Here is a 144,179-nt window from a genome sequence, read left to right as displayed (position 1 = left end):
CAAGCACTCAATAATTAATGCCCCACAATAAATCTCCTGGGCTTGACAGACTGACCGAAGAGTTCTTCCAGTTCTTCTGGGATACTCTGGGCCCTGATTTCCATAGGGTCCTAAATGAGACCCTCAAGAAAGGTGAGTTGCCACTTTTGTATGTCTAACGGTGTTATCACTACTTCCTAAGAAGAGGGATCTCCTCCTTATTAAGAACTGGAGACCAAACTCACTACTCAGCACAGACTATAAGATCATGGCCAAAGCTATCTCACTTAGGCTAAAATCTGTGCTGGCAGAGGTGATTCATTCTGACCAGTCCTATACAGTCCCCCGGTCTGACAATTTTTGATAATGTCTTTCTGATCCGAGATTTACTACATTTTGTGAGAAGGAGTGGTCTCTCTCTTGCTTTTCTCTCTCTGGATCAAGTGAAGGCATTTGACAAGGTGGATCACCAATATCTTATAGGCACTCTGCAGGCCTATAGCTTTGGCCCACAGTTTGTGGGCTACCTAAAAACAATGTATGCCTCTGAAGAGTGTTTAGCTAAAATCAACTGGTCTCTGACTGCACCTCTGGCCTTTGGACAAGGAGTTTGGCAAGGATGCCCCTTGTCAAGTCAACTGTACACGCTGGCCATTGAGCCCTTCCTGTGTCTCTTAAAGGGATCCTGTCATCGGAAAACATGTTTTTTTTCAAAACACATCAGTTAATAGTGCTACTCCAGCAGAATTCTGCACTGAAATCAGTTTCTCAGAAGAGCAAACAGATTTTTTTATATTCAATTTTGAAATCTGACATGGGGCTAGACATTTTGTCAATTTCCCAGCTGCCCCTGGTCATGTGACTTGTGCCTGCACTTTAGGAGAGAAATGCTTTCTGGCAGGCTGCTGTTTCCTTCTCAATGTAACTGAATGTGTCTCAGTGGGACCTGGATTTTACTATTGAGTGTTGTTCTTAGATCTACCAGGCAGCTGTTATCTTGTGTCAGGGAGCTGCTATCTGGTTACCTTCCCATTGTTCTTTTGTTTGGCTTCTGGGTGGAAAAGGGAGGGGGGTGATATCACTCCAACTTGCAGTACAGCAGTAAAGAGTGATTGAAGTTTATCAGAGCACAAGTCACATGACTTGGGGCAGCTGGGAAATTGACAATATGTCTAGCCCCATGTCAGATTTCAAAATTGAATATAAAAAATCTGTTTGCTCTTTTGAGAAATGGATTTCATTGCAGAATTCTGCTGGAGCAGCACTATTAACTGATTCATTTTGAAAAAACATTTTTTCCCATGACAGTATCCCTTTAAGGAAAAGACTAACTGGACTGGTGCTCAAAAAACCCAACATGAACGTAGTTCTCTCAGCCTATGCTGATGATGTCATTCTTGTGGCCCAGAACCTAGTTGATCTTGAGCGGGCACAAGAGTGTCAAGAGGTCTACGCTGCTGCCTCATCTGCCTGGATCAACTGGTCCAAGAGCTCAGGCCTTCTGGAGGGTTCTCTACAGTCATGCCTCCTGCTATTCATGACATCTCGTGGGAGAGTAATATCATTAAATATTTAGGGGTCTACCTATGAGCTGAGGAGCATCCTGTCTCACATAATTTCATTGAACTTGTGGAGCGTGTTCTAACCCGCCTGGGAAAGTGGAAGGGTTTTGCTAAAGTACTTTCTATGAGGGGGAGGGTTTGGGTGATCAATCAGCTGGTGGCCTCTCAGATCTGGTACCAGCTGATATGTCTTAGCTCAACCCAAGAATTCATTGTGAAGATTCAGAGAGGGTTAATAGACTTTCTCTGGATGGGAAAGCACTGGGTTTCTGCAGGCGTTTCAAGCCTCCTGTTGAGAGAGGGAGGGCAGGGAGTTGCGTGCATACGTTCTCAAGTGCACACCTTCCGTCTCCAGCAAATACAGAGATACTTGTATGCAGATCCTTCTCCACAGTGGTGTACTCTAGCATCGAGCTTTTAGCGGCAGGTATGAGGGTATGAACGGCAATTGTTTGTCAATGAACCTGAGGGTTTCCTAAGAAACCTTCCAACTCTGCCAGCTTACTACCAAGAGCCTATGATTAAGTGTTTGGAAAACGAAACGCGTCAGGCTGTTTTGACAATAAACTTTTTCACTTTTGGAACATCTGCCTGGTGGAAGTTTTTGCCCTTGAGTGCCTGCTCCTATTCGTGATTTCGGTTTATCCGCCCCTTGTGCACCTGGGCGGTGCACCTGGGCCACTTCCTTGATGTGGTGAGTAACCATTGTACTACTAAGAGACCCTACTATATAGAAGATTTTGTTACTACCAAGACACTCTAACGACCTGGAGCATGGTCTCCGTGTTAATGCAAGGAGCCATTCAAGGGGAAGACATTCTTAATGAGCCCCTACTTTACAATCCATCTTTTAAGACTAGGATGTTGGAATCCATCAGCATCCGCCGTTGCCTTTGCCAGGCTTGGTTAACCAGAGTTGGGGGATCTCTTGGATTTTGAGAAATCCGATTGGGTGGACTCTCAGACAGTTATGCAACGTATGGGATTCCTCACCACTAGGGTTCCACACCGAAATCAAGGACACAATCTCTACTGATTCTCACACCTTCATTGATGGGGTTTTACATGCTGGAGAGCCACGCCAACCTTGGAATAATAGCACCCAAAACCCATCAATCCCCCCAAGCAGGGCCGGACAGCAAACTGTGGGTTCTGGCAAATGCCAGAGGGGCTGCTATAAGGTGCCATAGAAAGTCAGCATTTAGGGGGCTGGTGGGGGCTGTGTGGGCTGATTGGGCCTGTGTGTACCTGAAATGCCAGGGCCTATTTTAATTTTCAGTCCAGACCTGCCCCCAAGCACCTCTTCCAACCAACTTGAGTCCGTTGGAGCATTTTACATTGACACGCTTTCATGATATAACTAGAAAGCTGTTGTACTCTCTAATGCTTCACACTGTACATTTCCTTGCCCTCATCTCCCGCTATGATACCAACTGGAGACGTGTGCTTAATGAGGGTGAAAGACCTCACTGACGAGCTCTTTATTTAAGTTTGGTGCCTAGACCCAACCGGAGACTTGAGTTTGAAAGTGCTCCACGCAGGACCGGGCCAAGGTATTTCCGCACTCTAAGCAATGGCTTCAATCAGCGCCCCCCTCCCTCTGTTCAGCGGTTACCATTTCCCACATACCATTAAGGTTTTAGTTTTTAATAAAGAGATTTTACAAGACATTAATAAATGAAAGTTTTCATTTATATAAATATGCAATGTAAACGAACAAAAATAAAGTACAATAAAAATGTAGGAAGAACCAAAACACCTTTACAGTAGGATCATTTTATCCTATCAAACAATATTCAAGTAGAGAGCAAATAAAGGGTTCACTTAAAGGAAAACTATACCCTCCAAACAATGTAGGTCTCTATTAAAAGATATTGAGTAAAACAGCTCATGTGTAAAACCCTGCTTCATGTAAATGAACCATTATCATAATAATATACTTTTTTAGTAGTATGTGCCATTGGGTAATCATAAATAGAAAATTTCCATTTTAAAAAATAAGGGCCGCCCCCTGAGATCGTAAGATTCACTGTGCACACATACAAACCACATGTAAGGTCACATGAGCCAATTAACAGACAGAGTTCTGCCTTTTGCTTCCTCACTTCTTCCTGTTACAGTTAGTGTTGTAGTATTTCTGGTCAGGTGATCTCTGAGGCAGCACAGATAAGAGTCACGAAATGGTGGTTCAAGGCAAGAGATGTAAAAGGGCAATATTTATGTAAATACATATTCCAGTTTGGTAAGATTCTTTAATATGTCATTCAATTTGATATAAACTATCTGTTGCTTAAGTGTTCATTTTGGGGGTATAGTTTTCCTTTAACACCAATACTGGAATGTCCACAACATGTCAGCTGCCATCATTTAGCCACATAAAATTAGCTCCCCCTTCTTCATTACCCCCATATAACAGTGCTAGCAATCATCATACTGCCCCCATCTGTAACTATGCCAAAAGCAGCCAATCCCTCATATTGCCCCCCAAGCTGTAGCTGTTCCAGGCTGTCAGGAGCAGCCACAAATCTATCATTTTGCCCCAGTCATCTGCGTACCTATGCCAGCACCAGCCACTCCATATTGCCCCCAAATCTGTACATGTGCCAGTAGCCACCATATTGCAGCCTTCATGTACCTGTCCCAGCAGCCATCATATTGCCCCCTGTAGCTGTTCCAGCAAGCCTAGTAGCCATCATATTGCCCTCAATCTTTACCTGTGCCAACAAGCCCAGCAGCCACCATACTGAACCCCTGTACCTGTTCCAGCAAGCCCAGTAGCCATCATATTGCCCTCCCTTGACCTGTGCCAGCAAGCCCAGTAGCCACCATACTGCCCCCTGTGCCAGCAAGCCCAGTAGCCATCATACTGCCCCGCCTGTGCCAGCAATCCCAGTAGCCATCATATTGCCCCCTGTACCAGCAATCCCAGTAGCCATCATACTGCCCCCCTGTACCAGCAAGCCTAGTAGCCATCATACTGCCCTCCCTGTACCTGTGCCAGCAATCCCAGTAACCATCATACTGCCCCCCCTGTACCAGCAATCCCAGTAGCCACCATACTGCCCCCCTGTACCAGCAAGCCCAGTAGCCATCATACTGCCCCCATGTACCGGCAAGCCCAGTAGCCATCATACTGCACCCCCTGTACCGGCAATCTCAGTAGCCATCATACTGCCCCCTCTGTACCAGGAAGCCCAGTAGCCATCATACTACCCCCCCTGTACCTCTGCCAGCAAACCCATCAGCCATCATATTGCCCCCATTCTTTACCTGTGTCGGCAGGAAGTGTCAGAAAACGAGGCAGAGTTTCTCTGCTGGTCAAATGTCTTCGGTGTGAGCCACACCAACGTGCCATCTCTCTACCCTCTGCCTCTCTCTGATACCCAATCGTGTCAGTGATGTAATTGGCGCATGCGCCGCACTGCAGCGTGTTCAATTGAAGGTACTACTACTCGCGGCACAAGGGTGGTGGAGGGAAGCGGGGAGGCAGTGTGGAGGTGGATTCCACCCACAGTATTCAATTCTGTAATGCTACAGAGGGTTGGGGCAGGCAGATTATTACAGTAGATACTATTTAAGGACAAGCAATTTAAAAAAAATAAAATAAATTCCCCCTTAAAAGTTCCCCCCCCCAATGATTGCGCCCTAGACAGGCGCCTACTCTGCTTACCCCTAGTTTCGGCCCTGGTTCCATGGTGCATTGAGCACAGGAGACTATTTAGCTGGTTTTACAGACTCCCCAGCTGCTTGTCCATTCTGTGGCAAAGGAGAGTCTGTGTTTCATGCTTATTTTACGTGTGCCAGACTGCAACCTCTATTGGCTCTTTTGAGCAAGCTTTACCTGCAGTTCTGGTTACACTTTTCCCCTCATGTTTATATTTTTGGATGCCCAGTATCCCGGGATAATCAAGAGAAAGACCTTCTCTCCAACTTGCTCCTGGCTTTAGCTGAATTAGCCAATCATAAATCTAGAAAGCAATGTTTGGAAGGTGGGAATCTTCTGCCAGCAAAGGTCTTGTTCCAGGTGCTGGTGCGTTCCCGCATCCGAGCAGAGTACACCCAAGCAGTGTTTACTGGTCAGTTGAAAGAATTTGCTGACCAGTGGGCAATAGATGGGGTACTTTACTCAGACTGGTTCCTGTTCAGACAATCCTCACACTCCATAAGTGCACTTTAATTTAAGTGACAGTTGTATTTTAATCAGTTAATTATCTCCTTTGAGATGTGATTAACTTTGGTGAGCAATCACTCACCTGCAATTTGAATAATATATCAACACATTGACAGCATTTTTAGTGGGGTAAAAACACAGGAATATCTTTTTACCCCCCAAAACCATACATTATTGAAAAGTACACATTCGACCGAATCTACAATGGGTACCCATGCCTTTCTGCTTCAAACTACTGAGTCGCGAGGCTTTCTCAAATGTGTTGGTTTGGTGAAATATCTGAAAATTGCCTCAAAGCTTCAACTTTCCAGCATCATATCGCCCATGTATCATTACGTACCAAGAAAAAGCACCTAAACTATGATTTCCAGGGGCCAAATGAACAGTTAAATGCCCATTGTGCATAGGTTTACCAAAGTATATGGCATTTAGAGGCCCCAAAATGAAGTTAGCGCATACAAATAGTCCTGTGGGTAACTTCAGCTAATGAATAATCAACACATTAACTGCATTCTTGTGGGGTTAACCCTTTCCCTGCCAGCCGTTTTGTCCTAGATGCGAACATCTACTGCCAAGCAGTTTTTAGATATTTTGCACTCTTTCACTTTAAGGGCCTTTCCTGGGGCGGTCTTTTAGTTTACCCAGCAAAACAATATATTGTTTTTTTCAGGACAACCTGAACTTTCAAAATATGCAGGAATTTTGGTGTAATTCTACTTCTGTAAAAAAATATTGGCTTCTAAGTGTCCAATAAAATGAAAAAAATCATGTTCACAAAGAACAATCACATATATCAGAAACATCATTTATTTTATGTATGAGAACACAGCCTATTTGGAAAGGTCTATGTCTCCTGAATGCGACAATACCAAATATATATCGTTTTATGGAGATTTCTCACTTGTATAGATCAAAATCTACAAGCAGTACACAACCAAATTTCCAAAGCACCGCTCCCCAAACGCAATACTTCTGCTTTCAAGGCCAAACATTCTACTAACAGTAGGTTTACCCTAGAAAACTACCCATTACTAGAAAGAACAGATTCTGGTGAATCAAAAATGGGTAAATATATCTTTGTACTCCAAACTACCAAGTTGCAATTGTTTCCTAAAGTTATAATGTTTTATAGAAATTGGTGAATTTTTTGAAAAATTACCTCAAAGCTTCCAATCTACAGAATCTCCTACAAATCATTAGGTATCAATGTAAAACACCCCAAATATGAAAGCCTGGGGTCCGCTGAACAATTTGATGCCCAATATATATAGGTGTACCCAAACATGTGGCATATAGGGGCCCTAAAATGTAGACACCTCATTTGAGCTATCAGTTCTGTAATTCCAGATACTGCAAAATCAACACATTTGCATCGTTTTGGGGGGGGGGGGGTAAAAGTAGAAAAAAGTAAGTTCACCCCAGAAAACCATATATTTTCGGAAAGAACACATTCCCACGAATCTAAATTGGGTATGCATGTCTTTGTACTACAAAGTACCAAGCTGCAAATCATTCCTAAATGTGGTGATTTCGGTGACATTTACAAAAATCACCTCAAAATTTTTACCCTGCAGCATCGTATTACCCACATACTTTTAGGTATCAAGAGAAATCACCCCAAATATGAAAGCCTAGGGACCACTGAACAGTTTGATGCCCAACATGTATAGGTGTACCCAAGCACGTGGCACACAGGGGCCCCAAAAGGAAGACCCCCATATGGTCTGTCATTTCAGGTACAGCAAAATCAAGACATTTACATCCTTTTGGGGGTGTCAAAAGTAGAAAAAAGTAAGTTCACCCCAGAAATCCATATATTTTCGGAAAGTACACATTCCCACGAATCTAAATCGGGTATGCATGTCTTTGTACTCCACAATAACAAGCAGCAAACCATTCCTAAATATGGTGATTTTGGCGACATTGCCAAAAATCACCTCAAAATTTCTACCCTGCAGCATCGTATTACCCACATACTTTTAGGTATCAAGAGAAATCGCCCCAAATATGAAAGCCTAGGTTCCTCTGAACAGTTTGATGCCCAATATGTATAGGCGTACCCAAGCACGTGGCATATAGGGGCCCCGAAAGGAAGACACCCATATGGTCTGTCATTTCAGATACTGCAAAATCAACACATTTACATCGTTTTGGGGGGGTCAAAAGTAGAAAAAAGTAAGTTCACCCCAGAAAACCATATATTTTCGGAAAGTACACATTCCCACGAATCTAAATTGGGTATGCATGTCTTTGTACTCCAAAGTACCAAGCCGCAAACCATTCCTAAATTTGGTGATTTTGGCGACATTTCCAAAAATCACCTCAAAATATCTACCCTGCAGCATCGTATTACCCACATACTTTTAGGTATCAAGAGAAATCACCCCAAATATGAAAGCCTAGGGTCCTCTGAACAGTTTGATGCCCAATATGTATAGGTGTACCCAAGCACGTGGCATACAGGGCCCCCAAAAGGAAGTCCCCCATATGGTCTGTCATTTCAGGTACTGCAAAATCAACACATTTACATTGTTTTGGGGGGGGGGGGCAAAAGTAGAAAAAAGTAAGTTCACCCCAGAAAACCATATATTTTCGGAAAGTACACATTCCCACGAATCTAAATTGGGTATGCATGTCTTTGTACTACAAAGTACCAAGCTGCAAATCATTCCTAAATGTGGTGATTTCGGTGACATTTCCAAAAATCACCTCAAAATTTCTAACCTGCAGCATCATATTACCCACATACTTTTAGGTATCAAGAGAAATCACCCCAAATATGAAAGCTTAGGGTCCTCTGAACAGTTTGATGCCCAATATGTATAGGTGTACCTAAGCATGTGGCATATAGGGGCCCCAAAAGAAGACCCCCATATAGTCTGTCATTTCAGATACTGCAAAATCAACACATTTATATTGTTTTGAGGGGGGCAAATGTAGAAAAAAGTAAGTTCACCCCAGAAAACCATATATTTTTGGAAAGTACACATTCCCACAAACCCAAATTGGGTATACATGTCCTTTTACTCCAAAGTACCAAGTCGCAAGTCTTTCCTAAATTTGCAGATAAAAGCAACGGTTTTTACATTTTTGAAAATCACCTAAAAATATTGCAATTGGCCGCATTTATCTCACCCAATTTCTTGCATACAATTGTAAAATAACATAAATATTGATGCCAAGGGACTACTGAACAGTTTGATGCCCAATATGCATAGATACACCAAGGCAGCTGGCATGTGCAGACCCCAAATAAAAATAGTGCATATGATTTTTCTCCGCTGCCGATTCGCCTTCTGTGAACATAGACCATTGACTTCATATTATGTGCCTCAAGACCCTCCTTACAGCAAAGACCCCCCAAAACCATATGTTTTTGGAAAGTACACATTCTGACGAATCCAACAAAGATAAAGACTTCTTTCTACACCAAACTACCAAACTGCAAAGCTTTTCTAAACTTAGAGGTTTTTACAACATTTCTGAAAATTGCCTAAAAATGCTGCAGTTTGCCGCATTTTTCGCACACAATGTTTTACGTACAAAGAAAAATCACCCTAAATATGGACATCAGAGGTCTGATGAATAGCTTGATGCCCAATATGCATAGATTTACCAAAGTATGTGGTGTGTACGGACCCCAAATGAAAAACATGCATATGAATTTTCAAGCCAACTAAGCTGCTGAAAACAGTACCCCAACTTTGCGTTATGTGTTGTAAGACCCCCCAAACTGTAAAAAGCCCCTAGAACAGCATACATTTTTGGAAAGTACATATTCTGACGGATCAAACAAAGTAAAATCTATCTTTCTATACCAAGCATCAAACAGCAAAACTATACTAAAGATACATAAGGAAAAATAATACAGGGATAAAATTGCAATAAAACCACAAAAATTGTGTAAATCAATGAAATAACAAAATTACTGATCCAACAGCATAATTAGTGGCCAAAATCGATTACCCAATAGTCATGCTGCCAAAACAAATGGTTTTTAGGGGTAAAAAAACACAAATTAGTAAAATGAAAAAGTAAAAAAAAAAAAAAATCCTTCTTTGTGAGTTTTTTGTGTATACATGTGTATACACTTCTAAAAGTGGTGTGACAGTTTGTATATAAGTGTGAAATAAGTGCAAATAAGTGTGCATAACTTTCCAAAAAAAAAAAAAAATCTTTACTAAAATGATTGTGTATCTGTGTACAGATCTATACAATGTAGTGTAGTGTGTATGTAGTGTTTGTGTAGTGTGTAATTTATCAAATAAAGTCCACTTACCATTGCTGGAGCAGGAGAGAGAGTCTAATCTTCTTTCAGCAGCGTGTGTGCTGAGTCACTGCAGCCAGGAAGTGCGTGGGCGTCGCCAGAGAAGCAGAGAGCAGAAGGAAGACGGAGGAGCTGGTAAGTTGCTTCTTTCTGCGATTTTAGGTCGATCCTGCAACAATCCTGTTGCAGGACCGACATGACAGCCCCCCAGCCTTGTTGCCCAGGGGGCTGTCAGCACTGCTAAGTCTCTGCAGAGGCGGCTAAAGCCGCTGATGCAGAGTACAGCATGTTAAACTGCAAGAACGTACAATGTACGTGCTTGGCAGTTAAAGCCCTTGCCTGCCAGAACGTACAGCGTACGTGCTTGGCAGGCAAAGGGTTAAAACACAGAAATATATGTTTACCACCCAAAACCATATATTTTTGTAAAGTACACATTCTACTGAATCTAAAATGGGTACCCATGCCTTTCTGTTCCAAACTGAGTCGCAAGGCTTTCCCAAATTTGGGAAAATTGCCTCAAAGCTTCAACTTTCCAGTATCGTATTGTCCATGTATTATTACCAGCATAAAGCATCCTAAATAACAACAAGGGGATTCTACTAAACAGTTTGATGCCCAATATGCATAGATTTACCAAACTAGGTGGCATACAGAGACCCCCAAAGTTCAAAAAGTGTATATGAATTTTCAGGTATGACACTCTGGCTACCACAATACAAGCACCCGGTATGTGTATTATGTGCCATGAGACCCCTAACAGTGAGGAGACCCTAGAAAACCATATATTTTCTGAAAGTACACATTCTGATTACATCTTTCTACTGCAAAGTACCAAACCGCTAAGCTATGCTAAACATAACGCTTTTTTTGAAATTTTTGAAAATAGTCAATAGTTAAGCTTGCATTTTACCCCATTATATACCCAACATTTTGTAACGTACCAGAAAAAGGCATCCTAAATATGAACGTCAGGGGTCTACTAAACAATTTGATGCCCAATATGAAAAGTTTTACCAAACTACGTTTCATACGGAGACCCCAAAATGAAAATAGTGTATATGAATTTTCACGTATGACACTCTGTCTGCTACAATATAAGCACCCGGTATGTGCATTATGTGACATAAGACTCCCTTACAGTATGGAGACCCTAGTAAACCATATATTTTCCGAAAGAACACATTCTGACAAATCCAATATGGGTAAATATGTATTTGTACTGCAAACTGCCAAACTGTAAAGCTATGCTGAACATAAATTTCTGAAATCGTCACAAAGCTTGAATTTTAACCCATTATATGGACCACATTTTGTAATGTATCAGTATAAAACATCCTAAATATGAACGCCAGTGGTCTACTGAACACTTTGATGTCCAATATGCATAGATTTACCAAACAATGTGGTGTACAGAGACCCCCAAATGACAATAGTGTATATACATTTTCACGGCTAACATGCTGGCTCCTGCTATATAAGCACCCGGTAAGTGTATTATAGGACACAAGACCCCCTAACAGTAAAGAGACCCTAGAAAACCACATATTTTCAGAAAGGACACATTCTGACGAATCCAATTTGGGTAAATATGTGTTTCTAATCCAAACTGCCAAGCTGTAAAGCTATGCTGAAGGTAATGGTTTTTATCAAATTTCTGAAAATCGTCACAAAGCTTGAATTTTACCCCATTATATGCCCCACATTTCGTAAAATATCAGCATAAAACATCCTAAATATGAACAACAGGGGTCTACTGAACATTTTGATGCCCAATATGCATAGATATACCAAACTATGTGGAGCACAAAGACCCCCAAAAACAAAACGCTGGTTGTTGCAATATAAGCACCTGGTATGTGTATTATGTGACATAAGACCCCCTAAAAGTACAGAGACCCTAGAAAACCATATATTTTCAGAAAGTAAATTGCGTGTTATGTGTGTAAATGTGTGTGACCCCCAATCCCCAAAAATGCATATGTGAGTGTGTGCAAGTATGAATCTAAGTGTGCAATAGTGTAATAAGTGTGTGTTTGTGTGTGTTAGTGTTACACTAACCTAGGGAAAAGGCTGCAGATCACTGAAAAATGGTCCCACAAAGAGATCAGCCAACTTTCAGCTGCGCTGTGAGGAGAAGAAGCACGTGCAGCAGCAGTAGGACACATAGGACTCACGTGCCTGCTACTGCCTTGGGGCTCCTGGGCGATCGTGCCCCAGGGGCAAGTCGATCCCTTGCTCTGCTCACTGCCATGGGGCAGGGGATCGGAGAGGAACGGAGCAAGTGGCTCTAGAAGTCGCTACTCCGCTTCCAAATCAGGAAGTGCTGCAGAACGTAGAATCTGAATTCTGTGGCATTTAAAGAGACCTTTCCACAGAGCGTAGATTCTACGTTCTGTGGCCTTTAAAAGATTAACTTAGTTACTTTTTATCCCAGTTTCATTAATAATGAGTTTTAGAGAGAATTCAGTTCACTTTTATTTCTAAACACATGTCCTAGCTGACATAATTGTGGGTCCCTCTGTTGAATAATGAATAATACAAGAATTAGGAGGAAATACAATAACTGCACATATCTAGGTCTCCTTCTTCTATAGGTTAAAAGTTAAACCTTTTATATGAGCATCTTGACTGAAGGGCTGCCCAGACAAATGAAGTCATTTATCTTTGTAATTTGTTAAACCAACTGACAGGGACATGCTAAAAATATGGCTGATAGCTCATCTTAAACAAGTGAACCCATCCCCAAATAGATGTAGCCTCAACTCCCCTGTACTAATAAAGCCAATGGATCCAGATTCAGCTCATTGTAGTTACCATATTCATTAGAAACCTCACCCCTAAGGTATTAAATCTTTCTGTCCACTGCAATGGAAAAAAACACTGTATTTTGTAGGATCTGCCATTGGCTCATGTGCCGATATTATAGACTTCCAACAATTCACTATTCTCCTCTTCTCATATTGAAATGCTTATTAACATATAATCAATGCCAAACAAATGCCTAATTTGAAAAAAACATTTCGCATATTGAGAACAAACTTATAGTTTTCCTCCTTTGTGCAGTTGAAAATGTACCTTAAGATTACTGGTACGTGAAAAAAATTTCCCACATTGAGAACAAGAATAAGGTTTCACTCCTTGGTGGGACCGTCGATGGACAGTAAGGTCTGATGATCTGGCATAACATTTCCCACATTCAGAACAAGAGAATGGTTTCTCCCCAGTATGAATTCTGTGATGGATAGAAAGGTTTGATGAGTTGGTAAAACATTTCCCACATTCAGAACAAGAAAATGGTTTCTCTCCTGTGTGAGTTCTCTGATGATTTTTAAGGTTCGTTTTTTTCGAAAAACATTTCCCGCATTCAGAACAACAAAAAGGTTTTTCTCCTGTGTGGGTTTGTCGATGGACAGTAAGTTGTGATAATCTGGTAAAACATTTCCCACATTCAGAACAACAAAATGGTTTCTCTCCTGTGTGGGTTCGTTGATGGTCAGTAAGTTCTGCTGATCTGGTAAAACATTTCTCACATTCAGAACAAGACAAGGGTTGCTTAGCTGTATGAACATTAAGATGAGTATAAAGATTTCTGTGAGGAGAAACGTGTATCTGACTTGTATGGGTTCTTTCATGTCTAACAACGTCTCTTTTTTGAAGAAATTGTCTGTGGCACTGGCTGCAACAATATTTCTTATGAATAATCTCTTTTGTTAAGTGATGTTCATGTGGGGACGTCTCTGCATTTTTATCATCTTTATTATCCTTTATTATTGAGAGGCTGCATCCCATGATAGGAGTAGGTGTATCTGTTTCCTGTATCTGTTCTGTAAGTGGATTAATCCTGCAATCTGATTGGTTTCCCTCTTCACATGATTCCTCCTCAATAACAAATGGTACATAATCATCTTGTGAGTTGTTAGTCAGGCTGCAGTCCATAATATCAGCTATTTTATCTGTTCTCTGTATCTGTCCTGAAATTGTATTTATCTTACAGTAATTATGGTTCCTTTGCCATAAAACCAACTCCCCGTTAATTCCATCTGATGTATCCTTAGAGAACAAGTTGTTATTCAGTCTACAACCCTTGAGAGTCGATTGAGTTTGTTCTGCAAGGTGCTTTTCTTCTTCCCATGAAGCCGTTTCCTCTTTAATAACAACTGACATATAATTAGCTGCCAGGCTGTTATTCAGGCTGAATCCTATGATAGGAGTAGGTGTATCTGTTCCCTGTAACTGTTCTGGAAGTGGATTAATGCTGCAATCTGATTGGTTTCCCTCTTCACGTGAAGCCGTTTCCTCTTTAATCCCATTGGCTGGTGGGAGCTGTTCCACTGGGGAAATTTTAGGGTTTGAGATGTTTCCTTCAACACAAAAATCTGCTCCTTCAGCCCCAATCTTGCTTGTCTCATTATTATAACATAATGTTCCTCCCAGATCAGCTGTGATATCTCTCTTATCTTCATATTCACTGTCTGGCAAAGAGAAAAAGAGAGAATATTATTTATGGTTGATCACAAGGATAATTGAGCCCTTGGTTAAGGAGGGTGGGAGACGTCCCCTGGATTTCGCTGTATTATAAAATTCAAGGTAGTCTACATGGCATTTAATGATCTCAGGTGCCCTGTGGTTGGGAAGGGAGGCTATTGCAGATTTACACTCTCAGGGTGAATAGTCCATCTGCTTTATTTGACAGGTGTACACCTAGGGATGCCTATCTCAGAGATGTAGATTTTTCTCCTGAATAAGAGAGTTAGAACTATACATAATCTGGTAGGAGTATTCTACAAGGTGACCTGTGTGCTGAGCTGAACATCAGTAAACAAGGGTCGACCAAACCCAATTCACAAGCTGGAGACATGAGTAGTGGACCTCTGGTTTGTGGCATAGCCTTCAATGATAATCAAGTTCTCTATTCCATGTAATGTAAACGTTCCCAAGCCACACAGCTGGTATGTAGGGAGATGTGGCAAATATTGTTCCCTCCTGCATTATCTCTGGAACAAATGATGAGCATTGCAATTAAATAGAGGTTTGCTGGAACTGGCGTAGCTGTCTCTTGCATGTGCACAGGTTCTATAGTGTAGGATTGCCTGTGTTTTCCCTATAGCGCCATCTTGGTCTGGACATTGGACTTGCTACTCATGAATGTCTGGGGGGTGCTATTTGTGGTACAAAATATTAGGTTTCATCAAGCTGTGTCTTGGGGTTGTGTATAGAGAATTTAGCCTCAGAATCAATGGATCAGTGAATTGCAGAGAGAGAAGCACAGCACAGGTGTGTCCAGCTACATTTCTGGCTAGGCCATGTGTCCATAATTAAATCTTGTACATAAGTTGCACTTTTTATTATTTTCTGGTTAGAATATTTGGAGGGATACAACACAGATTTCAGCCAAGCCCCGCACAGTGCATTTCTCAACACAATATATGGATAACTCTTAGAGATCTGTTTGATAGCTAGTATTTGATTATTTTATTTGATGGGTTATTAACTGGGTGTATTAAACTGGGTATATGAAAACACAACATTTCCTGCATAGACTCTATGCTCTGCATATGATAGACAACACCCAATACTTACCCGGTGGGAGGGGCTTCTGTGGGTCCTCCTTTATCCCTTCCTCATAAAGGTCCTTGTTTCCTTTTATATAGTCCCACTCGTCCAAGGAAAAATAGATGGAAACATGATGAGTCCTTATGGCAACCTGTCACACACAATGTTCCAGTCATCCCCCAGCCAGAGAAAGGGATTATCATCCACTGTTACTAAACAATAAGGGGCCGCTGTACCCACCTCTCCAGTCAGCAGCTGGATGATGTTGGACATGAGTTCCAGGATCTTCTTGTCATTCTTGTTATTTTCCTTCTGTATGACGGAGCCAGGGGCATGCAGGGCCCCCCCATCATCTGACTTCTTCCTAGGGATGTAGTGCTAAATATTGAAAGGAAGAGAGAATGGTGTTTGAGCTGCAGAGAGACCCCCTTTGTACAGACAGACAGTCTCTTGTCAGTGTGCCAGTCACAGTGCCCCTCACCTCTCCAGTCAGCAGATAGATCATCTCCAGTGTCAGATTCACCATTCTCTCCTTCTTCCCCCGCTCCTCCTCCTCCTCATTTTTATCCTTCTTCTTCCCCTTCATCCCTGTGTCACTCGCTTCCTCCCACATTCCCATTGGCTCCTTGTGGGAGGGACTGACCTGGAAGTGACCCTGGAATTAAGCACTTACACATTTCTATACAGGATTATTCCCCAGACCAATAGAATTAAAGAGACAGTGTGTATATCAGTATCTAACAATATTATGGAACACAGAGCAGAGAGTTAGGGTATGAGTTGCAGGACACACAGGATTCCCACATGGTCTGCACATGATTTGGATGGTGGGAAAGTAAAGGGACATGAGGGGTGCCCCCCAATAGTACAAAGCTGCTGTTTGGTGGTGAAGGAGAGAGGGGGTTGGGAGCTGGGGGAGTGTAAGCAGATAATGGAGTGGAATGAGTAAGATTTCCAGTATGTGACATGTAACAAAGCATTACTGGCCATTTGGCTGTGCAGCTGTACTGTGCCTTTAAGATGGAACAGACAGTTTGCAGAGAGTCCAGTAAGGGCCAATGAAAGGGAGATGTGGGTGTGGCCAGTACTGGGGGTGTTCCTCTCACACTCACACTAATACACTGACACCATAGAAACAGAGCTCAGCGCACACCAGCGCCCAACGTTCCCTTCATTCCCAGCGGCGCCACAATTTGCCCATGATCATCCCGTGACAATGGGCAGCTCTTATCCGTCACTCACTGAAGCCCTGAAGCTCCTTATGGCAAAACAATGAGTTCCTCAGTGGCTGCTCTCAGGCTGTAGGGTGTCCTTGCTTCCCACTGGCACATGATCCCTCCTACCGCCGGACACTTACTGACTGCTGCCTCACTGCTGCCGCTCCCTCACTCACCTCTTTCCTCCTCACGCTGCTCTGCTTCCTGTACCGGGAGCAATCCGACTCATTGGCTTAGACTGGAGGGACACGCTATCCGATTGGCTGAGAGAGGAATGTAGGCGGCACAAAAAGCTACTGAGAGAAATGATTGGAGACAAGGCGGGACTAAAAGAGGGACTGAGGGAAAATGTTGTGCTTTTTAATAAGAGTAAAAATATGACTAAAACCCGTGTATTATGCTAATTCTAAAAGGATACAGAGATCACATAAGAACCAAAGTATTTTGTAGTATTTCCCTCTAGGTAATTATTCGCAGCTCAGAGAGTAAAGGGCAAGATTTCTATATGACGTGTAATGTTGCCCATAGCAACCAGCAGAGAAGGAAAGCAAAGCTGTGATTGGTTGGTGTGAGATTTCATTCATTTGTGGAGATGACAGAGTTTCTCATAATAGGGCAAATTCACTAAGATCCGTAGTTTCGCCATCGCTACTCAAATTCACTAAAATGCGAAGTTGCGCTCAGGGAGGAGAACGGTAGCAAAGTTGCGCTACTGTTAATTCCTCAAGCAAAGTGAAGTTACACTAGTGATGCCTAATTTGCGGGAAGTTAAAGTACAATAAAGTTGCACTGTTGCAGCACATACATTACACTACACAAGCCGGGGAACCTTAATAAAATCGAGTTGTGATATTCAGGGGGGACAAGCGTACCGGGCCCGGGCATGAAGGGGGGCCCGGCAGCGCTGCATTTTTTGAAGATCCAGCCCCCCCTTATGAGCGCCCGAGCCGTACGTCTTGCCTCTTGCGTTGCCGAATGCGGAAGTGCCGAAAAGCCGAAGCCGATGCACCGAAAAGACCCGAAGTCACGAAAACAGCCGAAGTCACGAAAGGAGGCGAAGTTGAAGTACTGAAGCCATGAGTTCAATTCTACTGAACACCAGTTTGTGTATTTTTTTTTTTAATCCCCTGGCCACCAATGTGTTATTTTAATATTCTATAGGCCCCTGCCACCAATCTTTTTGTAAAACATTTTTTTTTGGGGCCCCAATTTGTTTTTAACTTATAAGGGGGCCCCTGCCACCAATGTTTTTTTTAAAAAAAAAAAAAAAAATTTTTTTTTAATTTTTTTTTTAAAAAAAAAATTTGGGGGCCCCAATTTTTTTTAACTTGTAAGGGGGGCCCTGCCACTTTTTTTTCTTTTTTCAAAAAACTTTTATTTTTTTTCAAAAAAACTTTTTTTTTTTAAATTTTTTTTGGGGCCCCAATTTGTTTTTAACTTATAAGGGGGCCCCTGCCACCAATGTTTTTTTTTAAAAAAAACAAACATTTTTTTTAAAAAAAATGTAAAAAAAAAAATTTGGGGGCCCCAATTTTTTTTAACTTGTAAGGGGGGCCCTGCCACTTTTTTTTCTTTTTTCAAAAAACTTTTATTTTTTTCAAAAAACTTTTTTTTTTTTTTTTAAAAAAACTTTTTTTAAAAAATTTTTTTTTGGGGCCCCAATTTGTTTTTTTTTTTTTTTTTTTTTTTTTACATTTTTTTTTTGTTGGGGGCCTTGACCATCAATAGCCTTTTATAACTTGTGTGGGGGGGTTACTTTTTTAGCGCTGATGTCTGTGTGGTCTTTTAACTGCGATATGGAGTGGGCGGCATATGGGGTGGAGCTTGGTCGTCAGTGTGGGCGGGGCCCCCAAAAATGTTGTTGTACGGGGCCCCGTGATTTCTAATGGCGGCCCTGGTGATATTGCCTATACATGTGCGCACTGTATAGTTTAGGTGCCATATGTTAGGAAATGTAGGGGGGAGGGAGGGAACCCCCAAAAAAATGTACAATCTTTTTCAGCCTATCACCCTTAAAAAAGTAAAAGACACCAGTGTTTTTTGGGACTAAGAAAACATTTCAACCTTTTTTGAAGCAATCCCTATCCACTCTATTGCACTTCGCCTGGTGTGAGGTGGCGAAGGCAAGTCTGGGGCAAGAGGTAACGTTTAGTAAAATGCGCAAGTTAGTGAATTAGCGTGGTTACGTCCCTTCGCAATAGCGCAACTTCGCCTGGTGTAAGGGTGCAAAGTAGCGCTAGAGTAGGTCCACTTCGCTAGCGAATTTACGCCAGCGCCCGTTAGGCAAAGTAAGGAAATGACGTCACGCTGGCAAATTTCAGCTAACGTTAGCCACTTCGCGCTTTAGTGAATTTGCCCCAATGAGTCTGATATCAATGCTCCTCAGCTTGTGCTGCTGCCAATGCTCCTCTTATACTGGAACTATAGCAGCACAGTCACACAGGGGACTGGGATCTGAACATTAGGGGCCTGTCAGTGTGTTCCTGGCTGTGAGAGGAATTCACAAAAGTGTCAGTAAGTGCACACTTCTTAAAGTGTCAGTCACCACATTTTCATTATGACTTTGGCTGAAAAAAATGTCTGTAAAAATGTTGTGGGTGTTTGAGCCCAGTAAATATGAGGTGACATTTATATGGAAAAATATGTGTCTATAGATATATTTAGTGTTAAAAAAAAAAGGAATGTTTATTTGCATCTGTAGGGAATTTGTGCAAACTCCTTGCTCTTATCCCTGTAAGGGCAGAAGAGCCTGTGTGTGCTGTAAGCTGTTACCTAGCAACCAGCTATTCAGTGATCTCAGTGCAACAGGAAGTGACACAGCAGCTAGTGAGTGGCTGGCAGGAAGAGGAAGTCACAGAGACTGGCAAAAGAAGAGAGTCTGGCATAGAGAGCCGCATGGTGGACAAAGAAGGAAGCAAGAGAGCTGCTGGTGGGCCCAGAGAGCTGAGAGGCTGCAGCACAAGTATTCATTTGGATCAGGCTGGCACAGGGAAGCCACATACTGTGCCTGGAGAGACAGAGATTGTGAAAGGAATCCAGACTGGAGGAACAATCAGCAGGAGATTCCTATCTGAGCATCCAAAGGGGCTGGTAGACTCACTGTATGACTGACTGTGCTGGACTCACCTGAAGAGACCTCTAAGGTAAAGTATCCAAAGAGGATTTGTGAGTATCCTGTTTAAAGGGACAGTACCCTAAATAGCGCTGAAAACAGACTATTTATTAAAGGACTTTGCCTTTTTAGTTAGCTAGACAGCTTTGCGCTAGCAAGTTAGTTAGTGAGGCCCTATTGCCACCGGTTAGGAGTGCTGCATGTACTAGTTGGCCATTTATTTTTGATAAACCGTTATTCAGTTTAACCAATACTGTGTGTGTGTTATTACTGTATTCCTAGTGGGGCCACCCGTAGGTGCATTCCTGGATCCCACTAGGTGGAGGCACTGTGCTAGTAAGTACCAGGTACCCAGTCTCTCCCCATACCACTGCGGAGTGGCTCGGGTTTGTCCCGTGCCATCAGGTAAGTGCCACACGTGGAGTGTAACACAGACAAACAAAAAAAATAGACCGCTCCAGCTCACCGATCTTCCCTTCATCCAGGTGCTCAATCAACAGTGTCCCCACTGTAAGTATAGCAAAAACTCCACAGGCAGACAGCATTTCTGGATAGATTTATTGGGAAAAAACTGTTGTGAACCGCCTAACGCATTTCTGGATTGTATCCCTTAATCATAGTCTATGATTAAGGGATACAATCCCGAAACGCGTTAGGCGGTTCACAGCAGTTTTTTCCCAATAAATCTATCCAGAAGTGCCGTCTGCCTGTGGAGTTTTTCCTAACACAGACAAAGGGGTGTCGAAAGGGTTAAATTTTTTAAAAAAATTATTATTCTTTATTTAGGTTAGTTAATTACACAGCGACATAAAATAGGGAGGGGAAAAACAAAAGACAAGAAGGGTGGGGTAAGGGACTGGGGAATCTTTTTACTCTTCATATCGAAAAAATAAATATATATAGTTACATACATAGGTATGACATTTTCATATGTTCTTTTATTATACCATTTAAAGTTATGTAACACAACATGATGATAATTCCGTACCTTAGGTATTAATCTCCAGTACTAATAGTGTATATTAAAGGAAAACTATACCCCCAAAATGAATACTTAAGCAACAGATAGTTTATATCAAATTGAATGACATATTAAAGAATCTTACCAAACTGGAATATATATTTACATAAATATTGCCCTTTTACATCTCTTGCCTTGAACCACCATTTCGTGACTCTATCTGTGCTGCCTCAGAGATCACCTGACCAGAAATACTACAACACTAACTGTAACAGGAAGAAGTGAGGAAGCAAAAGACAGAACTCTGTCTGTTAATTGGCTCATGTGACCTTACATGTGGTTTGTATGTGTGCACAGTGAATCTTACGATCTCAGGGGGTGGCCCTTATTTTTTAAAATGGCAATTTTCTATTTATGATTACCCAATGGCACATACTACTAAAAAAGTATATTATTATGATAATGGTTCATTTACATGAAGCAGGGTTTTACACATGAGCTGTTTTACTCAGTATCTTTTAATAGAGACCTACATTGTTTGGGGGGTATAGTTTCCCTTTAAGAAGGGTTTAACCCATATCACATAGATACCTGCTACCAAACCTACTATTTGTTTAGCAGACCCTCTCATTGTGGGTAAGCTATTTTAGGTAGGATATCCAGGGTCCCCAGATTTCCCAGTACCGGTCACTTTTATTATGCGTTATATGAGTGATCTCATCTAACTTCCTACCAGGGTCCGCCAATCATTATGTGTTGGAGGCAGTGTTTTCTTTTCCAATTCCTTGGAATCAAAGTTTTTGCTGCATTAATCAATTGTATAGTACAGATGTCTGTCAATAGACTGTCCTTCTCTAGTATTATGTTCAGCAGAATTAACAGTGAATCAGATTCTTTAACCATTATCTCTGTAACTAGCATTATATCAGTTAAAACCCTTTGCCAATATCTTTTTAACTTTGGACACGTAAGCCAGATGTGGGTATGTATGCCTCTGTCCTGATCGCATCTCAACTCACATCTCCATCATCATTTATTCATATAGCGCTGACAAGATACGCAGTGCTTTAAGGTGGCCATATACTGGCCGATAAAAGCTGCCGACAGACCATGTCGGCAGCTTATTGGCCCGTGTATGGGGCCCCCCGACGGGCTTCACCGATCGAGATCTGGCCGACTTTCGATCGGATGGGACGAAAAATCCCGTTGGATCGAGGGTGCATCTATTTGTTGATGCTGTCCCGCGATCCGATCGGCCATTGCTATTCGTTAGGATCCGATCGTTGGGCCCTAGGGCCCACGATCCGATCAGCCCGATATTGCCCACCTCGCCAAATGAGCGGATCTCTCAGTGTATGGCCACCTTTAGTTATAACAAACAGGGAATACATGGTGGATAACAAACAAGGGTTACAGAGTACACTAGGATTAGAGGACCCTACAAATTAGAGTTTACAAAGTAAAGGTTAGGGTACAATTGAGACATTAGGATTTTTAGAAACAATTTGATTTTTGATGCAGCAATGATTGATTCATTAAGGTACATTGAATAAGCTTCTTTATACAGGTGGGTCTTTAAGGAGCACTTGAAAGTTTGGAAAGAAGGAGAAAGTCTGACAGCTTGTGGCAGAGAGTTCCAGAGAAAAGCAGAAGCCCGAGAAAAGTCTTGTAGGTGAGAATGGGCAGAAGTGATGAGAGGAGAAGAGAGGGAAGGTCAGAAGCAGAGCGAAGGTTTTCTTATTTGGAGATCAGAGATGAAATAGAGGGAGGGGTTTCATTATTAAGGGCCTTGAAAGTGAGTGTAAGTAATTTGAATTTGATTCTAGAGGAAATTGGGAGCCGGTGAAGGGACATGCAAATGGGAGCAGCTGATGTTGAGAGGTGAGATAGATGAATGAATCTAGCGGCTGCATTTAAACAGACTGGAGTTGTGAAAGAGTTGACAACAAAGGAATACCTGCGAGAAGTAGGTTGCAGTAATCAAGACGGGAGATGATGAGAGACTGAATCAGTGTTTTAGTTGATTCTGAACTGAGATATGGTCGTATTCGAGCAATGTTGCGCAGTTGAATACGACAAGATTTTGCAAGTGTTTGAATGTGTGGTGAAAAAGACAGATGTGAGTCTAAGATAACTCCTAGGCAGCCTGTGTGGTGGAATGAAAGGTGGTGTTGTTTACTGTGAGTGATATCTGAGGGACAGGGGAAGATCTTGGAGGAAATATAATGAATTCTGTTTTTGAAAGGTTCAGTTTCAGGTGGCGCTGTGACATCCAGGAGGAGACAGCAGAGAGACAGTCTGTGACTTGGGAAAGGACAGAATTAGAAAGATCAGGAGTAGACAAGTAGAGTTGGGTGTCATCAGCATAAAGGTGATACTGAAGTCCAAACGACTGAATAAGTTTTCCTAGTGAAGTTGTATAGAGCGAGAACAGGGCCTTGGGCCAAGAACAGAGCCTTGAGGAACTCCAACAGAGAGTGGGAAAGTAGTAGAAGTGGAGTTAGAGAAGGAAACTTTAAAGGAACGGTCAGACAGATAAGATGTAAACCACGAAAGAGCAGTGTCCCGAATGCCAGCTGAGTGTAGAATGTCAAGGAGGAGTGTGTGGTCAACTGTGTCAAAGGCTGCAGAGAGATCTAGAAGGATTAGAATGGAATAGTGACCTTTAGACTTTGCCAGTAGAAGATCATTGGTTACTTGAGTTATGTGAGTGCAGTTTCAGTTGAGTATGTTGGGCGGAAGCCAGATTGCAGGGGGTCAAGAAGGGAGTTGTGAGTGAGATGCTGGATCATTTGTAAACAAGCCTTTCTAGTAATTTGGATGCGAATGGAAGAAGGGAAACCGGAGGATAGTTAGCGGGAGAGATAGGATCAAGGGAAGGTTTTTTTTTAGGATAGGAGTGATTAGTGCTTGTTTGTATAAGGATGGAAAAGTACCAGTAAAGAGCGAAAGGTTAAATAGGGTAAGTGCAGGAGAAAGTGTATCAGAGATTGGATAAATGAGGCGAGAGGGTATGGGGTCAAGGGAGCAGTTGTTGGTTTTGAGCAGGCTTGGAGTTTGCTAACTTCATCTAGTGTTGAAGGGATGAAGGAGTGCAAAGTGGATGAGTGGACTGGTGGTGAGTTTTAGATTGTTGTCAGACGGTATGCTCAGCCTAATGAGATCGATCATTAAAGAAATGAGCAAGATCTTGGGCAGTTACATTAATGGGTGCAGGAGGTGGAGGGGGGCATAGGAGTGAGTTAAATGTGGCAAATAGTCGCTGCGGTTTAGAGGACAGAGTGGAGATTAAAGAAGAGAAGTATTGTTCTTTATCTAATGATAGCACTCGATTGTAGCAAGAGAGCATGAATTTGAAGTGGATGAAGTCAGGATCAGTTTGTGACTTTCTCCACGGTCGCTCAGCAAATCTACTACATCTTCTGAGGTACCGAGTTACATTAGTGTGCCAGGGTTGGGGTTTAGCTGGTCATCTGTGATGGGTGATAGAAGGAGCAAGGGAGTCAAGAGCTGTTGAAAGAGCGTCATTGTAGAGAGAAGCTGCCATATTTGGACAGGAAAGATTGTTAATGTGAGAGATGGATTGTGCCGATACCGTTGATAATTGTTGTGGATCAAATGCGTTAAGGTTTCTGTACGTGTGGGTAGAGAGAGATGGTTGTGATAGTGCAGGTGAAAGTGTTAGCTGAAAGGAGAGTAGGTGATGGTCAGATAGGAGGTAAGGAGAGTTAGTAAGGTTGGATGGGTGGCACGAGTGGCAGAATATAAGGTCAAGAGCATGACCCTCGATGTGGGTAGGTGAGTCGGTCCACTGAGAGAGACCAAATGAAGCTGTTAGAGAGAGAAGTTTAGAGGTGGCAGCAGAAGCAGAGTTGTCAATGGGGATGTTGAAGTCACCTAAAATGAGAGCAGGTGTCTCGCTGGAGAGAAAGTATGGAAGCCAAGCAGCAAAGTGATCCAAGAAAGTAGAGTAGGGACCAGGGGGGCGATATATGACAGCAACATGTAGCGAGATTGGAGAAAACAAACGTTTGCTGTGGACTTCAAAAGAAGTGAAGGAGAGAGAAGTCGGTGTAGTTAGATTTTACATTTTGGAGAGAAAAGAAATCCCACCCCACCGCCATGACGGTCATCCGGTCTAGGAGTGTGACTAAGTGAGAAGCCTCCGTGCATTCCAGAGGGGACATGAGAAAGGCAGAGAGGGTAATGGCTTTACGTAAATAAGGTTTGCAAGATTAGAAGTGCGTGAGGTTTTAGAGACTGGAAACATATGTATTTGGGAATTCTCTAACTGTAATCCTTGTAGGAAGTGGTGGACTTGATGTATTCTCCATTTGTCTCTCACTGACCATTCATCTTTTTTATTAATGATTGATGCTACTTCATTATCATTTGTAGGTAAGCAGTGCATTAACAATGGATTTTGTATATTAAATGGTGTAGAGTAGCCTTCAATCATAACTGGGATGAATTCCACATTTTTATGTAGAGGAATGAGAGGTGATGGGAAACGAGCTAAACATAACACTTTTTATAATATTACTGAAAATAGTCACAAAGCTTGCATTTTAGCCCATTATATATCCCACATTTCGTAACGTATCAGCAAAAGGCATCCTAAATATGAACGCCAGGGATCTACTAAACAGCTTGATGCCCAATATGCATAGATTTACCAAACTATGTCGCACAAAGATACCCCCAAAAGGATATATATAGCACACAAAATTTCCATGTGCAAAATGAACAAAGAACAGAGTGAAATGGTATAAAATCACTAAAATCTAAACCCTAGTGTAATCCATAGTCAGAATCAAAGTTTGAATATTTTAGTATGGTTAAATAGGTTTGACGGACAGAAACAAGCCAGAAAACCACTGCCTTAAGCTGGCCATAGACACACAGATCCGATCGTACGAATCGAGGATTCGTACGATTTTCGGATCGTGTGTGGCGTGTGCCGTCATCTTTCGTCCGGCGGAGATCGGTCGTTTGGTCGATCAGTCAGGTTTGATTTTGACCCGACCGATCCCGCCGGAGCTCATGGCACAATGTAATCTGATCGTTCGACCATACGGCCGAACAATCAGATTACCCCAAACCCCAAACATCGCCAAACGAGCGGATCTTTGCATCTATGGCCACCTTTAGAAGCAGCTAGTGCCTTGAAATCCTGTCACATGTTACCTTAGCATGTTGACAGGAACATGGTAACTGTAAATGACAAAATGGCTGAGGCAACAATTCCTATACTGGTTTAGGTATATGGGTGCTCAAGTGTATTCTCAGGGTTTGGCTAAACATGCAAAGAGTTTCTGGTATTGGTTGTTGCTAGTGAAAGAGATTGGAATACTGGGGCCATTTTGTCTGTTGAGACAGCATCAGCCTGCATGTTTTATTGTCACTTATTTGTAGCTTCTATATTAGTGATGTGTGGGTCCAGATTTTTAGGAACTGCACCTGAACCAAACCCGGCCCGACCCAGCTTAAAGACCTGCACCCATCCCGCCCCACAGTGATGTCACAAAAGGGGCAGGGTAGGCACCAATCTATAAATGCGGGTGGGGGGAGTGGAAGGAACTGCTCAACCCGAACCCGCCTACGGCCCGAAGATTTGATGCAGCAGCCGGGCCAAACCCGTGGTTTATATATTAAACACTAAACTGGTCTAGTGCTGCAAACTATGTTGCCAATCAATTTGATATTAATAGCTATCATATTGTCTATATTAACTATACAGTATTTTTCCTATTAACAAGTAAATGTTTTTAATTATACGTGTAGTACTGTGAGTGACGTACACTTATGTGTATAAATGCTGTACCGCTGTCATTTGACATATATGCTGATCTGCCCTAAATGTGAAGTATGGGATGGAAGGATTTACGCACAAGGAAAGTATTGTTCAGATGTCAGCATTTCTGAGAAAGCATGGTGGAAAGTACAACATAGGTCAGCTGATTAAGTATAACATTTGGGTTGTAAAGGACAAGACCAAACAGTATGTAGTAAATGAAATGTGTAATAAAGAGGAGCAGCAAACCAGCTAAATATTTTTCTTTAGCAGAAACGCTGTTGCCATGGCCTCTTTAAAAAGGGTGACACAAAAATAGCCACTCCCACTTTTTAGCAACATTTTTTTGAAAACAGTGGAAAAATTACAGGAAGTTGGTCTGGTTTGGCACAATTGCAACATTTTTAGTCCCATATCAGGTCCTGCTAGCTGCTGACTGGTTCCTGTCCTACAGTGCAGTGAGCTGAGTACCACTGGCTCCCCTGCACAGCCTGGGAAAGGAGGCAGCAGCAAGTGGAACATTTGGAGTGGGACTAGTAGGGTTTTTGCAGACATTTTAACAAATCAGCACAAAATGCTACTTTTGTTTAAGCCCATTTCTTCTGTATACGAGTATAATGCACAGGCACATTCTTGTTTTTCACATTATATGCTCTTTTAAAGGCATACAGATAACAAATGAACATTTTGTAAGGTAAGTTATGTAGTTTCACTCCAGAGAAGGCCCCAGAGTATTTAGCTGCAAAGTGTAAAAAGTTTATGGTTCACATATGTTATTTGTGTATGTAACCTCTATTTTGGCCTTCCCAGACTAGTACCAGTAGAACACGGGTTATACTGGACTCTCTCACCCGGAGGGGCCTTCGCAAAGTGGAAGAGGAAGGTGTTATGTAACTACACCTCTCTTGCTGCTATACAGGAAAATAAAGACATAGGGCACCAGAAATTCTAGCAAACAACAAAACAAAAAGTTTTTATTGAACATCCACAGGGTTTACTCACAGCAGTTTCTCAGTGATATGGGCAACATCACATACAGAGCGTAACACAGGCTGACACTACTCTGTGGACAGACTTGGAAGAAATCTCTCCTCTGCGACACTCCCATAGTGGCCTGGATCACCGTAGCGAAATCTTTTATCCTGATTCCCTCTCCACTGGGATCCCTACACTACAGGCAATATGGTCTGGGAGAGATACCTCCAAACTGCCACTCCTATATTGGGGCTCAGAATTGCTCTTTTTAGCTCAACCATAACTGACTTACATTCTTATAGTTTACTGTTACAGGAGCTACACCTGCCTCATTCACGGGGCCCTGTACCCTGACTTTAACTGGGCTCAAGCCCAAAGCACACATCCACCTTGTTCCTAAGGTGAAAGGCAAAGTTCCACTCCTTTCCCAGCACTATACCAAAGTGAGGCAGGAAGTGGTCACCCTACCTGCTAGCCAATAGTATCCAGATGCTATTACTTAGATACATCTGCCCAGCAACTAAGGGAACTGAACCTGTAGGGATTTAAATCCATAAGGGATATTAACCCTATGGACCCCTACATGTATTTGAGTACAAAACTTAGGGGGTTATTTAATGAAAGGCACATATTTGCAGAGGAGCAGTAACCCATAGTGACCAATCAGCAGGTAGAATTTATTGGTCACCTGTTTAAAAGCAAACATCTTATTGGTTGTTATGGGTTACTGCTCCTGAGCAAACATTGTGCCTTTTATTACAGATGGGGGACAGTATTTACACAAAATACAATGAGTGTCATACGGATGTGATAATATACTACATCCTGCTTATAACTGTCCCAACAACCAAATAAAAGAAATGACCACATGAAAAAAAGTCTCCTGCTATTGTGACATATAATAGACAAAACTGCACACCTGGTTAAACAACCCATTTAAAGGTATTTATATAGGCATTTTCGTTATATTTATTATCCTGCATTAATAAGGGGTTGTGTCCCATGGCCGGAATAGGTGTATCTACAAGTGGATTAATGCTGCAATCTGATTGGTTTTCCCCTTCACCTGAAGGGCCTTCCTCTTTAATCCCATTGGCTGGTGGGGGCTGTTCCGCCTGAGAAATTTCATGGTTTGTGAGATTTCCATTGACACAAAAATCTGCTCCTACTTTGTGCATTTTTAAATGTACTTTTAAACTACCGTTATGTGTAAAACATTTCCCACATTCAGAACAAGAGAAAGGTTTCTCCCCTGTGTGAGTTCTGTGATGATGTTTGAGGTGACTATGTTTCGAAAAACATTTCCCACATTCAGAACAAGAATAAGGTTTCTCTCCTGTGTGAGTTCGTCGATGGACATTAAGGTCTGAAGAAGTGGTAAAACATTTCCCACATTGAGAACATGAATAAGGTTTCTCTCCCGTGTGGGTTCGTCGATGGACATTAAGTTCTGATGAAGTAGTAAAACACTTCCCACATTGAGAACAAAAATAAGGTTTTACCCCTGTGTGGATTCGTTGATGGACAATAAGATCTGATGATCTGCCAAAACATTTCCCACATTCAGAACAAGGAAATGGTTTCTCCCCTGTGTGAGATTTTTGATGGCGAGCAAGGAGATAATGAGTTGGGAAACATTTCCCACATTCAGAGCAAGAAAAAGGTTTCTCCCCTGTGTGGGTTCTGTGATGATATTTAAGTTGAGCTTGAGTTTTGTGGTTTCTATCAATGTCTCTTTTCTGAAGAATATGATTTGTTACGTGGGATTCATGTGGGGATATATAGGCATTTTCATTATATTTATTATCTTGCATTATTAAGGGGTTGTATGCCATGACTGGAGTAGGTGTATCTGTAAGTGGATTAATTCTGCAATCTGATTGGTTTCCCCCTTCATATGAAGGGCCTTCGTCTTTAATCCCATTGGCTGGTGGGGGCTGTTCCACTGGAGAAATTTCATGGTTTGTGAGATTTCCATTGGCACAAAAATCTGCTCCTCCGTTGTGCATTTTTAAATGTACTTTAAGACTACCGTTATTTGTAAAACATTTCCCACATACAGAACAAGAGAAAGATTTCTCCCCTGTGTGAGTTCTGTAATGATGTTTGAGGTGAGTATGTTTCGAAAAACATTTCCCACATTCAGAACAAGAATAGGGTTTCTCTCCCGTGTGGATTCGTCGATGGACATTAAGGTCTGAAGAAGTGGTAAAACATTTCCCGCATTGAGAACAAGAATAAGGTTTCTCTCCCGTGTGGATTCGTCGATGGACAGTAAGGTCTGATGATCTGGCAAAACTTTTCCCACATTCAGAACAAGGAAATGGTTTCTCCCCTGTGTGAATCTTTTGATGACGAGCAAGGATCTGATGAGTTGAGAAACATTTTCCACATTCAGAGCAAGAAAATGTTTTTTCCCCTGTTTGGGTTCTGTGATGATATTTAAGTTGAGTTTGAGTGTTGTGGTGTCTATCAATGTCTCTTTTCTGAAGAATCTGTTTTGTTACGTGTGATACATGCAGGGACGTAAAGGCATTTTCATTATATTTATTATCCTTCATTATTAAGGGTTTGTATCCTATGACTGGAATAGGTGTATCTGTAAGAGGATTAATACTGCAATCTGATTGGTTTCCCCCTTCACATGAAGGGCCTTCCTCTTTAATCCCAATGGCTGGTGGGGCCTGTTCCTCTGGAGAAATTTCCAGGCTTGTGTGATTTCCATTGGCACAAAAATCTGCTCCTCCTTTGTGCATTTTTAAATGTACTTTAAGACTACCGTTATGTGTAAAACATTTCCCACATTCAGAACAAGAGAAAGGTTTCTCCCCTGTGTGAGTTCTGTGATGATGTTTGAGGTGACTGTTTTTCGAAAAACATTTCCCACATTCTGAACATGAATAAGGTTTCTCTCCAGTGTGGGTTCGTTGATGGACATTAAGGTCTGATGAAGTGGTAAAACATTTCCCACATTGGAAACAAGAATAGGGTTTCTCTCCCGTGTGTGTGCGTCGATGGACATTAAGTTCTGATGAAGTAGTAAAACATTTCCCACATTGAGAACAAGAATAAGGTTTCTCTCCTGTGTGGGTTCGTTGATGGACAGTAAGGTCTGATGATCTGCGAAAACATTTCCCACATTCAGAACAAGGAAATGGTTTCTCCCCTGTGTGAGTCTTTTGATGACGAGCAAGGAGGTAATGAGTTGGGAAACATTTACCACATTCAGAACAAGAATAAGGTTTCTCTCCAGTGTGGTTCCGTTGATGGACAGTAAGCTCTGATGATCTGGCAAAACATTTCCCACATTCAGAACAAGGAAATGGTTTCTCCCCTGTGTGAATCTTTTGATGACGAGCACGGATCTTATGAGTTGAGAAACATTTTCCACATTCAGAGCAAGAAAAAGGTTTTTCATCTGTGTAGGTTTGTCGATGCACAGTAAGTTCTAATGATGATAATGGTTTCTTACCTGCATGAATGCTAAGATGATTGTGAAGATTTAAGTGATGAGAAAAGTGTTTCTCTGTTGTATGGGTTCTTTGGTGTCTATCAATGTCTCTTTTCTGAAGAATCGGTTTTGTTTCGAGTGATTCATGTGGGGACTTATAGGCATTTTCATTATATTTATTATCCTGCATTATTAAGGGGTTGTATCCCATGATAGGAGTATATGTTCCCTGTGCCAGTTCTGTAAGTGCATTAATGCTGCAATCTGATTGGTTCCCCTCTTCACATAAAGCCACTTCCTCTTTAATCCCATTGGCTGTTGGGGGCTGCTCCTCTTTGTAAATTTGAGGGTTTGTGTGATTGTCATTGACACAAAAATCTGCTCCTTCAGCCCCAATCTTGCTTGTCTCATTATTATAACATAATGTTTCTTCCAGATCAGCTGTAATATCTCTCTTATCTTCATATTCACAGTCTGGCAATGAGAAGAAGACACCACAGGGTTTGGGTATCAAAATAATAGTAATAATGTAAACTCCCCACAAACAAAACAGTCTCTTTAAATACCTGCTACTGCAGTTTCCTTCTCTTCCTCTAACCCACAGAGCCAGGAATTTTCTTTGGATAGTTCTTCTCAAATTACTAAACATGCTCTCCAGTCTGGCAGCCAATGAAAAGATGGCTGGTTTCTCTAAAAACTCTGATCTGTTTACTCCTACCTTTTATCTTAACTCCTCTCCTGAGCTCAGTGTAATCACTGCAGCTTTGAATCCAAGCAGGGCTTTTTTTAATCATGGTCTATTGTGAATGTGTAAGCCTGCATTCATGATTGCATGAACTTCACAGGGCACATGTGCTGTTTCTATATGTAAATGTCACTGATGATGTGTCAGAGGGAAAATGTCCACCAGGTGAAAGCTGCTATTTGTTTTAGGAAAACATGATAGCACTTGCAAACAGAGGGGGATATATGTAGTACAAATGATGTGGTGGGGAGATGTAGGGTTTACATGTCCTTTAAGGCCTCATTTATAAAGGGTGGCAGAGATCTCCAAGACTTTTCTGTATCATATAATTTAATGTGCTTAGGTGCCAGGTTGTCTAAATAGTTTACAGATGGATAGGAAGGGAGGCTATTGCTGATTTATATGTACAGTTAATGCTCCCCTATTGTTTTAAATCCCTACACTTTCATGTATCTAGTTTGAGTTATTCACATAAAGTGTATCATTGGCCTATAGGCTGATGACCACTTCCTGTCGCACTTTAATATAGTGTTTGGCAGGGGGTGGATCTTCCTCTTTGGCTTTCCACCTGACGAACATGGTGGATGCTGCTAGGAGCCTGGGTTGGTGAAGTCAGGAGGCAGGAACCACATGAATGAGGTGTAACCAGGACTGGGTAATTATATTGTGTGTAGCTTGTGCTTCAACTAGGAGGGATAGCAAATGGCCTGTAGTGTAGGGATCACTAAACTGAATAGGGAATTTGGTTTACGGTTTAAACTGATCCAAGTCAATGTCCAGAGATCTGGAGGGATGCCTATCTCAGGGATGTAGATTTCTCCCTGGAGAAGAGAGTAACAATCAGGGCTGTGGAGTTGGTACATAGGTTATCTGACTCCTCAATGTATATAACTCCCATATCATATTTAGCTCAAGTATAGCCATCTCCTGCGTTGAACAAAAGTTCTGTTGAGTGGGCAGTATGTGTTCGTTACAGCAGCCATTTCAGGCTTCATCAAGCTGTGTCTTGAGATTACTTTTAGGACACCCACGTGCGGCCTCCCTGCACGTAAACACGGTCTTACCATCTCAGACACGCAGCGCGGTTGGTTTTGGCTAAGCAGTTTCAATCCTGGCCAATGGCACCTACTCTAGCGTATATACGCGACGGTCAGCTTCTTTAAAAATCGTGGTGTCAGAAAAATGAATGTGCGTCCAGGGCCTTAGACAATTTCCCTTCACCATCAATGAACCAGAGAATTGTTGAGAGAGGTGTATCCAGCTATTAGGCCATGCCTCCATAATTTAAGGGTTTACATAATGTGTAGTATTTTTGGGTTAGTAAGTTGGGGTGTAGATGCACTTAATTTGGATACAGAACAGATTTCAATTCAGCTCTGCAATGTGCATTTTCCAACACAACATGCTGGAAACTAAGTCTGTTTGATAGCTGGGTGCTTGTAACTGGGTATAGATACCATACTGACATTATTCCAGGTCTCTCTGAAAATATCCTGCATAGATTTTATGCTCTGCATATAATAAAAAGCACCCGTTACTCACCCAGTGGGTGGAGCTGCTGTGGCTCCTCCTTTATCCCTTCCCTGTAAAGGTCCTGGTTTCCTTTTATATAGTCCCACTCGTCCAAGGAAAAATAGATGGAAACATGACCAGTCCTTATGGCAACCTGTCACACACAATGTTCCAGTCATCCCCCAGCCAGAGAAAGGGATTATCATCCACTGTTACTAAACAATAAGGGGCCGCTGTACCCACCTCTCCAGTCAGCAGCTGGATGATGTTGGACATGAGTTCCAGGATCTTCTTGTCATTCTTGTTATTTTCCTTCTGTATGACGGAGCCAGGGGCATGCAGGGCCCCCCCATCATCTGACTTCTTCCTAGGGATGTAGTGCTAAATATTGAAAGGAAGAGAGAATGGTGTTTGAGCTGCAGAGAGACCCCCTTTGTACAGACAGACAGTCTCTTGTCAGTGTGCCAGTCACAGTGCCCCTCACCTCTCCAGTCAGCAGATAGATCATCTCCAGTGTCAGATTCACCATTCTCTCCTTCTTCCCCCGCTCCTCCTCATTTTTATCCTTCTTCTTCCCCTTCATCCCTGTGTCACTCGCTTCCTCCCACATTCCCATTGGCTCCTTGTGGGAGGGACTGACCTGGAAGTGACCCTGGAATTAAGCACTTACACATTTCTATACAGGATTATTCCCAGCAATATCCCCCAATAGAATTACAGGGGCCTAAACCTATATCAAAGCAAACCACATATACTGGCAGTAACTTTAAGCTCCAGTTATATTTTTGACTAGGCTGGTACCTACCTGTATAGTTGCATTTCTTTGGAAAATTGTCTAAAGATCATGGGCTTGATCCTCTCTCTCACCATTAGCTTTTATAGGAGAAAGATTGCTTAGACTGAGAGTCAGATTTATCAAAATGTGAGTTTAGAGCTTAATAAACAAAAAGAAAACTCATCCACATTCTTTTCATTCCTATGGAATTTTTAGAACTGTATTTATCAAATGGTGAGTTCTAACTTTCACTCACTTATAAAAACAGTTCTGAACATCCCTCAGAAATGAATAGAATAGAATGAGTTTTTATTTAAGCGCTAAACTCACATTTTGATAAATCTGCCCCTAAGCTTGTAGCTGATTTGCCCTGTCAGAGATATTTCCCTCTCAGGTCCTGCTAGCGGCTGATTGGTTCCTGTCTTGCAGTGCAATTTGGTGACTGCCATTGGCTCCCCTGCACAGCCTGGGAAAGAAGCTTTGTTTCTATAGCTAGAGGAGCATTAAGCTCTGGTACATTCTTGTTATTTGCATAATATGTCTCCTTTACAGGAGCAGTATTCCTAATATATCACTAATGTCCTTCCATTTCTATTGGCCTCAATGTGCCCCAATCCCCCCTCCCCCCAAGCCTCCCCCTTATGTCACCACAGAGTGAGCCGACAGCCTATTCTTATCCCTACTATTCCCCCACTCTCCCTACCTGCTCCCCAGTATGTATAGCTGCCCAGCACTCACACAATCAGTAGCAAAGTGTCCCTGGGAATAATCAGCTCATGTGCTCCTTTAGTGCCACCATTAGTGCCGTCCCGCTCCCTTACTTAACTCTTTCTCACACTGTGGCTGTGCAGCAGGAAGAGAGGAGCTCATTGGCTGTGAGTGGAATGTGGGCGGTACAGAGAGCAACAGAGAACAATGATTGGATTAGTGAGCACAAGGGAGGGACAAAAAGATAGGGACAGAGGGAAAACTCACAGATTGCTTTGTAAATGTAAAATAATAACTGAAATTTTTAGGATCCTTCAGGGTTGCCAGATTGGCAGTTTTATAGCCAAATTGGGCTATTTTTAAAACTTAGTGGCAGGTTTGAAAGTCCAAATCCACCAATGTTTGGATTTGGGCTAGTTTTGGATGTTCCAGTGGGTTTGGACTTTTATAATAGATAGACTGTGCAAAATAAAAAAATGTATCTAATATAGTTAGTCAGGCAAAAATGTAATGTATAAAGGCTGGAGTGAGTGGATGTGTAACATAATAGCCAGAACACTACTTCCTGCTTTTCAGCTCTCTAGTTAGTCATTGACTATAAGGGGGGCCACATGGGACATAACTTTTCAGTGAGTTTGTAATTGATCCCCAGCATTCAGCTCAGATTCAAAAGCGACAGTTATGTCCCATGTGCCCCCCCTCAAGTCACTGATTGGTTACTGCCTGGTAACCAATCAGTGGAAAGCAAGAGAGCTGAAAAGCAGGAAGTAGTGTTCTGGCTATTATGTTACACATCCACTCACTCCAGCCTTTATACATTACATTTTTGCCTGACTAACTATATTAGAAATATTTTTTTATTTTGCACAGACTATTTATTTACACAGTTTTTATTTTTACACTGAATTGTTCCTTTAACCCCCTCTAATCCCACTGGCACCATAGCTGTGGGGGAGGGAAATAATTGCCCAGTGCAAAGTAAATATGATTTTGCCGTTAACCCCTGCCTTCTAGTCATACAGCAACATCACCTTGCAAGCCAAAAAGAGAGGACTTTGCCCCCTCTGACCTCTTTTAATAGTCCTTACCAAGCACAATAATTCACAGGGACAGATAAAAAGAAAAACAGCCCATTTAGGCGCCACAATGGCTTTATTTCAAGGTACAGCAGCCACTGTGTCCTTTCTGCTGTTACCAAGGGGCCAGTGTATAGAATGAACCATGCGGAACAAGGCAACTCTGCGCACAGGGAGATTGGGGACTAGCAAATAGTGTTTAAATGTCTTGGGTATTTAAGTTGTCATAAAAAGATTATGTAATGTGACAAATGTAATGTGTAAAATGATGTAATGTGTGGGACAGACTGTCCGTTGCTGCCTGCTCCAAAGTACTGGCCCTCCCACCTTTCTCCTTACGTACAGAGAATCCTGCCTGCCCTCTTGTGAGGGAGAGAGAGCCCTTTGCAGCAGGCAGGCAACACACTAGAGGGGAGAGAGGTAGAGAAAAGAAACTCACAGGCTGCAGACCAAATCAGGGAGACAATCAGGAAGTTCCATTGTTTCTCTGCTTCCACAATTTGCTTCTCAGATTCAGTCCACTCAGTCTTTTGCACCTTCAGATACTCCCATTGACATGGTTTTTGTTTCTCCTGAACTTTGTCTCTGTTTTTCCTCAGACCCATTGTTCCAAACAAGCTGGGCATCCAGGTGTAAATAAACCATGGGTCTGTATATATATATATAAAAACACACACGTACAGTTTGCACTTATGAATAGTGTCACCGTGATTTCCAAGAGTGACTTCGGAACCTAAAGTATACAGTTAGAGGCAGAGGATAATTCTACTACAAATACATTAAATACCGTGAGAGGCAGTGGAAACATTAGCACTAAATACATTATATACTGTAGTGAAAATGAGTGTGTCACTGCTTAATAATAGAAAAACACATTAAAGGGATACGGTCATGGGAAAACATGTTTTTTTCAAAACGCATCAGTTAATAGTGTTGCTCCAGCAGAATTCTGCACTGAAATCCATTTCTCAAAAGAGCAAACAGATTTTGTTATATTTAGTTTTGAAATCTGACATGGGGCTAGACATATTGTCTGTTTCCCAGCTGTCATCTCAGAATCTTGTTTGTGCACCAGAATGGGGGACCTGATGTCCATCCCCATGTCCTGGCTACACAATTAAATGATTAAGAGAATGGGGGAATATGCGGAGAGCAGTGACATCTATGAAGTGCTGAATGGAAAGTGAAAGTATTTGTCTGCCCCGCCTCTGTGCCTAAGGCATGCGCAGACAATATTTGATTGACAGCTGAGATTTTTTAATGAGCTTTTAATGAGCTTACAAAAGTCCATAGCATTGTTGCAAGTGACTAAAGGTGCCAGTCAAGTTGGCTGGGGTGGAGATCTAGGTCATCTTTCAGTCCAAGGGAAATATCAAAACCCACTCAGGACAGCATCGTCATGCCTCAGAAAATGTAATGCAGTTGACCTTTCTGCATTTCCATTCCCAGCTTGTGGAACCTGTTCAATTAGTGCCGTACAATCTGATACATTTGGTGTAAAACAAGAGGGCACAAGCAGCAGATCTCTTGAGACAATTATGTAAAGGTTAGTGAGTACAGGATCTGCTTTTAGAGAATTTCTGCTTTTCATCTTCCAGGGCATGTCAATATTGCAGCAGACTTTCAATGACCTTGTGTTTTATAAAATAGTACTACTTTTGTAGGTCCTGTGACTTACGGAAAAGAACCACAAAATGGAAAATTCATACCATACTTTTCCTGGACTAGATCATGGCAGTGCGCATAGTTTCCCACACTAATTTAAAGGGGACCCATCACCCAAGCAAAATGATGTGTTTAGGTATTTAACAGCACTTAAGCAAGTTTATAATGGAGGTCGTTAATTAGTTAGTCCATATAGAGATTGGAGCCAGCCATCCATTTTGTGTGTATTAGTCAAGCAAAATGAACTTTAATAACACTATATAAATTATTTGAATTTCGTTTCCTTCAGTCTGGGAATTCATAATTATAACAAGCAGGCAGGAGCCATATTGTGGACTCTGTTATTAAGACAAGTCTTGTATCATCTCAGAATCTTGTTTTTGCACCAGAATGGGGGACCTGATGTCCATCCCCATGTCCTGGTTACACAATTAAACGGTGAAGAGAACAGGGGAATGTGGGGAGAGCAGTGACATGTAGGAAGTGCTGAATGGAAAGTGAAAGTAATTGAATTATGCATAGAGGAGGGGCAGACAATATTTGATTGACAGCTGAGATTTTTAAATGAACTTACAACAGTTATGAATGCTTTAAATCAAAAATAGAAATATTTCATGTTTAATTTGAAAAGGGCTTTTATTATAAAGATTTTTGTGTCTGGGTGACAGGTCCACTTTAAATAGTCCTCTGAAAAGAAAAAACAATATTCTTCCTGGGTGGAAGTATCTGGATAATGTTTATAAGAGCAGTCCATCAGCATCAGAAGGTTGTAGATCAGTTCCTGTACAGGAGTTTGCCTCCTATGCGCAAACCAGCAAGCGCAGCTCAGTCACCAACTGGAACCCTGATCAAATCAGGGAACACAAGCCAGACACTACTGGTTGTGATGTAAATAGGAATATGTAAATAAGTCTCTCAACTCCCATCAGAATGAATAGAACTATAGGAAGGGTGTGCACTGGGGAATTCATAAGCAAGTGTGTGCATGGGAGGGGGTGTTTAGACGTATATTGGGGAAACAAGTTAAATGTTTAGATACTGTATGGCCTCCAAACAAGATCTATCCCACTGCAGGCTCATCTACAAGTTGGCACCCAGTCTTAATGAAATAGCATTATAGCTCAGCAACAAACATCACATTACCTAAATGTAAACTGATTTTAAACTGCACCAATAAATCAACCCAACAAATCTTGTGGAAAATGAATTTCACAAAATAGTTTTAAGAGTCACTTATCATAGAAAAATATTGAGCTTGCACTCAGGTTTTGGGAAACAATAGTATTATTGAAAAGAATTGCCCCTTGTGAGCACTAAGCTGCCTACAGTGGGGGAAGTGCACAGCTCGCTTATTTATTGCATTGTGCTCCATACAAATTCCACATCCTACGTCACACACATATGTATATACTATCACTTGTTTTTATAAATAGTATTGTTGTCCTCAACCATTGTGTTGATTTAATTAGCTATACCTCCGGTGGGGGATCCAATTTTCTATGATAATTTTCGATGATTTTATTTAAAGTGACTCTTCCTATGATTATGGTGTAATCTCCTTTCCTTTTGTCTCAATAGATGTCCCCTTGCCACTAGTGTCATCCTATCAATGAAAAAATGATTTCAAGTGTATTTCCCCCTTCTAATTTATAGTAAACACACATATATAATTGACAAGTCATTCCCAGCTGGGTATATCTCCATTATGTTATCCAATGTGAAAGGAAAACACACCTGCCAAAGTGATATCCATGGAGTCTCATATCTATTGGTATATGACCCTTCTTGTTCAATAAAACACTGAATATTGTCTGTTGTTGGGGGGCTGAGATATAGTCTCTCATTAAGTTAGGTTTCCTCCATTTCCAAGGGTGAGAGAAGAGTATTTATCATACACAAGTCTTACCAATGGTCAGTGTCCCATCAGCCAACAGTTTGGACAGTATTGGTCTAAGAATTATCCTATGATGAACTGCATATTGCACACAGTTGTTCATCATCTCTGTAAATACTGAAGGGCATATTAAAATATAATCAATGTAAAAGAAAAGTTTGGCTGATTTGTAAAACATTTCCCACATTGAGAATAAGAAAATGGTTTCTCTCCAGTGTGGGTTCTATAATGATAAGTTTTAAACAAAAACATTCCCACATTATGAACAAGAAAAAGGTTTCTTCCCCATGTGGGCTCGTTGACGATGGGTTGCAAGTTGTGACGAAGAGACAAAACATTTCCCACATTCAGAACACGAAAAAGGTTTCTCTCCTGTGTGAATCATTTGATGACGAATAAGGTGAGATCGATCTGAAAAACATTTCCCACATTCAGAACACGAAAAAGGTTTCTCTCCTGTGTGAATCATTTGATGACGAATAAGGTGAGATCGATCTGAAAAACATTTCCCACATTCAGAACAGGACAAAGGTTTTACCTTCATGTGGGCTCCTTGTTGATGGGCAGTAAGTCCTGATGAAGAGGAAAAACATTTCCCACACTCTCCTGGCTTCTCTCCTGTGTGAATCATTTGATGACTAACAAGGCTAGATTGCTTTGAAAAACATTTCTCACATTCTGAACAGGAAAACGGTTTCTCTCCTGTGTGGGTTCTCTGATGGATAATAAGTTCTGATGAAGTGGCAAAACATTTGTCACACTCAGAACAAGAAAATGGTTTCTCTCCTGTGTGAGTCCTTTGATGACTAACAAGGCTAGATTGCTTTGAAAAACATTTCTCACATTCTGAACAGGAAAATGTTTTTTCTGCTGTGTGAATCAATTGATGACGACTAAGGCTAGATTGATCTAAAAAACATTTCTTACATACAGAACAAGAAAAAGGTTTCTCTCCTGTATGAATCCTTTGATGACGAGTAAGGTGAGATCGATCTGAAAAACATTTCCCACATGTAGAACAAGAAAAAGGTTTCTCTCCTGTGTGAATCATTTGATGACGAACAAAGTGACATCGTTTTGAAAAACATTTCCCACATTCAGAACAGAAAAAAGGTTTTCCCTTCATGTGGGCTCCTTGTTGATGGGCAGTAAGTCCTGATGAAGAGGAAAAAGGTTTCTCCCCTGTGTGCATTTGACTTAGATGGACAGTAAGTTCTGATGAAGAGGCAAAACATTTCCCACATTCAGAACAAGAAAAAGATTTCTGTCTTTTGTGGGTCATTTGATGTTTATCAAAGTCTCTCTTGTGAATCAGATATTTATGGCCCTCATTGCAACTGTATTTTCTACGTAATATATTTTTTGGTGACCAATATGAATTTCCATCATATTTATTAGCCTTCATTTTTAAGAGGCTGCATTCCATTATAGGAGAAGATGTATCTGTTCCCTGTATCTGTTCTGTAAGTGGATTAATGCTGCAATCTGATTGGTTTCCCTCTTCCCATGAAGCTGCTTCCTCTTTAATAACAACAGATATATAAGTTTCTGCCAAGCTGTTATTCAGGCTGCATCCCATGATAGGAGTAGGTGTATCTGTTCCCTGTATCTGTTCTGTAAATGGATTAATGCTGCAATCTGATTGGGTTTCCTCTTTACATGAAACAACTTCCTCTTTAATCCCATCTGATATATAATTAGTTGCCAATCTGTTATTCAGGCTGTATCCCATGATAGGAGTAGGTGTATCTGTTCCCTGTATCTGTTCTGTAAATGGATTAATTCTGCAATCTGATTGGTTTCCCTCTACACATGAAGTTGCTTCCTCTTTAATACCATTGGCTGGTGGGGACGGTTCTATTGGAGATATTTCTGGGTTCATATGATTTCCGTTATTATTACAGCATGAAGTTGCTTCCATATGTGCTGTAACATTGCTCTCATCTTTATATTCACAGGTTGCTAAAAAAAAAGACAATTATTTATGGCTGAACAGATACACATCAATAAAAAATACAAACTTTTTCTAAGGACCACATGACATTGATCTCAGCCCACAGAGAAACACAGTAATTAATATCATCTGACAAACAACTTTGATTTGACAGAATGTGTCCAAGGGTACAATTTAGCACTGGGGGCATGGACTGAAGCATGCAGGTAAGTAATCCTATAGATAAACACAATATATAGGCTCACTTCCCTGTTTTCTCTTCCCACCCCTAAGTAATGAGAAGAGTAGGACAAGAAGTGGCCCCAAGGGTGAAATTAAACCAAGGTACAGAGGACAGAGGCAGACTTGTAGAAATAATGTGTCTGCTCCAGTTTACCCTTCTTGGACCACTGTTTGCTGAAATGAAACATTTTCTGTACAATCAAGCCTGAATACAGATCCTGTGACCCTCCTGTATGTCCTGTGACATTCTACTTTAAGCTTTGATACAGATCCTGTAGAATGTCACAGGACATACAGGAGGGTCACAGGATCTGTATCCAGGCTTGATTTAGGAACAGTGACATCTAACTCAGTCAATTCTTTAAAGGAGACAAAGTTGAAGTAAAAAAAGAAAAACTATTATTGTAGACAATAATGAATAATATATGGTGCTGGTTCAAGTCTTGGTTTAAATTAATATTATCTTCAAAATGCCCCTTTGTTGGAGCTCCCTCTAGATCTGCTATTGTCTCTGTCTGTGTATCAAATGAAGAGTGGGCGTGTCCCTGCCAAAAGCACAGTAGAACAGGGACAGCCAATTACAGACCCAATTTCTTACAAGCAAAGGCTGGTTTTAGTTCACCACAATGAAACCTTTAGCTTTGCTGCTCTCTCAGTCTGTAGTTTTTTTGGGTTTTTTTTTTTTGCATGTTGAGAGAAGCGGATTTGAAAATTACAGGTTCTGCTTGAGTGCAGGTATACAAAGCAGAGATTGTCCAAAAAATTGTAAAAAAAATGCCTGCTTTCATGGTTTTTGGGCCAGTCTCCGCTTGGCTCCATGTACCTGCCTGCACTAAACCAGAAGCTGTACTTGTCAGTGCAGATCAATGGAATTGGGGAAGGGAGGGAATCCGCCGCTTCTCTCAGCATAAAAAAAATAAAAACTAATGAGAGCAGCAGAGCCAACACTCTGTGTGTCTCAGCCTTATGGCAAACTATCTCTCATATCTGAAGTAACCAACTTAATTATAACCTACCTTCTACTCAGAAATTAAGCTAAATAAGTATCATCCCCCATTCATCACATTTGCAATCTGAGTCATCATTGTTAGATCCTGGAAAATACAGATATTCCAAATATCCAACATATTATGGGAGAAATTGACTCAAATATGAACTCATGGCTGTACATCTAATGATTCCTATGAATGAACCAAGCAAAACCAGGAAATGTGAAATAAATGACAGAATGTAGAATGTTCTAAAGATCCTAATAGACAACAAAAGCCACATCACCTCTCTCTCAAGCTGTCGTATCATTATCATCTTCTCTCAACTAATTAAAGGGATGTCCTTTTTACAAGTGATTGTATTTAGTTACCCTGGGCCGGTGCTCTTATCAGCAGAAAACTGCAATGGTCCAGCAGTTCTTCCAGTGAGCACCACGGATCAATCTGCTTCCTTCTTCTTCTTTCTTTAAATTTGCCAGGGTAGACGCATGCGCAGAAGAACGAAATAGCAACTTCTTCATTAAAGTTTAGCTCTTCACTCTACCCACATGAATACAGGAAGCTGATTGCTCCGTGGTGCTTGCTGGAAAAACCCCGGGCCGAAAAACCCCGGGTGATAGGAGCACAGGCCCAGGGTGTGAGGTAAGTGGAACAATCACTTGTAAAAAGGACATCCCTCAAGGTTTCAGGTAAATGAATACAATCACTTGGGGGTGCCTAACATTTAGCACCCCCAAGTGGTAAATGACTTTCCATCTCCTTTAATAATTATTATTTTAAAAAATTAATATGGTAATTATATGCCTGCGCCACTGGTTATTCACTACATATAAAGAGATGTCCTAACATTCTTCCGGGTCTCCTTGAAATGTCAAACATCCTGAATAAATTGTATGCTTTGTATAAGATAGAAAGCACTCATTACTCACCCAGTGGGTGGAGCTGCTGGGGCTCCTCCTTCATCCCTTCCTCATACAGGTCCTTGTTTCCTTTTATATAGTCCCACTCGTCCAAGGAAAAATAGATGGAAACATGATGAGTCCTTATGGCAACCTGTCACACACAATGTTCCAGTCATCCCCCAGCCAGAGAAAGGGATTATCATCCACTGTTACTAAACAATAAGGGGCCGCTGTACCCACCTCTCCAGTCAGCAGCTGGATGATGTTGGACATGAGTTCCAGGATCTTCTTGTCATTCTTGTTATTTTCCTTCTGTATGACGGAGCCAGGGGCATGCAGGGCCCCCCCATCATCTGACTTCTTCCTAGGGATGTAGTGCTAAATATTGAAAGGAAGAGAGAATGGTGTTTGAGCTGCAGAGAGACCCCCTTTGTACAGACAGACAGTCTCTTGTCAGTGTGCCAGTCACAGTGCCCCTCACCTCTCCAGTCAGCAGATAGATCATCTCCAGTGTCAGATTCACCATTCTCTCCTTCTTCCCCCGCTCCTCCTCCTCCTCATTTTTATCCTTCTTCTTCCCCTTCATCCCTGTGTCACTCGCTTCCTCCCACATTCCCATTGGCTCCTTGTGGGAGGGACTGAACTGGAAGTGACCCTGGAATTAATCACTTACTTATAAAAGTGGATTATTCCCAGCAATATCCCCCAAAAGATTTACAGGGGCCTAAACCTATACCACATCAAGGCAAACCTCATATACTGGTCCTAACTTTAGGCTCCAGTCATATTTATCATAGGCTGATACCTCCCTGCATGGTTGAAAATCTTGGGAAGTCTCCCAAGCCCACAGCATTGGTCTTAATCATGGGCTTGATCCTCTCTCTCACCATTAGTGTTATGATTGGTATCCCAAACCCAGAACAAACCCCAAGGTCTTGGTCACAACTAAACCTTCTGACTTTAACAACCACCTTTTTCGGGAGGAGTCCTCCACTACTCGGGTGACGCCAGGTCTTAATATAAGAGGACCAGGGGGAGAGTTCTGGCCAGGCAAGGGAACACCACATTATACAGAAATGGAGAACAAGGAGCGTAGTGGGGTCACAGGCCGGGTCAATACCAACAGGCAGAGCGGTACAGATTCAGGAAACAAGAGCCTGGTCGGGTCACAGGCTGGGTCAATATCAATGCAGCATCAAATACTAGCAGAGGTCAGGACAGGCAGCAAGACAGGACTTGGTCAGGAACAGGCAGGGTCAAAAACAACAGTAAACACATTGAAATCACACCCAGGACCTACGAATAGACCTTTTATGTTGGGCAATGAAAACTACACAAAGAGCCCTTTAAATATTTGAATTGTGCCAGTGATGACTTCACGTTCGGCACAAAATCCGGAAATAGCTGAGCGTGCAACCCGGAAGAACAACGCATTACCGCCACGATGCAGGAGGATAACGATGTGGCAGGCATCCCTGCCGAGGGTGCAACCAGACCAACAGGGTAAGTTGTCACATTACTGCCCTCTAGAGGAGCCACCGGACCCCGAGGCTTATCAGGAAACCTAGATTAAAATTGTCGTTATAAACGATCAGCTTGAACATCAGAACCAGGGACCCACAACTAGGGATGTAGCGAACTGCCGATTTGGTGTTCGCAAACGCCGTTCGCGAACACCGGCAAAAAATGCGAACGTTCGCGAACAGTTCGCGAACTTCGAACACCCGCTAACATCGTTCGATTCGAACGATCGAAGGATTTTAATCGTTCGATCGAACGATTTTCATTCGAATCGAACGATCGAAGCATTCGATCGAATGCTTTTCATTCGATCGAATGCTTACAATCGTTCGAACGAATGGAAATCGTTCGATTTTTAGCGGTCGAAGGAATTCGAATGGTCGAATGGTCGAACGATTTGTATTTGAATCGAACGCGAACTCAAAATGCGAACGTCGCGCGACGTTCGCGAACATTCGGCGGACGCGAACGGTCGAAGTTCGCGCAAACAAGTTCGCCGGCGAACAGTTCGCTACATCCCTACCCACAACCTCTCCTCAGGACCATAACCCTCCCAATGCACTAAATACTGTAATTTACCTCTGGAGAGAGAAGAATCAACTATTTTCTGCACCAAGTACTGACATTCGACAGACAATGGAGATGGAGGAGAAGACTGATGAACAATTCTGGTAGGTTTTAAAAAAAGAAACATGAAATTAATTAGAAATCTTAAGCTCAGGAGAAAGTTACAACCAGACAGTACTGGGATTAATGATCTCAGATATTGGAAAAGGACCAATGAATTTAGGTCCCAATTTAGCAGAGGAGACCTTCCAAGGAATATTCTTAGAGGAAACCCAGACTTTATCAGTAACCTGATACTCAGGAGACACCCTGCGATGCCTGTCTGAGGCTTTTTTCTGGGCAGCCACCACTGAGGATAAAGAATTTTGTACCCCTTGTCAAATTTAGCGAAATAATTTATGGAGGGCACATCAGAAGATGAACATAAAAAGGTTCAGGGATTATAGTAAAAAAAAAAAAGTAATAAAAAAAAAAAAAAGGAGATGCACATATTGTTTCAACGACTGATTTGTTCTCTAAGGCTGACCATTGGTTTGTGGATGGTATGCAGAGGAAAAAGACAAATCAGTACTCATCAAGGAGCAAAAAGCCCTCCAAAACTTTGACACACTTCCAGTTACGGTGCCTGAGATGAAGGAGGTGCGGGTGTGAAGCTCTGAGAAACACTACTGTTGCCTGCTATTAAAATCTAAAAAATGTGACAGTAATCCTCCTGGATAAAAGCCAGATCTCTCTTTCTTATAATTAAGAACTGCAATTTATCTTGGCAGTAGTCTGGTCTCTTCTTCTTTCTGAAAGGCATGGTCTGGGTGCTGTGAGACCAGTGAAAGTATTTGGGTGACACTGAATAAAGCAGAGGGTTTTTTTTTTTGTTTTTTTATGTCACGGCTAAGGTAACTGTGAGGAAAGACATTACTTAAAACTGAACATTCAAACATTTAAACTCATAAATAAATAAAGGACACACTAATATTGACCTGAAAAACATTTATACTTGAGACTATGAAGATTTTCATTCATCCAGGTCATGGTATATCTAGTATAGGTCAATCTAAAAACAACTGGACTTGCTGAGTAATCGATGAAGACGTTTCACTACTCATCCGAGCAGCTTCTTCAGTACAACTGACTGGTGTGGGAAGTTCTCGTCATATAAACTCTTCCACTAATCCATTTACAATGGCACATTGTAACTCTTCAAAGAGGTGGCATCTGAAGAAACTCACAGAGGTGTTGATTCTGTGTAGTTGTGATAGGATTATCCAATGTGTCATGCAACTCCTAGATACAGGTGTTACTTGTGAGAGTTGCATGAATGGAAGTGTTCTGAATCCGCCGGGGTACAGATGTTTTGTTTTTTTTTGTTTTTTTAGATTGACCTATACTAGATATTTATACTTGAGAGTGCTTTTGCTCAAATATACTCAAGTTATAACAGCATATAATAGTGGGGATAACCCCCTATCTAAAACAAAGGAAAAGCAAATCTATCTGCTAGTAATACTTAAAGCACCCCAGGCAAAAGGATGGAGAACTTTAACTCATCACAACAATTCCATGTAAAAACAAATGGAAAAACCTATGAAAAAAATAAATATAAAAGTACAAAAAATGGTGAAATGGCTACTGAAGTTAACCTAACCAGAAAACCATTCTCAAAACCTTCAAATGAAAATAACTTTTCAGAAATGGCTAGAGAAGTCGCAAAGCTTCTCAATCCAACTATAGAATTGACTATAAAAACTTCAATGGAAAATATGACTGAAAAATTACAAGCCAGCATAAATAACATTACAGATAAGCTTACCTCACATGACCAACAGATAACAAATCTTCAAGAGACAGTTTCGGAAATCCAGGATGACACAATCTCATCTCTTACAAGGATAGAGGTATTGGAAAAGAAAACTAGTGAATTACAATCAAAAATTGATGATCTTGAGAATAGAACAAGAAGAAACAACTTACGATTCATTGGAATTCCAGAATCCTATAATACCGAGGATATTCATTTATACATAACTAAATCAATACCTGCAAAGTTGGGCATACACCATGAGCTATCCAATATGAAAATAGAAAGACTCTATCGCTTGGGGCCACCTATCGACCAAATGCAAACTAGACCTAGAGCAGTCATTGCAAGGTTTCTAAACTATTCAGAGAAAAACATACTCTTCCAAGCCTACAAAAAAATGAACATTGCTAGTCTAGACATTGATGGGAAAAAAGTTCTTATATTCCAGGACTATTCAACATTGCTGTCTCAGAAGCGTAAGGAATTTTCTACATGTCAATCTTTATTTAAACTGAATATAAAGTTTGCCCTCATTTATCCAGCCAAACTCAAGATTTTTCTGACTTCAGGAACCCATATTTTTGAAAATCCTAAAGAAGCACAACATTTTGTACATCAAATGGAATACAAAACCAAAATGCCAAACTGGACCAAAGGATAACATTCAAGTCTCACCTAAGGAAAGAAGACAATTTCTGAAAGACCCTCAACACCATCTACAAAAGCATCGGGATATAGATCTTCCCTCAAAGTCAAGATCCAGATCAAGATCTCCCCTTCTTAAAGATCCAGGAACAGATGACACTATGATCAATTAAGAAAAGCATAGCAAAACTAGACTCAATAAGTATAATTTGGGCAAGGGTGGTGGTTTCGGTTCACCCTGTTACTGATCTTAGTTAGAGAGTTTTTTTCTCCCCTTCTTAAAGATCCAGGAACAGATGACACTATGATCAATTAAGAAAAGCATAGCAAAACTAGACTCAATAAGTATAATTTGGGCAAGGGTGGTGGTTTCGGTTCACCCTGTTACTGATCTTAGTTATAGAGTTTTTTTTTACTTCCTTCTCTCCAGGAAAAAAGTGAAGTCATTTATCCTGTTATACAGATATTGCTTTATGGGTTATTACCCTAAGCTAGTTAATTTTTATGTTAAATATTTTGTTATGTTATCATTAATTGTTCAATTTTTCCAACTCATATCACAATATGTTTGTTTGATACCCTACTTAGATAGGGGTTTTATTCTATCTCTCTGCTTGATAAATCTAGTTAGGGCATTTCTTTTGTCTCTCTGCTCAACATATCTCAGAATTTTTTTTCCATGTAGAATATTCTGCTCTTATCTGCCACAAATTTGACAATGATTAATATTATTATGTGGAATGTGAATGGGCTAAATTCATTTGTAAAAAGAAAGAAAATTCTTACAGAGCTGAAAAGACTAAAAGGTGATATAGTAATGTTACAAGAAACGCATTTATCAGAAATAGAATCTGAAAAACTGAAAAGAGGTTGGGTAGGTGAAATAGTATTTTCTCCAGCTATCAACAAGAAGGGAGGAGTAGCAATACTATTTCATAAATCATTAAACATTCAAATCCTGAACTTTGACAGGGATGAAAGTGGCAGATATATTTTTGTAGAAACTCTTCTACATGACAAAACTTGGAATTTTGGGTCTATATATGCTCCAAACATAAATAAAGAGAGTTTTTTCAATTATATAACTCAAAAGCTTATCACATATCCTCAAATGAAATTGGTTATTGGAGGGGACTTTAATGAATCTCATGTGTGGTACTAGATAAAATTGGTTGCAACCACTCACCATCTTTTGGCATATCCAAACTAATAACTAATTTTTTGAAACAAACCAATTTAGTTGATCTTTGGAGAGTTCTGCATCCCTCAGATAAAGCATTTAGTTTTTTTCTCACACACATGGTATAGGTACCCGTATAGACTATACTTTCTCTTCACTAGATGTAATAAGAAACACACGGACAATTACAATTGGCGATATTAACATATCTGACCACGCTCCGGTTATAACAGAAGTGATATCTAAAACCCCTCCTAAAACATTTATTCCGTGGTCTTTTCCATCATTTCTCTCAGAGAGGCCTGACTTTGCTAATATGTTATCCAAGAGATGGGATCTTTTTTTAAAGGAGACCCAATCTCACAAAAGAAATCTTCCCGTATTGTGGGATACGTTGAAGGCTGTTATTAGAGGAGAAATTACCAATTACAAATCCAAATTTATAAAAAAGATGAACAAAGAATTTATATCCTTGAGCAAAAAACAGGGGAAAGCATACTTAAATTTCATTCTACATCCCTCTAAACAAAATAGTGAAAAATATAAGGAATCTTTGGACAAACTAAAATATTGGAATAGATTAAGAGATGACTTAAATATGTCTTATTCTAAAGCCAAATTTAATAATCTAAGTAATAAATCTAATAGACTACTGTCGAATTTAACACGTATCTGGACAAGATCCAATAAAATAATTCTTATTAGAAATAAACAGAATCAATTGACAAATTCTCCAACAGAAATTGTTAAGATATTTAGAGAATATTATAAAGATCTATATGCACATTCTCAACTAAACAAATCTGCAATGAAGCAATTTTTTTCTAAAGTTTCAATACCAAAACTAACCACTTCTCAACTGAAAGATCTTAACTCTCCAATAGAATTACCAGAAGTTATTGTAACTATTAATAACCTTAAAAATCATAAAGCAGGAGGTCCTGATGGCCTAACATCCCCATTTTACAAAATGTTAAGTCATAAAATAGCCCCCTTTCTAACCAACTTATATAATGAGCTATTCTGCTATAATAATACATTGCAATCAAGTATAGTATCAAACATTAAATTAATCCCAAAGGAAGACAAAGATTTATCATACCCCACATCATACAGACCTATCTCATTAATCAATCAAGATTTCAAAATTCTCACAAAAATACTAGCTTATAGACTATCAAACTTTTTGCCGACCATTATATCTCCCCAACAAAGCGGATTTGTTAAAAACAGAACAGTGACAAAAAATGTTCGAACCTTAATTCAGGCAATATTTGAAGTTAAAAAGAGAAGGTCCCCTGCTCATTGGTGAGTTTAGATGCAGAAATGGCCTTTGATAATGTCTCATGGGAATATTTATTTTGTTGTTGCAAAGAGTATGGTCTAAATGGTCAATTTCTTTCTATGATAGAACAAATATACAAATCTCCAATGGCAAGAATAGTGGTAGCAGGAGAACAGTCAGAAACCTTCCCTCTATATAGAGGAACACGTCAGGGTTGTCCCCTATCCCCCTTATTATTTAATATCTCAATGGATCCATTAATTAGATATTTAGAAAATTCTGACCTTTTCCAAGGTTTTACGACAAAAGGAAAAATTCGAAAAACATTAGCATTTGCTGATGATCTTCTACTTCTGATCCAAAATCCCAAAAGGTCTATTAACAACATTTTTACATTCTTTGAAAATTACAAAACTTTTTCAGGATACACTGTCAATTGTGAAAAAACTCAAATCTTGAATATTTGTGACTCAATCCCAAAAAACCTACTTAAAAGCCTTAAGATAAAAATACCCACAGGTAAATTAAAATATCTAGGTATCACATTATCATCTGATTTATCAAAATTATATTCTCTTAATTATACCCCAGCTATTCAAGCTCTGATTTCTGGGTGTAAGAGATGGATTAACTGCCCATTGAATCTTACAGGCAGAATTGCCTTTATTAAAATGCAAATTTTTCCGAAGATGTCATATCCTATTTTGAATCTACCGCTTTTACTAAAACATGCTGACATTAAGAAATTAGATCAAACTATTAACGAGTTTATTTGGCAGAACAGAAGGCCAAAAATCTCATTGACCAAACTAAGATACGCCAAAAATATGGGGGGTCTTAACGTTCCAGACTTTAGAAAATTTAATTTGGCATCAATTGTGAGGTATATCATTGAATGGATCTCAGAAAAAGAGAAATTCACGGATTTAGACATAGAAATTAAATTGGATTCAAAGGAACACATAGTTTCATCCCTTCATAAAAAATGGTCGGAACAACATATAGATGTTAAAAAAAATCCCCTATACAGAGATACGTCCATGGTGTGGAACTTTTCCACAAAGAAAATAAATTGAATTATAACATCTCATCCTTTCTTTCTCCATTCTATCTGAAAGGCTTTCCTATTAAAGATAGAGAAATGATGTCGCAAAAATGGAAAAAGAAAGGTATTAGCCAAATAAAAGACATAATAGACCAAGATAATGGCATTCCATTATCATGGGAGGTAGTTAAACGCTTATATAGGTTATCTGAAAAAGATAGACTAACTTACTCTCAACTAAAAAATGGTATTAAACTTCTGGACCCGAGTACATTATCACAATTAATCAGTCATTCTCTATTTATTTCTCTATCTGACCTTATAGAAGAACCTTTAAAAAATAAAACATCAATAATATCACGAATACTTCTAAAAATACAATAACCGAATAACAAAATTATAACCGAATAATTAACTCAGAGAATTGGCGAGACCAACAATTCAGAATTGTACATTTGGGTTATAGTTTACTTATAAGAAACTGTCAAATTCCTTAGCTATATCTGTTTGCCCAAAATGTAATGAACAGAATATAGACGTCTTACATTACTTATGGTCCTGTCCAAATATTAGACAGTTATGGTATAAAATTCAAAAGCTAGCTAGAGAAAAAAACAAAATAGACTTGGTTATTACTCCATTGTTTGCTTTATTAGACCGGAAAAATGCTCTTCGAGTAGAGAATAAAGATTCAGAATTAAAGATCTCAGAAGATATTTTAAATTTTTATTTTTTATTAATGGCTGCAACTCGTAAGTCAATATATTTACAGTACATTGGATAAAGGAAATTCCCCCATCATTAGAAACCATACTGAGTTATTTATATAACCTGTGCGTACAAGAGGCAATACGTTGCAAAACGGGGAACCAGAAATTAAGGGAGCGTTTTATGGTCTGTTTATCTTAGAACAATAGAGGCCAATAAGAAAAGGTTTATTTTAAATTGTATTGATTCTGGGGAGAATTCCATTCTTTTGTAATATAAGCATATTAGCCAACACATTCATACTGAGAATGGAGTAACTGTGAATTCATTATTAATTTAAATAGAATTCGAGCAGAGATATTTTAATTTTAATTGTAGTCTTTAAACATTAATTTTAATTTCTAATTCTATTCAAACTTTAATCTTATTTCAGGTTTGTTATACCTTGATTTTATTTGCATTTACTGTGTTGTAATTAAGACTGTTTTTATTTAGACAATGGTTTGTATAACATCTCAAATATTATGACATCACCATGTTTACTTAACTACATAGCTTAATTGTTCTATTGTATTGGTACTGAAAAATAACTTACTGTAATGTAATCTGTTGTTAATGATCAATAAAAAGAGATAAACAAAACTTTGACACAAATGAACCCCCCTATCAGAGACAATATTTAAAGCAGCTAATAAATAAGAGAGGGAGAGTTCAGCAAGGGATTTGGCAGAGGGGAGGGTGGGAAGGGGGAAGAAAATGTTACATTTTCCGAAAACGATCCACCCCTACCCAAATTACCATATTCCATTTTGAGGGAGGTAACTCCACAATGAAGTCCATGGCCTTTCAGGGATAGGAAGCGACTGTAGCAGCCATTGAGGTAATAACCTGGAAGTTTTAGAACGCTGACAAACCGGGCACGAATCAATATAGTTACCAACATGCTTCCTCAAGATTAGCCACCAAAGTGTACGATAGAAGGGAACAGGTCTTTGTGCAGGTCTACTTTAGCGTTGTGAGTCTCAATCAGAAAAGTTTTCCCAGAGGAATATTCGAAGGAGCCTTATCTTGGACAATATAGGTCTGGACTCAGAACTGCCACAATCACTTCCTAACCCAAAATAGAATCAGGTTCAGATTCTTCTTTACAACGGGAGACAAAACGTCTAGACAGGGCATCAGCTTTAATTTTTCCCGGGCCTGAAAGTTATAACAAATTACATTGGGTAAAATACAGTGCCCAATTGGCCTGTCTGGAATTTAGGTGCTTAGCGGATTCAATATACAGTAAATTTTTATAATCTGTAAAAACTGTAACTACATGTTTAGCACATCTAGAATATGTCTCCATTCCTCATTTAATGGTCAGTAACTACCTGTTAAATACAATAAAGGGGGATTGTGGGTGCACTCCTGATGTACAATCATAATATGTTTAAGTACAATGGAAGTGCTACTGACCTGGCCAATTAATCAATGCACATTCCCTGCACTTGCATATTTATTGAATTACTTAGACAGAGGACATTGGCTGGCTCCATCTCTAGTACATTTTGGGACAGAATGAATCCTAGAAAATTTACAGAAACCTAAAAAAGACACATTTTTCTAGTTTGGCATAAAGCTGGTGCTGCCTGAGCCTACATAACACCTCCTGGACATGACTACAGTGAAGAGAAAGATTAGAGGAAAATATGAAGATGTCGTCCAGGTATACCACCACATACTGACCTGAACCCTCTCTCCAGGCTTTCCTTGATATATTCCCCCATAGCCTGGTACTCTGGAAGAGAGAGAGGGGGTATGCTCTACCCTTATGAGTAGAGGAACCTGGAATTAAATCAACGGGACAATCATAATGCCTATGTGGTGGATGGAGTTTGGCTGCCTTTTCTGAAAAGACATCAGAAAAAGAGGAATACTGAATAGGCAACCCCTCTAGGGAAGTAGCAGCAAGGACTTTGGTAGGCTTTAAACAAGAGGTTTCACACACTGGACTCCACTGAATTATTTTTATAGTGGACCAGTCTAGCCTGGTATAGTGTCTCTGCAACCAGGGTAGATCTAGAATGATGGGAGTCAAGGGCAATCACATAGAAGTAACTCAGCTCAGCATGATTACCCAGGGGCATAAGAAGATTCTTGGATTTGAAAGACACCAAACCAGACCCGAGGGAACTATCATCAATGATAGACAGAGCAATGGGACAAGGGGTTCATAGGTATGCAATGTTTGTGTACAAAACTGGCATCCAAAAAAGTTCCCTGCTGCCCCAGAATCTAAGAAGGTAGAGCACTGTGCATAACCCTTATCCCAATTCAAGAGGACCTAAATTAGAATTTGTGAAGAAGAGAATGACTGGGGAGTAGTAGAAACAGCATCACCCAAGCAGGATTCCCCAGACCTTCTTAGGTTTTGCCATTTCCCAGCCTCTTGGGACAAGTGTCATGGAGATGACCTTTGTCCACACAATATAGGCATAAACCATTAGCCCTCCTACGACCCTTTTCCTCGGAAGACAAGCAAGTTGAACCCAATTGCATGGGTTCCTCAACCTTAGCTGCGGACTGGAGTCTGCATGATGAGGCTGGAGCAGACATGGCAGCTACAGGCTGCTGTTGAAGGATGTACAGATGAGCTGACAGTTTCTGTAAGCACTAGATGGTTTACTCTTGGTTGGATTCCTGTTCTCCTAGACGCTAAAGCAGGCACGCCAGGATCGCTTCCGTGGTAGCAGATGACCTGTTCTCCTAGACGCTAAAGCAGGCACGCCAGGATCGCTTCCGTGGTAGCAGAGGAAGCTGCTGCACCTTCAGCGTCCATGTTGGGCCTGACGTACTGTCTCAATTGTTATTCCAAACCCAGGACAAACCCCAAGGTCGGGGTCATGGCTCAGCCTCTTTAACATCCACCTTTCACTTCGGGAGAAGCCCTCCGCTACTCGGGTGCCACCAGATCTTAATATGAGAGGACCAGGCAAGGGAACTGCACATTATGCAGAAAAGATGAGCAAGTCGGGGTCACAGGCCAAGTCAATACCAACAGACAGATCGGTACAGATTCAATAAACAAGAGCGTAGTCGGGTCACAGGCCGGGTCACTATCAAAGCAGCGTGAATACAGAATCCAGAAGACTGGTCAAATAGTAGCAGAGATCAGGAAAGGCAGCAAGACAGGACTTGGTCAGGAACAGGCAGTAACAACAGTAAACACATAGAAATCTCACCCAGGAACTTTTATGTTGGGCAATGAAAACTACACAAAGAGCCCGAGTATTACTGGGATGATGCAGGAGGATAAAGATGCAGCACATTGTTTCTATAGCTAGAGGAGCATAAAGCTCTGGTACATTCTTGTTATTTGCATAATATGTCTCCTTTACAGGAGCAGTATTCCTAATATATCACTAATGTCCTTCCATTTCTATTGGCCTCAATGTGCCCCAATCCCCCCTCCCCCCAAGCCTCCCCCTTATGTCACCACAGAGTCAGCCGACAGCCTATTCTTATCCCTACTATTCCCCCACTCTCCCTACCTGCTCCCCAGTATGTATAGCTGCCCAGCACTCACACAATCAGTAGCAAAGTGTCCCTGGGAATAATCAGCTCATGTGCTCCTTTAGTGCCACCATTAGTGCCGTCCCGCTCCCTTACTTAACTCTTTCTCCCACTGTGGCTGTGCAGCAGGAAGAGGTGAGAGAGGAGCTCATTGGCTGTGAGTGGAATGTGGGCGGTACAGAGAGCAGCAGAGAACAATGATTGGATTAGTGAGCACAAGCGAGGGACAAAAAGATAGGGACAGAGGGAAAACTCACAGATTGCTTTGTAAATGTAAAAAAATAACTGAAATTTTTACGATCCTTCAGGGTTGCCAGATTGGCGGTTTTATAGCCAAATTGGGCTATTTTTAAAACTTAGTGGCAGGTTTGAAAGTCCAAATCCACCAATTTTTGGATTTGGGCTAGTTTTGGATGTTCCAGTGGGTTTGGACTTTTAAAACCCGTCCCATTTTTTTTAATGCGAAAATAAATGTGTAAATAGATAGACTGTGCAAAATAAAAAAATGTATCTAATATAGTTAGTCAGGCAAAAATGTAATGTATAAAGGCTGGAGTGAGTGGATGTGTAACATAATAGCCAGAACACTACTTCCTGCTTTTCAGCTCTCTAACTCTGAGTTAGTCAGTGACTATAAGGGGGGCCACATGGGACAGAACTGTTCAGTGAGTTTGTAATTGATCCTCAGCATTCAGCTCAGATTCAAAAGCGACAGTTATGTCCCATGTGCCCCCCCTCAAGTCACTGATTGGTTACTGCCTGGTAACCAATCAGTGGAAAGCAAGAGAGCTTTTGTCATTAACCCCTGCCTTCTAGTCATACAGCAACATCACCTTGCAAGCCAAAAAGAGAGGACTTTGCCCCCTCTGACCTCTTTTAATAGTCCTTACCAAGCACAATAATTCACAGGGACAGATAAAAAGAAAAACAGCCCATTTAGGCGCCACAATGGCTTTATTTCAAGGTACAGCAGCCACTGTGTCCTTTCTGCTGTTACCAAGGGGCCAGTGTATAGAATGAACCATGCGGAACAAACCAACTCTGCGCACAGGGAGATTGGGGACTAGCAAATAGTGTTTAAATGTCTTGGGTATTTAAGTTGTCATAAAAAGATTATGTAATGTGACAAATGTAATGTGTAAAATGATGTAATGTGTGGGACAGACTTACGGAACGCATTTTAGGACATCCTGCTGCGAAATACTTCTCCTTCATGCGATGTCCTATGTCTTTGGAATGGTGCATCTGTTGCTTTTACCGTCAGTCATCGTCCAAATCTGCAATCGCACCTGCGTCCTCTACCCTTCATTCTCAGCCGTCATACGAACTGCGCCCTCAGTCTTCCCCCTCAGCCCTCCACCCTCGCTCACCACTTCATAAAGTTATGAATAAGACTGTCGGCTGAAAAGAGAGATCTGCGGGGGAGTACTGAGCAGGGAGGGCGGAGGGACGAGGACTAAAAGGAAGAGGACTGAGGGCGGAAGGCAGAGGATTGAGGGCGGAAGGAAGAGGATTGAGGGTGGAGGATGGAGGATTGAGGGTGGAGGATTGAGGGTGGAGGATGGAGGGCTGATGGCGGAGTTGGTAAGACTGAAGGTTGAGAAGGGAGGGTAGAGGACGGAGGTGCGATTGCAGATTTCAACGATGACTGACGGTAAAAGCAACCGATGCGCCATTCCAAAGACATAGGACATCGCATGAAGGAGAAGTATTTCGCTGCAGGATGTCCTAAAATGCGTTCCGTACAGACTGTCCGTTGCTGCCTGCTCCAAAGTACTGGCCCTCCCACCTTTCTCCTTACGTACAGAGAATCCTGCCTGCCCTCTTGTGAGGGAGAGAGAGCCCTTTGCAGCAGGCAGGCAACACACTAGAGGGGAGAGAGGTAGAGAAAAGAAACTCACAGGCTGCAGACAAAATCAGGGAGACAATCAAGAAGTTCCATTGTTTCTCTGCTTCCACAATTTGCTTCTCAGATTCAGTCCACTCAGTCTTTTGCACCTTCAGATACTCCCATTGACATGGTTTTTGTTTCTCCTGTCTCTCTCAGACCCATTGTTCCAAACAAGCTGGGCATCCAGGTGTAACTAAACCACGGGTCTGTATATATATATATAAAAACACACACATACAGTTTGCACTTATAAATAGTGGCACCGTGATTTCCAAGAGTGACTTCAGAACCTAAAGTATACAGTTAGAGGCAGAGGATAATTCTACTACAAATACATTAAATACCGTGAGAGGCAGTGGAAACATTAGCACTAAATACATTATATACTGTAGTGAAAATGAGTGTGTCACTGCTTAATAATAGAAAAACACATTAAAGGGATACGGTCATGGGAAAACATTTTTTTTTCAAAACGCATCAGTTAATAGTGTTGCTCCACCAGAATTCTGCACTGAAATCCATTTCTCAAAAGAGCAAACAGATCTTTTTATATTTTATTTTGAAATCTGACATGAGGCTAGACATTTTGTCAGTTTCCCAGCTGCCCCAATCATGTGACTTGTGCTTTGATAAACTTCAACCACTCTTTACTGCTGTACTGCAAGTTGGAGTGATATCACCCCCCCCAGCAGCCAAACAACAGAACAATGAGCAGGTAACCAGATAGCAGCTCCCTAACACAAGATAACAGCTGCTTGGAAGATCTAAGAACAGCACTTAATAGTAAAAGCCATGTCCCACTGAGACACATTCAGTTACATTAAGTAGGAGAAACAGTGCCGGGCCAAGTCGGCCAGGCGCCCCAGGCAACCTGGCCGACTACGTCGCCCCCCTGCTGTATTGAAGAGCGCCGATAATGCGCGACTGCGCATGCGCCGATGACGCGCGAATGCGCATGCGCCAATGATGCTACTGCGCCGATGACACGCGAACGTGCCCAGAGGACGTGCGAATGCACATGCGCAGAGGACGCGCACACTCGCAAGCGGAGAAAAACTTCTGCCACAGCTTCTGGAACTAGGGGTAGGCGTCGGAAGAGGTAAGTGCCTGGAGCCCCTCCACCTTTGCGCCCTAGGCACTTGCCTCTTCTGCCTACCCCTAGTTCCGGCCCTGAGGAGAAATTGCCTGCCAGAAAGTAATTCCATCCTAAAGTGCAGGCACAAGTCACATTATGTTAGTTATGTTGGAGTCAGTGCTAAGCCACTGTATCAGTGAATCACTTATCTGTTTTATCAGTGGTCAGTTTTAATAATTCTCCAGAACCCAAAAGAACCCTTCTCAATACATTAACAGTGAGAGGTAGTGGTTAATAACACCAAAGATCCCTTACCCTTACAAAAAGCAGGTTACCTGAAACCTGGAGATGGTTTCAGCATTGTATAGATCAAAATGAATCCAGAAATTGTTAGTATTGCTGAAAATGCTCCCATGTGCTACATAGTGGAAGATGTGATAACAGCAACCAAGCTGGCGAAAGCCAAGTAGGGGAAACAATAGCTTATCTGAAAGCAGTTCCATTGTGAAGTGCTGGCTCTTTCTGAAAGCACAGGATCAGGCACAATTACCTGAGATGGCTGCCTACACACCAATATTACAACTAAAAATGACAAAATCTATTTGTGTCCAGTGAAAAGTCCCTGATAATGAGCTGCTACTGCTTAGAAAAGGGTTTGTTTGTTTATAGGTCGATAGGGAACTCTGAACAAGCATTTTAACACACATGTAGTATTTATTATGATAATATTTTTTTTTTTAAAGTTTTATTTGTTACTAGCACAAGATCCAATACACAGAATGATACACTTGATGCAGAGTAAAAAAAACAAAAGTAAAGGACACATTGCGCCAGTGATTTTGCATTAACACCCCGGGGAAACAATAAAGAGACGGGAAGCAAGAAGAGAGAGAGAAAATTAAGAAGAGAAAAAAATGTAGGCAGGGAGGAGGGAGACCCAAAACAGAAAACACAACCACGACATACCATGCCTCATGAGTCATATCTAGTCACAATCAGACACATTAAGTGAGAGAATCAGCCATAGCGCCCTCACAGTCCATAAAGCATGCCCTGACGAGAGATCCGGTAGCCCAATTTCAGTCTGGATCAAGTAACCAATCAAGCGTAAGTTGGGAGGAGTCTGGTTCCCTGGACGAGTATGACTCGTTTTGGAGTATCCACAATGTCCAGATAGCATTAAATTTATCAGGGCATCCCCTCGAATAGTATACCTGCTCCAGAATCGGGAGCGCTTGCTCCACTAGGGTAATCCAAAAGGCAATAGTAGGTGGATGTTCCTCTTTCCACTTAATAGCAATAGCCTTCTTGGCATAAAAAAGTAGGAAGGTGAGGAGCGTTTTTTCAGTGCGGGAAGTATCCGTATCTGAAAGGTAATTAAGTAACAGCACTGCTGGATGCACTTCTACTGGCAGAGCCATAAGGTGGGAAATGTAAGAAGCAATCTCCATCCAGAATCCCTCGATTAACGGGCACTTCCAGGTCAGATGAAAAAAGTCAGCTGGAGAACCCTTGCAGCGGTTGCAAACATCAGGAAATGCAGGATTCATCCTGTGAAGAGCAGATGGAGTATAATAGGCTCGGTGTAGGTATTTAAATTGAATCAATCTATCACGTGCCCGTATCAACGGGGAAACAGAATTGGCCAGAATATCAGTCCATTGTTCCTGAGTTAAGTCAGGAATATTTGTAATCCACTTTTGATAGAGCCCTGGCATAGGTAAGCTATCAGTTGGTCGAATAGAAACATATATAGTAGATAAGGGCTTACGAAGACTGTCCTTACGGAGAACCTCTTCAAGTGGAGAGGTTTGAATGCAAGGGACAATTGTGCTGAATTGTTGCGTCAGGGCATGACGTAATTGAAAAAACCTAAACAGCATATTATTGGGAAGAGCGAAAGTGTCCTTGAGCTGTTGGAAAGAGAGCAAGGAGTTATCATCATCAAAAACATCCCCCAGGCATTTCACCCCACATTGAACCCACACCTGTGGGTCCGGGACTAAAACCAACTCCTGTAGAGCGGGGTTATACCAAAGGGGAGTGTGTGGTGAGGATGACCCAGGACCCTGTGGTAGTCTAGCCAAACCCCTCTGCCATGCCCTTACTGTGTTGCGTACCATAGGGGTAAGGAAAGGTACGCCCGGGGGTTTCCTATAAACCAGGTTTCTCAGCCCTTCCAGGGAACCAACCATCTGTGCCTCCAGTAGCGTCACCGGATCCTCCGGATCAGTACCAAACCAACGCTTAACTGATGTTAAATGGGCAGCCAGGAAATAGCCTAACATATCCGGCGCTGCCAAACCCCCTTCCCTAATTGGTGAAGTCAATACTTTATATTGCACCCTGGGAGCCCCGGGCGACCAATAGAGTCTAGTTAGTTGGCTTTGGAGAGTCCTAAAGAACCCAGACGGCACCCATATGGGGGACTGACGGAAGAGGTACAGAAATTTAGGGAGGAACTTCATCTTAAATAAATTTATTCTGCCAATCAGAGATAAGGGAAGCCGGAGCCATTTATCAATCATTTGGGCAAGCTGTGCCATCAACGGATCTAGATTGAGCTCCTTGAATTTGTCCAGTTGTGGATGGATGACTATGCCTAAATACTTTGATGTTTCCACTGGAACCAAGGGAAGGGACGGGTCCATGTTAGTTAGAGCTAGAGGATCTAATTCCATTATGGAAGATTTTGACCAGTTAATTTTAAGGCCTGAAAAGTTGGTATGGGTATTAATTAAGGACAGGGCTGTGTGGAGCGAAGGACCTGGGTCGTTCAGATAGAGAAGAGTGTCATCAGCGAAAAGCGAAATTTTTTCCCTAAGGTTCCCTATTTCAAGGCCCCTAATATTTGGTGAATCTCTAATTAAACATGCTAACGGCTCCATGGCAAGTGCAAAAAGACTCGGTGACAACGGACACCCCTGGCGAGTCCCCCTATATAGCCTGAAAGGGGGGGAGAGCTCTAGATTGGATAGAATTCTGGCAGTGGGTCGAGTATACAGAGCTTGAATCCAAGTGATAAAATTTTTCCGGCAGCCAAACAGTACCAAAATTTGCCAAAGATAAGCCCATTCGACCGAGTCAAACGCCTTCTCGTTATCCAAGAAGGCGATGACTCGAGTACCCCTGTTCGTATGAGGTATCACCAGGTTAGTATATAATCTCCTAATATTTAACTCCGCGGCCTTGTGTGGAATGAAACCTACTTGGTCAGGGGCTATGATTGTAGTTATTACATAGTTTAGCCGTCGGGCAAGCACCTTGGCAAAACGTTTGGCATCCGAGTTAATTAAGGAGATGGGTCTATAAGAAGAGTGCAATTGGGGGTTCTTTCCCGGCTTCAGGATTAAAACTATTGTAGCATCTCGAAAAGACAGCGGAAGGGCTGCCGACTGTGATGCCAGGTTAAAAATGTCCGTAAGAAGTGGAGCTAGTTGTTTAACATACTGATGGTACCAAAGGTTAGGGATGCCGTCTGGGCCCGGGGTCTTCCCTTGAGGTAGTGAAGCTATAGCCTCCAATACCTCCTGCTCCTGAATAGGGGCATCAAGTAAAGTTCTATGTTCTAGGGATAAAGTAGGGAGATCTAACTGTTGTAAGTAAGCAGCAATCTCAGAAGAGGATTTCTGCAATTTAGAAGTGTATAGGGACTGATAAAATTCCGCCAAACTTTGGTTGATTTCTAAAGGGTCAGAAATTATCTCAGTATCATTTTTGACAAGAGAATGAATAGCAGGTCTGGCACACTCCTCTCTCGCGAGAAGAGCTAACAACTTGCCATTTTTGTCCCCCTTCTCATATAAAGCAAATTTACTATGCATATAACTTTTTGAGCACATTTCCACTGCGCCTGGGCATAGCGACGTTGCGCCAAAACATGCATAAGTCTAGAATGAGCAGAGGGGTCTTGGATGTATCTCGCCTCCGCCTCACTGAGGTCAGCTTCAGTTTTGGCCATGTCTTGATTAGCTCTTTTACGAACATAGGAGGTTTTAGAAATATATTCGCCTCTAATGTACGCTTTCATAGCGTCCCACACCATGGGCAATTCTGCTGTGTTCGCATTAGCCTGAACGAAGTGGGTTATAGATTGCTCAATGTCCTTCATAATGTCAGGGTGAGTAATCCAATACGGATTCAGTCTCCACATTCTACTGGTCGGAGCAGAATGAGGCTGCCAAGTAATTTTTAGAGGAGCATGATCTGAGATTCCTCTAGGGAGGAACTCAGCTTTGGTAATTTTGGAAGACATGGATGGCGAGGCAAAGGCGAGATCAATCCTCGACATAGCCCCTCTAGAGTAACAGGAGAACGCACGATCCTCCGGGTGACACACTCTCCAAACATCAACCAGACCCGCTATCTGCGCCCATTCCCGCAATGCCCTAGTGCCCGCCCTATAGTTGGGCGAAGTCGTTATCCTATCTATGTCATTATCCATCACAGCATTGAAGTCCCCTAGGATAAGTAGTGGGTCTGAAGGCAAGGAAGCTATAAATGGGAGGAGGTCATAAAGTAAAGAGTCATTAAATGGAGGGGGTATATACACACAAACAATAATATAAGGGAAGCCCGCCAATGAGGCGTGCAAAAGGGTAAACCTACCATCAGGATCATTCCGAACACTCAGCAAGTGAAAGGGCAAGGACTTGCATACCAAAACAGAAGTTCCCCTAGAGTAATTGGAATAAACCGAATGGTAGGCATGAGCTATCCAGATTTTTTTTGAGCGGAGGGGAATTCGAGGATTTACAGATATGCGTCTCCTGGAGACAAATAATGTGAGGACTAAATTTCCGTAGAAAGTTAAATACCAGTGTTTTCTTTAAAGGAGAACTAAGCCCTCGCACGTTCCAGGAGATGGCTGTAAGTTCAGCTGTCATCTGTGGTCTCGAGCAGTGGGTGTAGACTCCCTCCTACACAGCTAGAAGGAAAAGGGAAGAGAGAGGAGGGGAAAAGAAAAGAGAAGGTACAGCAAGGAAGAGAAAGGACAGAAAGACATTCAATCCCAAAAACCCCCACCCTACATCCCCCAACAGTGGAGGAATGCCAAACCCTAAACATAGCGTAGTCTAGAGGGGTGCGCCGAAACTGTACCGCACACGCAACCAAAAAAAATGTAACTCCCGTAGTAGTGAACACAATGACAAATATAAAGTCAAAATTAAGTAATGTCCTTAGCATGGCTCCCTGGGACCGCTATACAGGGCAATAGTCCAAAGCAACCAATCGAGACAGTCAAATGGCATGACAAAGAACTAGGCACAAACGGCAACCGCCTTGTAAAGTACCTTAAGCGTGGGCCCATAAGAGAGTCTCGAAACAGTAGGAAGTATGTGCCAACCTATACTTACAAACAGTAAGAGTCGAATCCTGGAGGTGATACAGCAATTAGCGTTGATCTAGCCAGTTGGAGGCCTCAACTGGAGAGAGAAAGAAATGAGCTTTGCCCTCTGCAGAGACCCTTAATTTGGCAGGGTATAACATAGCATACTGTAAGCCAACTTCTCTGAGGCGACGCTTGACTCCCATGAATTGCTGGCGCTGCTTCCGAAGCTCATTCGAGAAATCTGGGTATAAGGAGACATGCGAATTCTCATAGGTAAGCTCGCCTTTCTGCCGTGCTGCTGCCAAGGCCGCATCCCTGTCCCTGTAATTTAACAGACGAGCAATGAGGGGCCTAGCTGGAGCCCCAGGCGGGGGTGGCCGGGCAGGGATGCGGTGTGCTCGCTCAATAACGAAGGCCGATGAGAAAATATCAGAGCCAAGTTCTTGTTTGAGCCAGGTTTCAAGGAATTTCGTGGCGTCCGAACCCTCAGATCTTTCGGGAAAGCCAACAAAACGAATATTGTTCCTCCTTGACCGATTTTCTAAGTCGTCAGACTTGGCCTCTGCTGCTTCCAATCTGCAGTGGAGGTCGGCAATGCGCTCTGGCAATGGAGTACTCATGTCCTCCAAATCACTCACACGACGTTCTACCTCACCAGTCCTCTCTCGGACCGTCTGGAGATCTTGCCGCAGGAGAGCAAAATCCACCTTGAGTTCTTCCACCTTCGCCATTGTAGCGGCGTGGCAGGTTTGTATAGTGGAACGCAAAGTCGCCACAACTTCCGCAAGCGTGAGATCATCTGTGCCAGGCGAATCCTCCGGACCACGAGAGTCCGCAGATTGAGGTAGGGTAGGAGATAGTGGAGGGTCAGAGGCAGCCTCCGCCAAAGGTTCCGCAGCCTGAGGGAGCGGTACAGCTACCTTAGACGGATGTGCGCGCTGCTCCTTAGGCAGTTCAGGCCTGCAGGGCTCCGCCATCTTGGAAGGCCGCACCGAGTCACGGAGATGGAGCCGAATATCAGAGGTTTCTGCCACCGGCGTTTTTTTCTTGCCCATCAGGTTACCTCGAGCAGTTATCAATGAACCCAAGCGGGTTCAGCAGTAAATATGTGCAGGATAAAGTCCGGATAAAGCGGTTAAGCCAGGGAGCTAAAGGTGCGTGCGTCCAGTCATATAGCTAGTTGGCCACGCCCCTCTATTATGATAATATTTAGCATATTTTTCAGTGTATTATCTCCCTTTAAAGGGGACCCATCACCCAAAAGAATTATTCAAAATCCTATTTTTTCACATTTGTCAAACAGAATGAACTTTAATTACACTATATAAATTATATGAATCTTGTCTTCTTAAGTCTGGGAATTCATAATTATAACAAGCAGGCAGCAGCCATTTTGTGGACACTGTTATTAAGACAAGTCTTGTATCATCTCAGAATCTTGTTTGTGCACCAGAATGGGGGACCTCATGGCGCAGGGCTATACAGTTTGTTAAAATGTTAAATATTTAATAAAATCAAGTTTTTTACCAATGATTTCATGATCATGCGATTCCTTGAGTGATCCGAAGAGTGCGCTGTCCAGGATTTTGGTGTGTGCAGCACCAGAATGGGGGACCTGATGTCCATCCCCATGTCCTGGTTACACAATTAAACGGTGAAGAGAACGGGGGAATGTGGGGAGAGCAGTGACATGTAGGAAGTGCTGAATGGAAAGTGAAAGTAATTGAATTATGCATAGAGGAGGGGCAGACAATATTTGATTGACAGCTGAGATTTTTAAATGAACTTACAACAGCTATGAATGCTTTAATCAAAAATAAAAATTGGATTTCATGTTTAATTTGAAAAGGGCTTTTATTATACAGATTTTTGTGTCTGGGTGACAGGTCCACTTTAAATAGTCCTCTGAAAAGAAAAAACAATATTCTTCCTGGGTGGAAGTATCTGGATAATGTTTATAAGAGCAGTCCATCAGCATCAGAAGGTTGTAGATCAGTTCCTGTACAGGAGTTTGCCTCCTACGTGGAAACCAGCAAGCGCAGCTCAGTCACCAACTGGAACCCTGATCAAAACAGGGAACACAAGCCAGACACTACTGGTTGTGATGTATATAGGAATATGTAAATAAGTCTCTCAACTCCCATCAGAATGAATAGAACTATAGGAAAGGTGTGCACTGGGGAATTCATAAGCAAGTGTGTGCATGGGAGGGGGTGTTTAGACGTATATTGGAGAAACAAGTTAAATGTTTAGATACTGTATGGCCTCCAAACAAGATCTATCCCACTGCAGGCTCATCTACAAGTTGGCACCCAGTCTTAATGAAATAGCATTATTGCTCAGCAACAAACATCACATTACCTAAATGTAAACTGATTTTAAACTGCACTGCAAAATATTGAACTTGCACTCAGGTTGGGGGAAACAATAGTATTATTGAAAAGAATTGCCCCTTGTGAGCACTAAGCTGCCTACAGTGGGGGGAGTGCACAGCTCGCTTATTTATTGCATTGTGTTCCATACAAATTCCACATCCTACGTCACACACATATGTATATACTATCACTTGTTTTTATAAATAGTATTGTTGTCCTCAACCATTGTGTTGATTTAATAAGCTATACCTCCAGTGGGAGATCCAATTTTCTATGATCATTTTCAATGATTTTATTTAAAGTGATTCTTCCTATGATTATGGTGTAATCTCCTTTCCTTTTGTCTCAATAGATGTTCCCTTGCCACTAGTGTCATCCTATCAATGAAAAAATGATTTCAAGTGTATTTCCTCCTTCTAATTTATAGTAAACACATATATAATTGACAAGTCATTCCCAGCTGGGTATATCTCCATTACGTTATCCAATGTGAAAGGAAAACACACCTGCCAAAGTGATATCCATGGAGTCTCGTATCTATTGGTATATGACCCTTCTTGTTCAATAAAACACTGAATATTATCTTTTGTTGGGGGGCTGAGATATAGTCTCTCGTTAAATTAGGTTTCCTCTGTTTTCCAAGGGTGAGAGAAGAGTATTTATCATACACAAGTCTTACCAATGGTCAGTGTCCATCAGCCAACAGTTTGGACAGTATTGGTCTAAGAATTATCCTATGATGAACTGCATATTGCACACAGTTGTTCATCATCTCTGTAAATACTGAAAGGCATATTAAAATATAATCAATGTAAAAGAAAAGTTTGGCTGATTTGTAAAACATTTCCCACATTGAGAATAAGAAAATGGTTTCTCTCCAGTGTGGGTTCTATAATGATCAGTTTTAAACAAAAACATTCCCACATTATGAACAAGAAAAAGGTTTCTTCCCCATGTGGGTTCGTTGATGATGAGCTGTACGTTGTGATGAAGAGACAAAACATTTCCCACATTCAGAACACTAAAAAGGTTTCTCTCCTGTGTGAATCATTTGATGACGAACAAAGTGACATCGTTTTGAAAAACATTTGCCACAATCAGAACATGAAAAAGGTTTCTCTCCTGTGTGAATCCTTTGATGACGAATAAGGTGAGATCTATCTGAAAAACATTTCCCACATTCAGAACACGAAAAAGGTTTCTCTCCTGTGTGAATCCTTTGATGACGAATAAGGTGAGATCGATCTGAAAAACATTTCTCACATTCAGAACACAAAAAAGGTTTCTCTCCTGTGTGAATCATTTGATGACTAACAAGGCTAGATTGCTTTGAAAAACATTTCTCACATTCTAAACAGGAAAATGTTTTTTCTCCTGTGTGAATCAATTGATGACGAGTAAGGCTAGATTGCTCTAAAAAACGTTTCTTACATACAGAACAAGAAAAAGGTTTCTCTCCTGTGTGAATCATTTGATGACGAGTAAGGCTAGATTGATTTGAAAAACATTTCTCACATTCTGAACAGGAAAACGGTTTCTCTCCTGTGTGGGTTCTGTGATGGACAATAAGTTCTGATGAAGAGGCAAAACATTTGTCACACTCAGAACAAGAAAATGGTTTCTCTACTGTGTGAGTCCTTTGATGACTAACAAGGCTAGATTGCTTTGAAAAACATTTCTCACATTCTGAACAGGAAAATTTTTTATCTGCTGTGTGAATCAATTGATGACGACTAAGGCTAGATTGCTCTAAAAAACATTTCTTACATACAGAACAGGAAAAAGGTTTCTCTCCTGTGTGAATCCTTTGATGACGAGTAAGGTGAGATCGATCTGAAAAACATTTCCCACATGTAGAACAAGAAAAAGGTTTCTCTCCTGTGTGAGTCATTTGATGACGAACAAAGTGACATCGTTTTGAAAAATATTTCCCACATTCAGAACAGAAAAAAGGTTTTCCCTTCATGTGGGCTCCTTGTTGATGGGCAGTAAGTCCTGATGAAGAGGAAAAAGGTTTCTCCCCTGTGTGCATTTGACTTAGATGGACAGTAAGTTCTGATGAAGAGGCAAAACATTTCCCACATTCAGAACAAGAAAAAGATTTCTGTCTTTTGTGGGTCATTTGATGTTTATCAAAGTCTCTCTTGTGAATCAGATATTTATGGCCCTCATTGCAACTGTATTTTCTATGTAATATTTTTTTTGGTGACCAATATGGATTTCCATCATGTTTATTAGCCTTCATTTTTAAGAGGCTGCATTCCATGATAGGAGAAGATGTATCTGTTCCCTGTATCTGTTCTGTAAGTGGATTAATGCTGCAATCTGATTGGTTTCCCTCTTCCCATGAAGCTGCTTCCTCTTTAATAACAACAGATATATAAGTTTTTGCCAAGCTGTTATTCAGGCTGTATCCCATGATAGGAGTAGGTGTATCTGTTCCCTGTATCTCTTCTGTAATTGGATTAATGCTGCAATCTGATTGGGTTTCCTCTTTACATGAAACAACCTCCTCTTTAATCCCATCTGATATATAATTAGTTGCCAATCTGTTATTCAGGCTGCATCCCATGATAGGAGTAGGTATATATGTTCCCTGTATCTCTTCTGTAAGTGGAATAATACTGTAATTTGATTGGTTCCCACTTTCCCATGAAGCTGACTGCTGATTAATAACATTTAATATATAATCAGCTGCCAAGCTGTTATCCAAGATGATAGGAGTAGGTGTATCTGTTCCCTGTATCTGTTCTGTAAGTGGATTAATGCTGCAATCTGATTGGTTTCTCTCTTGACATGAAGTTGCTTCCTCTTTAATTCCATTGGCTGGTGGGGACGGTTCTTTTGGAGAAATTTCAGGGTTCATATGATTTCCGTTATTATTACAGCATAAAGTTGCTTCCATATGTGCTGTAACATTGCTCTCATCTTTATATTCACAGGCTGCTAAAAAAAAGACAATTATTTATGGCTGAACAGATACACATCAATAAAAAATACAAACTTTTTCCAAGGACCACATGACATTGATCTCAGCCCACAGAGAAACACAGTAATTAATATCATCTGACAAACAACTTTGATTTGACAGAATGTGTCCAATTTAGCACTGGGTACAATTTAGCACTGGGGGCATGGACTGAAGCATGCAGGTAAGTAATCCTATAGATAAACACAATATATAGGCTCACTTACCTGTTTTCTCTTCCCACCCCTAGGTAATGAGAAGAGTAGGACAAGAAGTGGCCCCAAGGGTGAAATTAAACCAAGGTACAGAGGACAGAGGCAGACTTGTAGAAATAATGTGTCTGCTCCAGTTTACCCTTCTTGGACCACTGTTTGCTGAAATGAAATATTTTCTGTACAGTCAAGCCTGAATACAGATCCTGTGACCCTCCTGTATGTCCTGTGACATTCTACTTTAAGCTTTGATACAGATCCTGTAGAATGTCACAGGACATACAGGAGGGTCACAGGATCTGTATCCAGGCTTGATTTAGGAACAGTGACATCTAACTCAGTCAATTCTTTAAAGGAGACAAAGTTGACGTAAAAAAAAAACAAACTATTATTGTAGACAATAATGAATAATATATGGTGCTGGTTCAAGCCTTGGTTTAAATTAATATTATCTTCAAAATTCCGCTTTGTTGGAGCTCCCTCTAGATCTGCTATTGTCTCTGTCTGTGTATCAAATGAAGAGTGGTGTGTCCCTGCCAAAAGCACAGTAGAACAGGGACAGCCAATCACAGACCCAATTTCTTACAAGCAAAGGCTGGTTTTAGTTCACCACAATGAAACCTTTAGCTTTGCTGCTCTCTCAGTCTGTAGTTTTTTGGGGGTTTTTTTGCATGTTGAGAGACGCGGATTTGCTCCCTTCCCCAGTTCCATTGATCTGCACTGAAAAGTACAGGTTCTGCTTGAGTGCAAGTACACAAAGCGGACATTGTAAAAAAAATGCCTGCTTTCATGGTTTTTGGGCCAGTCTCAGCTGGGCTCCATGTACCTGCCTGCACTAAAGCAGAAGCTGTACTTGTCAGTGCAGATCAATAGAGTTGGGGAAGGGAGGGAATCCGCCGCTTCTCTCAGCATGAAAAAAATAAAAACTGAGAGCAGCAGAGCCAACACTCTGTGTATCTCAGCCTTATGGCAAAATCTGTTCTCTCATATCTGAAGTAACCAACTTAATTATAACATTCTTCCGGGTCTCCTTGAAATGTCAAACATCCTGAATAAATTCTATGCTCGGTATAAGATAGAAAGCACCCATTACTCACCCAGTGGGCAGAGCTGTTGGGGATCCACCTTTATCTCTTCCCCGTAAAGTTCCTTGTTTCCTTTTATATAGTCCCACTCGTCCAAGGAAAAATAGATTGAAACATGATGAGTCCTTATGGCAACCTGTCACACACAATGTTCCAGTCATCCGCCAGCCAGAGAAAGGGATTATCATCCACTGTTACTAAACAATAAGGGGCCGCTGTACCCACCTCTCCAGTCAGCAGCTGGATGATGTTGGACATGAGTTCCAGGATCTTCTTGTCATTCTTGTTATTTTCCTTCTGTATGATGGAGCCAGGGGCATGCAGGGCCCCCCAATCATCTGACTTCTTCCTAGGGATGTAGTGCTAAATATTGAAAGGAAGAGAGAATGGTGTTTGAGCTGCAGAGAGACCCCCTTTGTACAGACAGACAGTCTCTTGTCAGTGTGCCAGTCACAGTGCCCCTCACCTCTCCAGTCAGCAGATAGATCATCTCCAGTGTCAGATTCAGGATTCTCTTGTTCCGCTCATTTTTATCCTTCTTCTTCTTCCCCTTCATCCCTGTGTCACTCGCTTCCTCCCACATTCCCATTGGCTCCTTGTGGGAGGGACTGAGCTGGAAGTGACGCTGGAATTAAGCACTTACACATTTCTATACAGGATTATTCCCAGCAATATCCCCCCAATAGAATTACAGGGGCCTAAACCTATACCACATCGAGGCAAACTTCATATTCTGGTCCTAACTTAAAGCTCCAGTCATATTTTTCATAGGCTGATACCTCCCTGCATAGTTGAATTTCTTGGGAAAAGTCTCCCAAGCCCACAGCATTGGTCTTAATCATGGGCTTGATCCTCTCTCTCACCATTAGTGTTACCAGACCACCAGGGTAAGTTGTCACATTACCTCCCTCTAGAGGAGCCACCGGACCCCTAGGCTTATCAGGAAACCTAGAATAAAATTGTCGTATCAAACGATCAGCTTGAAAATCAGAGGCAGGGACCCACAACCTCTCCTCAGGACCATAACCCTCCCAATGCACCAGATACTGTAATTTACCTCTGACAAAATCAACTATTTTCTGCAACTGCTCAGACTGACGTTCAACAGACAATGGAGGTGGAGGAGAAGATTGACGAACAATTCTGGCAGGTTTTAAAAAAAGTATTAGGACACGTTAGAATTGTACACCCACCGATGTAATCTTCATATGCGTCTGAATAAAGCCGAAAATTTATATTAGCAGTGTCAGACTCCTGAGTAATTCTTGATCAGCGCTCCACAGCGGTTTGGAAGATTGGTGCATTAGCCGGTAAGGAGTGACCAGTGTATCGCGAGAGCTGTGATCAAGCAGGATGATACATAACTCCGGATGAGCTCTGCCATTACCGCATTGGCAGTTGATGTTTTTAAAAAAAGACACATGAAATGAATTAGAAATCTTAAGCTCAAGAGAAAGTTCCAACCAGACAGTACTGAGATTAATGATCTCAGATATTGGAAAGGGACCAATGAATTTAAGTCACAATTTAGCAGAGGAGACCTTCAAAGGAATATTCTTAGAGGACAACCAGACCTTATCACCCACCTGATACTCAGGAGACACCCTGCGATGCCTAAAAAAATAAAAAGGTTCAGGGATTATAGTCAAAAACAGTAAAAAAAAAATGCACATATTGTTCCAAAGACTGATTTGTTCTCTCCGTCTGACCATTGGTTTGTGGATGGTATGCAGAGGAGCAAAAAGCCCTCCAAAACAGAGACAATATTTGAAGGAGCTAATATATAATAGAGGAAGAGTCCAGCGAGGGACTTGGCAGAGGGGGAGGGTGGGAAGGGGAAGAAAATGGGACATTTTACTAAAACGATCCACCACTACCCAAATTACCATATTCCCTTTTGAGGGAGTTAACTCCACAATGAACTCCATGGAAATATGGGTTCATGGCCTTTCAGGGATAGGAAGCGACTGTAGCAGCCATTGAGGTAATAACCTGGAAGTTTTAGAACACTGACAAACCGGAATGAATCAATATAGTTACCAACATGCTTCCTCAAGATTACCCACCAAATTTTACGATAGAAGGGAACAGGTCTTTGTGCAGGTCTACTTTAGCGTCATGAGTCTCAAACAGAACAGACTCACAGTCTCACAAGTTCTTCTGGAACAAAAAAGTTTTCCCGGAGGCACATTCAAAGGATTATCTTGGACTTTAGACAAAGAGGAAAATAGGTCTGGACTGCCACAATCACTTCTTTACCCAAAATAGAACCAGGTTCACTAAATACTCATAATGTCCATCTCGGGGTATTCGCCCCCTTCCTTAATTTGTATTAAGTTATAGGTGCCCCTAAGATCAAGCTTTGTGAAGATAGTGGCATCCTTAACCCTATTGAATAGTTCTGAGATCAAGGGAAGGAGGTAATGATTTTTCACTGTGATCTTGTTAAGACCTCTATAATCTATAAATGGCCTGAGACCCCATCTTTCTTTTCCACAAAAAAGAATCCGGCACCTGTAGAAGAGGAAGAATGCCTTATGATCCCTCTCTCCAGGCTTTCCCTGATATATTCCTCCATAGCCTGGTACTCTGGAAGAGAGAGAGGGTATGCTCTACCCTTAGTAGTAGAGGAACCTGGAATTAAATCAATGGGACAGGCATATGTGGTGGATGGAGTTTGGCTGCCTTTTTTGAAAATACATCAGAAAAAGAGGAAAACTGAATAGGCAACCGCTCTAGGGAAGTAGCAGCAAGGACTTTGGTTTCACACACTGGACTCCACTGAATTATTTTTCTAGTGGACCAGTCTAGCCTGGTATTGTGTCGCTGCAACCAGGGGAGGCCTAGAATGATGGGAGTACAAGGGCAATCAGTCACATAGAAGGATATTGGTTCAGCATGACCATGGACATAAGAAGATTCTTGCATTTAAAAGACACCAAACCAGACCCGAGGGAACTATCATCAATGATAGACAAAGCAATGGGACAAGGGGTTCATAGGTATGCAATGTTTGTGTACAAAACTGGCATCCAAAAAAGTTCCCTGCTGCCTCAGAATCAAAGAAGGTAGAGCACTGTGCATGACCCTTATACCAATTCAAGAGGACCTAAATTAGAATTTGTGAAGAAGAGAATGACTGGGGAGTAGTAGAAACAGCATCACCCAAGCAGGATTCCCCAGACCTTCTTAGGTTTTGCCGTTTCCCATCCTCTTGGGACAAGTGTCAAGCAGATGACCTTTAGCCCCACAATGTAGGCATAAACCATTAGCCCTTCTACGACCCTTTTCCTCGGAAGACAAGCAAGTTGAACCCAATTGCATGGGTTCCTCAGTGGATCTAGGGGCAGAAAGAGATGGTTTAGGGGCCACATATGGGGACAAAGTATAAGGGGTCATCATAGCCACAACCTCCTGACATCCCTATGCCTTCTATCAATCTTAATTGCCATATGCATAAGGGAGTCAAAGGAGGGCTGCATAGGGAAATTTGCCAATCCCACCCTGAATTGACCCCTTAAAGCCATATCATTCTAGTCTCTACCACCCAGGGGCAGAACTCTGTACAATAATCCTCTACCCGCCAATTGCCTTGTCTGATGTTAAGGATCGCTGAATCCGCAGAGGTGGTGCGGTCAGGATCATCATAAATGATGACCATTGTCTTAAAGAAGGCTTCTAAAAAGAGATGGGCTGGATCACTAGCATATAGACTAAACACCCAAAGCTGGTGATCCCCCTGTAGTACGGTTATTACAAAAATTAACCCTCAACTCCACTGTAGGAAAGAAAAAAATAAATGGAGAATGCAGGCCTCCCAAAAGAAAAAGAACCTCCGCTAAACCTCTCGGGAAATGGGACTTTAGGCTCCACCATAGGGTTAACCGTAGCTGCGGACTGGAGTCTGCGTGATGAGGCTGGAGCAGACATGGCAGCTACAGGCTGCTATTGAAGGATGTACAGATGAGCTGATAGTCTCTGTAAGCACTGGATGGAGTCCTGTTCTCCTAGACGGTAAAGCAGGCACGCCAGGATCACTTCCGTGGTAGCAGAGGAAACCGCTGCACCTTCAGCGTCCATGTTGGGCCCAACGTACTGTCTCAATTATTATTCCAAACCCAGGACAAACCCAAAGGTCCCGGTCACGGCTCAGCCTTCTGCCTTTAACAACCACTTTTCACTTCGGGAGAAGCCCTCCGCTACTCGGGTGCCACCAGATCTTAATATGAGAGAACCAGGCAAGGGAACTGCACATTATGCAGAAAAGATGAACAAGTCGGGGTCACAGGCCAAGTCAATACCAACAGACAGATCGGATTCAATAAACAAGAGCGTAGTCGGGTCACAGGCCGGGTCACTATCAAAGCAGCGTGAATACAGAATCCAGAAGACTGGTCAAATAGTAGCAGAGATCAGGAAAGGCAGCAAGACAGGACTTGGTCAGGAACAGGCAGTAACAACAGTAAACACATAGAAATCTCACCCAGGAACTTTTATGTTGGGCAATGAAAACTACACAAAGAGCCCGAGTATTACTGGGATGATGCAGGAGGATAAAGATGCAGCACATTGTTTCTATAGCTAGAGGAGCATAAAGCTCTGGTACATTCTTGTTATTTGCATAATATGTCTCCTTTACAGGAGCAGTATTCCTAATATATCACTAATGTCCTTCCATTTCTATTGGCCTCAATGTGCCCCAATCCCCCCTCCCCCCAAGCCTCCCCCTTATGTCACCACAGAGTCAGCCGACAGCCTATTCTTATCCCTACTATTCCCCCACTCTCCCTACCTGCTCCCCAGTATGTATAGCTGCCCCCCACACAGCTCCAGTCTGTATCATCCCCTCAGGCTGCAGGACTAACAAATAGCAATTCACTTGTGCTGCCTGGAGCTGCTGCTGCTGCTGCTGCTGCCACATAAACTGCACTGAGTCAGTACAAAGTGTCCCTGGGAATAATCAGCTCATGTGTTGGGAACAACAAGGTAACGCTGCTCCTTTATTGCTAGTGCAGCCCCGATCCCTTACTCACCGGTGTCCCCTCGCTGCTCTGTTGCTTCCTGTAGCTGTGAGGAAGGAAGTGGGGGAAGGAGCTGAGACACTTGCTCATTGGCTGTGAGTGGAGTGTGGGCGGTACAGAGAGCAGCAGAGACGAATGATTGGATTAGAGAGCACAAGGGAGGGACAAAGAGTTAGGGACAGAGGGAAAACTCACAGATTGCTTTGTAAGTGTAAACAATAATTGAGGTTTTCAGGACTGTCAGGATCCTTAGTTGTTCAGGCTGTGAGCAGTAGGTAGGGTTGCCACTCGGCCGGTAAAACACCTGCCAGGGCCGGGGCCGGTATTACAAATTTACTGGCAATGTAGCTGCCGGTAATTTGTAATACCATTTACAAAATCTCTTGCCCGCCGATGAAAACTTTACATTTTCTTCAGCTTCAGGCAGTGGCCCCACCCCTTTTGTGACGCTACCACATGAATCCGGCCCCTTTTTGTGTTGCGCCCCATAGTCCCCACCCCTTTTTGCATCCCGTCCCGCCCCTTTATTTTTGTTGCCACCTGTTCAGTAAAAATAATATTTGATGGCAATGTTCTGTGTTTGTTTCTTCTTCCCTAGACTTGCTTTTTACATTTAGGCTAAAGGCTGATTCTCAGGCTGCAGATAAACACAGTGTAAGAATCAGCCCCTACACTGGCATCAGCCTTTCCCTGAGAAAAAAACAACTCCACACACAACAGTCTTCCCTTAAACTATACATTTATCTCTATGAGAGGTTTATGAACAGCATGGGACAGTCACAGTATTCTCTTCTCCACACTCAACCTCCAACAAACTCAGAAGTCAGCGGTGCAAAGCTTAGACCTTTTAATATCCATTTTTAAATTGTGATGCCTCACCTAATGAACGTTTTGGAGCCACTGGTAAATTTAAGAGCTGAATTTATGATTTTCAAACTGTAAATTCTGCTCTTCTGGAGCAGAGAGTGTATTTGCGCTGTCATTCCATGAGAATACTGAGCCTTAAAGGAGACACTTTGTGTAAAAAATAAGAATGTACCAGTGCGTTATACTCATTTAGATATAGAAGAATTGTGCTTAAAAAAGTAGTGTTTCAGGCTGATTTATTGAATATTTCTGCAAAAACCCTAATAATCCCTCCCTTCTCTTCCACTTGCTGCTCCCTGAATTCCCAGGCTGTGCACTCAGCTCACTGCACTGTAGGACAGGAACCAATCAGCAGCTAGCAGGACCTGATAGGGAACTGAAGCCTGTCTGTGCTTGTGTGACTGCAGGGCTGTGATTGGCTGTCCCCCTCCTACTGTGCTTCTGGCAGGGACACGCCCACCCCTCATTTGAAACACAGACAGGGACCAGAGAATATCTATAGGGAGCTCCAATAAAGGGGCTATTTTTAAAGATATTAATTTTTAGCACAATGTAATTATATAATTACCTACAAAATTACCTACAAAATTCCACTGTCATGGAAAACATGTTTTTTCCAAAAAACATCAGTTAATAGTGCTGGTCCAGCAGAATTCTGCACTGAAATCCAATTTTGAAATCTGACATGGAGCTAGACATTTTGTCAGTTTCCCAGCTGCCCCAGTCATGTGACTTGTGGCAGGCTGTTATTTCTCCTACTTAATGTAACAATCAGTCTCAGTGGGACTTAGCTTTCGCTGTTCTTAGATCTTCCAGGGAGCCGTTATCTTATGGAGCTGCTATCTGGTTACCTTCCCATTGTTCTGTTGTTAGGCTGCTGGGGGGAAAGAGGGGGTTATATCACCCCAACTTGCAGTACAGCAGTAAAGAGAGACTGAAGTTTATCAGAGCACAAGTCACATGACTGAAGGCAGCTGGGAAATTGACAATATGTCTAGCCCCATGTTAGATTTTAAAATTGAATATAAAAAAATCTGTTTGCTCTTTTGAGAAATGTATTTCAGTGCAGAATTCTGCTGGAGCAGCACTATTAACTGATGTGTTTTGAAAAAACATGTTTTCCGATGACAGGATCCCTTTAAATCACAATTAAGCCTTGGCAATCCAGGGGCCCTGAGTCCCTTTTGCATATGAAAAGTACTGGGAACTGGGATTTACAGTGCAGTGCCTTCACCTAGGGAACACTGAGGAGCACACCACAGGGAACTTCCACTAGGACAAATAATACACACAGGGGGTCATTTATCAACACTGGGCAAATTAGTCCATAGGCAGTAACCCATGGCAACCAATCAAATTGCTGCATTCATTGTTCTACTTGCAGCTGGCTTCAAAAAGCTAATCATTGATTGGTTGCTATAGGTAACTGCCCATGGGCAAATTTGCCCAGTGTTGATAAATGAGCCCCACAGTTTGCAAATGAAACAGATATAAACGTTATATAAACACAATAGTGAACTTGGGCAATCTAATACACAATGCACTCCTGCACTGGGGACATGTGGGACACTACCTAACTCACTATTAGGTACCTTACTGTTTCTTCAACACAGTCCTTGTTATAATCAAAGTCTCAATCCTCTGGAAGGGGTTAATAACCACACAGTTCTGTTCAAATAGAATGTCCCTTCCCCAGAGCTCGTATAACCCAGGTAGCGCTACCTTTCCCAAAAGTACCTCTCCCTTTGGAACTTAGCAGCCGCTCCCACATAGCAGGTAAATATACAAGACCTGTCTTCATGTCGGAGCCCCACGCTTGTATCCTTGTCAGTAACCTCCCTTGGGTGACTCACTCACCAGGGTGCTCTCAGAGGCAGTCTGTCACGTTCGGCACCCTATTTCCAGAACCCAAGCTAAGCTCCCTGGTCTCGGCTCTCACTTCTGCCCTTAACCGCCGCCTTTCACCTCGGGAGGAGCCCTCAGCTAATGGGATGCTGCCAGGTCTTAATTAAGAGGGGAGCAAAGCTAACGGTTCTGGACGAGTAAAGGGGCACGTTCGTCTCACCAGGATACTGGAAGGAAGAAAACCACAAGGAACAGGCAGGCCAGACCAGCACAAGCAGAGAATCGTCAGACAGGCCAGATTCAGGGTTGGTGTGCGTAGAAAAGTCAGTGGACAGGCAAATGGTCAGGATTAGAGAGTTCAGAGTAGTTGCAAGCAGGCAGGATCAGGATTGAAGAAGTCAGCGTAATCAGGCAGGCAAAGGTCAGGATTGGAGAGATCAGGATAGTCAGGCAAAGCAAGGGTCAATACACAGAAGATCAAACAGACAGGATTCAATATACTAAAGCACCAGGAACAACTAATTGAACCTAACAACGGGCAGTGTGCTGATACTTGAATTCCCCTTTTATACTATGCACAATGATGTCATCATGCCGGCACATAAACCAGGAAGCGCGCCGGCACACGTGCCATAGGGACATGGAACACAGAAGAGAAAGGAGCAGCACAGCGGGCGTCCATGCCGAAGGAGCGGCGTTGGACTCCGCTGCCAACTAGACCACCAGGGTGAGTCCTTACACAGTCAAACTGAAGATTACAGGCAGCCCTGCAGCAGGATAAATCTCACCAGTGGCACATTTCTCCTTCTGAGTCTCTAGCAGCTTGGCAGGGAGCAGGATGAGCTCTTTCTGTATTCCTACAGATTCAACAGCTTGGACAGTTTCACAAGACTTGGTTCTGGCTGGCTCGGTCAGAGACCCTGTACAAAAGTCAGGCACACCCTCTCTCCAAAGGATGCACTGGTGTACCCAGACAATTGGATGGCTCTCCAGCCTGTAACTTGGTTGGATGATGTCACAGACAAAAAAAAAAAGGATTTCTCTGATCCCCTACATTCCTGGCATGCCTCTACAGCAAAACAGCTATATCATTACTGTTACTTGAGATCCTAACATTGGCCTTACCTAGAGACCTGCGCTTACCCAGACCCAGTCCTTTAGATCTATCGGGGGTATCAGAGGTTTCAAGGGCCACCTTTATACCAACAGGGATATCCACAGTAGTCTTCTCTCAACTCAACACCTTATCCTCTTCAGGGGAGTCACTCTCACAGATGGAAGGCTCATAATAAGACTTCTGTACTGTAGAACTTTTGTAAGTCTTACAACTACTGGCCTGATGACCCATCACTTGGCACTAGTAGCATGTTCCATACAATCTTCTACACCTGCGGCATACTTTACACAGTGCGGATTAGGTTTCACCTTCATCATGAACTGGACAGTTTGGCTCGATATGAACATTATGATGAAACTGTTATCACCACCTCAGGGCCATCTGTTTATCTTGAATACCCTGACGCCTCTGGCTCTTTCCTGGGTCTGTCTTTGTCTATAACTATTCTTTTGATCCCAGAGACTGCAGTGTTATCAGATAACTGATTTGTCAATTCCCTGTCCCAGCATGTGTCCTTTTACCTATCTCTTTGACTTTAATATTTGACATTGATATTCACACATAAAATATTCTATACATATAAAATATTCCTGGTGAGGCTTATCTCTTACACCAGGTGGAAGCAAAGTCAGGCACACCCTCTCTCCCAAGGATGCACTGGGGTGCCCAGCCAATCGGGTGGCTCTCCAGCCTGTAACTTGGCTGGATGATGTCACAGACAAAAAAACAGGAGAAGGATTTCTCTGATCTGGATTTTATTGTTAATTAACCATATTCACAAGAGAATACTGTTATTTGGGTGGTGGTGGATAGGTTTAATAAAATAGTCCATCAGCATCAGAAGTTTGCAGATCAGTTCCTGTACAGGAAACTACCAATCACCGCTCAGTTGCCAACAGTGAGATTACACTGGAAGGCATTTACCTGAACTACTAAACTGCCAACTGGAACCCTGATCAAAACAGGGAACATAAGTCAGACACTACTGGTTGTGACGTACATAAGACTATGCAAGACTATGTAAATAAGTCCCTCAACTCCCATCAGAATGGATAGAACTATAGGAAAGGTGTGCACTGGGGAATTCATAAGCAAGTGTGTGCATGGGAGGGGGTGTTTAGACGTATATTGGAGAAACAAGTTAAATGTTTAGATACTGTATGGCCTCCAAACAAGATCTATCCCACTGCAGGCTCATCTACAAGTTGGCACCCAGTCTTAATGAAATAGCATTATAGCTCAGCAACAAACATCACATTACCTAAATGTAAACTGATTTTTAACTGCACCAATTAATCAACCTGACACATCTCGTGGAAAATTAATTTCACAAAATAGTTTCGAGTCACCGATCATAGAAAAATATTGAACTTGCACTCAGGCTGGGGGAATGATAATATTGTAATCTCCTTTCCTTTTGTCTCAATATATGCCCCTTGCCACAACTGTCATCCTATCAATCAAAAATGATTTCACAAAGTTTTATTTTTGTGTGATAAATGTATAAATACATTTATTTTCCCCTTCTAATTATAGTGTAGTAAACACACATATATAACCGACAAGTCATTCCCAGCTGGGTATATCTCCATTACGTTATCCAATGTGAAAGGAAAACACACCTGCCAAAGTGATATCCATGGAGTCTCATATCTATTGGTATATGACCCTTCTTGTTCAATAAAACACTGAATATTATCTGTTGTTGGGGGGCTGAGATTTAAACTCTCATTAAATTAGGTTTCCTCCATTTCCAAGGGTGAGAGAAGAGTATTTATCGTACACAAGTCTTACCAATGGTCAGTGTCCATCAGCCAACAGTTTGGACAGTATTGGTCTAAGAATTATCCTATGATGAACTGCTTATTAAACACTGAATACTGAAAGGCATATTAAAATATAATCAATGTAAAAGAAAAGTTTGGCTGATTTGTAAAATATTTCCCACATTCAGAATAAGAAAATGGTTTCTCTCCAGTATGGGTTCTATAATGATCAGTTCATTAAGAACAAGAAAAAGGTTTCTTCTCCATGTGGGTTCATTGATGATGGGCTGTACGTTGTGATGAAGAGACAAAACATTTACCACATTCAGAACACTAAAACGATTTTTCTCCTGTGTGAATCATTTGATGACGAGTAAGGTAATGTAACACCTATTTGGGCTGCATAGCACACAAATAGTTAAACTGTCCAGCTAGCAGTAGAAGCATGGGTTACACGCGACTTCACACAACAGGGTCAGGGCCTTCGCCATGTGGAAGTGTTCCCTCTATGGTGTAGTGCAACTACATCCCCCCAGGCTACTGTGCATACAACAAAAGATGGGCGCCAGGTAACCCCGTGAATGAGGAATAGTTACACTAGGGCAGACTTGTCATAGTCTCTCTAGGAGAGAAAGGCAGAGAGGTGAGAGAGAAAGAGCAGCTGAAGCTCCAACAAGGATTTGCAGTAAGGGAGGAGCTTCCCAGAGGCTTTATGTGTTGCCTCCAGTCAGGGACCTCAGTGAAGAGGGACTGTAGGGTACAAGCTGCTTCCTGACAACTTCCAGGAGGGAATGTGTGTGAATTCTGCAAATGCCTAATGGAGACCTTTCCTCTGTGAGAAATGCCTAATGGCTGCAGCTCTGTGTGAGAAATGTGCTATTGCCTCAGCTCCTGTGTGACTACTAAACCTGTGGTCACTTGCCTCGTGCATAGTTACATAAACCGCTTCTGTTTTACTGCAAAAACCTCCTGGCGCCCATCTTTTGTTGTATGCACAGTAGCCTGGGGGATGTAGTTGCACTACACCATAGAGGGAACACTTCCACATGGCCCTGACCCTGTTGTGTGAAGTCGCGTGTAACCCATGCTTCTACTGCTAGCTGGACCGTTTAACTATATGTGTGCTATGCAGCCCAAATAGGAGTTACAGTAAGATGGGTATGAAAAACATTTCCCACACACAGAACAAGAATAAGGTTTTTCTCCATTGTGAATCATTTGATGACGAGCAAAGTGACAACGTTTTGAAAAACATTTCCCACATTCAGAACAGAAAAAAGGTTTTCCCTTCATGTGGGCTCCTTGTTGGTGGGCAGTAAGTCCTGATGAAGAGGAAAAAGGTTTCTCTCCTGTGTGCATTTGACTTAGATGAACAGCAAGGTCTGATGAAGAGGCAAAACATTTCCCACATTCAGAACAAGAAAAAGATTTCTGTCTTTTGTGGGTCATTTGATGTTTATCAAAGTCTCTCTTGTCTTTGCAGCTGTATTTTCTAAGCAATATCTTTTTTGGTGACCAATATGGATTTCCATCATATTTATTGGCCTTCATTTTAAAAAGGTTGCATTCCGTGATAGGAGTATCTGTTCCCTGTATCTGTTCTGTAATTGAATCAATGCTGCAAACTGATTGGTTTCCTCCTTCACTTGAAGCCGCTTCCTCTTTAATCCAATCGGATATATAATTAGCTGCCACACTGTTATTCAGGCTGGATCCCATGATTGGAGTAGGTGTATCTATTTCTTTTATCTGTTCTGTAAGTGGAATAATGCTGTAACATGATTGGTTTACTCCTTCCCATGAAGCTGACTGCTCATTAATACCATTTAATATATAATTATCTGCGAAGCTGTTATTCAGGCTGCATCCCATGATAGGAGTAGGTGTATCTGTTCCCTGTATCTGTTCTGTAAGTGGATTAATGCTGCAATCTGATTGGTTTCTCCCATTGGCTGGTGGGGACGGTTCTGTTGGAGACATTTCAGGGTTCATATGATTTCCGTTATTATTACAGCATAAAGTTGCTTCCATATGTGCTGTAACATTGCTCTCATCTTTATATTCACAGGCTGCTAAAAAAAAGACAATTATTTATGGCTGAACAAAGACTTCTAATGAAAATAAAAAAATACAAACTTTTTCTAACAATAAGCACAACAATAACAATAGTTAGGCTAGGACCACATGACATGGATCTCAGCCTATGGAGAAACAGTAATTAATACCATCTGACAAACAACTTTGATTTGTTGTGGAGAGAGAGAAAAACTCAGTTTAGATAGAGGAGATATGACACAATGACAGAATGTCCAATACAGGGTACAATTTAGCACTGGGGGCATGGACTGAAGCATGCAGGTAAGTAATCCTATAGATAAACACAATATATAGGCTCACTTCCCTGTTTTCTCTTCCCACCCCTAGGTAATGAGAAGAGTAGGACAAGAAGTGGCCCCAAGGGTGAAATTAAATCAAGGTACAGAGGACAGAGGCAGACTTGTAGAAATAATGTGTCTGCTCCAGTTTACCCTTCTTGGACCACTGTTTGCTGAAATGAAACATTTTCTGTACAATCAAGCCTGGATACAGATCCTGTGACCCTCCTGTATGTCCTGTGACATTCTACTTTAAAATACTTAGGAACAGCGTCTTCTAGCTCATTTGATTATTCAAAGATGACATATTTGAAGTAAAAAAAAACCCCTAAGATTGTAGACAATAATAAATAATATATGGTGCTGGTTCAAGTCTGGGCTAAAATTAATATTATCTTCAAAATTCCCCTTTGTTGGAGCTCCCTCTAGGTCTGCTATTGTCACTGACTGTTTTTCAAATGAAGAGTGGGCGTGTCCTAATGGTCCCTGCCAAAAGCACAGCAGAACGGGGACAGCCAATTACAGATTCAATTTCTTACAAGCAAAGACCGCAATGAAACCTTTACGCTGAGCACTGGCTTTGCTGCTCTCAGTCTGTATTTGTTTGGGTTTTTTTGCATGTTGAGAGAAGCAGATTTGCTCACTGAAAAGTACAGCTTCTGCTTGAGTGCAGGTACACAAAGTGGAGATTGTCCATAAAATGCCTGCTTTCACGGTTTTTGGGCCAGTGTAAAGGTGGCCATAGACTCCAAGATCCGCTCGTTTGGCGACATCGCCAAACGAGTGGATCTTTCCCCGATATGCCACTAAACTGCGTGGCTATATCGGGGGTAATTCGAACGTTCGGCCGTATGGCCGAACGATCGAATTACGATGCGCCAAGCGGCTCCGACGGGTCAGTCGGGTAAAAATCCAACCTTCCCGATCGATATCGTGGCCAGATATCGATCGGGAAGACCCGTCGGAAGCCCCCATACACGGGCAGATAAGCTGTCAAATCGGTCCAAACGACCGATATCGGCAGCTTTATCTGCCCGTGTATGGCCACCTTAAGGCGTCCCTTAGGTGCCTCTAGCCGCAGTTAAGAGAAAACGTCCATGCGTGTCTTCTCTTAACTATGGCTAGAAGCACCCGGGGACCAGCGCGTCTAAAGGTAAGAATGTGTGCCTTTCCCCAGGGATGCCTTACATCCAGTCTCCACTCGGCTACATGCACCTGTCTGCACTAAAGCAGAAACTGTACTTTTCAGTGCAGATCAATGGAGTTGGGGAAGAGAGGGGATCTGCTTCTCTCAGTATGAAAAAATAAAAACGTAGGCTGAAAAAATACAAAAAACGTTTATTCGGTGGGAATCCAGTCTGCCGGTCCATACAGGGCAACTTGTCAGTGTGCCAGTCACAGTGCCCCTCACCTCTCCAGTCAGCAGATAGATTATCTCCAGTGTCAGATTCACCATTCTCTCCTTCTTCCCCCGCTCCTCCTCCTCCTCATTTTTATCCTTCTTCTTCCCCTTCATCCCTGTGTCACTCGTTTCCTCCCACATTCCCATTGGCTCCTTGTGGAAGGGACTGACCTGGAAGTGACCCTGAAATTAAGCAGATCAGCCCGAATATCAGAGGCAGGGACCCACAACCTCTCCTCAGGACCATAACCCTCCCAAGACACCAGATACTGTAATTTACCTCTGGAGAGATAAGAATCAACTATTTTCTGCAGCAAGTACTCAGACTTACCTTCAACAGACAGAGGAGAAGACTGACAAACAATTCTGGAAGGTTTTAATAAAGACACATGAAATGTCTTTTAAGCTCAGGAGAAAGTTCCAACCAGACAGTACTGGGATTAATGATCTCAGATATTGGAAAAGGACCAATTAATTTAGATCCCAATTTTGGCAGAGGGGACCTTCAACTGAATATTTTTTGAGGACAACCGGACATTATCACCAACCAGATACTCAGGAGAAACGTGACTTGTTTTATGGGCAGCCACTTACCAAATCTTAGCGAGATGGCACACCAAAGAATTTAAGGCAGGCACATCAAAGGATAGACCTGAAAATGAAAAGACTTGAGGATTATAGCCAAAAACAGTAAAAAAATGGAGGCACACCTGTGGAAGAGTGCTTGTTAAATGCAAATTCAGCAGATGGAAGAAAACCTGCCCAGAGCAATTGATAACTTGAGACAGAACACAGCAGATATTGTTCCAAAGACTGATTTGTTCCATCCGTCTGACCATTGGTTTGTGTCCATGGAATAGGAAGCGACTGTAGCAGTCCCTGAGGTAATAACCTGGAAGGTTTAGAACGCTGACAAACCAGGCACGAATCAATAGTTACTAATGTACCTCAAGGTTGGCCACCAAAGTGTATGAGATAGAAGGTAACAGGTCTTTGTGCGGCCCAGATGTAAAACCTGTAACTACATGTTTAGTGCCTTCTAGAAGATGCCTCCATTTCTCAAAGGCCCATTTAATGGCCAGTAACTCCCTGTTACCAATATCATAAATTCACATCTCTGCAGATGAGAACCTTTTAGAAAAGAACCTGCAAGGATGAACCTTATTGGTAACAGGATGTCTGAGACAGGACTGCCTTTGCACCAACTTCAGAAGCATCCACCTCAACTAGGAAAGGAAGAATGGAGTCAGGATGATAAAGTACTGAGGCAGAAATAAATGATTCCAAAGCCCATACTGCCTCTTCTGGCCACATGCTAGGATCAGCCCCTTTTTTAATGAGAGCAGTGATGGGAGGCACTAGCGGGGAAAAGTTCCTAATGAACTGCCTGTAATAGTTGGGCGAATCCTAGAAACCTCTGAATGGCCTGTAAGGACAGGGGTTGCGCCCAACCTAAGATAGCCTGGACATTGGATGGCTCCATCCCTAGTATGGAATGTATCCTAGAAAATGTATGGAGGAAACCTCAGACACATTTTTCTAGTTTGGCACAAAGCTGGTGCTGCCTGAGCCTACAGAACACCTCCTGGACATGACTACGTTATATTAAATATTAAAATATTAAGATGTTGTCCAGGTATACCACCACATACCAACCTAAAAGGTCCCAGAAGACATCATTTACAAATTCCGGGAAGATGGCTGTGGCATTGCATAGGCCAAAGAGCATCACTACATAATACAGGTCTCGGGTAATAAAAGCCATCTTCCATTCGTCCTCTTCCCTAATTCGAATTAAGTTATAGGCGCCCCTAAGATCAAGCTTTGTGAATATACATGGCCTGTGGCCCCAATCTTTCTTTTCCACAAAAAAAGAAGCCGGCACCTGCAGGAGAGGAAGAAGGCCTTATGAACCCTATCTCCAGGTTTTTCCTGATATATTCCTCCATAGCCTGGGACTCTGGAAGGGAGAGAGGGTACATTCTACCATTAGAAGGAGAGGAACCTGGAATTACATCAGTGGAACAATCATAAGGCCTGTGTGGTGGAAGGAGTTTGGCTGCCTTTTTTTGAAAAGACATCAGAAAAAGAGGAATACTGAATAGGCAACCCCTTTAGGGAAGTAGCAGCAAGGACTTTAAACGAGAGGTTTCACAAAATAGACTCCACTGAATTATTTTGCTAGTGGACCAGTCTACCCTGGGATTGTGTCGCTGCAACCAGGGGAGGCCTAGAATGATGGGAGTAAAAGGGCAATCACATAGACGGAAATCAGTTCAGCATGATTACCCAGCAACTTAAGAAGATTCTTGGATTTGAAAAACACCAAACTACCATCAATCGCTGATAGAAAAAGCGATGGGACAAGGGGTTCTATAGGTATGCAATGTTTGTGTACAAAACTGGCATCCAAAAAGTTCCTTGCTGCCCAGAATCTAAGAAGGTAGAGCACTGTGTATGACACTTATTGCAATTCAAGAGTACCGAAATTAGAATTTGCGAAGAAGAAAATGACTGGGGAGTAGTAGAAACAGCATAACCCAAGTAGGACTCCCCAGACCTTCTTAGGTTTTGCCGTTTCCCAGCCTCTTGGGACAAGTGACCTTTATCCCCACAGTATAGGCACAAACCATTAGCCCTCATACGACCATTTTCCTCGGAAGACAAGTGCGTTGAACCCAATTGCATGGGTTCCTCAGTGGATCTAGGGGCAGAAAGAAATGTTTTAGGGGCCAAATTTGGTGACATATTATAAGGGGTCGTTGTAGCCACAACCTTTTGACGCCTTCTATTAAACTGAATGGCCAAATACATCAGGGAGTCAAGGGAGGGCTGCATAGGGAAATTTACTAGGCTATCTTTAATAGCTGTGGCCAATTCCACCCTGAATTGACTCCTTAAAGCTGTATCGTTCAAGCCCTTCTCTTTCTACTGACCCACCGCTTGCCTTGCCTGAGGTTACGGATGGCTGCATCAGCAGAGATGGTGTGGTCAGGATCATCGTAAATGATGGCCATTTTCTTAAAGAAGGCCTTTAAAGAGAGACGGGCTGGATCACTAAGGTATAGACTAAAAGCCCAAAGCTAGGGATCCCCCTGTCGTAAGTTTACTACGAAATTAATCCTCGACTCCTCTGTAGGAAAGGAGTGAGGTAAAAAACTAAAATGGAGCTTGCAAGCCTCCTGAAAGCCTAAGAACCTGCTACAATCTCCACTAAACCTCTCAGGAAATTGGAGTTTAGGCTCCACCGTAGGGTTAACTGAAGCTGCGGACTGGAGTCTGCCTGATGAGGCTGGAGCAGACAGGTTGCTGCTGAGGGGTGTCCAGATGAGCCGACAGTCTCTGAAAGCACTGGACGATTTGCTCTTGCTTGGATTCCTGTTCTCCTAGACGCTGAAACAGGTTTACCAGGATCACTTCCGTGGTAGCAGAGGAAGCCATTGCGCCTTCAGCGTCCACGTTGTGCCCAATGTACTGATACGATTGTTATCCCAAATCCAGAACAAACCCCAGGGTCCCGGTCACGGCTCAGCCTTCTGCCATTAACACCCACCTTTCACTTCAGGAGTAGTCCTCCGCTACTCAGGTACTGCCAGGTCTTAATATGAGAGGACTAGGGGGGAGAGTTCTGGGCAGGGAGAGTCCATTTCACATTATACAGAAATGGAGAACAAAGAGCGTAGTCAGGGTTACAGGCTGGGTCATTACCACCAGACAGAGCGGTACAGATTCAGGAAACAAGAGCGTGGTCGGGTCACAGGCCGGGTCAATTTCAAAGCAGTGTAAATACAAAATTCAGAAGAATAGTCAAATACTAGTAGAGGTACGAACAGGCAGCAAGACAGAACTTGGTCAGGAACAGGCCCGGATCAAAAACAACAGTAAACACATGGAAATCACACCCAGGAACTACGAATAGACCTTTTACATTGGGCAATGAAAACTATACAAAGAGCCCTTTAAATAATTGAATTTCGTGCCAGTGATATAAAAAGATTATGTAATGTGACAAATGTAATGTGTAAAATGATGTAATGTGTGGGACAGACTGTCCGTTGCTGCCTGCTCCAAAGTACTGGCCCTCCCACCTTTCTCCTTACGTACAGAGAATCCTGTGAGAGATGGACCATTTCCTGGACCATTTCCTGTGAGAGAATGAACAGACACTCCCACACCTCATTTCAGCTTAGACTCTGAGCAGCTCTGCTATAGTGACAGTTTTAGCAGTTTATACAAGGAGAAGCACTTCATGATTTTACGTGCAAGTTGATATTCCCTGTTTGTGAGTACCCACCCAAACAAGTTTTTAAGGAAAGTTTTTTAACCCTTTGGTGGAGGTCAATAGTAAAGGAGGGCAACACATATATGGTGAAACAAGTGGTCTGTTTCTTACACAAGAGGTGGCAAAACTATATTACCCTATTTGCCTGTTTGTCTGTCTCCCGTGCCTTTGGCGCTGGCTTTTTTATTTCAGTAACAAGATAACAGCTGCCTGGTAGATCTAAGAACAGCACTTAATAGAAAAACCCATGTCCCACTGAGACACATTCAGTTACATTGAGATGGAAAAACAGCAGCCTGCCAGAAAGCATTTCTCTCCTAAAGTGCAGGCACAAGTCACATGATCAGGGGCAGCTGGTAAATTGACAAAATGTCTAGCCCCATGTCAGATTTCAAAATTGAATATAAAAAAATCTGTTTGCTCTTTTGAGAAATGGATTTCAGTGCAGAATTCTGCTGGAGCAGCGCTATTAATTGGTTCATTTTGGAAAAATTTTTTTTCCCATGACAGAATCCCTTTAAATGTTTAGATACTGTATGGCCTCCAAACAAGATCTATCCCACTGCAGGCTCATCTACAAGTTGGCACCCAGTCTTAATGAAATAGCATTATAGCTCAGCGACAAACATCACATTACCTAAATGTAAACTGATTTTAAACTGCACTGCAAAATATTGAACTTGCACTCAGGTTGGGGGAAACAATAGTATTATTGAAAAGAATTGCCCCTTGTGAGCACTAAGCTGCCTACAGTGGGGGGAGTGCACAGCTCGCTTATTTATTGCATTGTGTTCCATACAAATTCCACATCCTACGTCACACACATATGTATATCTATCACTTATTTTTATAAATAGTATTGTTGTCCTAAACCATTGTGTTGATTTAACCCTTTAAGTGCCACAGAACGTAGAATCTACGTTCTGTGGAAAAGTAACTTGAAATGCCGCAGAACGTAAATTCTACGTTCTGCAGCACTTCCGGGTTCTGGAGCGGAGAAGCGGCTGTTAGAGCCGCTCGCTCCGTTCCTCCTCGATCCCCTGCCCCATGGCAACGAGCAGAGCAGGGGATCGAGTGGCCCCTGGGGCGCGATCGCCCAGGGGCCCCAAAGCAGCAGCAGGCACGTGTTACTTACGTGTCCTGCTGCTGCAGCCTGCACTTACACATACATTTTTGGGGATTGGTGGGGTCACTTACACTCACTGCACTCACACACACGTGCACACGCACACACACGCACATAACATGTAATTTACCAATTGTACACACGCACACATACATGGCATTGTGGCTTTTTTTTTTTTTTTTCTTATCGCATCGTCTCTTTTTTTGGCTGAAAAAAATGTTTTATTGCCATTACGAATAGCGTATTCGCTAACCGTACTGTGCAATACCTTTTGTATGTTATTTCGGTGATTATATTGCAATTTTGGGTATTTTGGTGCATTTTTAGCCATTTTATTGAATTTTTAGCCATTTTATTGCATTTTCAGCTCTGCATATGTTGTGTTCACTTGTTTCTAGCCGTATAACCTGTTTGGCCCAGCTAAAATATTCAAACTGTGATTCTGACGGCCGATAACACTAGTCTGGAAAAAAAACATTGATTTTTGTGGTTTTATTGGATTTTTTTGCATTTCACTCTTTACTGCCTTATTTTGTTTTGCCTTGTAAATTTTATCTACTATATATCGATTTGGGGGTCTCTGTGCGCCACATAGTTTGGTATATCTATGCATATTGGGCATCAAAGTGTTCAGTAGACCCCTGGCGTTCATATTTAGGATGTTTTATGCTGATACGTTACGAAATGTGGGGCATATAATGGGGTAAAATTCAAGCTTTCTGACGATTTCAGAAATTTGATAAAAACCGTTATGTTCAGCATTGCTTTGCAGTTTGGCAGTTTGCAGTAGAAACACATATGTACCCATATTGGATTCGTCAGAATGTGTACTTTCTGAAAATATATGGTTTTCTGGGGTCTCTGTACTGTTAGGGGGGGTCTAATGTCGCATAATACACACACTAGGTGCTTATATTGCAGCAGCCAGCGCGTCAGCCGTGAAAATGTATATACACTATTGTCATTTGGGGGTCTCTGTGCGCCACATAGTTTGGTATATCTATGCATATTGGGCATCAAAGTGTTCAGTAGACCCCTGGCATTCATATTTAGGATGTTTTATGCTGATAAGTTACGAAATGTGGGGCATATAATGGGGTAAAATTCAAGCTTTGTGACGATTTTCAGAAATTTGATAAAAACCGTTACGTTCAGCATTGATTTGCAGTTTGGTAGTTTGCAGTAGAAACACTTATTTACCCATATTGGATTCGTCAGAATGTGTACTTTCTGAAAATATATGGTTTTCTGGGGTCTCTGTACTGTTAGGGGGGGTCTAATGTCGCATAATACACACACCAGGTGCTTATATTGCAGCAGCCAGCGCGTCAGCCGTGAAAATGTATATACACTATTGTCATTTGGGGGTCTCTGTGCGCCACATAGTTTGGTATATCTATGCATATTGGGCATCAAAGTGTTCAGTAGACCCCTGGCGTTCATATTTAGGATGTTTTATGCTGATACGTTACGAAATGTGGGGCATATAATGGGGTAAAATTCAAGCTTTCTGACGATTTCAGAAATTTGATAAAAACCGTTATGTTCAGCATTGCTTTGCAGTTTGGCAGTTTGCAGTAGAAACACATATGTACCCATATTGGATTCGTCAGAATGTGTACTTTCTGAAAATATATGGTTTTCTGGGGTCTCTGTACTGTTAGGGGGGTCTAATGTCGCATAATACACACACCAGGTGCTTATATTGCAGCAGCCAGCGCGTCAGCCGTGAAAATGTATATACACTATTGTCATTTGGGGGTCTCTGTGCGCCACATAGTTTGGTATATCTATGCATATTGGGCATCAAAGTGTTCAGTAGACCCCTGGCGTTCATATTTAGGATGTTTTATGCTGATAAGTTACGAAATGTGGGGCATATAATGGGGTAAAATTCAAGCTTTGTGACGATTTTCCGAAATTTGATAAAAGCCGTTATGTTCAGCATTGCTTTGCAGTTTGGCAGTTTGCAGTAGAAACACTTATTTACCCATATTGGATTCGTCAGAATGTGTACTTTCCAAAAATATATGGTTTTCTGGGGTCTCTGTACTGTTAGGGGGGTCTAATGTCGCATAATACACACACCAGGTGCTTATATTGCAGCAGCCAGCGCGTCAGCTGTGAAAATGTATATACACTATTGTCATTTGGGGGTCTCTGTGCGCCACATAGTTTGGTATATCTATGCACATTGGGCATCAAACTGTTTAGTAGACCCCTATGTTTATATTTAGGATGCTTTATGCTGGTAATGATACATGGACAATACGATGCTGGAAAGTTGAAGCATTGAGGCAATTTTCAGATATTTCACAAAAAACGTCAATTTTGGGAAAGCCTTGCGACTCAGTAGTTTGGAGCAATAAGGCATGGGTACCCATTTTAGATTCTGTAGAATGTGTACTTTCCAAAAATGTATGGGTTTGGGGGGTAAACATATATTTCTGTGTTATTACCCCACAAAAATGCAGTCAATGTGTTGATCTTTCATTAGCTGAAGTTACCCACAGGACTATTTGTATGCGCTAACTTCATTTTGGGGCCTCTAAATGCCAGATACTTTGGTAAACCTATGAACAATGGCCACCAAACTGTTCGGAGGAACCCTGGCAATCATATTTAGGGTGATTTTTCTTGGTGCATAACGATACATGGGTGATATGGTGCTGAGAAGTTGAAGCATTGAGGCAATTTTCAGATATTTCACCAAAACCGACAATTGTGGGAAAGCCTTGTGACTCGGTAGTTTGAAGCAGAAAGGCATGGGTACCCATTTTAGATTCTGTAGAATGTGTACTTTCCAAAAATATATAGGGTTGGGGGGTAAACATATATTTCTGTGTTTTTACCCCACAAAAATGCAGTCAATGTGTTGATTTTTCATTAGCTGAAGTTACCCACAGGACAATTTGTATGCGCTAACTTCATTTTGGGGCCTCTAAATGCCATATACTTTGGTAAACCTATGCACAGTGGGCACCAAACTTTTTGGAGGACCCCTGGCAATCACAATTTGGGTGCTTTTTTGTGATACGTAATGATACATGGGCGATATGATGCTGGAAAGTTGAAGCATTGAGGCAATTTTCAGATATTTCACAAAAACCGTCAATTTTGGGAAAGCCTTGCCACTCAGTAGTTTGGAGCAATAAGGCATGGGTACCCATTTTAGATTCTGTAGAATGTGTACTTTCCAAAAATGTATGGGTTTGGGGGGTAAACATATATTTCTGCGTTATTACCCCACAAAAATGCAGTCAATGTGTTGATCTTTCATTAGCTGAAGTTACCCACAGGACTATTTGTATGCGCTAACTTCATTTTGGGGCCTCTAAATGCCAGATACTTTGGTAAACTTATGAACAATGGCCACCAAACTGTTTGGAGCAACCCTGGCAATCATATTTAGGGTGCTTTTTCTTGGCGTGTAATGATACTTGGGTGATATGGTGCTGAGAAGTTGAAGCTTTGAGGCAATTTTCAGATATTTCACCAAAACCGACAATTGTGGTAAAGCCTTGCGACTCAGTTGTTTGGAGCAGAAAGGCATGGGTACCCATTTTAGATTCTGTAGAATGTGTACTTTCCAAAAATATATGGGTTTGGGGGGTAAACATATATTTCTGTGTTTTTACCCAACAAAAAATGCAGTCAATGTTTTGACTTCTCAGTAGCTGAAGTAAAGTCCTGAACAATTTGGATGTGCTAACTTCATATTGGTGTCTCTAAATGCCAGATACTTTGGTAAACCTATGCATAATAGGTATCAAACTGTTCAGTGGACCCCTGGCAATCATATTTCAGGTGCTTTTTCTTGGTACCTAATATAGTTTGGGATATGCGGAGCAGCAAAATAAAACCTTTGAAATGATTTTTCAGAATTTTGAATTTTTTTTGAAAAACCGCTATGTTCAGACAAGCTGTTATGCTTGGTAGTTTGGAGTAGAGATACATAGTTACCCATTTTGTAATCGGCAGAATGTGTACTTTTCAAAAATGTATGGTTTTCTGGGGTAAACCTACGGTTTCAGGATTTTTTGCCTTGGAATCTAAAGTATGCCATTTTCTGCCTTAGTGCTTTCAAAATTCGGTAATATACTGCCGGGAGTTTTTGCTGTACAGAAGTCCTAAATCTCCCTAAAACTATACATATCTGGTATTGGCACGTTCGAGAGACATAAGGCTTTCCAAATCAGTTGGATTTTCATCCGTAAAATGAAATATTTTTCTGGTATAAATTGATATACGATGAAAAATGGTAATTTTTCATTTTTTTTTGGTATTTAGCACTATAAATGTTTTTTGCACAGGTGGAAATACATGAAAACTCAGGCAGATTTAGAAAGCTCAGTTTCTACCGAAAAAAACAATGTATAGTTCTCCTAGGTAAACTATAGGTTTCCCCTCAGAAAATGCCCCTAAAGTGAGAGAGCACAAAATGTTTCAAAAACGGCTGGCATTTCACGTAACCAAAATGTGAAATTCTGCTGGCACTTAAAGGGTTAATTAGCTATACCTCCGGTGGGGGATCCAATTTTCTATGATAATTTTCTATGATTTTATTTAAAGTGACTCTTCCTATGATTATGGTGTAATCTCCTTTCCTTTTGTCTCAATAGATGTCCCCTTGCCACTAGTGTCATCCTATCAATGAAAAAAATGATTTCAAGTGTATTTCCTCCTTCTAATTTATAATAAACACATATATAATTGACAAGTCATTCCCAGCTGGGTATATCTCCATTATGTTATCCAATGTGAAAGGAAAACACACCTGCCGAAGTGATATCCATGGAGTTTCATAACTATTGGTATATGACCCTTCTTGTTCAATAAAACACTGAATATTGTCTGTTGTTGGGGGGCTGAGATATAGTCTCTCATTAAATTAGGTTTCCTCCATTTCCAAGGGTGAGAGAAGAGTATTTATCGTACACAAGTCTTACCAATGGTCAGTGTCCCATCAGCCAACAGTTTGGACAGAATTGGTCTAAGAATTATCCTATGATGAACTGCATATTGCACACAGTTGTTCATCATCTCTGTAAATACTGAAAGGCATATTAAAATATAATCAATGTAAAAGAAAAGTTTGGCTGATTTGTAAAACATTTCCCACATTGAGAATAAGAAAATGGTTTCTCTCCAGTGTGGGTTCTATAATGATCAGTTTTAAACAAAAACATTCCCACATTATGAACAAGAAAAATGTTTCTTCCCCATGTGGGCTCGTTGACGATGGGTTGCAAGTTGTGACGAAGAGACAAAACATTTCCCACATTCAGAACACGAAAAAGGTTTCTCTCCTGTGTGAATCATTTGATGACGAGTAAGGTGAGATCGATCTGAAAAACATTTCCCACATGTAGAACAAGAAAAAGGTTTCTCTCCTGTGTGAATCATTTGATGACGAACAAAGTGACATCGTTTTGAAAAGCATTTGCCACATTCAGAACACGAAAAAGGTTTCTCTCCTGTGTGAATCATTTGATGACGAATAAGGTGAGATCCATCTGAAAAACATTTCCCACATTCAGAACACGAAAAAGGTTTCTCTCCTGTGTGAATCATTTGATGACGAATAAGGTGAGATCGATCTGAAAAACATTTCCCACATTCAGAACACAAAAAAGGTTTCTCTCCTGTGTGAATCATTTGATGACTAACAAGGCTAGATTGCTTTGAAAAACATTTCTCACATTCTAAACAGGAAAATGTTTTTTCTGCTGTGTGAATCAATTGATGACGAGTAAGGCTAGATTGATCTAAAAAACGTTTCTTACATACAGAACAAGAAAAAGGTTTCTCTCCTGTGTGAATCATTTGATGACGAGTAAGGCTAGATTGCTTTGAAAAACATTTCTCACATTCTGAACAGGAAAACGGTTTCTCTCCTGTGTGGGTTCTCTGATGGACAATAAGTTCTGATGAAAAGGCAAAACATTTGTCACACTCAGAACAAGAAAATGGTTTCTCTCCTGTGTGAGTCCTTTGATGACTAACAAGGCTAGATTGCTTTGAAAAACATTTCTCACATTCTAAACAGGAAAATCTTTTATCTGCTGTGTGAATCAATTGATGACGAGTAAGGCTAGATTGATCTAAAAAACATTTCTTACATACAGAACAAGAAAAAGGTTTCTCTCGTGTGTGAATCCTTTGATGACGAGTAAGGTGAGATCGATCTGAAAAACATTTCCCACATGTAGAACAAGAAAAAGGTTTCTCTCCTGTGTGAATCATTTGATGACGAACAAAGTGACATCGTTTTGAAAAACATTTCCCACATTCAGAACAGAAAAAAGGTTTTCCCTTCATGTGGGCTCCTTGTTGATGGACAGTAAGTCCTGATGAAGAGGAAAAAGGTTTCTCTCCTGTGTGCATTTGACTTAGATGGACAGTAAGGTCTGATGAAGAGGCAAAACATTTCCCACATTCAGAACAAGAAAAAGATTTCTGTCTTTTGTGGGTCATTTGATGTTTATCAAAGTCTCTCTTGTGAATCAGATATTTATGGCCCTCATTGCAACTGTATTTTCTACGTAATATGTTTTTTGGTGACCAATATGGATTTACATCATATTTATTAGCCTTCATTTTTAAGAGGCTGCATTCCATTATAGGAGTAGGTGTATCTGTTCTCTGTATCTGTTCTGTAAGTGGATTAATGCTGCAATCTGATTGGTTTCCATTTTCCCATGAAGCAGCTTCCTCTTTAATAACAACAGATATACAAGTTTCTGCCAAGCTGTTATTCAGGCTGCATCCCATGATAGGAGTAGGTGTATCTGTTCTCTGTATCTGTTCTGTAAGTGGATTAATGCTGTAATTTGATTGGTTTCCCTCTTCACATGAAGTTGCTTCCTCTTTAATCCCATTGGCTGGTGGGGACGGTTCTATTGAATACATTCCAGGGTTCATATGATTTCCGTTATTATTACAGTATAAAGTTGCTTCCATATGTGCTGTAACATTGCTCTCATCTTTATACTCACAGGCTGCTAAAAGAAAGACAATTATTTATGGCTGAACAGACACACATCTATAAAAAATACAAACTTTTTCTAATAATAAGCATAACAATAGAGTTAAGCTAGGACCACGTGACATGGATCGATGCCCACAGAGAAACACAGTAATTAATATCATCTGACAAACAACTTTGATTTGACAGAATGTGTCCAAGGGTACAATTTAGCACTGGGGGCATGGACTGAAGCATGCAGGTAAGTAATCCTATAGATAAACACAATATATAGGCTCACTTCCCTGTTTTCTCTTCCCACCCCTAGGTAATGAGAAGAGTAGGACAAGAAGTGGCCCCAAGGGTGAAATTAAACCAAGGTACAGAGCACAGAGGCAGACTTGTAGAAATAATGTGTCTGCTCCAGTTTACCCTTCTTGGACCACTGTTTGCTGAAATGAAACATTTTCTGTACAGTCAAGCCTGGATACAGATCCTGTGACCCTCCTGTATGTCCTGTGACATTCTACTTTAAGCTTTGATACAGATCCTGTAGAATGTCACAGGACATACAGGAGGGTCACAGGATCTGTATCCAGGCTTGATTTAGGAACAGTGACATCTAACTCAGTCAATTCTTTAAAGGAGACAAAGTTGAAGTAAAAAAAAAAATAATATTGTAGACAATAATAAATAATATATGGTGCTGGTTCAAGTCTTGGTTTAAATTAATATTATCTTCAAAATTCCGCTTTGTTGGAGCTCCCTCTAGATCTGCTATTGTCTCTGTCTGTGTATCAAATGAAGAGTGGGCGTGTCCCTGCCAAAAGCACAGTAGAACAGGGACAGCCAATTACAGACCCAATTTCTTACAAGCAAAGGCTGGTTTTAGTTCACCACAATGAAACCTTTAGCTTTGCTGCTCTCTCAGTCTGTAGTTTTTTGGGGGTTTTTTTGCATGTTGAGAGAAGCGGATTTGCTCCCTTCCCCAGTTCCATTGATCTGCACTGAAAAGTACAGGTTCTGCTTGAGTGCAGGTATACAAAGCGGACATTGTAAAAAAAATGCCTGCTTTCATGGTTTTTGGGCAAGTCTCCGCTTGGCTCCATGTACCTGCCTGCACTAAAGCAGAAGCTGTACTTGTCAGTGCAGATCAATGGAGTTGGGGAAGGGAGGGAATCTGCCGCTTCTCTCAGCATGAAAAAAATAAAAACTGAGAGCAGCAGAGCCAACACTCTGTGTGTCTCAGCCTTATGGCAAAATCTGTTCTCTCATATCTGAAGTAACCAACTTAATTATAACATTCTTCCGGGTCTCCTTGAAATGTCAAACATCCTGAATAAATTCTATGCTCGGTATAAGATAGAAAGCACCCATTACTCACCCAGTGGGCAGAGCTGTTGGGGATCCACCTTTATCTCTTCCCCGTAAAGTTCCTTGTTTCCCTTTATATAGTCCCACTCGTCCAAAGAAAAATAGATTGAAACATGATGAGTCCTTATGGCAACCTGTCACACACAATGTTCCAGTCATCCCCCAGCCAGAGAAAGGGATTATCATCCACTGTTACTAAACAATAAGGGGCCGCTGTACCCACCTCTCCAGTCAGCAGCTGGATGATGTTGGACATGAGTTCCAGGATCTTCTTGTCATTCTTGTTATTTTCCTTCTGTATGACGGAGCCAGGGGCATGCAGGGCCCCCCCATCATCTGACTTCTTCCTAGGGATGTAGTGCTAAATATTGAAAGGAAGAGAGAATGGTGTTTGAGCTGCAGAGAGACCCCCTTTGTACAGACAGACAGTCTCTTGTCAGTGTGCCAGTCACAGTGCCCCTCACCTCTCCAGTCAGCAGATAGATCATCTCCAGTGTCAGATTCACCATTCTCTCCTTCTTCCCCCGCTCCTCCTCCTCATTTTTATCCTTCTTCTTCTTCCCCTTTATCCCTGTGTCACTCGCTTCCTCCCACATTCCCATTGGCTCCTTGTGGGAGGGACTGACCTGGAAGTGACCCTGGAATTAAGCACTTACTTATAAAAGTGAATTATTCCCAGCAAAATCCCCCAAAAGAATTACAGGGGCCTAAACCTATTTCACATCAATGCAAACCTCAATGGTCCTAACTTTAAGCTACAGTCATATTTATCATAGGCTGATACCTCCCTGCATGGTTGAAAATCTTGGGAAAAGTCTCCCAAACCCACAGCATTGGTCTTAATCATGGGCTTGATCCTCTCTCTCACCATTAGTGTTATGATTGGTATCCCAAACCCAGAACAAACCCCAAGGTCTTGGTCACAACTAAGCCTTCTGCCTTTAACAATCAATCGGGAGGAGTCCTCCGCTACTCGGATGACACCAGGTCTTAATATAAGAGGACCAGGGGGAGAGTTCTGGCCAGGCAAAGGAACACCACATTATAGAAAAACAGAGAACAAGGAGCGTTGTCGGGGTCACAGGCCGGGTCAATACCAACAGGCAGAACGGTACAGATTCAGGAAACAAGAGCCTGGTCGGGTCACAGGCTGGGTCAATATCAATGCAGCATCAAATACTAGCAGAGGTCAGGACAGGCAGCAAGACATTACTTGGTCAGGAACAGGCTGGGTCAAAAACAACAGTAAACACATTAAAAACACACTCAGGAACTACGAATAGACCTTTTATGTTGGGCAATGAAAACTACACAAAGAGCCCTTTAAATATTTGAATTGGGCCTGTGATGACTTCACGTTCGGCACATTGCAGATAAAATCCGGAAATAGCTGAGCGTGCAACCCGGAAGAACAACGCATTACCGGGATGATGCAGGAGGATACAGATGTGTCCGGCATCCCCACCAAGGGTGCGACCAGACCACCAGGGTGAGTTGTCACATTACCCCCCTCTAGAGGGGGCCGCCGGACCCCTAGGCTTATCAGGAAACCTAGATTAAAATTGTCGTATCAAACGATCATCTTGAACATCAGAACCAAGGACCCAAAACCTCTCCTCAGGACCATAACCCTTTCAATGCACCAGATACTACCTGTATAATTTACCTCTGGAGAGAGAAGAATCAACTATTTTCTGCACCAAGTACAGACATTTGACAGACACTGGAGGTGGAGGAAAAGACTGATGAACAATTCTGGTAGGTTTTAAAAAAAGACACATGAAATTAATTAGAAATCTTAAACTCAGGAGAAAGTTACAACCAGACAGTACTGGGATTAATGATCTCAGATATTGGAAAAGGACCAATGAATTTAGGTCACAATTTAGCAGAGGAGACCTTCAAAGGAATATTCTTAGAGGAAAACTAGACTTTATCACCAATCTGATACTCAGGAGACGCCCTGCGATGCCTGTCTAAGGCTTTTTTCTGGGCAGCCACCGCTGAGGATAAAGAATCTTGAACCCCTTGCCAAATTTAGCAAGATGGTCTTTGTGCAGGTCTACTTTAGCGTTGTGAGTCTCAATCAGAACAGACTCACAAAGTTCTTCTGGAACAAAAAGTTTTCCCGGAGGAATATTCGAAGGAGTCTTATCTTGGACTTTAGACAGAAATGCCATAATCACTTCCTAACCCAAAATAGAATCAGGTTCAGATTCTTCTTTACAACGGGAGACATAACTTCTAGATAGGGCATCAGCTTTAATTTTATTTTCCCCGGGCCTGAAAGTTATAACGAAATTACATTGGGTAAAATACAGTGCCCAATTGGCCTGTCTGGAATTTAGGCGCTTAGCGGGTTCAATATACAGTAGATTTTTATGATCTGTAAAAACTGTAACGACATGTTTAGCACATCTAGAATATGTCTCCATTCCTCATTTAATGGTCAGTAACTCCCTGTTAAATACAATAAAGGGGGATTGTGGGTGCACTCCTGATGTTCAATTATAATATATTTATGTACAATGGAAGTGCTACTGACCTGGCCAATTAATCAATGCACATTCCCTGCACTTGCATATTTATTGAATTACTTAGACAGAGGACATTGGCTGGATCCATCTCTAGTCCATTTTGGGACAGAATGAATCCTAGAAAATTTACAGAAACCAACAAAAGACACATTTTTCTAGATTGGCATAAAGCTGGTGCTGCCTGAGCCTACATAACACCTCCTGGACATCACTACAGTGAAGAGAAAGATTAGAGGAAAATATGAAGATGTCGTCCAGGTATACCACCACATACTGACCTGAACCCTCTCTCCAGGCTTTCCCTGATATATTCCTCCATAGCCTGGTACTCTGGAAGAGAGAGAGGGGGTATGCTCTACCCTTAGGAGTAGAGGAACCTGGAATTAAATCAATGGGACAATCATAACGCCTATGTGGTGGATGGAGTTTGGCTGCCTTTTTTGAAAAGACATCAGAAAAAGAGGAATACTGAATAGGCAACCCCTCTAGGGAAGTAGCAGCAAGGACTTTGGTAGGCTTTAAACAAGAGGTTTCACACACTGGACTCCACTGAATTATTTTTATAGTGGACCAGTCTAGCCTGGTATAGTGTCTCTGCAACCAGGGGAGGCCTAGAATGATGGGAGTACAAGGGCAATCACATAGAAGTAAATCAGTTCAGTATGATTACCCAGGGACATAAGAAGATTCTTGGATTTGAAAGACACCAAACCAGACCCAAGGGCACTATCATCAATCGCTGATAGACAGAGCAATGGGACAAGGGGTTCATAGGTATGCAATGTTTGTGTACAAAACTGGCATCCAAAAAAGTTCCCTGCTGCCCCAGAATCTAAGAAGGTAGAGCACTGTGCATGACCCTTATCCCAATTCAAGAGGACCTAAATTAGAATTTGTGAAGAAGAGAATGACTGGGGAGTAGTAGAAACAGCATCACCCAAGCAGGATTCCCCAGACCTTCTTAGGTTTTGCTGTTTCCCAGCCTCTTGGGACAAGTGTCACGCAGGTGACCTTTATGCCCATAATATAGGCATAAACCATTATCCCTCCTACGATCCTTTTCCTCGGAAGACAAGCAAGTTGAACCCAATTGCATGGGTTCCTCAACCTTAGCTACGGACTGGAGTCTGCATGATGAGGCTGGAGCAGACATGGCAGCTACAGGCTGCTGTTGAAGGATGTACAGATGAGCTGACAGTTTCTGTAAGCACTGGATGGTTTACTCTTGGTTGGATTCCTGTTCTCCTAGACGCTAAAGTAGGCACGCCAGGATCGCTTCCGTGGTAGCAGAGGAAGCTGCTGAACCTTCAGCGTCCATGTTGGGCCTGATGTACTGTCTCAATTGTTATTCCAAACCCAGAACAAACCACAAGGTCCCGGTCACGGCTCAGCCTCTTTAACATCCACCTTTCACTTCGGGAGAAGCCCTCCGCTACTCGGGTGCCACCAGATCTTAATATGAGAGAACCAGGCAAGGGAACTGCACATTATGCAGAAAAGATGAACAAGTCGGGGTCACAGGCCAAGTCAATACCAAGAGACAGATCGGTACAGATTCAGGAAACAAGAGCGTAGTCGGGTCACAGGCCGGGTCACTATCAAAGCAGCGTGAATACAGAATCCAGAAGACTGGTCAAATAGTAGCAGAGATCAGGAAAGGCAGCAAGACAGGACTTGGTCAGGAACAGGCAGTAACAACAGTAAACACATAGAAATCTCACCCAGGAACTTTTATGTTGGGCAATGAAAACTACACAAAGAGCCCGAGTATTACTGGGATGATGCAGGAGGATAAAGATGCAGCACATTGTTTCTATAGCTAGAGGAGCATAAAGCTCTGGTACATTCTTGTTATTTGCATAATATGTCTCCTTTACAGGAGCAGTATTCCTAATATATCACTAATGTCCTTCCATTTCTATTGGCCTCAATGTGCCCCAATCCCCCCTCCCCCCAAGCCTCCCCCTTATGTCACCACAGAGTGAGCCGACAGCCTATTCTTATCCCTACTATTCCCCCACTCTCCCTACCTGCTCCCCAGTATGTATAGCTGCCCCCCACACAGCTCCAGTCTGTATCATCCCCTCAGGCTGCAGGACTAACAAATAGCAATTCACTTGTGCTGCCTGGAGCTGCTGCTGCTGCCACATAAACTGCACTGAGTCAGTACAAAGTGTCCCTGGGAATAATCAGCTCATGTGTTGGGAACAACAAGGTAACGCTGCTCCTTTATTGCTAGTGCAGCCCCGATCCCTTACTCACCGGTGTCCCCTCGCTGCTCTGTTGCTTCCTGTAGCTGTGAGGAAGGAAGTGGGGGAAGGAGCTGAGACACTTGCTCATTGGCTGTGACTGGAATGTGGGCGGTACAGAGAGCAGCAGAGACGAATGATTGGATTAGAGAGCACAAGGGAGGGACAAAGAGTTAGGGACAGAGGGAAAACTCACAGATTGCTTTGTAAGTGTAAACAATAACTGAGGTTTTCAGGACTGTCAGTATCCTTAGTTGTTCAGGCTGTGAGCAGTAGGGTTGCCACCTGTTAAAGGAGACATATAGGATAAATGAAAAAACCCTAATTGTGTAGGCAATTATAAGTAATATAAGGTGTTGCTTTTACATGGTGCTAAAAATTAATATTATCTTTAAAAATAGCCCCTTTATTGGAGCTCCCTATAGATGTTCTCTGGTCCCTGTCTGTGTTTCAAATGAGGGGTGGGCGTGACCCTGCCAGAAGCACAGTAGTGTGCTTAAAAAAATAGTGTTTCAGGCTGATTTATTGAATATTTCTGCAAAAACCCTAATAATCCCTCCCTTCTCTTCCACTTGCTGCTCCCTGAATTCCCAGGCTGTGCACTCAGCTCACTGCACTGTAGGACAGGAACCAATCAGCAGCTAGCAGGACCTGATAGGGAACTGAAGCCTGTCTGTGCTTGTGTGACTGCAGGGTTGTGATTGGCTGTCCCCCTCCTACTGTGCTTCTGGCAGGGACCGTTAGGACACGCCCACCCCTCATTTGAAACACAGACAGGGACCAGAGAACATCTATAGGGAGCTCCAATAAAGGGGCTATTTTTAAAGATAATATTAATTTTTAGCCCCATGTAAAAGCAACACCCTCCATATATTACTTATAATTGCCTACAAAATTAGTTTTTTTTCATTTATCCTATATGTCTCCTTTAAGCAAGTCCAAAGCATAATTCTGAATGACTACAGATGTCATTTAACATGTGGATCGGGGTTTCTGTCAGTCCAAGTCACCTCCAATCAGTATAACATCCTCATATCTCAGAGAGGTGAAGGCAGTTCCTCTCTTGCTGCATTTGCACTGACAGCTGGAAGTTGAGGCTGTGCATGTACAGTCAGACAATCTGATAGTGGTTTGATACATTTTAAAACAAGAGCAGATCTGAAACCAATTAGGTTTTGCCTGGGCTCATGAACTCCTTTTGGAGTTTTTTGCATTTTATCTCCAAGGACATCTCAGTATGGCACATAACTACAAATGGAAACCGTAGTAACATTTCACCAGCATAGAATTTGTGTTTAGATGCAAAGCCTTTTCTTTAGTTCCATGTTACCCCAAGCTCTCTAGTGGCCCAGCAAATGAAACATCACACAGTATGGGATCCTTCTACCTCGGGAATGTTGAGGGGATGCCACTGGGATTCATCACCAAACATGCACTTTTCTGTCGGGTAGTCATCTGGTCCTCTTTAACCAGCAGCCACTCCATTGGTGTTGGGATATGTTCCTCTTTCTCCTCCATGCAAACTTTTCACAGACAGAGTTTTCTTGGGGAGCCCTCTGCCAAGCCTTTAAATGGGCAGCAACTATGCTCAGGGTCTACCAGTCCAGGTACCACACAGCCTCTGGACTCCACACAGACAGGGTTTTTACTTGGGAGGGCCTCAGCCTCTGGGCATTTCAATGGGCAGCAACCAAGCTCGGGTTCTGCCAGTCCAGGGATCATGCAGCCACTGGACTCCACAAAGACAGGGTTTTAACTTGGGCCTTTAAATGGGCAGCAACTATGCTCAGGTTCTGCCAGCCCCAGTACCACACAGCCTCTGGACTCCATACAGACAGAGATTTAACTTGGGGGCCACAGCCTCTGCCAAGTCTTTATACTGACAGGTTCTGCCAGTCCAGGGATCACACAGCCACTGGACTCTACACAGACAGGGCTTTTACTTGGGGGGGCTGGAGCAGGTACTAATTTCTGTCTAACAGGTCCTGCTAGAGTCCTGCGCGGAACCTATTTGTTAAACCCAAACCCGCACCTGGACCCGCAACCTGCATTCTTACCCTACTTAGACCCGCTACCCTACCCGCAAATACCTTATCCACAACTCGATCGACGACCCACTAACCATCAAGAATCAGGAAGTGCTGTCATTGTAAACTGGAAGTGACATCATCGACGTAGGCGTGATAAAAAAAAGTAAAACTTGCTATTGAATAGACCCATGACCTGCAAACCTGTAGATCCACTGACCTGCATCTATACCCGCCCCCGAAACTTCTACCTGCAACCTGCAGGTTACCTGCTTCTTTGCGGGTAACCCACGGGTACCCGACCCACTGCAGGACTCTTGTTCCTGGCTCCCCAGGATAATGGAGCTTAGTCATTTGGGAGGCTTGTTGTTCCTCCAATGGTACTGAGGTGTAAATGAGGATCTCTGTGGCCAATTGCACCCAGAACTGCTGGTAAGTGAACACATTTTGGGCATGTGCCAGAATTTCTTCCCTACAACAATCCTCAAATCATAGGATCCCTACATAGGGGTATATTTATCAAGGAGTGAAGTTAGAGATCACCACAGTCCATTAGCGTGAAATACCACCTCTCTCCATTCATTTCTATGGGATTTTTAAAGGTGTATTAATCAAATGGTGAACTTTCACTTTTACCCTTTGATGAATCGCCTTTAAAAATCCCATAGAAATGAATGGAGAGAGGTGGTATTTCACTCTAATGGACTGTGGTGATCTCTAACTTCACTCCTTGATAAATATAGCCCATAGGATTCAGTAAAGGTTGATATTCCTTAACGCACTGTTTTCTGCATTAAATAATGATGGTTATTTAAGTAACGATTCATCAAAGTATTTTCACACGCGCTAACAGACATATTGCAAGCGTTAACTCTACATTAACGCAAATAGGTATTCTCTATGCGATACTTATAGAATAGAATGAATCTTAACGCATAATTCACTAACATCTTTTAAGCGATAAAAGACTAAATTGGTGCGATAATTACGGCGAAATTTACCTCCCAGGAGTAGGCGTTACTAAACGACTGCAGTTCCTGTTTGGTGTGGTGATTGTCTTTGGTGACAAGATGTAGTTTGTAGTCGTTTTTTTGCTTGAATTTGATGAGGAGAATCAAGTCTGTGATCGCCGTAGAGTGATGCTTCCTCGAGTTTATCTACTCTAGAAGGATTAACAGAGGAAGAAGTAGTGAGGCGCTACCGATTGAGCAGGGCTGCAATTGAAGGCCTTTATGAGGAGCTGGAGCCTTCCCTACAGCCACTAACAAACAGAAGCCATTCTGTCCCTGGTGGGGTGAAACTTCTGTGCTCCCTTCATTTCTTTCCAGAAAGTTGGAGGGATATATGGTGGAGTGTTGCAGCCCACATTTTCACGGGTGCCTTGGGCAGGCCCTAAATGCACTGCGTTCTGTGTTTGGGAATTATATAAAGTTTCCCAGTAATAGGAATGAGTGGAACTCTGTAATAAGAGAATTCGACTCTGTCAGTGGCATCCCTAATGTCTTCGGTGCTATAGACTGCACACATGTTGCATTCAATCCACCTCTACACAGAGAGCATATTTTCCGAATAGAACAAGCTACCATTCGCTTAATATTCAAGTGGTATATGACAGCAAGATGACTATTATGAGCATTGGCTCTGGATTTCCTGGCTCGTCACATGACTCATTCATACTGAAGCAGTTCCGGATTATATGCTGATTTTAAAAGTGGAATAATGCCTGAAGGATGGATTCTAGGTAAATATCTGTGTCAGGTTTATCTGATGTTAATATAGTGGCAGCTAATATAGTTACATCTCATAATGTAACATTGCGAGCAGGCCCTGATTTCACAGTGGGAGACTGAAAGCAGCTTCTTTCATCTTATTTTATTTCAGGAGATGCTGGCTACCCATGCTATACGTGGCTAATGACACCAATATCCAGGCCGCATACAAGAGGTGAATACATTTTTAATGAAGCACATATGAAATCAGGCTCTGTCATTGAGTGAACATTCAGGCTTCTGAAGAGCAGCTTCAGATGTCTTGATAAATCTGGAGGAAGCCTCATGTATAGCCCCAGTAAAGTGGGCCTGATAGTTTCTGCATGGGCCGTACTGCACAATATTGCCAGCCACCACAAATTGCCTGGCTTTGTGGCTGATGATCTAGATCAGTGATCCCCAACCAGTAGCTCATGAGCAACATGTTCTCACCAACCCCTTGGATGTTGCTCCCAGTGGCCTCAAAGCAGGTGCTAATTTTTGAATTCCTAGGCTGACAGTCCACATAGGGGCTACCAAATAGCCAATCACAGCCATTATTTGGCACCCAAGGGACTTTTCCATGCTTGTGTTGCTCCCCAACTCAGCCCAGTGTTGCTCCCCAACTCTTTTTACATTTGAATGTGGCTCACAGGTAAAAAAAGGTTGGGGACCTCTGATCCTGTTCATCCCACTTGTCCGGTAAAAAGTGCAGATAAATATGCAATGGAGTATGCAGAGAGATCATAACCAATTACAGCTTGAAAACAGTTGTAATAGAAATTTTAAATGGTTGTTCAATCATGTTTGACTAATGTAACTGTTTTGTTACTTGTTAGTGGCAATGTTGTCCACAAAAATTATTTAACCCTTTAAGTGCCAGCAGGATTCCACATTTTGGTTACGCGAAATGCCAGCTGTTTTTGAAACATTTTGTGCTCTCTCACTTTAGGGCATTTTCTGTGGGAAAACCTATAGTTTACCTAGGAAAACTATATATTGTTTTTTTCAGGAGAAACTAAGCTTTCTAAATCTGCCTGAGTTTTCATGTATTTCCACATCTGAAAAAAGATTTATAGCGCTAAATACCAAAAATAAAAGAAAAATTCCTATTTTTCATAGTATATGGATTTATACCAGAAAAATATTTCATTTTACGCATGAAGATCCAACTGATTTGGAAAGCCTCATGTCTCTCGAACGTGCCAATATGTATAGTTTTAGGGAGATTTATGACTTCTGTACAGGAAAAACTCCCAGCAGTATATTACCAAATTTTGAAAGCACTAAGGCAGAAAATGGCATACTTTAGATTCCAAGGCAGAAAAATCCTGAAACAGTAGGTTTACCCCAGAAAACCATATATTGTTGAAAAATTCACATTCTGCTGATTCCAAAATGGGTAACTATGTCTCTCTACTCCTAACTACCAAACATCAAAGCTTGTCTGAACATAGCGTTTTTTATAAAAACAATTCAAAAATCAAATCACTTCAAAGGTTTTATTTTGCTGCTCCGCATATCCCACACTGTATCACCAAGAAAAAGCACCCTGAATATGATTGTCAGGGGTCCACTGAACAGTTTGATACCCATTGTGCATAGGTTTACCAAAGTATCTGGCATTTAGAGACCCCAATATGAAGTTAGCGCATCCAAATTGTTCAGAACTTTACTTCAGCTACTGAAAAATCAACACATTTACTGCAGTTTTTGTGGGGTAAAAACACAGAAAAATAGGTTTACCCCCCAAAACCATATAATTTTGGAAAGTACACATTCTACTGAATCTAAAATGGGTACCTGTGTCTTTCTGCTACACACTACAGAGACGCAAGGCTTTGTCAGTTTTGGTGAAATATCTGAAAATTGCCTCAAAGCTTCAACTTTCCAGCATCATATCGCCCACGTATCATTATGTACCACAAAAAAGCACCCTAAGGGTTCGTTTACACGAGGCGACTAAACGCCTTTTCTTCTTGGTGACAATCTAACCAAACTGCCTCCTCGTGTCTTCTGAAAACACCGCTCTATGTGTGCTTTAGCGCAGGTGACTTTTCATTATAGAGGATGGGAAGACACAAGGAGGCAGTTCGGGGAGATTGTCGCCCAGAAGAAGAGGCGTTTAGTCGCCAGGCGACAAAATCTCCCTGAATCTCCTTGTATGAACTAACCCTAAATATGATTGCCAGGAGTCCTTCAAATAGTTTGGTGCCCATTGTACATAGGTTTACCAAAGTATCTGGCATTTAAAGGCCCCACAATGAAGTTAGTCCTGTTGGTAACTTCAGCAACTGAAAAATCAACACACAGGAGAAACCTCTCTGTTTGGTGCTGAATTAAGCATTGAAATTCCTGTTTAAGACAGTATTTTTTGTTTTCACTTGGTGTGTGAATGTGTTGTCCACTTGGTGGGTGAAATTTCTCTCGATTTCTCCTCCCTGGCTATCTCCTATAAAAGGCAGGGAGGAGAAATCGAGCGCCGCCTGATGGAGCGTCGCCATGTTGCCTTTTCAGAAGAGGAGCGCAAGCAGAGTATCAGTAAGATATTTCTTAATAAAGTCTTTGCAATGTAAAGTTAAATGTGTGCTGCCATTTTTTTTCTTAAGGGCAAACAATTTTTTTACAGAAAAAATTTCATGATACTGTTCCTTTAACCCTCTCCCTGCCAGAGCAGGTGTCTCAAGACACCGAATCCTTGGCAGGCTCGGTGGGCACTCTTTACTTGGTTTCATTTTATTATTATGTATCGTCCTGGTTCCAAGAACAAAAAGCCAGATGCTCTTTCCAGGAGCTTTATACCAGAGGATTGCCACAGCAAGGACCAAGATCCAATCATTCCCTTTGTCAGGATTATTGTTTCTCTGCTTCCAGAATTTTCTTCTCAGATTCAGTCCACTCAGTCTTCTGCACCTTCAGATACTCCCATTGACATGGTTTTTGTTTCTCCTGAACTTCATCTCTGTTTTTCTGCAGACCTATTGTTCAAAACAAGCTGGGCATCCAGGTGTAATGAAGCAATGAATCTGTTAAATTGTCTTGTTTGTTGGCCATCTATGCAAAAAGACATTGCTTCCTGCACCATTTGAGTCTCTTCCAAACTTCTATGGGACCTTCTGCAGCCTTTACCTTGATGTTTGACCAACTTAGCTACAAACGTTATCGTTGAATCTCCAGCCTCTAAAGGGAATGCAGCCATATTGGTGGTAATTGATCACTTAGGTAAGATGGTACATTTTGTTCCCCTAAGAACTGGAACTTTCCCAACATATTATACTTTACATTTTTCGCCTCCATGGATTCCTAGCAGAAATTGTGTTGGATAGAGACTTTCAATTCAGTTCCAAATTCTGATGTTCCCTGTACAAATTCCTAAGCATCTCTCTTCAATTTTTCTTGGTAATGTGAGGTGCCGATATCGGAACTCACCACGGCACGGCGTCTCATTGTTGGTCGCTAGCTCTCGCGAGACTAAAGCAACTCGCCTGAAAATTCTGACAATAAAAGCAAATAACTCACGTACAGAGCTCTGACCAAAGTATACCGAAGGATGCCTTTGACAATTTCAATGCGGCTTTATTTCTGCATACAGTGCGATACATACAGTGGGTGTGTAGACAGGTCCTACGCGTTTCATGCCCCTATACCAGGCACTTTCTCAGGGTACAATTTTTTTTATCTCTCTTCAGTTCTCCTCTGCTTATAACTCTCAGTTGGCTGAATGAGTAAATCAAGCTCTTGACCAAGTTTTGAGTCTTTTTGCCAGGCTGATTGGTCCAATCTTCTTCCCTGGCAGAGTTCACCCATAACAATGCTTCTCATGTTTCTACAGGAAGACGGCCCGAGTCAGTGTGCCTAAAGGTTGAAATAAATTTTCCGCTATTTTCACTATTTCAAGACCTTGGAGGGTGGTTTTATTTTTTGGTTTATTACACTATGCTATAACCAGCACCCAGGCAGTTGCTTGTATCATGAGTGCACCACTATAGACTCTCTCTCTCTCTCTATTGAATAAAGTACCCCCTATTGCAAAATATAAGGATATTATAAGTCACGAGGAGTTCCATGACATATAAAAGCATGAAGCCAAAGGCCAAGTGCTTTTATACAGGTCATGGAACTCCAAGGTTACTTCTAATATCCTCATATTTTCCAACAAGGGTACTTTATTATAATACACAAGTTTTAGTGAGTCATGTGAAAAAAATTACATCACTGCTCACCGTTTATAACCAATGACATCACTAGTCACCATTTATAAGGATATAATCTACAGGATATTCATGGCTTTTGTGTATTATATATATATATATATATATATATATATATATATATATATATATATATATATGGAGGGGTTTGTTTGTTTATAGGTCGATAGGGAGCTCTGAACAAGCATTTTCAACACAAGTACTATTTATTATGCTTATATTTAGCAAAAGTATTTTTCAGTGTATAATCTCCCTTTAAGCTAATATAATTACATACCTATCTAGTAGTGATGTGTGAGTTGAGAAAAACTCGACCCACACTTGGCTCCCCCCCTCCATTTATAGACTCGCACGCAAATTACGATACAAAATGGTGCAGGGTGGGGCAGGCTATAAAACCGGATGTTGGAAACCAGCAGTCTAAGGTCACAGGTGAGGAGCTCAACCTGAACTCGCACATTGCCCATAAATGATGCAGCGAAGTCGGCCCATACCCACCCTTCCAGGGGGTATAGGGTTGGCCCGCACATCACTATCTAGATAATATCCTCCTGAAGAATCAAGACCCTCTGAAACTGATTCATCATTCCATGAGAATACTGAGCCTTATGCAAATCCATAGCATTGTTGTAAGTGACTAAAGGTGGCAGTCAAGTTGGCTGGGGTGGAGATCCAGGTCATCTTTCAGTCCAAGGGAAATATCCAAAGCCAGTTCACCTTGCTGCATTTTTACTTCCAGCTTGTGGAACCCGTTCAATTAGTTTCAGACAATCTGATACATTTGGTTTAACAAAGAAGGTTTGTTCTAATAAAATCCACCATGTGTTGCTGCTCTCTTTCCTAAATTAGGCCACACCAGTCCGACCAATATAATACGTAAAAATAGGATAGTTTGGAGCACACGATTCAGCAGACTTTGCTGCAAAATATTTATTAACACAACATGTTTCTGGATTCATGTTGATCCGAAACATGTCATGTTAATAAATATTTTGCAGCAAAGTCTGCTGAATCGTGTGCTCCAAACTATCCTTTTTTTACATACATTTGGTTTAAAACAAGAGGGCACAAGCAGCAGATCTCTTGAGACAATTATGTAAAGGTTAGTGAGTACAGGATCTGCTTTTAGAGAATTTCTGCTTTTCATCTTCCAGGGCATGTCAATATTGCAGCAGACGTGTGTTTCAAGGACCTGTTTTATAAAATAGTACTACTTGGTAGGTCCTGTGACTTATTGAAAAGAACTAAAAAATGGAAAATTTATACCATACTTTTCCTGGACTAAATCATGGCAGTGGGCATAGTTTCCCACATTAATTTAAATAGTCTTGTGAAAAGAACAACTAATATTCTGCCTGGGTGGAAGTATCTAGATCAGTGATCCCCAACCAATAGCTCTTGAGCAACATGTTGCTCTCAAACCCCATAGATGTTGCTCCCTGTGGCCTCAAAGCAGGTGCTTATTTTTAAATGTTGGGCTTGGGGCAAGTGTTGGATGTATAAATACCAGGTGCACTGCCATACAGAGCATCAATGTAGGTTGACAATCCACATAGGGGCTTCCAAATGGCCAATCACAGCCCTTATTTGGCACCCCAAGAACATTTTTTCATGCTGGTGTTGCTCCCCAACTCCTTTTACTTCTGAATGTTGCTCACGGGTTCAAAAGGTTGGGGATCCCTGATCTAGATAATGTTTATAAGAGCAGTCCATCAGCATCAGAAGGTTGTAGATCAGCTCCTGTACAGGAAACCACCAATCACAGCTCAGTGGCCTCATTTACCTGAACTACTAAACTGCCAACTGGAACCCTGATCAAACCAGGGAACATAAGCCAGACACTACTGGTTGTGATGTATAAAGGACTATGTAAATAAGTCCCTCAACTCCCATCAGAATGAATAGAACTATAGGAAAGGTGTGCACTGGGGAATTCATAAGCAATTGTGTGCATGGGAGGGGGGTGTTTAGACGTATATTGGGGAAACAAGTTAAATGTTTAGATACTGTATGGCCTCCAAACAAGATCTATCCCACTGCAGGCTCATCTACAAGTTGGCACCCAGTCTTACAGAAATAGCATTATAGCTCAGCAACAAACATCACATTACCTAAATGTAAACTGATTTTAAACTGCACCAATAAATCAACCTGAAACATGTTGTGGAAAATGAATTTCACAAAATAGTTTTAAGAGTCACTTATCATAGAAAAATATTGAGCTTGCACTCAGGTTGGGGGAAACAATAGTATTATTGAAAAGAATTGCCCCTTGTGAGCACTAAGCTGCCTACAGTGGAGGGAGTGCACAGCTCGCTTATTTATTGCATTGTGCTCCATACAAATTCCACATCCTACGTCACACACATATGTATATACTATCACTTGTTTTTATAAATAGTATTGTTGTCCTCAACCATTGTGTTGATTTAATAAGCTATACCTCCGGTAGGGGATCCAATTTTCTATGATAATTTTCTATGATTTTATTTAAAGTGACTCTTCCTATGATTATGGTGTAATCTCCTTTCCTGCTGCTAGTGTCATCCTATCAATGAAATTCACAAGTTTTATATTTGTGTGATACATATTTAAACATGTATTTCCCCCTTCTAATTTATAGTAAACACATATATAACTGACAAGTCATTCCCAGCTGGGTATATCTCCATTACGTTATCCAATGTGAAAGCATTAGTAAAACACACCTGCCAAAGTGATATCCATGGAGTCTCTAATGTCTTGGGATATGACCCTTCTTGTTCAATAAAACACTGAATATTGTCTGTTGGTGGGAGGCTGAGCTATAGTCTCAAATTAAATTAGGTTTCCTCCGTTTCCAAGGGTGAGGGAAGAGTAATTATCGTACACAAGTCTTACCAATGGTCAGTGTCCCATCAGCCAACAGTTTGGACAGTATTGGTCTAAGAATTGTCCTATGATGAACTGCTTATTAAACACAGTGTTTCATCATCTCTGTAAATACTGAAAGGCATATTAAAATATAATCAATGTAAAAGAAAAGTTTGGCTGATTTGTAAAAAATTTCCCACATTCAGAATAAGAAAATGGTTTCTCTCCAGTGTGGGTTCTATAATGATCAGTTTTAAAAAAAACCTCCCGCATTAAGAACAAGAAAAAGGTTTCTTCTCCATGTGGGTTCGTTGACGATGAGCTGCAAGTTGTGATGAAGAGACAAAACATTTACCACATTCAGAACACGAAAAAGGTTTTTCTCCTGTGTGAATCATTTGATGACGAGTAAGGTAAGATGGATATGAAAAACATTTCCCACAAACAGAACAAGAAAAAGGTTTTTTTCCAGTGTGAATCATTTGATGACGAGCAAGGCTCGATGGATTTGAAAAACATTTCCTACACTCAAAACAAGAAAAAGGTTTCTCTCCTGTGTGAATAATTTGATGACGAGTAAGGTGAGATCGATCTGAAAAACATTTCCCACATGCAGAACAAGAAAAAGGTTTCTCTCCTGTGTGAGTCATTTGATGACGAGCAAAGTGAGATCGTTTTGAAAAACATTTTCCACATTCAGAACAGAAAAAACGTTTTACGTTCATGTGGGTTTCTTGTTGATGGGCAGTAAGTCCAGATGAAGAGGCAAAAAATTTTCCGCACTCAGAACAAGAAAATGGCTTCTCTCCCGTGTGAATCATTTGATGATGAGCAAGGTGAGAATGATTTGAAAAATATTTCCCACACTCAGAACAGGAAAATGGTTTCTCTCCTGTGTGGATTCTCCGATGGACAATAAGTTTTGATGAAGTGGCAAAACATTTGTCACACTCAGAACAAGAAAATGGTTTCTCTCCTGTGTGAGTCCTTTGATGACAAGCAAGGCTAGATTGCTTTGAAAAACATTTCTCGCATTCTGAACAAGAAAAAGGTTTCTCTCCTGTGTGAATCATTTGATGACGAGTAAGGCAAGATTGATCTGAAAAACATTTCCCACATACAGAACAAGAAAAAGGTTTCTCTCCTGTGTGAGTCATTTGATGACGGGCAAGGCTAGATGGGTTTGAAAAACATTTCTTACACTCAAAACAAGAAAAAGGTTTTTCTCCTGTGTGAGTCATTTGATGACGGGCAAGACTAGATGGGTTTGAAAAACATTTACTACACTCAAAACAAGAAAAAGGTTTCTCTCCTGTGTGAATCCTTTGATGACGAGTAAGGTGAGATCGATCTGAAAAACATTTCCCACATGTAGAACAAGAAAAAGGTTTCTCTCCTGTGTGAATCATTTGGTGACGAACAAAGTGACATCGTTTTGAAAAACATTTCCCACATTCAGAACAGAAAAAAGGTTTTCCCTTCATGTGGGCTCCTTGTTGATGGGCAGTAAGTCCTGATGAAGAGGAAAAAGGTTTCTCCCCTGTGTGCATTTGACTTAGATGGACAGTAAGTTCTGATGAAGAGGCAAAACATTTCCCACATTCAGAACAAGAAAAAGATTTCTGTCTTTTGTGGGTCATTTGATGTTTATCAAAGTCTCTCTTGTGAATCAGATATTTATGGCCCTCATTGCAACTGTATTTTCTACGTAATATATTTTTTGGTGACCAGTATGGATTTCCATCATATTTATTAGCCTTCATTTTTAAGAGGCTGCATTCCATTATAGGAGAAGGTGTATCTGTTCCCTGTATCTGTTCAGTAAGTGGATTAATGCTGCAATCTGATTGGTTTCCTCCTTCCCATGAAACCGACTGCTCATTAATACCAATTAATATATAATTATCTGCCAAGCTGTTATTCAGACTGCATCCCATGACAGGAGTAGGTGTATCTGTTCTCTGTATCTGTTCTGTAAATGGATTAATGCTGCAATCTGATTGGCTTCCTCCTTCCCATGAAGTTGACTGCTCATTAATACCATTTAATATATAGTTATCTGCCAAGGTGTTATTCAGACTGCATCCCATGATAGGAGTAGGGATATATGTTCCCTGTATCTGTTCTGTAAATGGATTAATGCTGTAATCTGATTGGTTTCCTTCTTTACATGAAACCACTTCCTCTTTAATCCCATCTGATATATAATTAGTTGCCAAGCTGTTATTCAGGCTGCATCCCATGATAGGAGTAGGTGTATCTGTTCTCTGTATCTGTTCTGTAAGTAGATTAATGCTGTAATTTGATTGGTTCCCACTTTCCCATGAAGCTGACTGCTCATTAATACCATTTAATATATAATTAGCTGCCAAGATGTTATTCAGGCTGCATCCCATGATAGGAGTAGGTGTATCTGTTCCCTTTATCTGTTCTGCAAATGGATTAATGCTGTAATCTGATGATGTAATCTGGTTTCCCCCTTCACTTGAAGTCGCTTCCTCTTTAATACCATTGCCTGGTGGGGGCTGTTCCACTGGAGAAATTTCAGGGTTTATATGATTTCTGTTGTTAATATTATTATTACAGCATAAAGTTGCTTCCATATGTGCTGTAACATTGCTGTCATCTTTATATTCACAGGCTGCTAAAAGAAAGACAATTATTTATGGCTGAACAGATACACATCTAATAAAAATAAAAAATACAAACTTTTTCTAATAATAAGCATAACAATAGAGTTACGCTATGGCCACATGACATGGATCTCAGCTCACAGAGAAACACAGTAATTAATATCATCTGACAAACAACTTTGATTTGACAGAATGTGTCCAAGGGTACAATTTAGCACTGGGGGCATGGACTGAAGCATGCAGGTAAGTAATCCTATAGATAAACACAATATATAGGCTCACTTCCCTGTTTTCTCTTCCCACCCCTAGGTAATGAGAAGAGTAGGACAAGAAGTGGCCCCAAGGGTGAAATTAAACCAAGGTAAAGAGGACAGAGGCAGACTTGTAGAAATAATGTGTCTGCTCCAGTTTACCCTTCTTGGACCACCGTTTGCTGCAATTAAACATTTTCTGTACAGTCAAGCCTGAATACAGATCCTGTGACCCTCCTGTATGTCCTGTGACATTCTACTTTAAGCTTTGATACAGATCCTGTAGAATGTCACAGGACATACAGGAGGGTCACAGGATCTGTATCCAGGCTTGATTTAGGAACAGTGACATCTAACTAATATATGGTGCTGGTTCAAGTCTTGGTTTAAATTAATATTATCTTCAAAACTACCCTTTGTTGGAGCTCCCTCTAGATCTGCTATTGTCTCTGTCTGTGTATCAAATGAAGAGTGGGCGTGTCCCTGCCAGAAGAACAGTAGAACAGGGACAGCCAATTACAGACCCAATTTCTTACAAGCAAAGGCTGGTTTTAGTTCACCACAATGAAATCTTTAGCTTTGCTGCTCTCTCAGTCTGTAGTTTTTTGGGGGTTTTTTTGCATGTTGAGAGAAGCGGATTTGCTCCCTTCCCCAGTTTCATTGATCTGCACTGAAAAGTACAGGTTCTGCTTGAGTGCAGGTATACAAAGCGGACATTGTAAAAAAATGCCTGCTTTCATGGTTTTTGGGCAAGTCTCCGCTTGGCTCCATGTACCTGCCTGCACTAAAGCAGAAGCTGTACTTGTCAGTGCAGATCAATAGAGTTGGGGAAGGGAGGGAATCCGCCGCTTCTCTCAGCATGAAAAGAATAAAAACTGACTCTGTGTGTCTCAGCCTTATGGCAAAATCTGTTCTCTCATATCTGAAGTAACAAACTTAATTATAACATTCTTACGGGTCTCCTTGAAATGTCAAACATCCTGAATAAATTCTATGCTCGGTATAAGATAGAAAGCACCCATTACTCACCCAGTGGGCAGAGCTGTTGGGGATCCACCTTTATCTCTTCCTCGTAAAGTTCCTTGTTTCCTTTTATATAGTCCCACTCGTCCAAGGAAAAATAGATGGAAACATGATGAGTCCTTATGGCAACCTGTCACACACAATGTTCCAGTCATCCCCCAGCCAGAGAAAGGGATTATCATCCACTGTTACTAAACAATAAGGGGCCGCTGTACCCACCTCTCCAGTCAGCAGCTGGATGATGTTGGACATGAGTTCCAGGATCTTCTTGTCATTCTTGTTATTTTCCTTCTGTATGACGGAGCCAGGGGCATGCAGGGCCCCCCCATCATCTGACTTCTTCCTAGGGATGTAGTGCTAAATATTGAAAGGAAGAGAGAATGGTGTTTGAGCTGCAGAGAGACCCCCTTTGTACAGACAGACAGTCTCTTGTCAGTGTGCCAGTCACAGTGCCCCTCACCTCTCCAGTCAGCAGATAGATCATCTCCAGTGTGAGAGTCACAATTCTCTCCTTCTTCCCCCGCTCCTCCTCCTCATTTTTATCCTTCTTCTTCTTCCCCTTCATCCCTGTGTCACTCGCTTCCTCCCACATTCCCATTGGCTCCTTGTGGGAGGGACTGACCTGGAAGTGCCCCTGGAATTAAGCACTTACACATTTCTATACAGGATTATTCCCAGCAATATCACCCCAATAGAATTACATATTTATCATAGGCTGATACCTCCCTGCATGGTTGAATTTCTTTGGAAAAGTCTCCCAAGCCCACAGCATTGGTCTTAATCATGGGCTTGATCCTCTCTCTCACCATTAGTGTTACGATTGGTATCCCAAACCCAGAACAAACCCCAAGGTCTTGGTCACAACTAAGCCTTCTGCCTTTAACAACCAATCGGGAGGAGTCCTCCGCTACTCGGGTGACGCCAGGTCTTAATATAAGAGGACCAGGGGGAGAGTTCTGGCCAGGCAAGGGAACACCACATTATACAGAAATGGAGAACAAGGAGCGTAGTCGGGGTCACAGGCCGGGTCAATACCAACAGGCAGAACGGTACAAATTCAGGAAACGAGCCTGGTCGGGTCACAGGCTGGGTCAATATCAAGGCAGCATCAAATACTAGCAGAGGTCAGGACAGGCAGCAAGACAGGACTTGGTCAGGAACAGGCAGGGTCAAAAACAACAGTAAACACATTGAAAACACATTGAGAACCCTTTAAATATTTAAATTGTGTCAGTGATGACGTCAAGTTTGGCACGTTCCAGATAAAGTCCGGATATAGGTGAGCGTGCAACCAGGAAGAAAAGCGCATACCGGGATGACACTGGAGGATACCGATGTGGCAGGCGTCCCTGCCGAGGGTGTGACCAGACCACCCGGGTAAGTTGTCACATTACCTCCCTCTAGAGGAGCCACCGGACCCCTAGGCTTATCAGGAAACCTAGAATAAAATTGTCGTATCAAACGATCAGCTTGAAAATCAGAGGCAGGGACCCACAACCTCTCCTCAGGACCATAACCCTCCCAATGCACCAGATACTGTAATTTACCTCTGACAAAATCAACTATCTTCTGCAACTGCTCAGACTGACCTTCAACAGACAATGGAGGTGGAGGAGAAGACTGACGAACAATTCTGGCAGGTTTTAAACAAAGTCTTAGGACACGTTAGAACATAACATAACTCCGGATGAGCTCTGCCATTACCGCATTGGCAGTTGATGTTTTTAAAAAAAGACACATGAAATGAATTAGAAATCTTAAACTCAAGAGAAAGTTCCAACCAGACAGTACTGGGATTAATGATCTCAGATATTGGAAAAGGACCAATGAATTTAAGTCACAATTTAGCAGAGGAGACCTTCAAAGGAATATTCTTAGAGGACAACCAGACCTTATCACCCACCTGATACTCAGGAGACACCCTGCGATGCCTAAAAAAATAAAAAGGTTCAGGGATTATAGTCAAAAACAGTAAAAAAAATGCACATATTGTTCCAAAGACTGATTTGTTCTCTCCGTCTGACCATTGGTTTGTGGATGGTATGCAGCGGAGCAAAAAGCCCTCCAAAACAGAGACAATATTTGAAGGAGCTAATATATAAAAGAGGAAGAGTCCAGCGAGGGACTTGGCAGAGGGGGAGGGTGGAAAGGGGAAGAAAATGGGACATTTTACTAAAACGATCCACCACTACCCAAATTACCATATTCCCTTTTGAGGGAGGTAACTCCACAATGAACTCCATGGAAATATGGGTTCATGGCCTTTCAGGGATAGGAAGCGACTGTAGCAGCCATTGAGGTAATAACCTGGAAGTTTTAGAACACTGACAAACCGGAATGTATCAATATAGTTACCAACATGCTTTCTCAAGATTAGCCACCAAAGTGTACGATAGAAGGGAACAGGTCTTTGTGCAGGTCTACTTTAGCGTCATGAGTCTCAAACAGAACAGACTCACAGTCTCACAAGTTCTTCTGGAACAAAAAGTTTTCCCGGAGGCACATTCAAAGGATTATCTTGGACTTTAGACAAAGAGGAAAATAGGTCTGGACTGCCACAATCACTTCCTTACCCAAAATAGAACCAGGTTCACTAAATACTCATAATGCCCATCTCGGGTATTTGCCCCCTTCCTTAATTTGAATTAAGTTATAGGTGCCCCTAAGATCAAGCTTTGTGAAGATAGTGGCATCCTTAACCCTATTGAATAGTTCTGAGATCAAGGGAAGGGGGTAATGATTTTTCACTGTGATCTTGTTAAGACCTCTATAATCTATAAATGGCCTGAGACCCCATCTTTCTTTTCCACAAAAAAAGAATCCGGCACCTGTAGAAGAGGAAGAATGCCTTATGATCCCTCTCTCCAGGCTTTCCCTCATATATTCCTCCATAGCCTGGTACTCTGGAAGAGAGAGAGGGTATGCTCTACCCTTAGTAGTAGAGGAACCTGGAATTAAATCAATGGGACAAGCATATGTGGTGGATGAAAATACATCAGAAAAAAGAGGAAAACTGAATAGGCAACCGCTCTAGGGAAGTAGCAGCAAGGACTTTGGTTTCACACACTGGACTCCACTGAATTATTTTTCTAGTGGACCAGTCTAGCCTGGTATTGTGTCGCTGCAACCAGGGGAGGTCTAGAATGATGGGAGTACAAGGACAATCAGTCACATAGAAGGATATTGGTTCAGCATGATTCAGCATGACCATGGACATAAGAAGATTCTTGCATTTAAAAGACACCAAACCAGACCCAAGGGAACTATCATCAATGATAGACAGAGCAATGGGACAAGGGGTTCATAGGTATGCAATGTTTGTGTACAAAACTGGCATCCAAAAAAGTTCCCTGCTGCCTCAGAATCAAAGAAAGTAGAGCACTGTGCATGACCCTTATCCCAATTCAAGAGGACCTAAATTAGAATTTGTGAAAAGGAGAATGACTGGGGAGTAGTAGAAACAGCATCACCCAAGCAGGATTCCCCAGACCTTCTTAGGTTTTGCCGTTTCCCATCCTCTTGGGACAAGTGTCAAGCAGATGACCTTTAGCCCCACAATGTAGGCATAAACCATTAGCCCTCCTACGACCCTTTTCTTAGGAAGACAAGCAAGTTGAACCCAATTGCATGGGTTCCTCAGTGGATCTAGGGGCAGAAAGAGATGGTTTAGGAGCCACATATGGGGACATAGTATAAGGGGTCATCATAGCCACAACCTCCTGACATCCCTATGCCTTCTATCAATCTTAATTGCCATATGCATAAGGGAGTCAAAGGAGGGCTGCATAGGGAAATTTGCCAATCCCACCCTGAATTGACCCCTTAAAGCCATATCATTCTAGTCTCTTCCACCCAGGGGCAGAACTCTGTACAATAATCCTCGACCTGCCAATTGCCTTGTCTGATGTTAAGGATCGCTGAATCCGCAGAGGTGGTGTGGTCAGGATCATCATAAATGATGACCATTGTCTTAAAGAAGGCTTCTAAAAAGAGATGGGCTGGATCACTAGCATATAGACTAAACACCCAAAGCTGGTGATCCCCCTGTAGTACGGTTATTACAAAAATTAACCCTCAACTCCTCTGTAGGAAAGAAAAAAATAAATGGAGAATGCAGGCCTCCCAAAAGAAAAAGACCTCCGCTAAACCTCTCGGGAAATTAGGCTCCACCGTAGGGTTAACCGTAGCTTCGGACTGGAGTCTGCATGATGAGGCTGGAGCAGACATGGCAGCTACAGGCTGCTATTGAAGGATGTACAGATGAGCTGATAGTCTCTGTAAGCACTGGATGGAGTCCTGTTCTCCTAGACGCTAAAGCAGGCTTGCCAGGATCACTTCCGTGGTAGCAGAGGAAACCGCTGCACCTTCAGCGTCCATGTTGGGCCCAACGTACTGTCTCAATTATTATTCCAAACCCAGGACAAACCCAAAGGTCACGGCTCAGCCTTCTGCCTTTAACAACCATTTTTCACTTCGGGAGAAGCCCTCCGCTACTCGGGTGCCACCAGATCTTAATATGAGAGAACCAGGCAAGGGAACTGCACATTATGCAGAAAAGATGAACAAGTCGGGGTCACAGGCCAAGTCAATACCAAGAGACAGATCGGTACAGATTCAGGAAACAAGAGCGTAGTCGGGTCACAGGCCGGGTCACTATCAAAGCAGCGTGAATACAGAATCCAGAAGACTGGTCAAATAGTAGCAGAGATCAGGAAAGGCAGCAAGACAGGACTTGGTCAGGAACAGGCAGTAACAACAGTAAACACATAGAAATCTCACCCAGGAACTTTTATGTTGGGCAATGAAAACTACACAAAGAGCCCGAGTATTACTGGGATGATGCAGGAGGATAAAGATGCAGCACATTGTTTCTATAGCTAGAGGAGCATAAAGCTCTGGTACATTCTTGTTATTTGCATAATATGTCTCCTTTACAGGAGCAGTATTCCTAATATATCACTAATGTCCTTCCATTTCTATTGGCCTCAATGTGCCCCAATCCCCCCTCCCCCCAAGCCTCCCCCTTATGTCACCACAGAGTCAGCCGACAGCCTATTCTTATCCGTACTATTCCCCCACTCTCCCTACCTGCTCCCCAGTATGTATAGCTGCCCCCCACACAGCTCCAGTCTGTATCATCCCCTCAGGCTGCAGGACTAACAAATAGCAATTCACTTGTGCTGCCTGGAGCTGCTGCTGCTGCTGCTGCTGCTGCCACATAAACTGCACTGAGTCAGTACAAAGTGTCCCTGGGAATAATCAGCTCATGTGTTGGGAACAACAAGGTAACGCTGCTCCTTTATTGCTAGTGCAGCCCCGATCCCTTACTCACCGGTGTCCCCTCGCTGCTCTGTTGCTTCCTGTAGCTGTGAGGAAGGAAGTGGGGGAAGGAGCTGAGACACTTGCTCATTGGCTGTGAGTGGAGTGTGGGCGGTACAGAGAGCAGCAGAGACGAATGATTGGATTAGAGAGCACAAGGGAGGGACAAAGAGTTAGGGACAGAGGGAAAACTCACAGATTGCTTTGTAAGTGTAAACAATAACTGAGGTTTTCAGGACTGTCAGGATCCTTAGTTGTTCAGGCTGTGAGCAGTAGGTAGGGTTGCCACTCGGCCGGTATTTTACCGGCCTAGCCGGTAAAACACCTGCCGGGGCCGGTATTACAAATTTACCAGCAATGTAGCTGCCAGTAATTTGTAATACCATTTACAAAATCCCTTGCCCGCCGATGAAAACTTAAATTTTCCACTGCTTCGGGCGGTGGCCCGCCCCTTTTTGTGATGCTACCGCATGAATCCGCCCCTTTTTGAGTTGCGCCCACCATCGTCACCGCCCCTTTTTGCATCACGTCCCGCCCCTTTATTTTTGTTGCCACCTGCATACCCCCCAACCGTCCCGTTTTCCGCGGGACAGTCCCGTTTTTGGGTGTCTGTCCCGCTGTCCCGGATAGTGGACTCATTTGTCCCGCATCCCGCCAGCAGCGGCGGAGGGGAGGCGGCGATGGCACGATGGCCTTTGTTATATACGATAACAAACATGGCGGCGCACACGCTATCTGAGGGTGTGAAAGCTTGTGGCAACTGTAACCGGCGGCGGAAGGGCCAGAGAGAAGCGCAATTACCGGATATTGTGTCCGCCGGGGGGCGGGGTGTAACTGCCATAGGGAAGTTGCTGTGACTTCGCTCACAGTGCCGAACCTCTCAATTCCGCCTATCGGTGACTCCCTAGCGCTCAAAGCCGGATGCTGATTGGCTGTTGTGGGTGACAGTGGGTTCGGTTGCGCAGATGGACTCAGGCCCTTCATGGCGAGGGTTGGTCATTCCCAGTAAGACACTCGGGAGCGTCACATCCGGGGACTGAGTAAGCCAGGCCGGGGAGTGTGGGCCTATCACCGGCCTCTCGCAACCGTATCGCCTAACGCCTGGGAAGGTACGTCCGACAGATTTGCCGTGGGACAGGGGTAAGTTGCATCCCGGCCTGTGACATCAGTGGGCGGTGCTACAGCGGAGATGGACTGTGTGTGTGTGTGTGTGAGAGCAGTGTTACATGTGTGTGTGAGAGCAGCACATCCCCACTGGTATGTGTGTGTCACTGTATGTATGCGTTTCACTGTGTGTGTGTGTATCTGTCTGTATGTGTGTTTGTATGTGTGTGTTACTTATTTACAATTTGTAAAATGAACATGGTAATTAGGGGGTGTGGCCACAAAAATGGGCGTGGCCACAAAAATTTGCGCGGACACAAAAATTTGCGCAGCACAACTTTTTGTCCCTCTTTTGATTTCCAAAATGTTGGGAGGTATGCACCTGTTCAGTAAAAATAATGTTTGATGGAAATGTTCTGTGTTTGTTTCTTCTTCCCTAGACTTGCTTTTTACATTTAGGCTAAAGGCTGATTCTCGGGCTGCAGATAAACATAGTGTAAGAAGGCACATCTTGCAAGAAACCTTTTCAAATCTCAAAATACATTGCACTTAGCTATATGTATTGTATTTCTATACCATTAACTTATAACCTCTGCGAGGTAACTCTCCTGAGTAACCCAGGTACAATGGCATAGCTGTAAGGAAACATATCAATAGCAAGAGTTTCATTCCTGGGCAGGTAAACACCTGCAATAAAGGTACAAGTTAGAAATACTGCATTTCAAACACATCAGTATTCTAGTCCATCAAATAGCCGAAGCCACAGTCCTTTTTAAATGCACTTAGGAGGGTAAAGGAAAAATTGGATGAACCTACCAATGGGCAGGTGTTAACTAAACAGTCTTGGACTTAACTCCAACTGGAGTAAAACAAAGAAAAACCCTTCCCTGTAGAAAGTTCAGTCACTTTGAAGGGACAAGAAACAGACAGCTCAAAAATAACTGCAAACAGACTCCCAATGGAGTATCAGCAAAGGAAATGTTCCCTCTATGAGATTTTCACCAAAATTAAATCATATGAAGAAATCTTGCTTTGGTGTTTTTATAAGGAATATAATATTTGGGATGGGGTTTGTCCACCTATTGTCCATCTCCCAAGTAGACCTCCAAATTGAATTATTTGGTGGGGTTATACTTCCCACAGCTTTTCACAGCATGTTTGAGAATGGTGGGTCCGTACCACCACTCTTTTTCAATGGATCACAGGTACTCCAATCCTGCTCACGTCTCACCTTATCTTGATTTGTGAGACAACTGTGTGCATCTTCTCCTTTCGTAGGATCTCATCAATCAGCCAATTCTCATAAGATGCAGCCACCTTCTCATACACCCACAGAGGAGCATAGGGCATAAAGTAACCCCAAGCTCTATGGACATGAAAGTTTAACACTCTCTGTACTCTGGAGACAGAAGTGAACACATTGGGATCTGCTTGTCCTGGCAGCACTCAGAAATCTTTTTCCTCCTCTGGACCCATGATTGGAGGAGCGGTAAAACTGCGAGGCATTTCCTATATGAGGGTCCAACTCATGCTCAACTTCTGGAGTCTCCTCCTCATATTCTTCCCATCCTGGAGCTGGTCCTAAGGTATTATCTTCCTTAGGCTTGGGAATAGCAGCAATCAAATCTTTCTCCCTCTCAAGGGATATCTTGCCCCACTCATAGTGGTATAATGCAGCCATATTAGAACTCTCACTAGGAGTTTGATGCACCATCACTTTGGGGTATGCTGACTTTATCGGGTCACTAGCCACAGATCTTTGGCATTTGCACCGAATCTGTGCAGGAACTTCCAATATGGATTCTCCATCACTATCCACACTGGAGGGCATTAACTTTTCCAGCAAGTAAGGGTCTCTGATAGTTGGAGCTACTGGTGCAATATGTCCTAACTGGCCAAAAGAGAACTTACTCCAAACAACATCATAGTCTTTGACTACATTTGGAGAGGGGACAGCAAGGGCTGTATACACAGTGACAGTCAAATCCCCACAAGGCCCCGAATCACTCACCAGCACTCTGCGGTGTGAAGGACTTTCCGATGAGCACAAAACAGGGGTATCTTCCCAGTCAGTATTCACCTCCAGTGAGGAATCTGGCTCAGCAGAGTCAAACATCTTCTGGACTTCCATGGCAAGTAAGGGTCTCTGATAGTTGGAGCTACTGGTGCAATATGTCCTAACCGGCCAAAAGAGAACTTACTCCAACCGACATCATAGTCTTTGACTACATTTGGAGAGGGGACAGCAAGGGCTGTATAAATAGTGACAGTCAAATCCCCACAAGGCCCTGAATCACTCACCAGCACTCTGCAGTGTGAAGGACTTTCCGATGAGCACAAAACAGGAGTATCTTCCGTAGTCAGTTTTCACCTCCAGTGAGGTATCTGGCTCAGCAGAGTCAAACATCTTCTGGACTTTCATGGCTCCTTTAACACCCATGGGTGCACTTGATTCACTAAGATCATCGGGAAGGTCCTCCTTTCCCAACATCAGCACAGGCTGCAGGGGTTCCTCCTCCGAGGATACAGGAGCAGCTTCAGGCATGAAGGCCGCATCAGCCTCAAACACGTGCCGCACCCCTTCTAGGAATTTCTCTGGTAGCGGTGAGGAGAGAAGGCCGCAAGCTGAAGCCCCTATTGCTTTTGGGGTACTCAAGTCTCCCCCTGGTGCAACTGGTTCTGACAATTTTAAAGGTATAGGCCTCGGACACGCCAAAGGGTCACTTAGGCTCCCATGCGATGCCGAAGTAGCAGTGACGCACTCATCTGCTGTCCAGCCGGACGGTAAGATTTCATCGACCACAGCCGCGGACATGGGCACATCCCCCTTCAAGCGGAACCACATCAGATAGGGAGACATAATCTGGAGTGAGAGAAATCTCACTGGGTGGCCCATCTAGGACGGCTTCGGTAACGGGTTCTAAGACCGGCTTACGCTCACCTTATCCCGTATCATTTCCACCAATGGAAGTTGGTCAGCCCGGTTATAGGGTCCCATCCATAAGCGGGCCTCACACTGTGAACATACGATGCCTGGATCCTCCAAGGCGTTGGGCGCTTCCATCTCACATAACCCACAGAACAGAATCATCCCACTGGTTTCACAGAGGGAAAAGGTTCCTTGATAAACATACTATCGCTCGGGCTCAACCTGGGCAGTAGAACAGGGCATTGGATCCATTTTAATATCCGGAACCTCGGTTTCAACAACAGGTTCTGCCATACACTTCTCCGACTTAGCTAAGTCCACCAGCATGGAAGCTAAACTCAAGATGGTGGCAGTACTATCTTCTTAACCCATGCAGGGCAGGGCAGCGGCTCTGGAAGTTGCGCAGTACAAAACTTTTTAACAGCAACATTTCCTACACGAGGGGGCATAAGCGGTGGTGTTGCAGGGCAACTGTCCACTAATGGGGCTTTTCCCAAGGCCAAACCAGAACGTTCCTCAGCTAAGAGAAAGTCACTAAAGTCTATGGCATCATTAGCTAGGAACGGGTTGATCCCAGGGATAGACACTTTAATTTTAGTGTAGCCTGAGTCCTTAGTGCTGCCGTCCTTTTGTTCTCCCAAAAAGCTGGAGCTATAAAAGGATTCATTTATCCTTGTGCTTCCATAAACAGAAGTCTGGCTGAGCATAGATGAATGACGGTAGGTTCTAATTAAAAGGGAATCCTTACTGCATAAGACTGTAATAAAAAAGGAAAAAGCACGGTTCCCATTTGTATATACATATGGCCCAAACAGCAAAACAATACAAAAACGTATTTGTCGCTATAAGTCTATAGTACAGAAAGATCATATTTTGGGAAAACACTATTTTCTCCTACAAAAGGGGTAGAAATATAGCTGACAGACTGGTAAAGTCTGACCTAAGAAGCAAACAAAAACACACAAGATTTCTAGGTACCACTAAGGTAGGCACCTTTCCATGCCTCAACTGCTGTTGTTGCAATTCTATCATAAAAGGGGGGCCCAGTCCAACCTTGCCAGGGGGTAAAACAGGAAACACTGTGAATACACCTCACAGTAAATGTGACAAAAAGATGGGATGTAAACAGAATCCACAGGATTTAGGGCAGCCATTATGAATCCCCTCTCCTCCATATGGGTTATCCAGTAAATATCACAGTTCTGGCCTCCAGGACTATAAAGGGGCCTTCCATGGAAAGGGGGACATTCAAAGGTGAAACAGTCGGTATTTCACTCCCAGCAGTCAGGCCCAGGTGACTCATTCTCAGGTAACCCCAATAACAAGTGGACCCCAGAGAGTATTGGTAAAGATTTTAACCCCCCGGCCTTTTCTTTAGTTCCACATTACCCCCAACCTTTCTAGTGGCCCCAGCCCATGAAACATCACACTGTATGGGATCCCTCCAGCTAGGGAATGTTGAGGGGATGCCACTGGGACTAACCAAACATGCACTTTTCTGTGGGGTAGTCATCTGGTCCTCTTTAACCAGCAGCCACTCCATTAGTGATGGGATATGTTCCTCTTTCTCCTCCATGCAAACTTTTTCCCAGTTCTTCCAGTCCAGAGATCACACAGACACTTAAATCCACACAGTTTTCTTGGGAAGCCCTCTGCCAAGCCTTTAAACAGGCAGCAACTATGCTCAGGGTCTACCAGCCCAGGGATCACACAGCCACTGGACTCCATATAGACAGAGATTTAACTTGGGGGGGCACAGCCTCTGCCAAGTCTTTATACTGACAAGTTCTGCCAGCCCAGGGATCACACAGCCACTGGACTCCATATAGACAGGGCTTTCACTTGGGTGGGCTGGAGCAGGTACCTGTCTAACAAGTCCTGCTAGAGTCCTGCGTGGAACCAATTTGTTAAATCCGACCCACAGACGCATTCTTACCCGCTTGGATCCGCTACCTGACCCACAAGTACCTTATCCACAACCCGCTGACCATCAAGAATCAGGAAGTGCTGTCATTGTTAACCCAGAAGTGACATCATCGGAAGTAGGCGTGATGAGAAAAAAGGAGTAAAACTTGCTATTGCTATCTATACCCGTACCCGAAACTTCTACCCGCAACCTGCAGGTTAACCAGCACTAATGGAACTGAGGTGTAAATGAGGATCTCTGTGGCCAATTGCACCCAGAACTGCTGGTAAGTGAACACATTTTGGGCATGTGCCAGCATTTCTTCCCAACAACGATCCTCAAATCATAGGGGTATATTTATTAAAAAGTGAGAAGTTAGAGATTGCCACAGTCCACTAGTTTGTAATACCACCTCTCTCCATTCTTTTCTATGGGATTTTTAAAGGTGTATTTATCAAATGGTGAACTTTCACTTTCACCCTTTGATAAATACGCCTTTAAAAATCCCAGAGAAATGAATGGAGAGAGGCAGTATTTCACACTAATGCACTGTCGTGATCTCTAACTTCACTGTTTGATAAATATACCACATAACCTCTTATAATATCCAGCTCCTGATAAACCAGTTCAGCTAGGGTTGCCACTTGACCAGTATTTTACCAGCTTGGCCTGTAATGATTGATCCCAATGTTAATAGAGAAAAAAGATAAATATATAGGAAGGCCGGTATTTTTTTCCAGAAAAGGTGGCAACCCAAAGTTCAGCCAACCAGTCCCTCCTTTCAGCCAACTCCCTCCCTCCTGTATCATTCGTGCCAATGTATCTAAACCGGCTTGTATAGAGGCTCTAGAATTCCTCCTCTGGGTCACTCACAAAGGTGTTTTAATTACAGAACTCCAGACGGGCCCCAAGCTCTTGTCATTCCTCCCAGCTGTGGAGAAGTGAGCGCACTGTTTAGGAACTATACTTGTATCTCCCACCTGTACAGCTGTGATGGGTTACAACTGGGCAGTCTCTGTCAGGGCCGGCCTTAGGACTATTGGACCAATTGGGCCCAATAGGGCCCCGCACCTCTGGGGACCCCGCACCACAGGGCAGCACAGATAATATTTCCCTCAGCACATGATGCTGCCTGGCCTGCCCCCAACTTTGAGAGTCCAGCCCATCCCCAAATCCATAGGTCCAGCCCACCCCCAACTCTGATAAGCCAGCCTATCCCCCAACTCTCAAAGGCACAGCTTTCCTCCAACCTTGATAGGCCCTGCCTGACCCCAATCCAACCAAGCCTGCTCCCAAGCTGAATCTGCCCAGCCTGCCCCAAACTAATTGGCCCAGTCCACTCTCCTATTTCCTCCCTCTCTCTCTTACCCTGTGTGCCCCTATTATGTGCCCCTATTTCATCGCTCTCACTCTCTTACCTTGTCTGCCCCTTTCCTTTCTTTTTTGTGCCTGTATGACCTTATTTTCTTAAATACTTGGTGTGTCAGTAGCCAGCAACACTTTGTCTAGGGGCCCCGCCAACATGGTCCCAATTGGGCCCCACATTTGATAGGACCAGCCCTGGTCTCTGTGATCTTCCATGAGCATGCCCAGTTTAGTCTGTGTGTAGAAACCAGCACAAGTCTTGGGTAGAACTGTGTGTATACTGTTATAGAGGGGACTGGAATTGTTTGCCCTCACAGTGGGGGTCACATACCAACAAATGCGGGCTGGCTACACTTAACATTAGTGCAAAGGTTATCAGTTGCATACCATTTGTTGGAACAATGTAGCAGGGGGGTATTAAGATATGTTTAAGCAAAATGCTAAATAATAAGCTGTTTTATCACACCTGGACATCATGGGCCCCCGCTGGCCCAAACCTGCTCCCCCGGCTGCCCAGTTATTTTCTGTGCATGCGTTTAAAGGTAAGGAGGGCCCTTCATTTTTCAGCCCCGGTGGACCCCCAAGACACTAGCACGACCCTGAAAATGATAACATCTATTCCACCTGAGGAGCCTATGCAGTTAGTATGTATCCCCTGAAGAGAAGGTGCGGAGGTGTACCATTGGGTTATGGAGTCCTGTTTGGGTCATGCAGTTTTTACTCCCTACCTACAACTTACCTTTTAAGATTATTATTCCCATTCTCCTGAATGGGTAGGGGTGGTGTTGCAGTTGAGGTCTTTTAGGATTCTGGGGCAGCAGGGAATTATTTTGATGTCAATTTGCTCACAGACTCCAATACTTCCTCTTGTACCTCTAGTTAAACTGTTTGTAATAGATGGGAATCCTTTTGGTTGTGGGTTACCTCCAAATCCAATATTCTTGCTATGAGGATTGATGTTACCTACTCTGAACAATTTTATTTTCATATCATTAATTGTCCTGTTTGCCTGTGATTTTATGCCTCCCATGGGAACAAGTGCATAATCCTCTTATTGACTGGGTTACTAGTAAAATACTTCAAAGGGATGTGGACTGTCGGGAATTGTGTCCAGCTACTTTAGCTGCCATATCACTAGAAGGTCTACCATATTCAGCCTTCTCTGATGTCTTCTCTAAAAAAGGCAGCTGAAACCCTTCCTTAACAACAGGCCTTGTGACTGTGCTATTGATTTAAATCCTGGGTTCCCCCCCCCCTAAGTATAGAATGTGCCCTCTCTCTCATCCTGAGGCTCAAGCCATGGAAGAATACATTAAGGAAAATCTAGGAAGAGGGTATATAAGGCCTTACCTCCTCTCCCTCTGGAGCAGGTTTCTTCTTTGTAAATAAAAAAGATGGTGGTCTTATATCATATATTAATTATAGAGGTCTAAATAATATCACCATCAAAAATCATTACACTCTTCCTTTGATTTCAGATCGCTTTGATAGAATTAAGGGTGCTATATAATTTGATTCGGATCAGGGTGGGGGAACAATGGAAGTATTTAATACTTATGATGGGCACCAGGTGATGCCTTCTGCCAAGGTAATGCCCCAGTCATCTTTCAAGAATTTGTAAATTACATTTTTTGTGATCTACTGGGGAGCTTTGTAGTAGTATATTTGGACAATATATATATTCTATTCTTCCAATGCCCCCTTATAAGGCAGACCCAGGAATTAAATTTATATACACTTTGGTACAATCATATGCTAAATGCTTATGCTAAATTTCAGAAATGTATCTTTGAGGTTCCATCTGTTCATTTTTTGGGGTAAATTATCTCTCTAAATGTATTGGAGATGGATTCAGCTAAGGTAGAAACAATTTTAAATTGGGAGCAACCCATGCTATTCAAAGATTTTTAGGGGTTGCCAACTATTATAGACAATTTATCACTACTTTTTCTACCCTACTGGTTCCAATTACATCTCTTACCAAAAAGGCTTCTTAAAGAGGCATTTATCTCTGCTCCAGGCAGGGTTGGACTGGCGCATTTGGGGCCCACCAGGTTCCAAACCTCGGGGGCCCCCCACGCATGCACATGCGCAAAGTGCTGCGTATTGTCTTTCTTTTAGTTCTGGCTGATCGGGGAGTGGGTCTGGGCCTAGTCTGGCCCTGGCTCCAGGTCTTTGCCACCTCGACTCTGCTCTTCACCTTCTTGTCTAGAAAATTTTCTCTTGAAGGTAATGATGATATTGGCAATCACGGGGGCTTTGGAGGAGTGAAAGCGTCTTCTCCATGGGGTTACAGTATACATTGATCATAAGAATTTACTATATATTGAATCTGCTAAATGATTAAATTCTAGACAAGCTACCGTAAATGGATATTGTTCTTTACCTGTTTCAATTTTATTCTAATTTACAGGTCAAAGTAAAAAAAACATGAAGGCAGATGACCTCTCTAGAAGTTCTGTTTACAACCCTCAAGAAGTCCTGATTTAATTGTCCCTAATGAAGTGATTGTGGCTACCAGACCTTAAAGGGATACTGTCATGCAAAATCAGTTAAAAGTGCTGCTCCAGCAGAAATCTGCACTGAATCCATTTCTCAAAAGAGCAAACCAATTTTTTTATATTTAATTTTGAAATCTGACATGGGGCTAGACATATTGTCAGTTTTCAAATATTAATTGCTGTATCCCTCAAAAAACAAAGTTTATCGAGGGGGAGATAACAGAAAGTTTTATATAGTGTAGTATTTATAAAATAAAATTCCAATCTCACACTTGGTGAGATCTAGAGCGATCTAGAGAGGAAGCCAGTTTGGCGAAATGCGTTAGCGAAGACGCCGTCGCTCTGAATTTGCGGAAGCGTGTTACCAATATGTGCATTGGACTTTAAGGGATGGCGAGGAACCGAAAGCGCAATACGGAATGCACAGGACACTTTTTTCAATGCGGTTTGACAACCAATGTTTGTGAGTGTGATTTTAAATATTTATTAAACTTGTGAAAAACGCTTCTGCACATTTATCCAGTTATCTCTCCACATTAAGCGGATAAAGAAGAAGCTTAAGAACAGGAAGAAATAGATTTTAACCAATGCCTTCCTTGTCTCACGTCTAGTGAGTATAATATACCACTGGGGGCACTAGGACTCTAGCGGTCGGTTGCTATACCACCATCTCCCCAGTTACGCGCTCACACTTGTCAGTTTCTCAGCTGCCTGTCATGTGACTTGTGTTCTTATAAACTTCAGTCACTCTTTACTGCAAGTTGGAGTGATATCATCCCCCCCAGCAGCCTAACAACAGAACAATGGGAAGGTAACCAGATAGCAGCTCCCTGATACAAGATAACAGCTCCCTGGTAGATCAAGAACAGCACTCAATAATAAAATCCAGGTCCCACTGAGACACATTCAGTTACATTGAGTAGGAGAATCAACAGCCTGCCAGAAAGCAGTTCCATACTAAAGTGCTGGCTCTTTCTGAAACCACAAAATGACCTGAGATGAATCTACACACCAATATTATACACTTAAAAAAAAATACACTTTCTGGTTCAGGAATGATATTTTACATGGTAGAGTGAATTATTTGCAGTGTAAATAGTGTTATTTAAAAATAAAAACACCATAAAAATCACGACAGAATCTCTTTAAGTAAATTTCCCTGCATAGGTACCTTCTGAGAATCTTTGTACAGTTGTCTTGTTTGAGACTCATGAATCCAGGGTAACCGAACATCCTGGCCAAAGTAAAACTTGCTCTCGTCTATCGCAAACACTCTGGGGGGGGGGGTAATGTTATGGTACTTGGTGGTCTAGTGGGCCAGAGGGAACGACCGTGGAGGTCTAGTGCATGTGTTCACTGCCCAACATAAGTCTGCTTATCTAAGTCCTTGGGTGCATTTTTGTTCTTGACCTCTGCCTATTTATTGACCACATTTCTGGATCCTGATTTTGTACCTCACTGTCAGTATGGTTTTGACCTTGGCCTCTCTCTCTTGACTATGCTCTACTCTATTCCTGTTACTCCTGTGAAATGTTCTGGTTCCCATACTAGGCCAGAACTCTTGTCTTTTGTCTAATGTTTTTAGGGGTGGGATTGTGTGAGCTTATATTTTTGGAGGCTGGCCATGCAACCATATAGCATTTGCGAAATTGGCTACTAGCCACAGAACTCCATGTTTTAAATGTAACCAATAAAGATTTGCTTTTAATGTAAATGTCTCCGCTGGTGCTACATGCAATGGACTGTTTACCAAGTGGATACTGCCTTCTGGGGGCTTGGCTGCACATTGTAGCAAGACTCTCATTCAGCTTTAGTGTGTCAGCTGGCTTCTAAAACTGTTAACTTGCAAGCCTTCTTTCATGTGAAACCTGCAGGGGATTTCATGGACTCTGCTTTAGGCAAGCATCTTACTATTGCCCTTTTCCCCATATCTACCCCCTTGTGGGTTCTGGCGATTGATGATAGACCTCTAACACTGGAAATCATCTCTGGAACAATGGCGGAATTACCTCTAACAGTTGTATCCCTACATAAATACAAGCGGTCCTCTCTCTGGAGCCACTACTGCCTCAAGAACGGTCCATCCTCTAATGCCAATATTGATTACAGGGGTCTCAACAAGATAACTATAAAGAACCCCCCATCTCTGACCGAGTTGACCAATTGAAAGGGACTATGGTCTTCTCTAAACAAGGCCTCTTTCTACTAGACCCTCTCAGCCCTTGTTTATTGAAGTTGATGCATCCGACATTGGAGCTGGAGCCATCTTGTCTTAAAGGTGTGTAATGGGAAGTTACATCCATATGCTCAATTTTCTAAGAAATTCTCCACTTTCGATATTGGGAAAAGAGAGTTAATTGCTGTCAATTTAACTCTAGATGAGTGGCAACATCTTCTAGAAGGCACGCAGCATCCCATCACCATCTTTACTGACGATAAGAATCTAGACTAAATTCAGGTTCTCAAGACACTGAATCCTTGGCAGGCTCAGTGGGAACTCTTTACTTGGTTTCATTTTAACTGATCAATTAAGTAAGATGGCACATTTTGCTCCCCTAAGAACTGGAACTCTCCCAACATTTATACTTCATATTTGCATTGCGCCTCCATTGATTCCCAGCAGAAATTGTGTCAGATGGAGGCTTTTCAATTCGATTCCAAATTCTGGTGTTCCCTGCACGAATCCCTAAGCATCTCTCGTCAGTTCTCCTCTGCTTATCACCCTCAGTCGAATGGAGTGGCTGAATGAGTAAATCAAGTGCTTGGCCAACTTTTGAGATGTCATGTGTCCTTGTTTTGCCAGGCTGATTAGTCTAATCTTCTTCCCTGGGCAGAGTTCACCCATAACAATGCCTCTCATGCCTCTACTGGGAGATCACCTTTCCTGTGTGTCTACAGTCAACATTCTAAAGCCTTTCCCCAGGACTTCCTCCTTTCTTAAATTAAATCTGAAAAAGAGTTATTTGGCTCAAAAAAAAAAAAGCAACAGAAATCTTCTCCTTGATACTCTGTTGGAGACAAAGATTGGCTTTCCACGAAGAATATACATCTTAAGAGTCCTTCTCCCAAATTGGGAGTCCTTTTTTGTATTCTGGAAATGTATTCTGAATACGATCAACCCAATGACTGTTTGACTTCAACTTCCTCCTGAGATATGCATTGATATAAGTTTTACGGACAATTTCCACAGAAACCTGGTCATGGTGGTCCATTGGCCCCTCATGTGGGGTACTGCCAGATACATTATGTCAGTGTATGATATTATATGTGATATGCCATTGTGCCACATTGTGCACAAAATGATGCCAAAGACCAAAGAGTTCAATGCCCAAATATAGGTTTTACTTCAGTGAGTTCCTCTGTGCGCTATAATTATTCTGTTGACTTATGATTGGTCCATGACCCTTCTGCTTGTTTCTGACTACACTGATTCGCTGCCTGTCCTGATTCTCTTACCTGGACATCAACCTTGATCTGACTAACACTAAAGCTGGCCATAGACGCAAATATCTGATCGTACGAATCGAGGATTCGTACGATTTTCGAACCATGTGTGGAGAGTCCCGACATTTTTCGTCCGGCGGAGATCGGTCGTTTGGTCGATCGGACAGGTTAGAAAATTTCTGTCGGCTGCCGATAATATCTCTGCGTGTATTGCCGATCGTACGATTTTCAGTGGGAGACTGTCAGCAGCTTTGGTTGGACATAGATATCGTACGATTACTGTCAGGGGCAGAACATTACTGATCTGTTCTTTAACTAATCTGACTGGTAAGACTTTGATCTGAATGGTTAGTGGCGGGTCGGGAGATGGGAAAGTCCGATCGTACGATGATTCGTACGATCGGATCTTTGCATCTATGGCCAGCTTTAGTCCAATACCCAGTACACAATTTCATTCTGCAAACCAGCTTCCTCCTTGGTCACGACTCACTAGGCTCTCACAATACATTATATAGATAATACACAAGTTTCAGTGAGTATATATTTATTATATTTATATATATATATATATATATATATATATATATATATATATATATATATATATATATATATATATATATATCTATCTATATATATATTTGCGAAAAAGAGCGACACTCACAGGTTGTTTTCAATGCAGATAAGTTGTGCTTTATTCCCTCACAGGGATCTTACAAACAAACAGCCAGACCCACTCTGGGATCGAAACGTTGAGTGGAATAAAGCACAACTTATCTGCATTGAAAACAACCTGTGAGTGTCGCTCTTTTTCGCAAATATTTACCCACTTTGGCTGGCACCCAGGACTTCACTGAGTTAACGGAGTGCACCTTTGGATTTCGAATATATATATTATATATATATATATATATAAATAAACAAAAAGAGTCGGCACTCCTAGGTCTTGTGAAGAAAAAAGTGAATTTAATCGATTAAATTCACTTTTTTCTTCACAAGACCCAGGAGTGTGGACTCTTTTTGTTTATTTGTATGCATGACTTCATGTTCCAGCACTTAGGCTGTAATCAGGTATTCTGAGTCCACCGATTATTTTTGTATATATATACACACAAGGGAAAGTTGTGCTCACCACTAATTTTTAAAACCATTAGGTGGGGGTGCAATGAGGGTGTGACCACAAAATACATATAGTCAAATACAAGAGTCCTCTGCACTCAACCCATTATCAATATATTTAAGACAGAGACATTTTGTGCTACTGCTACTGAAAAATGACTTACCCTTTAAACAACACAGGGATTGTTTGTCCATATATTGCAATATATTTAAGCTGAACAACTACCTCAAAGTCATCCCATATCTGGCCAGTCCTACGCTCAATTTTCATCTGATTCATTAAGAATTCTATTGCTTCATTATACATTTTACAAAGGGACTAAGTTTTACCTGCAACTTACTTGCTGCTTTCAAAGTAAAACTCCCAAACTTGGGAGCTTAAATATATTGCAATATATGGACAAACAATCCCTGTTTTGTTTAAAGGGTAAGGCATTTTTCAGTAGCAGTAGCACAAAATGTCTCTGTCTTAAATATATTGATAATGGGTTGAGTGCAGAGGACTCTTGTATTTCTCTCTCTCTCTCTCTCTATATATATACTCATACAGTTTGCACTTTTAATAGTGGTACAGTAATTTCCAAGAAGAATGACTTCAGAACCTAAATGCATTATACAGTTAAAGGCAGAGGATAATTCTACTACAAAACTATTAAATACAATGAGAGGCAGTGGGAACTTTAACACTAAATATATTATATACTGTAGGGAAAATAAGTGGGTCACTGTTTAATAATAGAAAACACCTTAACGATGGTGCTGAAAGCTCTTGATATTACAGGATGTAACAAACCATATAATGCTTCATTGTACCATATTTAATATGTAGGTAGGAGTGTGACGTGAACATGTTGGAGTCAGTGCTAAGCCACTGTATGAGTGAATCACTTATCTGGTCTATAGGGATGTAGCGAACCGCCGCCGATGTGTTCGCGAACGCCGTTCGCGAACACCGGCAAAATTTGCGAACAGTTCGCGAACTGTTCGCGAACTTCGATCATCCGAAAATCGTTCGATTCGAACGATCGAAGGATTGTAATCGTTCGATCGAACGATTTTCGTTCGAGTCGAACGATCGAAGCCATTGGATCGAATGATTTCATTCGATCCAATGCTTCGATCGTTCGATTCGAACGAAAATCCTTCGATTTTAGCGCTCGAATGGTCGAATGGTCGAACGATTTTGACGCGAACGCCTATTGGCGAACGTCGCGCGACGTTCGCGAACTTGCGGCGGACGCGAACAGCCGATGTTCGCGCGAACAAGTTCGCCGGCGAACAGTCCGCGACATCCCTACTGGTCTATCAGTGGTCAGTTTCAATAATTCTCCAGAACCCAAAATAACCCTTTTCAGTACATTAACAGTGAGAGGTAGTGGTTAATAACACCACAGACTCCCTTACCCTTTCAAACAGCAGGTTACCTGAAGCCTGGAGATGGTTTCGCATTGAATAGATCAAAATGAATCCAGAAATTGTTAGTATTGCTGAAAATGCTTCCATGTGTCACCTAGTGGTATATGTGATAATAGCTGGAGATAGTCAAGTAGGAGAAACAACAGCTTATCTTAAAGCAGTTCCATTGTAAAGTGCTGGCTCTATCTGAAAGCACAGGATCAGGCACAATGACCCGAGATGGCTGCTTACACACCAGTATTACAACTAAAAATACATTTATTGGTTCAAGAATAACATTTTAATTGAAGCAATAAAGACTACACTGTAAAAATCATTACAAAATCTATTTAAGTGTCCAGTGAAAAGCCCCTGATAATGAGCTGCTCAAATGCTACTGCTTAGAGAAGAGAGGGGTTTGTTTGTTTATAGGTCGATAGGGAGCTCTGAACAAGCATTTTCAACTAGGGATGCACTGAATCCAGGATTCGGTTCAGGATTCGGCCATTTTCAGCCGAACCGAATCAGAATTTGCATATGCCAATAAGGGACGAGGAGGGAAATCGAATGACTTTTTTGTCACAAAACAAGTAAGTAAAACATGTTTTCCCTTTCCCACCCCTAATTTGCATATGCAAATTAGGATTCGGTATTTGGTGAATCTTTCGCAAAGGATTCGGAGGTTCGGCCGAATCCAAAATAGTGGATTCGGTGCATCCCTATTTTCAACACAAGTACTATTTACTATGCTAATATTTAGCCAAAGTATTTTTCAGTGTATAATCTCCCTTTAAACTAATTTAATTACATCTAGTAGTGATGTGTAGGTTGAGAAAACCTTGAGCCACACCTGGCTTCCCCCCTCCAATTACGTCACAAAAAGTACAGGGTGGGGCTTGCTTGAGGCTATAAAACTGGAAGTCAGAAACCAGCAGCCTAAGGTCGCGGGTGAGGATAACAGGCAGAAGAGCTCAACCTGAACCTGCCCATGGCCCACAAATGGTGCAGCGAGGTCGGCCCATACCTGCCCTTCCAGCGAGTATAGGGTTGGCCCGCACATCACTATCTAGATAATATCCTCCTGAAGAATCAAACCCTCTGAAGCTCATTCATCATTCCATGAGAATACTGAGCCTTATGCAAGTTCATAGCATTGTTGTAAGTGATTAAAGGTGCCAGTCAAGATGGCTGGGGTGGAGATCCAAGTCATCTTTCAGTCCTAGGGAAATATCCAAAGCCACTCAGGACAGCTCCTTCATGCCTCAGAAAATTGAAGGCAGTTCACCTTGCTGCATTTCTACTTCTATCTTGTCCAATTAGTGCCAGACAATCTGATACATTTGGTTTAAAACAAAAGGGCACAACCAGCAGATCTCTTGAGACAATTATGTAAAGATTAGATTAGTACAGGATCTCCTTTTCTTTTCTTCTTCTTTTCATCTTCCAGGGCATGTCAATATTGCAGCAGACTTGTGTTTCATTAACCTTCTGTTTTATAAAATAGTACTACTTTGGTAGGTCCTGTGACTTATTGAAAAGAACTTAGAAATAGAAATACTTTTCCTGGACTAGATGATGGCAGTGGGCATAGTTTCCCACACTAATTTAAATAGTCTTGTGAAAAGAACAACTAATATTCTGCCTAGGTACAAGTATCTGGATAATGTTTATAAGAGCAGTCCATCAGCATCAGAAGGTTGTAGATCAGTTCCTGTACAGGCGTTTGCCTCCTACGCAGAAACCAGCAAGCGCAGCTCAGTCACCAACTGGAACCCTGATGAAAACAGGGAACACAAGCCAAGACACTACTGGTTGTGATGTAAATAGGAATATGTAAATAAGTCTCTCAACTCCCACCAGAATGAATAGAACTATAGGAAAGGTGTGCACTGGGATATTCATAAGCAAGTGTGTGCATGGGAGGGGGTGTTTAGACGTATATTGGGGAAACAAGTTAAATGTTTAGATACTGTATGGCCTCCAAACAAGATCTATCCCACTGCAGGCTCATCTACAAGTTGGCACCCAGTCTTAATGAAATAGCATTATTGCTCAGCAACAAACATCACATTACCTTAATGTAAACTGATTTTAAACTGCACCAATAAATCAACCCAACACATGTTGTGGAAAATGAATTTCACAAAATAGTTTTAAGAGTCACTTATCATAGAAAAATACTGAACTTGCACTCAATACTATTGGGGGAAACAATACTATTATTGAAAGGAAATGCCTTTCCACATTCAGTATGAGAAAATGGTTTCTCTCCAGTGTGTGTTCTATAATTATCTTTAAGGTAAGATCAGTTTTAAAAAACATTCCAACGTTAACAAAAAGGTTTCTTCTCCATGTGGGTTTGTTGACAATGGGCAGTAAGTTGTGATGAAGAGACAAAACATTTCCCACATTCAGAACATAAAAAAGGTTTTTTTCTGTTGTGAATCACTTGATGCCGATTAAGGTGAGATTGATTTGAAAAACATTTCCCACACACAGAACAAGAAAAAGGTTTTTCTCCTGTGTGAGTCATTTGATGACGGGCAAGGCTCGATGGATTTAAAAAACATTTCCTACACTCAAAACAAGATAAAGGTTTTTTTCCTGTGTGAATCATTTGATGACGAGCCAGGCTTGATGGATTTGAAAAACATTTCCTACACTCAAAACAAGAAAAAGGTTTTTTTCCTTTGTGAATCATTTGATGACGAGCAAGGCTAGATGGATTTTTAAAACATTTCTCACACTCAAAACAAGACAAAAGTTTCTCTCTTGTGTGAATCTTTTGATGACGAGTAACGGTAGATTGATCTAAAAAACATTTCTTACATACAGAACAAGAAAAAGGTTTCTCTCCTGTGTGAATCTTTTGATGACGATTCAGGCCAGATTGATCTAAAAAACATTTCCCGCATACAGAACAAGAAAAAGGTTTCTCTCCTGTGTGAATCATTTGATGACGGGCAAGGCTAGATGGATTTGAAAAACATTTCCTACACTCAGAACAAGAAAAAGGTTTCTCTCCTGTGTGAATCATTTGATGACGAGCAAGGTGAGATGGATTTGAAAAACATTTCCCACACTCAGAACAGGAAAAAGGTTTCTCTCCTGTGTGAGTCATTTGATGACGAGCAAAGTTAGATCGATGTGAAAAACATTTCCCACACTCAGAACAGGAAAAAGGTTTTACCATCCTGTGGGCTCGTTGTTGATGGGCAGTAAGTCCTGATGAAGAGACAAAGCATTCCTCAAACTTAGGACAACTGATTGGCTTCTCTCCTGTGTGGATCATTTGATGCAGAGCAAGTTGAGACTGATTTGTAAAGCATTTCCCACATTCAGAACAGGAAAATGTTTTTTCTCCTGTGTGGGTTCTCTGATGGAAAGTAAGGTCTGATGAAGTGGCAAAACATTTGTCACACTCAGAACAAGAAAAAGGTTTCTCTCCGGTGTGTGTCTTTTGATGACGAGTAAGGCTAGATTGCTTTGAATAACATTTCGCACATTCAGAACAGGAAAATGGTTTCTCTCCTGTGTGGGTTCTTTGATGGATAAGTAGTTCTGATAAAATAACAAAACATTTGTCACACTCAGAACAAGAAAATGGTTTCTCTCCTTTGTGAGTCCGTTGATGACGAACAAGGCTGGATTGCATTAAATAACATTTCCCACATTCAGAACAAGAAAATAGTTTCTCTCCTGTGTGGGTTCTCCGATGAACAGCAAGGTCTGATGAAGAGGCAAAACATTTCCCACACTCAGAACAAGAAAATGCTTTCTCTCCTGTGTGAATCAATTGATGACGACTAAGGCTAGATTGATCTAAAAAACATTTCTTACATACAGAACAAGAAAAAGGTTTCTCTCCTGTGTGAATCCTTTGATGACGAGTAAGGTGAGATCGATCTGAAAAACATTTCCCACATGTAGAACAGGAAAAAGGTTTTACCTTCATGTGGGTTCTTTGTTGATGGGAAGTAAGTCCTGATGAAGAGGAAAAACATTTCCCACACTCAGAACAACAAAATGGCTTCTCTCCGGTGTGAATCATTTGATGACGAGCAAGGTGAGACTGATATTTAAACCATTTTCCACATTCAGAACAGGAAAATGGTTTCTCTCCTGTGTGGGTTCTCTGATGGACAGTAAGTTCTGATGAAAAGGCAAAACATTTGTCACACTCAGAACAAGAAAACGGTTTCTCTCCTGTGTGAGTCCTTTGATGATGAACAAGGCTAGATTTCTTTGAAAAACATTTCCCACATTCAGAACAGGAAAAAGGTTTCTCTCCTGTGTGGGTTCTGTGATGGATAATAAGTGCATTTGGTCTAGTAAAGCCTTTCCCACACTTTGAGCAAGAAAAAGGTTTCTCCCCTGTGTGAATTCTCAAATGGACAGTAAGGTTTGACGAAGAGGCAAAACATTTCCCACATTCAGAACAAGAAAAAGATTTCTGTCTTTTGTGGGTCATTTGATGTTTATCAAAGTCTCTCTTGTGAATCAGATATTTATGGCCCTCATTGCAACTGTATTTTCTACGTAATATATTTTTTGATGACCAATATGGATTTCCATCATGTTTATTAGCCTTCATTTTAAAGAGGCTGCATCCTATGATAGGAGTAGTTGTATCTGTTCCTTGTATCTGTTCTGCTGACTGCTCATTAATACCATTTAATATATCATTATCT

General features: G+C 42.0%; 6 protein-coding genes and 1 long non-coding RNA gene across 9 annotated transcripts in view; all 7 read right to left on the bottom strand.

Annotated features, from left to right (window-relative positions):
* Window positions 1-12,432: 12,432 nt before the first annotated feature.
* On the bottom strand, window positions 12,433-15,829 carry LOC108703765 (oocyte zinc finger protein XlCOF8.4-like; the record flags this gene model as incomplete). The annotated part of the gene is made up of 3 exons (XM_018240064.2): window positions 12,433-14,454; window positions 15,563-15,686; window positions 15,776-15,829. Coding segments are annotated over 3 exons (1,611 nt in total), but the record flags the coding sequence as incomplete, so codon positions are not given.
* An 11,736-nt stretch (window positions 15,830-27,565) lies between these two features.
* On the bottom strand, window positions 27,566-56,008 carry LOC108703837 (zinc finger protein 850). Its single transcript, XM_041576350.1, has 8 exons — window positions 55,808-56,008; window positions 43,969-44,142; window positions 43,728-43,865; window positions 43,515-43,590; window positions 39,686-41,382; window positions 33,546-33,602; window positions 33,333-33,456; window positions 27,566-31,519 (listed from the first exon to the last, which is right to left on the bottom strand). The coding sequence occupies exons 2-8, from the start codon at window positions 44,104-44,106 to the stop codon at window positions 28,518-28,520; spliced, it is 5,232 nt and encodes a 1,743-aa protein (XP_041432284.1). The 5' UTR covers window positions 44,107-44,142; window positions 55,808-56,008; the 3' UTR covers window positions 27,566-28,517.
* Window positions 56,009-65,927: 9,919 nt separating this feature from the next.
* LOC108703750 (oocyte zinc finger protein XlCOF7.1-like) lies at window positions 65,928-71,010 on the bottom strand. Its single transcript, XM_041576629.1, has 3 exons — window positions 70,958-71,010; window positions 70,745-70,868; window positions 65,928-67,712 (listed from the first exon to the last, which is right to left on the bottom strand). Exons 1-3 carry the CDS (start codon window positions 70,988-70,990, stop codon window positions 67,489-67,491), a joined length of 381 nt encoding a protein of 126 aa, XP_041432563.1. The 5' UTR covers window positions 70,991-71,010; the 3' UTR covers window positions 65,928-67,488.
* Window positions 71,011-71,268: 258 nt separating this feature from the next.
* LOC121398095 lies at window positions 71,269-76,070 on the bottom strand. The gene is made up of 2 exons (XR_005964097.1): window positions 75,766-76,070; window positions 71,269-71,357 (listed from the first exon to the last, which is right to left on the bottom strand). It is a non-coding gene; the product is annotated as an uncharacterized LOC121398095 (long non-coding RNA).
* Window positions 76,071-82,461: 6,391 nt separating this feature from the next.
* On the bottom strand, window positions 82,462-99,154 carry LOC108703838 (oocyte zinc finger protein XlCOF7.1-like). The gene is made up of 4 exons (XM_018240146.2): window positions 99,098-99,154; window positions 98,885-99,008; window positions 97,011-97,537; window positions 82,462-82,797 (listed from the first exon to the last, which is right to left on the bottom strand). Exons 1-4 carry the CDS (start codon window positions 99,128-99,130, stop codon window positions 82,462-82,464), a joined length of 1,020 nt encoding a protein of 339 aa, XP_018095635.1. The 5' UTR covers window positions 99,131-99,154.
* Window positions 99,155-114,214: 15,060 nt separating this feature from the next.
* LOC108703743 (oocyte zinc finger protein XlCOF7.1-like) lies at window positions 114,215-118,679 on the bottom strand. Its single transcript, XM_041576562.1, has 3 exons — window positions 118,626-118,679; window positions 118,413-118,536; window positions 114,215-117,143 (listed from the first exon to the last, which is right to left on the bottom strand). The coding sequence occupies exons 1-3, from the start codon at window positions 118,656-118,658 to the stop codon at window positions 114,772-114,774; spliced, it is 2,529 nt and encodes an 842-aa protein (XP_041432496.1). The 5' UTR covers window positions 118,659-118,679; the 3' UTR covers window positions 114,215-114,771.
* Window positions 118,680-139,749: 21,070 nt separating this feature from the next.
* Window positions 139,750-144,179, bottom strand: part of LOC108703741 (oocyte zinc finger protein XlCOF7.1-like) — a 7,166-nt gene continuing 2,736 nt past the window's right edge. For all 3 annotated transcript variants that reach the window (XM_041576558.1, XM_018240022.2, XM_018240021.2), the window contains one exon: window positions 139,750-144,179. This exon is cut by the window's right edge and continues 388 nt beyond it. In XM_041576558.1, coding sequence (XP_041432492.1) covers window positions 141,818-144,179 — 2,362 coding nt within the window. In that variant the 3' untranslated portion in view covers window positions 139,750-141,817.

The sequence above is a fragment of the Xenopus laevis genome, chromosome 9_10L (assembly GCF_017654675.1).
Source record: "Xenopus laevis strain J_2021 chromosome 9_10L, Xenopus_laevis_v10.1, whole genome shotgun sequence".
NCBI classification, from domain to species: domain Eukaryota; kingdom Metazoa; phylum Chordata; class Amphibia; order Anura; family Pipidae; genus Xenopus; species Xenopus laevis.
Note: the sequence above shows the minus strand (reverse complement) of the source record. Positions and strands in the feature narration are given on the sequence as shown.

What these genes read in the sequence shown, in the direction of transcription:
- LOC108703837 (XM_041576350.1), bottom strand. Translation starts at nt 44,106, where the DNA reads ATGGGAATGTGGGAGGAAGCGAGTGACACAGGGATGAAGGGGAAGAAG. An exon ending in CCAGCAGCTCCACCCACTGG is followed by an intron (nt 41,383 to 43,514) that starts GTGAGTAATGAG and finishes CTTTTTTTTTAG; the next exon opens with CAACCTGTGAATATAAAGAT. An exon ending in ACAGCAGCTCCACCCACTGG is followed by an intron (nt 31,520 to 33,332) that starts GTGAGTAACGGG and finishes TCTCATTGCCAG; the next exon opens with ACTGTGAATATGAAGATAAG.
- LOC108703750 (XM_041576629.1), bottom strand. Translation starts at nt 70,990, where the DNA reads ATGTCCAACATCATCCAGCTGCTGACTGGAGAG. An exon ending in TCCAGCTGCTGACTGGAGAG is followed by an intron (nt 70,869 to 70,957) that starts GTGGGTACAGCG and finishes TGTGTGTGACAG; the next exon opens with GTTGCCATAAGGACTCATCA. An exon ending in CCAACAGCTCTGCCCACTGG is followed by an intron (nt 67,713 to 70,744) that starts GTGAGTAATGGG and finishes AATGTTTTTCAG; the next exon opens with ATCGATCTCACCTTATTCGT.
- LOC108703838 (XM_018240146.2), bottom strand. Translation starts at nt 99,130, where the DNA reads ATGTCCAACATCATCCAGCTGCTGACTGGAGAG. An exon ending in CCAACAGCTCTGCCCACTGG is followed by an intron (nt 97,538 to 98,884) that starts GTGAGTAATGGG and finishes TCTTTCTTTTAG; the next exon opens with CAGCCTGTGAGTATAAAGAT. An exon ending in GAGACTTTGATAAACATCAA is followed by an intron (nt 82,798 to 97,010) that starts ATGACCCACAAA and finishes GATAAACATCAA; the next exon opens with ATGACCCACAAAAGACAGAA.
- LOC108703743 (XM_041576562.1), bottom strand. Translation starts at nt 118,658, where the DNA reads ATGTCCAACATCATCCAGCTGCTGACTGGAGAG. An exon ending in TCCAGCTGCTGACTGGAGAG is followed by an intron (nt 118,537 to 118,625) that starts GTGGGTACAGCG and finishes TGTGTGTGACAG; the next exon opens with GTTGCCATAAGGACTCATCA. An exon ending in CCAACAGCTCTGCCCACTGG is followed by an intron (nt 117,144 to 118,412) that starts GTGAGTAATGGG and finishes TCTTTCTTTTAG; the next exon opens with CAGCCTGTGAATATAAAGAT.